Genomic DNA, 121,896 nt, shown 5'->3' with positions numbered 1-121,896 from the left:
TTGAACTGATTATAAAAATGTAAAATGCAGAATTTATCTCATCAAACACTGTAATAACAGTCTAACACATTTCTCTGATCCACATCTGTCCTTTGAGGGGCGTTTTAAGGATGTTTGATCACAGATGATGATAATCGCTCCCTTATAATAAACTCCGTCTCCGCGCTCCCGTTCACGCATCCGTGCGCGGCCCCGTCACAGACGTCATGAGCGTCTTACTACCCAACATGGCGGACTTTGATACCATTTATGAGCTGGAAGACGAGGAGGATGAGCACGTAGTGAGCGACGAGCACTTGCCCAGATACTGTCCGGAGCCCGTGGTCATGCGAGGGGCCGGGCACATCACAGTGTAAGCAGAGCCGCCGTTGTCGCTGCTGTCTGTCCGGCTGTCGCCTCGTTGTTTAGCGTCTCCATCCTTAGCCTGTTTAGCTCATGCTAGCCTGCTAGCTAACGCAAAACACAACTAACAGCTAGCCGTATGTTTTGTCGAGGGGACAGTCGGTTTGCTCACTAACGACACCCAACATTACCGGGACATAAAGTAACCTGAACACTTTTATGTCTCCACTATAACCTTAAATGAGTCAGACTAGTGACCAGTAATCGTTGGCAGGGACGTTTACAGTGATGCAGGTTAGCTACGAGGCTGTGATTGTAACGTTATTACCGAGCAGACTAACACTCCACCACCAAACGGTCTTGTGTTGTTATAAACATCATTTAGTTAGCTGCCAAATCAATCCAATGTCAACGCCTTAATCGCTGTCAAAGACTTTTTACTGCACGGTTCATCATTGTTTACATGAGGATCGTGGCTGTGTCCTCTTTTCATGATGACAACTGGACAAAAAGTCAGGATATTAAACTGAAAAGGCAGTCACACCTGTTACAGGTGAGGTTTCCAGGAAGGGCATGTGAACATGAGCAACTTTCTAGTAAGGCTAAAAACTAAAAACATTGTTGTCATGATGGGACACGTGTTTGAGCAGCTCCACCAACAGCTAACAGCAGACCAACATTGGTAATGAGCCCAATGAGAGCTGAAAATATCCCTGCACACTGTAGTCTTGTTCATGAGTTCACCATAAATGTTCCTACTCAGGTAAAGATGTGTGAACACACCTGTATATAAAGATAGGCTGCAGTGACACTTAACACAACATCTCTCAACTGGTTAATTAATTATTTGAATGAGAGGATAACATACCCAAGTATTTAATGGGAGTGATCACAGAATACTCATATTAATGTCAAAATAGATTATTGGGAAGCTTGGAAGTGTAAGCTTATCATTCTAGTTATAGTTTGTTTGTAATTTAGTTTTTGGATGTTTGACTTTATTGATGATAATTCAAGTATCATTGATGGTAATTTGATGTCACTCCTCCATCTTTAATCTCTTTACATTAGGAACTACCGTAGAAATAAGTCCTGTTTGTGTGATATAATGTCTGCCTTCTCATAATGTCAGTTAAACTATATGTAAAAAAAATAAACCCAATATGCTGAATAAATAGCTTGTGAACACATCATCATTAAATCAAACAAAATATTTCTGCTCTAGACTATTTTTGTTCTCATCACGTTCATAGTAATAGCAGATTTAGCTGCATTTTTATTACCATATCAATGCTCACACTTTATTTGTTTGTTTTTTTCCAGGTTTGGACTAAGCAACAGATTTGACACAGAATTTCCCTCTGTTCTCACGGGAAAGGTACAGTTTCCTTTTTAGTTTTCTTGCATTTCAGTCCTGCATGCTGCTTTCTGTTTGATTCCAAGTGGGAAGAATTAAGCAATTAAAGCCACAGTGATTCTATTGTCCTTTTGGGCCTTTAACAGCCCCAACTTCCCCAAACCGGTCCATTCAAACCTCTCCAAGTGGTGTTGATCTGATGGAGATGCATTTCAACTAACTCACCACAGCGCATAGAAAAGAGGCTGAATGTGCTGCTGTCCAGTTCTGTAAATGAGTAAGCCATCTATGGGCCTCAGTTGGCGGGGACCCCAGTGTTTTTGAGGGTCCAGCTCCAGGTGATAAAATAATGAAATGAAGACTCTGCCGTAGACAAGAAAGGAAGGCTTCCTGGGTCGGACGCAGAAACACAAAAAGGCTGTAGGGGTAAGAGCGGGCCGAGGGAAGTGTGGGGCAATAAAAACTACCTTCAGTATTGTGACCCAGGGTGACATGTGATGGATGAGGTCACAATTATGATGATTGAAGGGTGCAGATCAGTCCCTGCTGGGCTTTATTCCGAGGTCTTTGGCTGTTTGCAAAGAGACCTTTGCATCCTGTCATAAAAGATTACGACCCCTGTTTTATGGCGTACAGACTCAGCGAGGAATGAGTATCCATTCAAGTTGTTTGGCCGGCGCTGCCACAGGCACTGAGCTTATCTCTCCTTTGAGTCCCTTCTTGCCTTGAACAGTCTAGAGCTCGGTTAGCAAGTCAGAGGCATAGTATTTAGAGATCTCATCTCATCTCTGGACAACATCTGCAAATAACTTCTTGTTGGTTTTCTAAAGCTCTTTGATCTTAGTGCACCGGCCTTTTTTTTTTTTTTTTAGCAATCAGAAGTCTTCCATGTCACCACCAGCAGAAACACTTGCATTGTCTCTCTCCCCCTTGCTCTTAGCAATTTAGTTGTTGCTTCAATTTTCCGACAATTTCCCCCACTGCATAGGTCCTCAACTGCGTATCCATCCTTTCTCTGTTTTTTCTAGGTAGCGCCAGAGGAATTCAAAACCAGCATCAGCAGGGTGAATGCTTGTTTGAAGAAGAACTTGCCTGTGAATGTGAAGTGGCTTCTATGCGGCTGCCTGTGTTGTTGCTGTACAGTCGGCTGCAGTCTATGGCCTGTTATCTGCCTCAACAAGCGAGTAAGTCACAGACGTCCCGTGACACGAGTTGGACAGTTTAACTCTCCCTTACGTCAGCGCTGATTGCTCAGGGGCTGTTATAGCAATTCAGCCGCAGTGTAGTGGGTAATAACAACTCATGTTCAATTAGTGGCTGTGTGTAGAAATGACACATTGCGCTGCACAGCTCCTCTCCCGCCCAGCTCAAGGGTGTGTCATTTAAAGGTGGTGTTACTACTCAGAATTAATGACAACAAAGTGGAAATTACTAGCTGGTAAATTGGGAGCTCAGTCCATAAATCCTAACATTGCAGTTGTTTACTGTTACCTGTTAAAGTGTTAAATTGAGTAATGAGTATTTCGCTGCTTGCATCAATGTTCACTCATTTGTTTTCTTTTCCAACAGACAAGGCGGTCTATCCATAAGTTGTTAGAGTGGGAAAATAACCGGTTATACCACAAGGTAAGAAAGATGACAAATTGCACTTTAGCACCAGTGTGAAAGTGCTTAACTGTCTGTGTCAGTGTCAGTTGAGTATCATCGTGATGGATAATGACCATTAATCTGTTTGGCAAACCCTAATCCATCGCACAAGTCCCTCAAAGCTGCTTGAGTCAGATCTGGTGCTTGGGGTCTGAGAGGACGGTGTGGTCAGCAGTAAAATGCCATGTTAATTTTGTTTTGTCTCGCAGCAACAAATTACAGCTAGTAGCTGTGCAAAGGCATAAAGGAAGCTCTTCAGGGTGTCTGGCCACAGTTTGACCCCGGCGAGACCAGACAGCCCTGCTCTCAAATTCCCCTGACACTGAAGGGGAGATTTCAGACAGATTTTTCTTTGTGTGTGTGTGTGTGTGTGTGTCTTTGTGTCTGTGGAGATGAACATTCATTGTGTCTGTGTCTTTTCTTCTCTCATCAGCTGGGGCTGCACTGGAAACTCAGTAAGAGAAAATGTGAAAGCAGTAATATGATGGAATATGTAAGTTTGCTGTCACATCAAAACAACTCTAAATTATTGAATGACTTTAATAACTTTTTGATTGTTTACCATAATCAGCAGATTACATTCCTCGATTAATCCCTCAATCATGTAGTATATAAAATATCAGAAAACAATGAAAAATGTCCATTATAATCCCCCAGAGCCCTAGGTAATGTGTTTTAAATGCCTTTTGTTTGATCAACAGTCCAAAACACAATATTTTATTTACTATCGTATGTGACAAAAGAAAAGCAGCTAAACTCCAAAATGTTATTGTTATATAAATTATGCTGTAGTCACTATCAGTGGATACTGTATTGCAAGATCAGATATTTTGGCAGCAGAGACACGTTAGAGCCTTGGTCCTTGGTAATAATTTGTTGTGTCTTCTTCTCTCCGTAGGTGATTCTTATAGAATTCTTACCCAAATATCCTATATTCCGACCGGACTGAGGAGGCTGGTAAAAGACTGGATGTGTGGCCCTTGAATCTTATCCTTAGTGCCTTGTATATACAGTATGTTGGAATAAGGGTCTACACTGGTGTCTCTCGTGACGACCCCGTACATCTCCCAGTACCTTGTACATTAGAATTTGCAACACTGTCACTTTGCTTTAGAGCAGATTTTGCACATTTCCTCAACAGAACTAGACATGTCCCCTTTGTTGCACTCGGATGTGTTTTTGTTACATGTGACAAACAAGTGAAACTCTCGAAAAGTGCATTTACCCCAAAGAACCATCAACCTGTATCCCATCTATTATATCAGTCATCCCTTGCAAAGAATGTGATGCCTCCACCTTCCTTAACTATCCTTGCCTTATGTATGATTTTTTAAAAATAACTCTTGGTGTAACAGGAGGAGGAAGGCATTGGGTAATTCAACAAGTCTGTAGAATCAAATGCTGTTTGTTGGGTTTCCTCTCTTTGAATCCAGTTCTTTGCAAGTAGATGGGATTGGTTGAAATTGCCTAACGTACAGTGTACGTCTTCACCCTGTGTTTTTTCTTTACATTTGACCCTCTGTACATGGGAACTAGCTAGTAAAAGAACTTGACCTGTAAATACCATGTTAGGATAAGCTGTACAGTGGTATGCCATTGTTTACATAAAGTTACTTAGCTCTTTAGTTTTTTTGCCAATATATTGCTGTACCATAGTTTTGAATAATGAAAGATGTCTATGTACCTTTCTAGTTTATATGGACCTGTTTACCTTGTAAGCCATATAGTTACAGTGTACATGATGCCAGAGTTAGGACTGATTATTGCGCTTGAGCCCAGTAGAAAGTCAGGATTTCAGACGCTAGTGCTGAAGATTCACCCAGTGACAACAGCAGCGCATGTTAACATGTGGTTTTTGCCAATAAAGATGACATTCAATGACCCGTCATCTGTTAAAATGCGAGATGGTTGCATCTCTAATGTGCAGTTGGAAGGTAATGATTTGAACTCTGCTCCTCCACTCATTCATTTACATTTCATCCCTTAACTTTGCATTAATTTTTTATAGTTTTGTACTCTTCCCTGTGCTGTGTTTGGTCCTCCCTATGTGTTAGGAAGCGCAGACTTCTCCAGTACATGGCATAATGAGCAGATGGGTCTTTTGTTTCAGCCATTCTGTCCAGTGTTTAGTTTTACTTTCCTGTATCTTAGTCATGAAATCGCTGCGTTGTATTAGAGTGCCTCTGGAATAGTTGGTGAACCACAGAAGTACAGGTTGAAATCTGTTCTCTTGTACAAAGGAGATTTTTATCCTCCTCCCAGTATTGTCCGTTACAATTCTTGTAAATGTTCGTCCTAATCCCTATGGAGAGAGAAAATAAATTGATTTTGATTTGTCTTTGCTGCTGCTTCCTTTTTTCTAATGTGAAACTGTTCTAAATACTGTGTCACCTTACTAAAAACCTTACCTCTGCTAACGCACTTTGTCCAAAGCCCACTGCCCCTCTACAGAAACATGGCTATTTGTCATGTTTAACAAGGTGTTGAATCGTTAACTTTAACAAGACAGTCCGCAATTAGTCGACACATTTGTAAAACTTAGGAATGCTGTTACCATAACCGGCTGCTGCTTCCTAATGTCGTGGCCCAGTGGTCAGAGAATACTGGACCAGGTTTCTGCTGTATCTCACCACAACCCCCGAACACTGAAGTGGTGAGCTTCACTTCAGTGTGGTTGGTTTTATGGTCCTTTGTTTTTTTGTTTTCACATTCACAGCCTTTCCCTCTTTAGACAGAAGTCTTCAGTAACTTTTACTGCACCACTGCTCCAATAGCTTTAACGCAAGTTGCTGCCACAACTAGTTGTAGTTAATTTGGAACAAAGTCATTAATGGTAAAAATGTATATTATATAATATATTATATATATGCTAATATATTATACGTTTTAGTTACAAGGTTCAGCTGGGCAGTTTATAATTTTAATTCATTTATGGTTTCATCTAAACAAAAAAAGCATGTACATTTACAAATGATTGATCTTTTTTTTTGGAGATATTTGTGACCGCAGAGTCACTTGCCTCTACATTTGGTTAATTGAAACCAAGTGTGAGAAATAGTTGTGACAAAGATTTATTTGAATTAGCATTCGTATAAAGCATGTTAAGTGCACTGAATAATTATACAACTAATTCTGAAATTTTTTCAAGTTCTCAATAAGCAGCACTACTTTGTGGACAGTCAATATTCACAGTGGTGTTAAGTACTTAATTTAATTAAAGTACTATACTTAAGTACAATCTACTTGTACTTAGATATTTCCAAACTGTGGCGCTTTATACTTCTACTTCACCACATGTTTGAGGGGAATGTTAGACTTTTTACTCCACATTCACGTAAAGTTGGTAAATTAAGTTTCTATTTTACAAACAATAACACATTGTGTACTTTTAGAAATCAAAGGCCCTGCATAACCATGCAGGTGTTTTCATTTATGTGGCTGATTAGACCAGCTCAGGCTGGAGTTATGAAGTCACCATTTAGAAAGATAAAGCTGCAACTGATCCTGCAACAAACCCACAACAGGAGTGTCCTTGAAATCCTGAAAACTCTTGTATTACAAGATAAGGACTTGTGGATACCAAATATTATCCTCTGGAGGGGCGTTCTGCATCTTAGCACTTTTACTTTAGATGCTTTAAGGACGTTTTGCTGGGAATATGTATGTACATAGTTTGACTTGCATTTGTATTTTTTGCATGTGAAGCAAGTTGTACTGGTCTCACTGTCTTGTGTGTTTGCATGAGCAAACACAAACGTGTCTGGGTGTGGGTATGTGTGTGAGGAAGGTCGTAAAAGGTCTCACACCCTGCATGTGTGTGTTTGCACATGTAGATATTCACAAACTTGTTCACTTGTGAACTGTACACTCTGAACCAACATCTAATTGAATCCAGAACAAAATGTAGGCCAGGTTATATGTTAGGTCATATTTAATTTAGCGTTATCATATCGTGACTGCTGAGCAAATGGTTATTGTGAAAAAAATACATAGATTTATGTCTCAGACATATTTTGAGGAACCTAGGCCACTTCTTTAGTCTATATAGTTTCTGTCCACTAGGGGTCAGACTGAACCATGAACAGACTGTACAGTTTATTGGACATTTCTGTCTGGGGTGACTGACTTCAATCATATTGCCCTGGAAGTGCAGCTCATTTAGAACTAAGAAACCGCTCAGATCTCCCTCATTGTCAGACTGGAACCAGTGAACTCCCAGACTTATGTCTCTTCCTCTTTGGTTCACAGATGACCTTAACTGTATGTACAGTTAGAGGCCATGATAAACAGAGCACCATCATTTGTTATGATTTTATTGAACATAATGAAACAGTGGACGGGCTAATACACACACTACCTACTGTATATTATAATATTATATATATATATTTCAATAAGTCCTGTATCAATTAAGATACAAGAAAGGCCACTGGGAATGTGTTGACACAAAAAGAACGAGGTAACACAAATATATCAGAACAAGGCCATTCTCCTCTCAAAGTCTTATAATCTTTATATAACGAGAGGAAACAATGAGGGGAAAAACATTTTGGTACAGTGGCAATTTAAGGCAAGTATACATTCTGGTTTGTCCTTCAATTTCTAAAGGGCACCTGTTTGTCAAAGTCTTTCAGTAAGAGTATCATTTAAAAATAAATACAGCGCACTGGCCAATGGACTAAGTCAAAAGCTGAATGCCTCATTTATAGGTTAACAGTTTGATTAAGATCAAACACTCACAGCACAGAATAATTTGCCTCTACAAAACAGCTCACATTTTAAACTACTATATAAACATGTCCAATTTGTCTTTGCTATTGCAGCGTTTGCTAATATTAAGAGTTAACAGGAAACAAGCTCTTTCCTTCCAATGCAGTTCTGATGAATCTGTCTATGCAGGTTTCCTGTTAAGTTTTGGAGTGAGTGAGATTTTACTGATTACTTCCATGGCTGAGATATGACTGGACTCTTTAGTCCCCTTTAAACTGAATCTTCCTGTCTGTGTCAGCATGAAAGTGTGCTGCTTGAATTTCCATCATGGCTTTATCATTTTGTTGTATGTTTTTCAAAGTGCAATGTAATTAAAGGAGATGGAACCACACAAGTAGGACAACATGTGCAGGGCAGGATGATTTTTCTGTCTTTGGCATTGGTCTGTGCAGTCAGCAGCCATTTTGTTTTATGTAGTTATCTACTGTACAAGTCTTCATCACAACTGTCTACATATATAGTAAGCACTACATTTCATCTTTGGATCTCCTTATGTGAATCACTTGAATCAAGTCACGACAACCAAACAATAACATCACTGAACAGGAAAGCAAAAAAAATACAAAATGCATTAAGTATTCAGAAAAGGATCAAAGAGGTGTTCCAAAAAACAACTATCCTTCCAGTTTGATATAATTCACTGATTGTCATCATTTTTGCACCCTGATTAAATCCATTTTGCTCTCCGAGTTGTGCGATTATCTGCCTGCTAAGACTACGCCTGGGAAATTGTACACAGGATGGTTCTTAAGTACACACATGTTCTGTGTTACATAACTTATCAAAAGCCTAATAAAAACATAACAATGAGTTACATATGGAGGGGACAGTGAGTCAAGAATGCAGCAGAACAGGGCATGGATCTGTGTGTGCATGTGAGAGGCTAAAAGAAAGAAGAGAGAGTGAATGGGCATGTGTGCTTTTACTACAAAAGGCTCCCGGGCCAGGACACCACAGTCAGCGTGACTTTGTTCTTCTGCAGCTTTAGCATGGGGATGAGAGAAGAGTTGTTCATTCCTACTGTTGTGGCTCCGTTCACTGCCACTATCTCATCACCGCACCTGGAGAGAAACACAGACCTTTAATGTGGATTCTGCCGAGTGAGAGCGATGACAGCCCACGGCTGCTGAATGTGTTAAACGGGAGTCAAATTGGAGTGAACTTACTTGAGGCGACCATCAAAGTGAGCAGGCGTACCAGGCACAATGGTTTTGATGAAGAAGGGCTGCTGGCCGTGGCTCTCCTCATAGCCGCCGACGATGCTGAAGCCCCAGCTCTCGTTGTTGGTCTTCTGCAGGACGATGTCCCGGCACCAGTGCATGTGACTGAAACAACACAGCCACAGTCAGAACTAACTCTTCCAAGATGAAAACAAACAGAATACACTTGAAGTAAAGGAAAAGAATTCAGCTGATGGCGGCTCTACCTCGGTAACCCCAGCCAGCGAGTCCACAGTGGCGTCCAGTTGAGAGTGTCGTCTCGTGGGTCGTCCATAGGATCCATTTCGTCCTTGTTGGCAGCCTCGGTGTCCTCCTCTGAGTCCTCTGAGAGCGTCTGGATGACTCGGAGCACCACCTGGGACTGAGCTGTCTGAGCCTTCAGCACTGACACTGCCTCGTTGTAGGTCAACTGGGTCAGATCTACACCGTTGATGCTCAGCAGAACGTCACCTGGGGAAACAGAGGATGTTGTGAACACGGACAGACACATTTCAGAGAGACCTCTAAAGTTCACAGTGGACCCCTGAACAACATGAAAACTGCTAAATCTTTCTGCGCACACTTTGCTATTCCAAGATTTAAACACTCTGTCTAGACTAAAATGCAGTTTTCTTCCAAAACAGCCTTCAGAGAGCTGGAACAAACAGAAAAAGATGTATTTAAAATTTTAATGAGTAATGTGAATGTACTCTAAGGCAGGCATAATGGTCAGAGACCGCACCTCTCCCAGAGAAGACAGTGTCAAGCCTCTATTTTAGCACACATCCTCTCTGTTTAAGTGTCCTTGAGCGACACATTGTATCCCTGAATAGAGGCAAGTGAAAAGAGGATTGCCCTTTTCCTATTCAGCCAATTGTCACATTGTAATAGATTTGCAAACAGAACTGGAAAGTGTTTCCCATAAATAGTTTCTCGCTGTTGCTGTGTTCAGTGTATTTAAGTTTAAAGTTTGACCTCCAGTCTTAATACACTAACTGTATAAGGACTCCTGTGTATTTTCATTCAGCCAAGACTGGAGCTGCAATAAGATCATTAGTTGATCGACAGAAAACTCCACTTGAATAATCATTTTAGTCATTTTTCAAATAAAAATGTCCAAAAAATTCTGGTTCCAGCTTCTCAAATGTGAAAATTTGAGGCTTTTCTTTGTCATAAATGATAGTAAACTAAATATGTTTGGATTTTGGACTTTTGGACATCTGAAGACATTATGTTAGGCTGTGGGAAAATATAGTGGGCATTTTTTGTTTGATAATTAGAAAAAGAAATCAGCAGATTACTTGATAATGAAAATAATTGTTAGCCCTTGCCATGACAAATAACATTACAAACACACTGCAAATTCCTTCTTAGAATCACAGACAACCAGTTGCTGCATTGTACCCCTTTTGATGGTGCCATCTCGGTGCAGACAGCCGACAGGCTGCACACTCGTGATGTAAACCGGCAGGCGGCTGCGACAGTCCCTCCCCCCAGCAATTGTGATGCCCAGAGAAAGCCGAGGCTCCTTCTTCATGCTAACAGTCTTCTCCTGGCTGGAAAACCCACCTGGAGGATCCTATATGAACATTGAGATAAATTAAAACCAACCAATGACGAATGCATCAACCAACATCACTATATGGATTTTAAAAATAATTCTGGCCCTGTTCGGGATACCATGTCACAAAGTCATCATAAGAATTATTGTTTTATCTTGTTTTGTTTGACATTACATTCATGGAGTGCTGCCAATTAACTTCAGCCTCTCCAGGATCCTTTAGCTTAATCAATTCCTCTCTCAAAACCTCTCGTAGAAACAAATGTGAAACATTTGAGAGGGAGCTGAGAGGCAAGGGTAGAGGGAGCGTGTGAGGATCAACACTAAGCTCTCGTAGTGGAAAAGATGTGTGGAAAATGACAGCTTCATCCAGCCTCCTTGTTTCTCTCTGGAGTCTGTAAACCATCAGAAGGGAAGCTTGGGGGAGGTGGGGGCTCTTCCTCCCCCCAGCAGGGAACCCAACCCCCCCCAGCAAGACGAAAAGGCTCGACTCTGCAGGCGAAAGCTAACTGTTACCAGCTTTGATCCTCTGCCACGCAAAGAAACAACCAAAAAACAACAAGACGGTGGCCCCGTAGCGGCAGAGTGAGCAGCACCCCAGGCCTTTTGATCAGGACAGAGGGAGGCCACAGAGAGGAGCTTTCATCTCCGCTCACCGACGCAGGTGTCTGCTCTCAAAGCTTCTCACCCCCGACTGGGGGGTTGCTATTCTTTCTATTGACAGCGTATGGTACAACTGAGTGTGACTGACAAAGAGGCAAGCATCACAAGTACACTGTGTAAACATAAACATGTAAACTTTGTAAGACACTGCGACCAACATTGTGGTTAGTGGCGTAAAAAGGAAGCTAGAACTCAAGCAACCAGCAGATGGCAGGGGCTCAAACAAATGTGGGTATGAACCATTTTATCTGAAAAGTACTTTGAGCAGTACTACCTTCATGTAGGTGGACCGGCGTCTGAAGTATTGCGGTTCAGGCCTCCTGGCTGCTCTGCTGTGCTGTCCCTCTCTGCTGCTTCCTCCCTCCTCCTGACTCTCTGCAGGTCTCATCACCACAAAGTTCACACGCACCTCGCTCGCCTAAATGCACACAAAAGAAAAACAATTTATTGTACTGTATATACATAGACAATACGCTATTGTTAATTCTGTGATTACTGATTGACTGATTTGTTTTACATGTTTTGTACATTCCACAACACATCATTTATGTCACTGCTGACCACTTTCAATGCCATGATTACTGAGTTTTTAGGTTGATTTGCTACCTTCCTGGCAGCTTTTGGTTCATAGTGATTTCAGGATGGAATTCAACTAGCAGAGACAAAGTACTTGACATCTGTAATCCATCACGTTTAACACTCTTAGACAACTTTATTTTTAGCCTGCTCGCAGTGGGGTCTGATGACGATATTGGCCCATCTATCACAGCAAGATGTCTGGATAAAAACTATTCAGAAAGTCATGATATTTTCTATTAAGAGTCATGATCCCCAGAGGACTTTTTTGTGAATTTGGTGATTTGATGATACCGTGACCTTTCCCTTTACTGCCACTTTCAGGCCACCATAACTCATATTTGGCATATTGTCACTGTCATTGGACTTTTAATAAATTTGTTGGGTAAATTCATCATTCTTGTGGGACAAACCCTGTTCATCCTGTTAGCACAAGCTTACATGGGCCGAATTAGTAACGACGTAAGATTCTACTGCAGCATCACTTTGTGTATTGTAATGAATGCTGAAACATCTAAACTAGCTTGAAGACTTGAAGCTCTTAGGCTTGTTAGATCTTTGCAAAGTTAAACAGAAAGTCTTCCTTGTTGCTACATTTAAGTGTTTGTGGAAAACCGAAACAACAGACGGTGACAAACAGCCAATAAGAAGTGACAGTAGCCTTTTTGTAATTTAACTACATAATTTAGATTATCCTGTTCATGTTTGTCAAATCAGATCTTTGGTCCTTTATATACCTGTATGATCTGGGCAGCACTCTCAGGTGTACCATGCCTCAGGTCATGTCCATTGATAGCCAACACCTTGTCATTGTTCCTCAGTTTTCCGTCTTTGGCTGCCAAACCACCCGACAGCAGGTCCAGGATGAAAACCCCACTCTCATCCGATTTGCGGATGAGTTTGATGCCGAGTGGCTCCGTGCGCTGACTCTTCATTAGCGTCACCTGCAGGACTGTGCCAGGGTTGTGATTGGAGGTAGCGTTGCCATGGGGACTGTGAGAAGACTGGGAGGCATTGGAAGTGGTGCAGGAGGAGGAGTGGTGATCAGACCGCGGATCCCTTGATTTGAAACCTTTCTCCTGCATGACAGTGAGCCTGAGGAGGGATGGCTGCCGCAGCACTGCGATGGCCCGCTCGTGGGGGACTGAAGCCAAACTGACATCATTCACCTGGAGACACGACAGCACAGAGAGGAGAAACAACAGCAGTCAGCGGTGGAGCAGCCTCACACAAACGTTTCAGTACAAGCTGTACATGTATGTTACCAATACAGAAAGTTATGAGTTTTTTTTGATCAGCGAAGTGGGATTAATTATGTTATTTTTCCTGCAGGATAATTGTGTTAACATCAGCCAAAAAGTGGCTGTCTCGATAACAGACTTTGTGGCATCCGACTTCCTGCATTAGAATGATCAAAACCATAACAAACATTAGTTACGAGTTATTGTCGGATTGCATCTTCTGTTTAAAATAAGAACCTGCCAAAGTAATATTTGCCTTGCAAATCTGATGTGGAAGCAGACCTTCACAAAAATCAATACCTCGATTCAAGGGGAAGAGAAAGATTGAGTTTCAAGATTTTCGTGATGCAATCTTCCCTCATCTCTTTACATCCACCATCTCTCTACAAAGCCAAAAAACTGCAGCTAGTGTTTCAGATCCTGGAGGCCGCCTGTTGGCTCACAGGTTTTTGTTTTCATTTCCAGGTTCAGGATCGGTTGTCTTTAGAGGAAAAGCTACATTTTGGAGGATGCACTGAAGCAGGGGCTGAAATAGTCTCTGAGCTCGGTTTACAGCGGTACCACATTACAGAACGACCGGAGGGGAGAAATCCAAGGAGGAGGATATTTTTTGGAAGAGAGGAAACCACAAGTTATTAAAATCTCAGATAAGTCATATTCTGAATTTCCATTCTCCTTAAAAGAGATTCATAAATATGTATAACTTTTACAAGACCTTTAATATTTACATTATAGAATGCCTGTAAAAGTGGATCGATTACTGTTTTGAGTCATTTTTTCACACCTTTGAAAATTGGTTGGTTTGGACTGTCGGATAAAAACAAGACATTTGATGGCTTTACATTGTTTTCTGATGTTTTATAGACCAAACAATCAGTCTATTAATCAAGAAAATAATTGCCAAATTAACTGATACTAATTGTTAGTTGCAGCCCCAAGTGACACAATAAGTAAGAATACCTCTAGCAGATAACCCATCACATTGTTTGATAATAACTCTGGTTATTTAATATTATCCCTCCTCATGTTTGAACATTGACCCCCTCAAACAGGAAAGTGGAAAGTCAATCAGTGACACTGACATGACATGTTTGGTCCGGCAATATTAACCACGCCTTGTTACCATGGAGCTAAAACTTGTTTAACTTGAATATCTGCCTTCCCATTCCCAGCTGCAAAGCACTGTGTTTACAACACCACAAGAATGCAAAGACTAGGTGCTTATGCTTATATGATGAGCTGAACTGAGTCACGCTAGGCCACCAGGATTTTCCTGAAATTCCCACACTGAAGATCAGGTGAATACTTGACATATCTCAGCACTATCCTTATTTAGTTTGAGTCACTCTCACCTCTAAGATATGGTCCCCTGGGGCCAGTCTGCCATCACGAGCTGCTAGTGAGTCCCTAACAATCTCTTGGATGACTATGTTCCCCAGTGGTGTGTCTTTCCCTCCCACGATGCGAAGGCCCAGCTCCTCCTCCGGCTCCTCTCTGAACAGCTCCACCACATTGGCCTCAGCCACCAGACTGGACCGCAGGGGGGTGTTGTCTGGAGGGGAGAGGAGCAGAGGACAGAGTGGAATAAATATGGCTGGACGGAGCCGAGTTGCACCTTCTATCATACCTGATAAAAAAAACAAGCAATGTCAGAGTAAAGTTTAAAGTTAAAATGTAGCTAAAAAGAAACATGAACTTTCTGGCAATCATAATGGTTTTAAAATAATCCCTGTTTGGCTAAACTCGTGTTAGGGACAAAACACAGTCAAACAGTTAAATTATTTTTTAAATTGTCACCATCCATCAAAGTTCACAGACCAATGTCTTGGTTTAACTCTGTATCAACATACTTACAGTTCTACAAGCACAGTTTTCTTGTGCAATGAGGTATTACTTCAGACATTTAAAGTGCCCTCACTTTCAGTGTCACCAAACAAATAAAGTGGTTTAGATCATCTGACCACTGTTGGCTCGTTTACAACTTCTCAGACCATCTGACCGCTTGTGTTTCTGATTTCTTTGTATCAGTGTCAAGATGCTGCCAGATCTCAGTAATTACTCAAGTGCCTGCAATATTACTATAACTTGTAGAGATGATGACCTGAACTATGAAAATACAAGCCATGTTGTATTTAACTGGAACTGTGCTTTAAAACATAGCCAGGGAGATACTGCTTGGCATAACAGCATTTAGTGATTATTATGTAATAAAAACCGAAAAGGACCTTTGATAATTATATCCCTCATAAATAATAAGAGCTGCACCTCAGTACATACAGTAAGTTAAAGGGATAGTCTGACTTTTTCTGTTACATTGTTTGTGCTAAGATATGCTTGAGCATATCTTCTACCAATCTTCTCCCTGAATCCATAAAAATAGATGTTCTTCTCATCTGTATTCCCAGGAAAAACGGAGAGAAACTTCTTCACCAGTAGACACATGCATAAAATCACACAGTGCTGAGTCAATCAATAACGTGTTTTTTTTCGGGAGATGTTTGTTTTAACACTACACAGTGAACAGCAACAGAGATAAGAAAGAGAGAAGCAGAGTGAACCTGTAATCATCACAGTAAATTAACTATTACAATTAAGTTGTAGCACGCTGAGAATATGAACCTTAAGTACTTAGATCAGCCATACAAGTACTTAGATGCTACAGCTAACTCCTCAGGAGTGCTACAACCAATCTTTTAAGTCCCACAAGCCCTAAAAAGGCATGGATTCAGCTGACTACAGAGGTAATACTACCTGGATGAGTCAACGCTTACATTTTTTTGTCAGACTATGGTAATTTCAACCATCAATGAATGTAAAACTTGTATTTCACTAGGTCTGTTCAGATTTTAAGAGCATACATCAGTAATTTGATTGAAATAGAGATTATAATGACAACAATGCAGACTTCTCTGTGAATACTGATTACCAGTTGCCTGGCAACTATGTTTTAGTGGACTTTGTTCCATGCTATTGGCTTGCAAGTTGCTTTCAGGGATTTTCCCTGTGATGAGACTGTCTGCTTGAAATACCTGTGAGCTGGTGCATGTTCCTACGAATTGGCTGATGATTCACCTCTGACAGATTCAGAATCAAAACCTTGAGGCTAAAAACATCAGCATCTCCCAGCTGTGCGTCTTGACAACCACCCCCACTGAAGGGGACGAGCACAAGGATTTAGGTATTCTGCTCCAGCAAGGAAACCTTTTCTGTTCAACCTAGAAGCTCAAAAAATATTACTCAATGTCGCTTCTTCAGATTATGATGAAATGGTGATTCTAATCATCCTCTTTGTACAGCAACAGACTTGTGGGACTGAATCACTGATGTAATGGTGATTGTTAGTATGATGACGAGACTCCATACCATCCTCACTTTCTTCATAGGCAGGATTTATCAGCCCAGGCTCAGGCTGATCTCGGGTGGGGTTTCGGGACAGAGTTGCCAAATGCTTAGCATCACCAGACGACTCGCTGTCACCCTTACGTCCCTTTATCTCATTCCACGAAGGCCGCTTCCTCTTCTCCGCTTCCTCCCGTAGTTTTTTAAAAACAGGACACCTAAGGAAAGACAGGAACAAACTATTAAAGAGAATATGGCCGATGATTGACCAGTGATTTTACTCTTTAAGAAACAACGTGTGAATATGAATCTTTTTAATGAAATGGACAGGGATGTTCTTACGTGTTTCAGGTTGCCTAGGAGCAACGGATGAATACAGCAATGGAGAGAAAGAAAATGGGTGTTTAAGGTGTTTTGAGAGAGCAAAGAGGAGACAGGAAGAGTATCAATGCATAGGATTTAGATGAGATGCATTATGCAGATGAGCATAGCATGAATTTCACTGCATTGCAGGGTGTCTGAGTGAGGTAGGTTGAGTCTGATTATGTCAGTCAGAGTGCTGGGACTGCTGCTTGTACCTGATGCCTGAACTTTGTCTCCTCATTGTTTGCACAGAGAGGCTGCAGCAGGACAATCTGCCACCCGCAACTGACTGCGTCACAGCCCGCCACAAGGATGATAAGCACCACAGTGGCCATGTGAAAAACCAGACGACTGACCTGCACCTCAATAATTATAGAGGAACTGTGCTACCAGCAATGAATAGTACAGTTTCAAAGACGGAAAACAGTCTCTGGGGAGGGCAAGTAGAGGAGAAACAAACAATTTTGATGACAGTTATTTTACATTCTTGACTACTAGTCAGAATTCTTTTGTCGTGACATTGCAAACTTTAAATCTTATTCGTTTACCTCCTTGTAAAGATACGTGCACGCAGTATGTGGATATAGGGTAGAAGTGTTTGTGCCTTACAATATAATCCATCCATCCATCCACTTTAAAGTATAGTTTGACAGATATGAGAATGTATTTCCAAAAATGCTGAATGATTCCTTCAGTGACCACATGACCGGTTAGTGGGATTTGTTATCTTTGAAGACAAACATCAACATGGCGTAAGACCCACTGTGATATCACCACCACAAACTTTTGGAGCAAAATGTCATCTAGCTCTGGAAGAAATAAGTAATTGTCATGTTGTCTTTATACAGCAATGTCTTGCTATGAATTATGATCCTGTTCTCACTGCTTTGTTCATATTCCCATGACGTTGCACTCTAAAATAGTATTCACTGTAACATACGACTCTTCACTTGTATTCCCAGGTTCTCCTTGATATGCCCTAAAACGCCTCATCTTCATTTGAATCCATCCCACAAATCCCTTGAAGTCCTACTAAAAGCCTCCTGTGCCTCTTTACAAGTTAAAATCCAGGACTCTTATGTTGATGTATCATCTCCCCCTCTCTATCCATGCATTATTTGAATGTCATTTGTGAAAACTTGTGGTATTCCCCTGCTGTGGCAGCATAATAAACATGCCTCTTCTGCTGAAGATGAGGTCTGCCTCACACAGACTTTTCTACAGGGAACTACAGGTATTATCAGAGGTGACTGAAGGTTCAAGAAGTACTATTTGCACAACCACTGTACAGGATTACATTGCATAGCAGGGCTGGTTGCGATACTGTGAACACTGCTTTGCATTTGATAAAGAGAGAGCATATTTTTTGTGCATTCCCATTTTGGCCAGGTGAAGGCCTGACAATAACCACTGAATTTGCTTTCATGACCTGTGAGCATCCATCCATCCAGAGCCTTACCTGTTGTGCAGGTGAGGCTGCAGTTCACAGCGCTGCATCTGTTGCTGACACTCTGTATAGTGGGGGCACATCACAGTCAGCTTGTCCAGCAGGTTCCTGACCAGCAGGCTGGACGGACGGCATTGGTGCAACTGCAGCGGCTGGCGGTCCACAGGGCAGAAGTCCTGCTCTTTCAAGAAGTTACTCAGACAGTGAAAGCAATAGGTGTGGCCACAAGGGGTGTCCATAGGTCTGAGGAGGGGCTGCAGACAGATGTGGCAAACCAGTTCATCGTCCACCTCATCCTGGTACTCATACAGGTGGCTGTCCTGCCCGTCGTGCTGCTGGCCGCACTCCTTACATACGCGTGTCCACGACAGACCTGCTGCGCTACTGCTGCCAGCAACTTTGGTGTTTTCCGTTGTAGCCATTGGCTGAGGGAGCTCAGTCCAAACTTCTGTGCCAATGGAAAAGATCTGTCTCCTATTATCTCCTTAAAAATTTTATTCAAAGGTATAGTTCATAAGTCTATGTCTGCATGTTCAAAGCTAAATCCATTCCAACTGGGAGGGTGCAACAATGATCCAGAGTCAACAATGTTATCTCCATGTCTCCATTTTGATTTTCTGTTAAGAGAGAAACACAGTAAGGTCTACTGCAAAAGTTGGACTGTCCATACTCAAACCGGCCAGCTCCACAGGAAATGACAAATCCACAGAGCAGCAGCAGCAATATGGCAGCAAGCTGCAGCTGCTTCCTCTCAGCTAGCTTCCTGAGGGACAAAAGGAATTCTCATCTCAGCTAAAAGTCACCGAGCTCCACACTGAAAGGGCTAAACTCTGTGAAATGAGGCAAGAGAAAACGGACTAAAGTCAAACCTCTGCTAATGGGGAGGAACAAAGGCATGGCACTACACAAGAGTAAGAATTTTGAATGAACTGGGCAGGAATACAACCCCCGTCACTAATGACCCCTTGCACCCAATCGGCAGTGGTCTCCATCCCTTTGTGCAGCTCCTAATCTTCTTTAATTCCTTCTCATAAGGAGAGTGCTGATTAGGAGCGCATTCTTTGGAGAAGCTCTTGGCCACTTACTCCACTTATGAACAAATATATCAAATAAATGGACTTATCATGAGTTACACCAAATATGTTGAGTTAGATCTCATAAAATCTAGCCTGTAACATAAATTGCATCCACTGAAAACAGTTTGTGTATGGATTTTGATAATAATGAAATGCGAAGGGTGAACATTTGTTAGCTGGTCATTTGAGTTTTGAGCTGAACACTTTGACAAGCATCATTTCAGAAGACCATGAGGGGCTAAAGATGACTTTTTCATAAGTGCACACAGAAGTAAGGAAAAATTTTCTCTTGAACATTATCACATATGAAAAAGAAAGAAAAAAAACAAACCACCACAATGAACTCACTTCCTTCAGTTCTCCCTTCTCTTGGTGACCTACGTCCAGATTTCAGGCACAAAAAGACTGCTTTATCTCCAGTGTTATTGCCTTGGAGCGACTCACCCGAGATATCTTTGTTGTCAAGCGCCCGGTAGCCACTGCATGCAAACACGAGACTCTAACCTGGCTGCTGCCTGAAGCCTGAATGAAACCAGAGCCCTGCCTCTCCAGCAGCACACCATCAGAATAATGTCTGTGCGTGTGTGTGTGGACACATATTTGTGTGCATGAGCATAGATGTGTATGAGCTCTGACTGCACCGGTGTGAGGAATGCAGAGGGGAATTGGTGTAACTAGGCAGAGTGAGAGGAGAGGAGAAGTGTTCCTTCTGCCCGTGAATGTGTGTGTAAGTGTATGTGTGTGTTTGGGGGGGTTGGGGACTCAGACTGCTGATGTTGCATTACCACAGGTAAAATACTCTCAGTAGCTGAATGTCTGATTGTAAACACAAAAGACCAGCTACAAATATGTGTGAACACACCTATCCACATACATGCACACTGGCTGAGGTCACTCAGAACTCCCTCTTTCTCTCCTTGTCTTTACTTTGTACAAGTGATACCTAGTCCTGTAATGGATAGGGGTCACAGATCCTGTAGCACAGAGAGGGAAGCGCAGTAGAAACCAGGCTGTGCTCCATTTATTTGGAAATCACATGACCTGCTGCAAGAATGTGAAACAAGAGAGAAACAATACACTTGCATTAAACACACCATGCTGTCCAACTGCAAAGGGTACAGCTGGATGTCTTATCAATCAATAAAACATTTAGTTTCCCTTCTATCAAGGTGTATTATTTGCTTTGTGATTAAGTGACGTGCACTAGCTGGGAGTCACAACTGGCTACACAGAGCATCCAGTGGGTTTCACTGAGGATGTAGCATGTAGCATTCACGGGAAGACATGTAGCGACCCTGAAGACCGTCCTGTTTATCTGTCACTGTCCACCATCACCACAACAGACACAGCAGTATAACACCAAAGGCATAATGTAAAAAAGTGTAGTTCAATAACGATTAGAATTGATTGATTCAATGAATCAATTAGCTGATTCACAATTCTATAGCTTTTTAAATGCCACCTTTGCTGTTTCGGTTTTATATCGCTGACTGCACTGACATGCGCACTAGTATCCTAGTGTTAGTGTTGCACATGTAAACATCATATCATAGAAACTCAGATATGCTGTCTGGAGTATGCCAATAGAAACCAAAACATTGTGCCATGTAAACACATTATCCAGTTTTCTGAAAGTTCACTCTGAACATTGTGACTGAGGTGGTAAGAAATCAAGACATTGCTGCACACAGACCGTTACGATCATGTATACAGGAATATGAATAGCCAGGTTTCTCATGTGCCATGTAATCATTAAAGCCAGACTAGAGGAGTAAATAATAAAGATAATTTTCATTATCAATAAATCTGCTGATTGTTGTATTGACTAATTCATCAGTTAAAAGTCCATAAATCTCAGAAAATCGTGAAAAATGTTGATCACTGTTTCCAAAAAACCCAAGGTGATGTCCTCAAATGTCTCATTTTGACACACATAAAACACAAACCTTTCACATTTAAGAAGCTGAATTCAGGGAGTTTTAACTTTTTCTTGAAAATGATTCACACCAATTAATCAATTGGCAAAATAGTTGGTGAGTTACCTTAATTTTTGACAATTAACGATTAACAACACAGCTCTAATGCAGAATAAGACACTCAAAGTGAATATCTTTGGGTTTTGGACTGTAGCTCAGACAAATTAAGTTTTGTAAATTGTGATGGGCAATTTTCACTATTTCCTGAAATATCATAGGCCAAACAAATAATCTATTAATATAGAAAATAATTAGCAGATTAATCGTGAAAATAATTGTTAATTGTAGATCTAAACTGAATGTCTTTGGGTTTGTCAAAGAAAGTAGGCAACCTGAAGACATAACCTTGGGCTTTCAAACATTTTATATTATTTTCTGATTAAATAATAAAGTGATTAGTAAAACAAAGATCCCCAAAAAAACCAAATAAACAAGCAATAATGAAAATAGTCATTAGTTGCAGGCCTAGAAAAGTGGACATTTTCATTTCAGTCATCTACAGGTTCAAAACATTCACATTCTGTAAAAACATATCAACCTCAGCATCACCTCAAGTATAGTTTCACAGATACATATTAAGATTAATCGTACACTACTGCAAGACAATGATTTCACAGGAATCCTACACATAAATAAAGATGTTAGATTAGAGTTAAAGTCCATGTTGATGAAGCTAGCACAGCTCTATGACCACTGCACAACAGATCAGGTGAAATATGTTTTTTACAGGTTCAGAGACAACGACAAGCATATCTGCTGAATACAGCCAGCCTTAATGAGGGAACGCCTTATCCAAATCAAATGCCTTGTAATCATGTGACAGTCTAAGCTTTCGAGGGAAACGTCTGTGGCCCTGCAGTGTCCTCTGGTCTCCCAGAGGATTACCAGAGGTGGCATTCCTTCAAAGCTGAGTCCAATCACTCGCTTTGATGGTTGATATGAGTGACTCACATGTGCTGCCACACCCTCAGTGAACACACAGGTGAGGCCACGTTAGACCAAATCATTTCTGCAGTCCATGAGACAGGAGTTGTGTCATGTCTAACTCTACCCAACACCATCATCTGGTACTGCCAATAGAAATAACTCATGAATACTGCAAATGAAATGGAAAATGGATGAAATTACTACCCAGGGATAAATAGCTCTTAATCATCCGTGTCTTGAGTATGACATAATCAAGTGAGAAGCTCCAACACGCTCAAGATTACACTTTTATGGCTGCATCACTTCCACATTACTTATCTCTAAAGCTATGTGGAAATATCCACATATCCACGTCATTTTCATTTTACTCACTGTTTCAACATTATGTAACTGGAACATGCAAAATCTCCTGCTTTAAATACAAAGCACAGTATCTGAATTGTATATTTATATCCAGGAAATAATCCAACAACACAAACCATCTGTGTCACAATAAAACCATCAGTCTTCAAAGTGTTCTCCACTCCAACTTCTTCCTGGTTTGTACTTTCATATAATCAGACCAGCTGGACTCTCAGCCTCACTACAGATACTCACACGAGGGCTGGTACCAGTGTCTCGCCTATAAATCACACATGGAGGTTAAGCTCATATTTACAGGGCCTCTGAGCCTCCCACCGCACATCAGCCTGCCTGCCACACCAAATAAGCACAACCCGTGGCCTTAACTTGTCATCAGCCAAGGATGTTGCCTTTGTATTTGTTATAAGGCAGCAACTGACCATTATTTCATTACAGATTAATCTGTCGATCACTTTCTTGATTAACTGATTAGTTGTTTCGTCCATAAAATGTCAGCAAATTGTGAAAAATGTTGATCATTGTCTCCCAAAGTCCAAACCGACGTCCTCAAATGTCTTGTTTTGTCCACAACCCAAAGATATCCACTGCCATACTGCCATAGAGGAGTAAAGAAACCACATCTGAGCAGCTGAAATAAGAAAATTCATCCATTTTTCTTCTTCTGAAATTACTTAATAAAGTAAAAAAAATGGTTAATTGATCATCAAAGTTGTTGGTGATTCGGTGAACAGTTGGCAACTAATTACGATTAATCAACTAATTGTTGTAGCTCTATCTCAGCATGAAGGGCCATCAGAGCATTTTCCTACAGGATGATTGATTTTACTCAAAAACATATCAGTCAAATATGGCTATTTTGACAGCTGGATTTTCACTGTCTAATGTCACAACAATTCAGGTTTAACAACAACAGCTACTGCAGACAAACACTACAATATTTTGGTCCAACAGAAGCTACTTTCTGAATTATTACTCAAGGTGAAGTCAAGTTACTTTTGTTGGAAAATACTCAAGTATAGAAATAATCCTTTTGTATGCTGTTTTTTTTAAATAACTGCATAGCTGCACACAATTTTAGCATTTGTGCCACATTTGCACCTTGACCAGTGGTGAAAGACACTCAATATGCAGAATGGCTCCTTTCAGAGTGTTGTAGCTTGTTGTTGAACTTGGCTCTTACACATAGTGTTAGGCAATATAATCCATAAAGATGTATCATATTTTCCCCAATGATCATAGCTTTTGTATGTAAAATCTTTATCAGCAAAGTAACCTGGGAGTAAAACTATCAAATGACTGTAGTGGAGTAAAAAATATAGTATAGTACCCCTGAAATGGATCAGGATAGAAGTATAAAGTAGCATTAAATGGAAATATTCAAGTAAAACACACTCAGATTTGACTTAAAGTCAGTACCTTCCCACCATGTCAGAATGATTACACACACATACAAACAAACCAGTCTGTAATTCAATCATGTTCTCCATTTCTAAATGAAAAGGCCCCTCAGAAACAGTAACAAGGACATTTGTGATCACTTTCCAGCCCTGCCTGGATGTGTGTGTTGTCAATGGGACCATAAATAACTCACCCCCCTCCCCTTCTCCCTTGCTCTCCTTGTCAGCTCATGGCTGTTGGTTTGGTCCTAATCACTACACCAGTGTGACAGACCCAGATGACAGAGGAGGTAATAAAAGTTAGGCTTCATAGCTTTAAGTCACATCGACGGTATCACGAGCTGAACATGGCTTCACCTTCAGCACGAGACCTGCGGAGGAAGCGCTGACTGCTGCACACCTTGAGCACGGAAACTCACTTTTTGTTTCCTGCCAGCGAGTGAATGTGTGCAATAAATTAAACACGTTTTACCATTAAACGCGAGTTTAAACGGCGTGAAACATCTTTGCTTGGTGTCTGTTGGCATAAAGGAGCAGAATTAGCTCGAGTGGAGACCGAAACTCGCCTTACCTGTGTGAAGGTTGTTTTCCGGAAGCGGCTAACGTGTCGCAAGCTAAAACAAAGAGACCGGACTCAGCTGAGAGAATAACCAGTTTAAAAGAGCCCAAACACCGGGCAGCATCTGCACCGCTGAGGCTGTTTTTTTTTTTTTGTTTTTTTTAGGTCTGATACTTTCTTTACCGCATTGCTGTCGTTGAATCACCCCAGCCGGGTGTCCCAGGTGTAGTTCAGCCTACAGGCGGAGGCTGGGCGACTTTCCCAGTTTCGAGCAAACCCAAAGCCAAAAGACGTTCAGCACAGGAAGAAGTCCATGCAGGTGTGCACACGGTTACAGCAACGCTATGTAGCACGGGGTTACAGTAAGAGTCCGTTAGTGCAAGGCTGACTTATTTACTCATGCCAGGGAACACTTAAATAAGCACTATTATCATGCATGCAGAATTGTTTTTTAACATTTAAGAGCAGAATTACATACATTACTGGGGAAAGTCCTGCATTCAAAACTGTGCAAAAGTATTCCCAGAAAAGGGTACTGTCAGTATTAAAAATAGAATGATTAATTATGGAAATCATTAATAATGTAATTTGTCAATGTGCAGCCAGTTTTAGGTACTTTAAACTCTGCTGGTTAGTTTCATGGTGAAGCACTGAATCAGAATCAGCTTTATTGGCCAAGTGCATGCACACAGAAACAGACATACAGGGGCAAGAAGGACAACAAAGAAGGGCAAAGGTAAACATGAACATTTAACTATTATTTACATACAAGTTGGTAGAAGAAGAAGATATGAAGTATATTCATAAGAGCAACAATGAACAACAACACACAAAGTCAAAGTGTTTTTCTAAATTGTGGACAAGAGTACAATAGTTCAGTGAGTGCTGGAATGAATATTGAATGATTGATTCTTTATGCATCGTATTTCATAGGATTTTCATAGTTTTTGCATGAGTAACTCTGGCAGTCAAATAAATGTAGAGCAGTAAAAAGTACATGGCTCACTGATGCAGTGGAGTGGAAATATAAAGTATCACAAAACAGAAATACTCAAGTAAAGTAAAAGTACCAAAAAAAAAGTACAGCACTTGTAAATGTAAATGTAGTTACTCTCCATCAATGAATTACTTGCTAAATGTTGCTGATACAGTTTTTCAGCCATGGCTCAATAAAACACCCATTTTAAATACACATTTTACATATCAGCATAATGCATGTTTGTATTGTTTGTCTTCCAATGTTGTCATTCAGGTTTAATACATCATATTTTATAAATGGAAGTGTTTTTGTATTCCACATGTCATATGCTGTACAGTCTACATACTATAGCATGCAGATGTTTAATCTGGGTGGCTGTGTTTTGATGAGTGTCATTTAAGTTCTTAAGTTATTAACCTGCTGAGGGGCTGCAGGGTTAAAATGAGCTGCATAGAGTTCCACTATGCTGGAGTGCTGCCTGATTCCTGGTGTGCTGTATGTATGGTAGAGTAACTAAACACATGAACATGGGAATATACAACAGATAAGGAAAAAATAAAAAATGAATGCCTCGCTATAAGTTAATAAACCAGGACACATCGTCAAGTCTGTTAATAAGTGCTTTAGCTGATATTATTCTCAAACAAAGTCCCAAAGTGTGGAAGCTTTTGAGGCACATTTTGCCCAAATATCCCTGCCTGGTTATTTGACTGACAGAAAATTAAAAGCAGCAATTTTAAGAATCAATTCATTTTTTGAATTATTAAATGACTATGTAAAAAAGCTTCTTATATGTGTATAGTTATTAGTCTTTTAGGATAGTAATCAGGATCCTTTTGTGCTTTTTGTATTATTTTTCCTCCGTCACCCTTTGCTTCACCTACATTCCAAACTTATTGTCTTATCAAAACATCTGTATGTGAACACCTGGATGACTGTGAATAGAAAAATCCTACTGGTTTTGGGACTGTGCCAGTTAAAAGGACTGTGACACATGAACACACGGTGTAAAGCTCCATACCCCCTGCAGAATGGAAGGGAAGTGTCTGTGCCATAAAACGTCGCTGTGAAGGGCTGTTTCCCCCAGGATTTATAGCTGTGGAAGGAAACCTCAATACAAAGTGACATTTGCTGATACAAGCTCACAGATTGGCACACTCCACTGTAGTAATACAGATGTCATTTGATAATAAGACACTCAGGAAGTGAAGCTAAGTTTTTAATTCAGTATCCACTGAATTACAGGATTAACGGAAAGCGTAATCATCTCCATAAAAAAGTGGTTTCATCTGAACCCCGCTTTCTTGCTTTGCCTCCTGCCTACATAAAAAGTAATGCACACAATGTAATCGCTGGCAACCATACACCAAATAATTACGTTAAAATGAGACAAACATGTTTTTTCAAAACAGGATATGTTTGAATGAGGGTGCCATGAAAAGATTCAAGACAAGTAAAGTAAATCATATTTATATAAAATCACAAATGACACGTTACAATCTGTACAGCACATGACAGCCTGGATTCAGATAAGGGAAAACCAAAGTGTAATGTGTTACTTTGAGCCTGTTTATCTAATTATTTTAAACCAGGATATATCAACAAATGTAGACATAGACCTAAAACGTCTGGAGAATGGAAAGTTTTAAGTGCTGCACACAAATCACATAAAGCGACTGTGTTTGATGGTGACAAGTTTGACTGCCAAAATTATTGTTTTCAACAACTTGACAACATGATTGAATGTGCTAAATGTGGACTGAGTAACAAACAGCTGAAGAGAGGATTGAGGCCTTCCCCCAACATCTATCAACATAGATGAGAAAGAGTGACACCATGTGTTTAGATGAGGTATCATAACAGAGTTACTTAATATTGCTCAGAAATTTAGAGTTTAATGGCTATTTATTGTTTGATTTTGTATTGATTACACATGGCAGAGTTATTAATTAGTTGGTTATGAGGCTGAAGTACAGCCATCACTTATCTAAACCAGAAGTTTATCTAAATCAGAAGTTTCAATGACTGCAGATTTTCGATATTTTGTAGATATGGTCTGGTGTGTGCAGCTGCCTTTTGGCATGCCTTGGCTGCCCTATTTTGACAAATTGCATTTAACAGCATTGGATTTGCTCAGCTTCTGATGGGAAACTTGGAAGTGGGGTGAAAACACAGAAAAGACAAGATAAACACTGACCTAGCAATACAATACATCCTGAAGCTCTGTCTCGCTCTCTCTCGCGCACACACACACACACACACACACACACACACACACACAGAATTGGCCCACAGTCCTCTGTTTGAGCTGCGGTACCTACAAACAAGAAAGAGGCTGTTTGTCTTTCCTGGGATCAGTAAACATCCTCAACACAAACAAGTTCCTCTGGAGTGAGAGAGGAGAAACTCACACCGTCAGGGCAGCTGCACTCTCACTCCACCACAGCCTTTGATGTCCTTCAGAGAGAGCTGATAATGAAGGCCCCTTAAATCTTAATTCTTTTATTTGGAGCGCGGATGTAACGAGTTGCTGATACCTTGTTGTCATTGTCTTGGCTTGATGTGAACTTTAGAAGAAATCATAATCCTTATTTTCAAGTTGTGAGGAGGAACCTGGTGCAATTTGTCTGAATAAAGAATGATGCCTCACACTAACTGTGTTAGTTAAAAACAGAGCTCAGGGGCTTTGATGTTTTCACCTAATTATCTGAAAATAGCCCCATTAAATATCCTATGTTTTTGTTGTTATAAAGAAATCACATGTAAAGACCGAAATCAACGTGAGTACATTAGTCTATATTCCAATATTTTCTGGCTCAGCCTCTCTGTGGCTCTTAAACTAGTCACATATAAATATTTTCATTTTTTAAGAAGGCTAAATAGTTTCATAAAACATCTGGGCATTGTAGTTTATAATGAGCACTACTCAAACAGGAGTAAATAGTGCATTTGTTGGGAACTATTTTCATTTGCAGATTTATACACATTTGGTGCTTTGCTGAATGTCAGAGGAGCAACAAACTGAGCCAAACATCTGATTTTAAATGATTCTTGGACAGAGTAAAGTATGTAACCTTTTCTAATTGGCCGTTGGGGTTCGTGCGTCACAGGTAGCACATCCCTGAAGTGATGCTATGATATTCTAACAGTTGTGGATGTTGTTTGCGTAGGCGTGTATCTATAGTCATAACTTTAGGATATGTTTTGCACAATACAAGCACCTTTGGTTCCTGCTTATCGGTTAGAGTGAGTGTTGTATCTTGTTTTTGTTCTGGACGTTCTCAAAACAAGAGGAGAGAGACACTGCTCTTGTGCAGGTCAAAAACATTTTATGGTGACACTAAAGCTCCAATTTAACACCAGAAGAACATTTAGTTGCAATATTAAGGTTTCTAATTAACAGTTTTAATGGTTTTAATTGAGGTTTATGGCACAGAGAAATCATCTATGTTCAGCTATACAGACAACACTTGTACGATTTGGTCATTTTTATGGAATTTGTTGAAAATGGAAATAAACAATCATCATGCCTTTAACTTCCAAGTGCTGCACCTCATTGGGCTGTATTTTGTAAATGAGAGAGATAAGTTTTAGCCACAAGTCCATGTGTATTTTCTCTTTTGTTTTTAACTGTTGCTAAGGGGAAACCAAGGACACTTAAACTCTGCAGCAGCTTGCTAACCCCCCATCTGGTCACTCCAGGCAAAGAAATCCCTCCTCCATCTTGCCCTGGGCGAGACAGCAAGGCATTTGGTTCGGGCCGCAGCTTGCACTGCAGCCCCAGGTCCTGTCTGGCCTCCACATGACGGCTTTTAATCAGTGACTTATGAGTCAAAACCCACCGGACCACACTGTGACATTCATGCTTCTCTTCAGTGGACTCGGCGTCATTTGCAGATTTTGAATGTTTTGCCCGATTGCATCATACAACAGATTTGTCCTTTTTTATTAATTATATTATTTGACAGGAATTGGCTGGTCACTTATCTGAAAACGAGGCGCCATATGTGCTTTCTGGTTAGAAAACTATCGATAAATATGTTAAGAATGCTACTATTATGTGAAACCCTGAGAACAACAAGCTTGTATGTTTGTGGTGTCTGTGTGTGTGTGCATGAAGAAGAGTCTTTTCAGTCTACTTTGTGTAAATATGCTTTGCCCCAGATGATCTTCAAGGGCTTGCTTGTTTGTACCTGCCGTGTCGTTCTGCTCGTCCTCCCAGCATGACACCCTGTAGCCCAGGATCAGCCCCCCTGAGATCAAAAGACCTTGGTGATTCTTATCAGATAATATTCTGTCCGCCTTCCCTCCCCTTTGAGTCCAGCCTCCTCACACTGTTGACCTGAGCCATGCACACTGTTCCTTATGGCCCTTTGGCCTTTCCTCTTCTTATCACCACGATGGCCAGGCCATGATAAGGCAGGTCCAGCCTCAGGACAGAAGGAGGGTACTGTCCACTCATCTAAACCTCCACAGTTGCATAACTTGGACACTTCAGGGCAGTAAAGAGATTATCTCAGCTCCATGCATGTGGTACTGTGTTTTACACACTCGCAAAAGGCACATGAGAGATATCTCTCACCATTCAAATTATATTGATCTTAAATGTCTTCTGACTTGGTCATTGTAGATCACTTTAAGTATCTACATGTACAAATAATGTCAGTCTCACTTTATATTATTATTATATATATTTTTTAACATTGCAGGCATCATTTTGGTTTCATGCTTATGTGAATTAGCATCAGCTAATGATTACACCTGATTGTTTTGATGTCATCCTCTTAGTTGAAAAAAGGCTGAAACCTGCTCCACACAGCTACATTTTTAATACTGACATGTGACAACAGTTCCTCTGTCTCGGTGCTGTATGCATTTATGAGTATGCAGGCTGAGCAGACAGACAGGGAGGACTGGTGTCCAAAGTCACGACCCTGCCCTGACCTGGATGAAGGAAATGGTCACGCTGCTCGAGACAAAGCAGGGCAAAGGAGAGTCTGAGGGGCTGGCTGGTCAGCCTCTAACAATGGGTCCGTGCCCTAAGACCATGGGCCACACAAAGGCCAGAGAAACCCCTCCTTCCCTCTCCCACATTGCAATAGAGCTGGCATTTCACACTGGCCTGTGAACAGCCATTCAATCAAACTACTGTTTAACCTGACCCCTAGCCTACACAGAAATCAAGATGAGTCTGGCGGGATGTATTTAGGTAACTGACCTCACTGCGAGCCAGCCATCAGTTACTATGCAACTCTGTCCTCCTGCTAGTCAGTTAATGTTGTTCTCATTTTAAGCTTTAAATGCAAGATGCCTCTTATTTTGTAATTGCTGCTCCAAATTACTGTGAATATTCCTTAAAAGCATTTAATCAATAAAGCACGCAATAAATAATATGTCTAGTCATGGGTGTAAGATGCAATAGCACCCTGGGGAACAGGAGACACCGTCAGACCCTTCGTCTGGGTCAACTACCCTCGAGCCAGGGCTGAGAGGAGCAACCACATGACCCTCTCTCTTCTCAATGGACTGCTCCTCCCTTCTACCTGTACATGGCTTGGATCAAGGTGTGGGGGCTGCATATCAAACAGACTGGGGCCTTTGATGTGGATGGAAACACAAACACTGATTTCAGCAGAGTCGTAACAGCTTATTTGTTCCCTTTAGTCATTCATTGAGCTGCTTGTTGAATGTGTATGTCTTCAAAGGGCTGCAGCATGCACCAGCGGTACAGTAGCCAAGGAGGCCTTGAGAGCGCCCTGGCCTAGTGGGTTGTGGGAAGGCCATCTGGCTTCCTGTTCCTTAGATTTGATATTGATTTATTGGCTGTACATGGGAAGATAAGGGGGCACCAGCTGCCAGAAGTTCTCCTCTGCATCCTCACAGACAATGGGCCTCCTGGTCATCTACATCCTCACTAAATGGGTAATGCATCATTCCTTGTTAAGTTTTTAGAAGGCAAATAGAAATCACACAAAACAATATGACAGTTTTGCACAGATCCCAAACTAACTTTTAAAATTATGACTTCCACTGACACACTCACAGAGGGCTTTTTTGGTTAGCTTTTTTAGAAAAAAAAAAAAAAAGCAACACCATATGCATTTGGTAAGCATTTTACTCAGTTGAAAATAACACTGTAAATGGGGTAATATCAATCCCCCAATTTAAACCATCATTATATTAATTAACTCCTTAAGGCCACACCTTTACTGCAGATTTTACACTTTATCAATTGTATTTTGCTGGTCTGCAGGGCTGAGATAACAGTAGTTTCAGTGTTTGTCGTAATAAAGACTGTTCCCAGTAATGAGGTGCAAAATTGCATTTATTATTCCTAACAAACCCTGACAACCTTTCACAGTTTAACCCATCACAGAAACCATTAATTCAAAATTAGGCCCCTATGCATAACAAGTCTCCCATTCCTGATAAGTGAGCCGGGGAGTGCGGCAGTTTGGCCTGAGCCCTGCTGGTAGAGGTGTCAACATGGTGCCACAGTGAATTGTACTGATGTCTGATTTTTCTCACCCCCCAAACTTAAAAAAGGACACACTCACATACAGACAGACTTTGGTGTCACCCACCCAAGCCTGTTCCTCTTCCCCACCCCCACCCTTTCTTTCCTTTCCCCTCCCCGGCCAACACAAGCCTGTGATGTGACTGTTTCAGATAATGAGGTGAGAATTTTATTGCACCAGTCTGTGAGGATGACAGCAGCTCCGTCCTTGGTGCAGCCTCCCTGGTATCGGGCGCCCTCTGCTGACTGCTGGGAGCTCACCCGATACACAGACAGCTTTCTCGGGTCCTCCAGCAATGCACTTCAAAGTGGGAGATCAAGGGTTGACTTGCGCATGACATCCAGAGAATGACAATGCCTCGGCCAGCCTTCACCTACTGCTACGTGCCAGTCCCAGAGACACAAAGGCATCCAGGCTGCTCCCGCACTACTCTGCTGCATGAAGGAAGTACTCATTCAGGAGGGGAATATACATACAGGAAGGAGGCAGTGCCCTATGTGTATTCTATACAAATACTGGTGGGTAAAGGCAATGTGAGGGGCAGAGGAAGGACAGCAGAGGAGACAGAGTGGCAGCAGATTCTTGGTGGTGTCCTGCTTGATTGCTGAAGCATTAATTGATAAGATACAGCATGAACCCACATCACACCACTTATCTTTAAAGAAAGACTTCCCATTATCTCGTGCATTACAAACCACACTCATATGACAGTGAGATAAAAGAATTTTCAAAGCAGGCTCTTTTATTGCTCTGGAGGGCAAACATGTATTCCCACTTTGACATTCCTCTGCTGAGCACAATTATAATGTAAATCCTGTCCCCATCCTAATGTCCCGGCTCTCAAAATTGTATTGATTTGCTGGTAACATGAATCAAGTACCCCTGAACTCACTCACACTAACTCACACTAACATACAAGCCTGGTTGCCTGAAAAGCTGATATGAACTAAAACTTCAGTGTCTGCACATTTGAGTGCAGTAATGCACTCTGCACTTCCATCACTGCAGTTACCTCCACTGCATCAAAACTGATTCTTGGGTTTTCAGAGGTGAAAGCCGGTATCCCAATCACACACTAGGACACACCTTTTTAAACCCCCAGTAGGCAGCCAGAGGGGGAGTGAGGGAAACCTCTTGTGATCAGGCTGTCATTTCCTCTGGTTGGCTCTGTTATTCCAGAAGGCCTTTGTGATGGAGCCAAGTGGTCCAGCCGCAGACAGAAAGTGGGCTCCCCACATACATCTGAGGTTGTCAAGCTGGCTGGGGAGGGAGGCACTCTTGGCAGGCCAAGACAAAGAGAAAACAAATGCAGTGCAACAACAAATCCCTGCTGATGAATATAGTTATACAGAAAAGAAAATAAAGAACTTACCAGGCTGGTGCAGAAACATGCTGACAGTGTCAGTGCAGTCAATGCAGATGCTGGAAAAAAGGAGGAAAGGAGGACATTAGATTTATGTTTGCTTTAAACCAAACCTCCAACCCTAAACTCTCTCCTCTTTCATACCTGAACAGAATGTTGGTCAGTTGTCCACGTTCATATTGAAGTAATCTCATGCCATTTTAACCAGGACTCTCTTGAAAAGGAGTGATATTTCCTCTAAATAAACCACCCCAAAGAATAAATATACAAAAACATAACATTAAATAAAATTGAATTTAACCATTACTTACTTACAAAAATATAATTGTGTAAGCCTATTTATAGTTGAGCAGTTTATAACCCTTACCTAGATCTCACTTCTACTAGAGCAGGATGTTATTTCACTCCAATTGTCTTACAGAGAATTCAGAAAGTTGGAGTATTGCGCCACCTATAGAGACAAAGTCACCTCACCAATCCATAAAATATGTGGTTCCTAAAGTAGTCCTCAAGAGTGTCCCTCAAGACGGCCCCTCAAAATATGAGTAACGGTTCAATTCAACCTTTTCAGACACTCCAGTGTTTCTTATGCAGTAGAAGTGTGTTAGTGATGAAAAGATAGAAGAATTACTGCACTGAACCAAGTTTGACTTCCTCCACTTCACCTTCACCTTCAACAGATACATTTATACAGTTATGACCTTCCAGACAACTCTGAATGGTGTTTCTGGTCTAACAGCTGCATATAGAGCAGCTTAGGTAATCAGATTTTTGATTCTATTTATCATTAATTTAATGCTATGTGTACACAATAAATACTGATCATCAGTGTTCAAAAGTTGTCATACACATGTATAATTCAGATTTTTGAACACCTATGTGTTATGTCGATTTATCCATAAGCAGTAGTGGAAAGAAACTAATTATATTCACAATGGTAATTGTGGTAATTGTGCTTTACTTGATTATTTCCATTTTATGCCCCTTTATACTTTGACCGCACTACATTTGGAAGGTAAATATAGCACTTTTGACTGTACTGAAATCTAGCTATATATACTATTCACTTTGCAGATGATAATATGATGATGTTCTTGAATAAACAAATGAATAATATATAATGACGGCTACTTGAAATTAGCTCCACCTCATCCAGCTACATGATTGAACATATATATATTGCACATATATTAATGCACCAGTAATAATTATAATCCACTAGTATAATAGAGTATATAACTAACTACCTCTAAGACTTTTACTGGCAAGTCAGTATATCTATACTGTAATATTGCTACTTTTACTTGAATAAAAGGTGTAAATATTTCTTCCATCACTGTTTATAAGCACTGAGACGTATTATGCAAGGACAAGATGTTCCACTCTGGGTGGTGATGCGTTTAAGGTCCTCTCGGGGGTTTAAAAACAGGTCCAATAGCGCCCTCTAGTCTTACTGAGTTGTCACTCCAGCTCACCTCCAGCACTGTCACACAACACCTCTGGTCAGGACAGGAAGACGGATACCTCCTCTGCTGCTAAATTTAGATGTCTGACCAGCATAAACAAATCCTCTGTTGTGCTTCGCAGAAAAACTGAAATCATCGCAGGAGGCAGACAGTCCAGAGGAGGGTCGGTCAGTGATGGCCTCAGTTATAACAGACAACAGGCTGACGAATTCCCAGAGCTTTATGTGCGTCGGTTTCGCCGGGATTCTCAGTAAAACCTTCACGTCGCCTTTGGAGGTGGTTAAAATAAAGAGTCAGGTGGGCACTTTTCACTCTAAGAAGGGTTTCTGGCAAACTTTCATCCGCATCTACCACAATGAGGGACTTCGAGGATTTTGGAAAGGAAATCTCGCTTCTTGTCTCCGGTTGTTCCCCTACACCGCAGTTCATCTCACAACATACAAAACGTAAGTGGAGTTTACTCTAAACGTGGCGCCTGTGTAGTTATGTCACATTGTATGGACTTAAAAGCATCTTTTGTGTTTGTTTACGTCCGAGTTTTGCCCGGTGTTTATGCTAAATTAGCTTGTTAGCTAACTTGGTCAGCTGACATTGACTTAATCAAGTTTGTGTGATGAACAGCGTGAAAGAGCAAAGAGCAGACAACACGTTTTAAATTCAACAACGTTAGAAAAAGCACGCCTTCCAGATATTTTTATTGTTTGTTGTGATTAAGTAGCGTGAAGGGTACATTTTATTAGCCTGTTAACTTTGGTCCGATGAGCTAAAGATGTACTTCCTGTTTAACCGTACGAGGTGCGCCTTCTATTTTCAGCCAATCAGAAGGCTGCAGTCGCTCGGTCGATTTTTAAAGAAATGCGCGTCTGTCGGCCCCGAGCTTTGTCTCACAGACTGTCTGTGGACCTGGAGTCATGCTCACTGCGGTAGAGTTAGTTATAAAACTGGATATCTGACAGACTTAGTGGCGCTTCTTACTCTGTTTTCCCCCAGTTTTGGCAGCAGGAGGACGGTTAGCTCACCTCCAGACCCATGAGCTTAACCAATGCATTCGGAACATAAGAGGAATTGTCGCCTGTGAGGCCGAGTTGAGGGCATCAGCTAAAGTGTATCGTAGGTTACTACCGGACAAAACATGCTGCAAATCTGACAGCATGGCTGAAAAACAAACACGCAGGACAGCGTGAAATGTCATGACAACAACAGCCCAGGGTGCTGTCATAAATACAGTATCTTCTGTTTGTGGATCGTAGAGGAGATACCGCAGTCCGCAGGTACCCTCTCACGTTTCAGGTCACGTGTGTGTGTGTGTGTGTGTGTGTGTGTGTGTGTGTGTGTGTGTGTGTGTGTGTGTGTGTGTGTGTGTGTGTGTGTGTGTGTGTGTGTAAACACCACTGCATCCTGACTCGGCAGACCTCTGTCCTGCACTGTACACCGTGTTCCAAGAGAAGGAAGCCCCGTCTTAACTCTGTGCCTCTGTCACACACGCATGGCCTGAGTTATTAATGTGCTCCTTATGTGTAGGCAACAGAAACCTGACCATAATAATGTTCTTACATTGTTAATATTTCATTATTTGCACAATGCACATATAAAACAAAATACAAAACAGGAAACATGGACACAATGCAGGTTTGAACTGTTGGTCAGATAAATAAGATAAGTTATTTGAAGGCATCTTTCTTGGTTCTGAGAAATCATGATGGGCATTTTTCATTGTATTTGACATCCCATAGACTAAATGATGAATCAGTCAATCCCAAACATCGTTGAAAGACTGAGAGCTGGTTTCAGCATGAATCTGACCAATGTCAAACACAACATAGCAGAAAATCCTCACATTTTTGAAGCTTGAATCAGGGTTTGAAACCAGAAAAAAACCCTAACACTGATGAAATAAAACTTAAGCAAAATGTGTGCGCGTAAAAACCTAAATCATAAAATAATGCCATCAAACTATGAAGACAAATGAGGGAATCATTCACTTTCTGATCAATGCCCTCTTCTGTGTCCAGGATAGTCCACCTTCACATGGACGAATTGGGCTTCATCTCTCAGTGGAGAGCCATTTTGGCCGGCGGCCTGGCTGGCGTTGCTGCTGCCCTGGCCACGTACCCCCTGGAGGTGGCAGAAACCAGACTCATCGCACAGAACTGTAGACAGCCCACGTACATCGGCGTTGTTCACACGCTCTCAAAAATCTACAGGAGTGAAGGACTGCTTGCTCTCTACAGGGGCTTTTCTCTCACTTTTCTGGGTGTGTTTGCATGTTCATACAAATTATTTAATTTCCTATGGGTGCTGTTAAGACATCAGACACTAATACAGTGTAAAACAGCTTCACTTATTACACCATGAAAGTTAATATTTATGAGCTGATTGATTCAACTGGGTATTAAATCATTAAATTGTGAATTTGTCATCCTCACATGCCAGAACTATACTGCAGCCTGATGATGTTGACAAAGAGCTAGCAGCCGTATAATTCTGGTGGTTCTGGTTTTATCCTGAGCTCAATCTACCCGTCATTTGGTGTACACAGTTCATCAATGATGCATTTAACGGCTTTAACTGTAGTACATTTAATCTGTCTACAGGTGCATTTCCCTTTTCTGTTGGGTGCTATGCGGTCTATATGAACTTGGACAAGCTCTGGCAGGAGCCTCCTTTTCGATTCACTCCCCTCCAGAACTTCATTAATGGCTGTCTGGCAGCCGGAGTGGCACAAACCCTCTCCTACCCCTTTGAAACTGTAAAGCGGAAGATGCAGGTAATTTATTCACTTTCAGCATCGAAATAATGGTTTTCTTAGGGGGAAGTGACACAAAGGAATTTTTAAAAAGGCAGGCACACGCAAACTAACTGACAATGAAAAAAGAAAAAGGAATTTCTGTTAAATACAGAAAACATCAATGTTAACAAAGTTGCCTGCTCTTAGTCCATTAGTCTAATAATTGAAAATAATTCATAATAAAGAAATTTTAACAATTCTTAACAATTAGTCTTTTTTAAAGGGAAATTGGTTAACTTTCATTAGAAAGCATCAGATTTCCATTTAAACTCTGTGTGCTTATCTTCAACTGCATAGGAATAATACTAAAGAAAACTTTTATATAATTTTGGTCATTATTTTACCTGATATGGTTTGGAAAAGACTGTAAACAAAGCAAGTTTACAGTGTAGTAGGTTCTGCATACTCACTGTATTACCACCTTTAGTCCAGGAGGGGGCAATGGGAGTGAGCTTACATTAAGTTAAGCCTGTCTTCATTTCAATGTTTGAGAACAGTTTAAATTCTTAAATCAGGACATTCGTACAATTTAACATTTCCCCTATGTGTTATAAGAACACTTTGGAAAACATGAGTTTGCACCACGTTCCGCCTTAAATGATATCTGAGATGCCTTCTGCATGTGAGGAAGGACACGTAGGGAACAATGCGGCTGCTAAGGACAGAATACTACATCCGGTTTTATCAGCCTATTATTAGCTACCACAAGATTCAACAGCAGCTGGGAATGTGAATGTGTCCTGGCTTCGCAGAAGCTATAGATAAGTTCTCTAAAGATAGCCGCTCACTATCAGACAGCAGACAAGGTGAAAGTTGTGTACGTCCAGTTCGTCAAACCATCACAACTATGCCACCTTACGATGGAGAACACGGTTACGTAACTATTTAAAGTAGGGAATCAGGTCTCAGAGTTACACATTAAAAATCAGGTGGAGGACAGATGATAGAAAAACAGCTGGACATGTTTGCAGAAGCTCAGGGTAATGATTTAAGATAAGTATTGTTTAACCAACTGGCTAGCTTAATGTTTCCTCTACAAACGAAGCTGTTTGAATAGTTTAATACCCTTATGGCCGTGCGTTTTTTATGGCTGTGTGTTCCCTTGAAACATCTAAAGATACTTTTCCTCTGTCACATGACAGTCAGCCTGTAGAGCTGTCAGGGTGGTTAGTAGAAGAGCACAAGACACTTGTCTCGTGAGCTCTTATTTAATGTAGCTCTCAAGATTTCATTTCCTGTGTGACTGAATTGTAACAGCCCTTATTCTGTCACATAAACATTGTGTTTATTATACTGTATGATTGTCCTGTCCCTATTTTAAAATTTGTCACTGTGTTGCTTATTTTACTTTTTGAAGAAATTTGCAGGTTAATTACTGTAAAAGTTTGATTGAGACGGTGATTGAATCAGTAGATTTGACAGCACAGTCCTCGCAGCACAGTCCTCAAAATAAGATAAGATATGATAAGATGTTCCTTTATTAGTCCCACAACAGGGAAATTTACAATGTCACAGCAGACATGAGGAGATATAAAAAATATGTACAGCTACGGTAGAGGAAGCTTAAAAATGGAAACAATATAGTATACACAGAGCTCAATAGAGCAGGTTACCTTTGATATTTATTAGCGAAAAGCTGCTGATGTACATGTAAATAATTCACTTACATCTTCCCCAAAGCTTCTATGTTTCTTGCTATTCTTCACTTCATCTTTCTTTATTACTTTGTAGACGCTTTTTGTTGATTCACTGCTGTTCTTTTTCACTTTCAATCTTTCCTCAGGCTCAGAGTGCCCGTCTTCCCCATTTTGGTGGAGTTGACGTCCATTTCAGTGGAATGATTGACTGTTTCATACAGGTTGTAAGAAACAAGGGCGTGCTCTCACTGTGGAATGGCCTTACTGCCAACACAATAAAGGTACGGCTTCATCGATATATTGATTTGTCATTATCTCAGCCATATTGTACTCTCTACTAGTCATATGAATAGAGCACTGCTCTACTTGTGTTACATAAAGGTAACAGGAACTGAAATAACTACACGTGCTTAGGAACATGAGTGACGTGAGTGCAAAAGTTTTGACCCGTGGCCTACGCAAAAGGGAGAGTGAGGACGGGGGTTGGCTCAGGGAAAGCAATGTTCAGTGTGTAATTAATAGCATGAATATCACGAGCAAAGGTGAGCAGAGTCTGTCTCCGGGACAGCATGCTCCTCTCTCCTATTTCAGCTGCAAATGTCATGATAGTTGGACGTTGTTTTACAAACGTAAGGCCCTGTCATGTCATGTCAATTCTATTTTAAAATATAATTCTGTCTTTATTTTCATAATTTAATAAACATAATCAACAGGGGAAGAACAGAGAAAAGAAGAGTAAGAGAAAATAACAGTAAGGGTGAATAAAGTGAAATAAGATACAAAATTATTTGGAACAAATAAATAAATAAATATATATAAAGAAGAAAACAAAAGGGAAAAATGAGCTATGATCACAGTACAGTACAGTACAATATGTCTCTTCTCTGCATAGAATAAAAGCACATCTAACCAGGCTGGATGGGCGGTCAAAAGTCCATAAGGGGTTTCCAGGTTCTCAGGCAGAAATCCTTTTTATTTTTTAATGTCAAAGCTGAGCAAAGTTGAAATGATTAGTTCAGAATTTGTATGAACAAATCGAATGTTGGACATTTATAAATATACTATTAGGCCAGTGCTCTTAGCAGATGTGGGGTCTAGTTTCCTGTCCAGTTTTGTACTAAGGGGGTACTGCATTGGTGTAATATTCACTGTGTACCAACTTCCAGAAGTATTTTAATTTTCTGCATACCTGCATACAAATCTGAATAATCAACCCTGTACATGTTGTACAACAATGGCATCTAGAGGATGAGCTTGGATCAAAATGCCAACTCTAATGATGTAAATCACCTTGGCAAGTAGCAGAAACATTAAGCACACTTTAAGTAAAACCCACAGCAGAGCACAAGCTTCTCTTTGTGTGTCTTTTGTCAAGGGTTTTAATCGAATGACTGCAGTCACTGATTATACACTCATGTCTATCTCCCAATCTCTTGCCATTCATTCACAGATTATCCCCTACTTTGGCCTTCTTTTCACCTGCTTTGAGATGTGTAAGCAGGTTTGCCTTTACCGCAACGGGTACATTGTCTCACCCCTGAGCTACAAACTCACACCAGGGGTCGACCAGAGCCTCGGGCCGTACGAGCTGGAAGAGGTGAAGCGCTACTTGAAAAACAGGAACTTTGAGTCAAGGGATTCGTCTTTTGGAAACCGCTGGTGAAATTTCACCCGAGAAGATGTGAGAATATTGACTACTGACCAAAATTAGATATTTGCTAGACTGGAGTACTTCAGAGGCTTGTCTTTAATAATTCCACAACATTGTGTTTCAAATTTCATGTCGGCATATTCAGTATTAACCTACATTTACATTATATCCAGTCAGCAACGGTCTACCTCTTTCATACCATTATTAATTTATCTGACAGTATTGTGAATTCTTGACTCACACACAATGTCTTTCCGTAACTGTTTTTAACCAAATATTATGTGCCTTTATGACATTTAACTATTTATTTTTTTTGGCTTATCTCTTTTATTGTTTCATTGACATCAAATAGTGCCACAGCTTAATCAAATACAGTGCAAATTCTGTTTTATTCTACCAGATAGATTGTATTTTTAATGTACAATGAATGTAAAATTTTGATGCTTCATAAAGTAAGTTAAGTTAGTTAAAGGTTTTGGACAATCATGTTCAAGTGCTGACATTGATTGTGACAAATGAAATGTGCTTACAACATTAAAATGTGACCTACACATTTTTCATTCTTAATGTGTTATTTTGTGTGTTTTTGTAAATCTTGATTATATAGATTATATGTTTATAATCTCAGTTGACCCAACAGATCAAACTTTCTCCTCATTGTTCAGGATGACAAGTGTTATTTACTCCACTCCACCATGTAGTAAAAATCAGTGACAACGTGCATTCAAAGTGCACTTTTGCAGTACTTTTACTTTACTTGAGTATTTGAATTCTGCACTTATATTGCATGCAATATTGTACTTTTTACTGCTCTGCTGGACTTACAAGTTACTCAAACAGATCAGTTTATAAAATATGACACTGTGCCATACAACTATACAGTACATAATAAAGTAGTAGTAATAATAAAGCTGTAACATCAAAATGCTGTTTACATTTTAAAGCACTAATAATATTATATAGTATTATGTGTTTGTGTGTCTCTGTAACTAAGTAACTTACTTTAATTACTTTAAAGTTACTTTAATACTTTAAATACTACTTACTTTAAATAATACTTTTACTTATTATAGTATTTTACAGAGCACCTACATAAAAGATATGAGTACTTCTTCCACTGATTGTAAAAATTCAGTGTCATGTGACAATTGACTACAAAAATGACAATTTATGATAGTGTGCAACAGTTAGGCTCACTTGGTATCTAGTGAATGAGTTTGAATCAGTCTGCTGACCCATTGGAATCAGTCAGCTGATTTAATCATGTCCTCCATACTGTGGGAAAAACTGAGTGACAGCCAAAGGACATTAACAGATGGGATGACCTTTCTCCGCCATATCCATCAGGCCTCAGCTGCTTCCATCATGACATTTGATATGACCTTAAGCAGAACAATGATCCAAAACTTTAACAACATCACAGTATCTCCTGCTGGGATGTGATTTGTTCAGAATCTACGGAGAGTTCATGAAGCAGTCAAACTTTCCTTCTTGTTGATATGACTTACTTGAGTGATGATGGAGAGCACCAAATCTGAATCAAAGGACACGAGTCAGCCCCGCCCACTCCTCCCACAGCTGACCAATGACAGGCGAGAGTCGAAGTTCACGGTTTTTCTCGCGTTCAGCCTTCTTAAATCCCCTCACCTCCGCACTTGAGTCGGCCATTTCAACTCTACCGGCAAACCCCAGCGACTAAAGCAGCGGGACGGAGTCTGGAAACATCTGAAGATGAGTGAACAAGCTATTTCCTTCGCCAAGGACTTCTTGGCTGGTGGTATCGCCGCTGCCATCTCCAAAACAGCTGTAGCTCCCATCGAGAGAGTCAAGCTTCTTCTGCAGGTTAGTGTTGTTTCTAATGACACTTTATTTAGTTGCACATGTTCAACAGATGCTGCCTGCTCTTGTCTGCAACACAAAACTGCTGCAGCATTTTTTTCTGCTGATGTTCTAGAAATTTCCAAAAGATGGAGGGTGAGTTTAACCAGATGGAAGTGATATGTTGGGGTTTAGGAAATCATGCAAGTTTGCTGCACTGTTAGGAGCAGAAACTGGAGTTCAAACATGGTAAATCGGAGCAGCTCTGACAGATTGCTGCAGGCACAGATAAGAAATAAGCAGGAAATTAGCTCAATCGGGGCACATCAGACTTGTTGTGTAATAGACTGGTCTGCAGTCTCACCAAGCAAAAGTTAAGTGTGTTCTAAAAGGCAGACATGACCATCTACTGTGCCTATGGTCTTCAGAAGTGTTCATCTTCTGTGACAGGTGTTTAGTTTGGCGTGACAGCAAACAGGCAAGGTCACAGTGAGGTTTGCGCCATGGCACTCCTCTGCTGCATTGGGTCTGGGCTCAGCAGCAGCAGGAGGTGGGGCGGTGAATTGTTGAATGGGTGCCATCAGAGTAGTACTCTGGCGCATGGATGCAAATGTCAGACGGACACAAGAGGATCATGGGAATTTGTGTCTTCACTGATTGTTCAAGTCCGAAGGTTAACAGGTTAAAGGTTGCTGCTCACTTGCACTGATGTCAAACTTGACCTGCTTTCACTGTCTTCATCCAGCGGTCTCGGTTTTATCTCTAAATCACGGCCGTATCTCTGCTTTAATTGCAGGTACAACATGCGAGCAAACAGATCACAGCTGACAAGCAGTACAAGGGCATCGTCGACTGCGTTGTCCGCATCCCCAAAGAGCAGGGCTTCCTCTCATTCTGGAGAGGGAACCTGGCCAATGTCATCCGATACTTCCCCACTCAGGCCCTCAACTTTGCTTTTAAGGACAAGTACAAGAAGATTTTCCTCGACGGCGTGGACAAGCACAAGCAGTTCTGGAGATACTTTGCAGGTAACCTGGCGTCAGGTGGTGCCGCCGGAGCCACGTCGCTCTGTTTCGTCTACCCCCTAGACTTCGCCAGGACACGCCTGGCTGCTGATGTAGGCAAAGCCGGAATGGAGCGCGAGTTCAAGGGTCTGGGTGACTGCTTGGTGAAGATCTCCAAGTCTGACGGCATCAAGGGTCTTTACCAGGGCTTCAGCGTTTCAGTGCAGGGCATCATCATCTACAGAGCCGCTTACTTTGGCGTCTATGACACAGCAAAGGGTAAGCTTTCATTATCACTTCTTGATGTACCTTTTCTCAGTGGACCTCCTCGCCTTTGAGACTGTAGTTAACCTTCCTGATTGACTTTTATCCTACAGGCATGCTTCCAGACCCCAAGAACACACACATTGTTGTGAGCTGGATGATTGCTCAGTCTGTGACCGCGGTCGCTGGCCTTGTGTCCTACCCCTTCGACACTGTCCGACGTCGTATGATGATGCAGTCTGGACGCAAAGGAGGTGATAAACATGATATAGCAAAGTACAACTTTATGCTTTTGCTGCTGTGTCAGCAGAATAAAAGTGTGTGACATCTTTTTGTAATTCTGTTTTTCCACTTTAGCTGACATCATGTACTCTGGCACCCTCGACTGCTGGAGGAAGATTGCACGTGATGAGGGCTCCAAGGCCTTCTTCAAGGGAGCATGGTCTAATGTGCTCAGAGGCATGGGTGGAGCCTTCGTGCTCGTCTTGTATGATGAGCTTAAGAAAGTCATCTAAGTTGTTTTATATGTCCACTGTTCATGTTGTGAAGTTTAACTGTAACATATCTTGTACATTTGGAAGGACTCAAATTCTGCGCTATATTTATAGGGACCAACTAGTATTTTCTACTAGTTGTACTGGGGGAATCTGTTATGCACTCTTCTCTTGGCCCATGCTTTTTCTTTTTTGTTTTGCCCCTCACCTGGCTGTCATTCCTTGACCACAGGAACCTTACAGAAAAAGGAGAAATAAACACAACCTACTGAGTGAATCTCCTGCCTGGTTTTAAAGTATATGAAGGGTACGGTCACAGGCAGAGTGACCTGGCAGCTCATGTCGTCAGGCGTAGCATTTGGAAGGAGCCATTTGGCAGCCTCTTGTGTGAAATGTAAGCTTCTCCCAGGTTGTAGTTGGGGGCAAGCCAAAATCAGCTGAGAAAGTTGACCTGCTGACAATAATTCAACCAAGGCAGGCTTGCAGAAAAGTGATACACAGTCGGGAGCTTTACCGCTGTATTTAACGTATTGATAGTTCAGCAGAACATTTGCACAAGTGACTTCCTGCAGAGAAGCGACCAGGGTTATCCATAGTGAGGTGGTTTATTCCAACCCTCCTAAATATACTTTTATCTCCCGCCAAGCCTCATCTGACTCCAACTGGTCTGACTGAGGACTTTAACCTTGAGCTGTTTGACCATTCACAGTCTGACACACTTGTTCCAGTTATTCACCATCACCGCCAAGAGGCTGCCAGATCTCTGCCAATTAAAATGTATAAAAACAGTTCCATATTCTATCTATTTATTAAAGTGAAGAAGCCAAAGGCCCCTAGATGGGTCCATAGCTGGGTTTTAGGCAGGTGTTGCTAATGTATTTTAAGGGGCATCATAAATTGAATTCCTCCTGATATGTGATCTTGCCAGCTGTAAAGGAGCACATGATTGTAGCCTACACAGGATAGGACATGGTGTACTTGGCATCTCTTATAGAGGTGTGTACTGGCCATTTTTCACTAGCACTATTGTGTCAAAGCAACTCTCCACACTAAGCGTTTTCTGTGCTTGACTTTTTAAGTGTCTACAGTCACGTACACTAAACTTTTTGGACTCTGACTCATTGATATCCAGGCAATATACTGTCACTTTGTATTATGGACTGCATGCTGACTGTGAGGTCACAGGGACACTTGGCAGCTTTGATCAGTCCTCAGCAGTTTTCATTGACCAATTAAACAGCTGCCACCCCCTTAGAACATTATCTATCCATTTCAGGATAAAAAATTAAGACACTGTTGCAGTTAAGAGGCTGTTTGACATATGTGCTCGGAAACTCTCATTAGTAATGACTTGTAAAAATGTCTGTAACTAAGGTTACGGCTCAATGGCAGTCGAGCTCTCTGTCTGCTGCGGGCCTTTAACATCACAGTCATTGCAGCTGTAATTACTCTTACTGAACGTGTGACTGTATAATTGGAGTCTATGAGAATAAGTTATATTGGTACCTAAAAAATTATCCCAGCCTTGAACCATTATTCACCCTCACAGTTCATCAAAAGTTTAATTCTGTGACTGGAGATGTCTCTATCTAGTATTATTCCTGCATGCTTCTTCGCTTATGGATCCCACGAAACTCTCAAAATAACAACAGAGGAGCTAAAACATTAACATCTACTCAGTACAAATGAATGTACTTCTCCCTTTATTTAATGTGAATATCAATTACACTGACTTATTTTAATAAGAGTAAAATGAAGCAGCTGATAATCAGATAATGTGCATGTCTGAAGCTGATATCTCGTACAATGTGTTCATCCTGTGATCTTAAAAAGCACACTGCTTAGTAAGTAGTATGTAGATACAATCACTGTGCCATGGACACTGACCCCAGACTGATCTTGAATGGAAGACATAGCCTCATTTTAGCAACACTATCAGATTACATGATTTACTCAGCTGGGTATAGTCTAATCTTCTTTCAGTGAGTCAGAAAGTCTTGGAAGTGACTGTCGACCCAGAGAAATCAGTCTCAGTACTTTTTTGACTGCACCATACTCAGACGGCCCTCTCAGCAGGTAGCACATGGCTAATCCTCCATTCAGCCAGCCTCTCTCTACAGCTCCATTACAACTTTTAACAGGGATTAGAGAGTCCGAAGCAACAGGGATCACACCCGAATAGACCCAGTCTGAGTGGCTTTAGATACGCTACGTCTCCTTGAGGTCAGGGTTACAAGTCAGACTAGGGTCTTACTTGAGTTTTCAGTGTTATTTTGCTGTTAGGCTGCAATGATCCTAAATACGTTCATTAATATTTCCCAGTATTTAGAGAAAATGACTCCTTCAAGATCTTCATACAGATTGCAACTTCATAATTTCAAATATTATATAAATTAAGTCTGCATTTCCCCTTGAAAGCATACGAACAACTGCAGACCAAACCAGAAAGTGTGACCCACACTGATTGAAGAGGCACATGTGCCTCAAAGACTTTATTTTCAAACCAACAAAAACATTCATCACACGTGCTGTAGCTCCTTTGTGTTTGTGTTTGAGGTGCTGTGGTCCAGTGGTCGTAAAGCGTCCTTTGCAAAAGTAAATATAGCACTACCACACTGTAAAAAGTACTGTATTTAAAACATTACTGAAGTAAAGCAGCAGTACACAAGCAACACGTACTTAAAGTATCAAAAGTAAAAGCTATTTTTAACTTTTATATACTGTTGGACAGTTTAAACTATAATAATGCAACTTAATCTATAAGTTCATTATATGTTTTGTACATAAAATCGTAACTTGTTAACTAGCTAATAACTGTCCAACAATGTAGTGAATCAAAAAGTACAATAATACCCCCTGGATTGTAGTGAAATAGAAATATAAGGTAGCAAAAAAATATAAATACTCAAGTGAGGCACAGCTACCTCGAATGCCGTTGAGTAAATTTACTTAGTTACATTCCCCTGTGGTGTGTCCTGTTCTAAAATGGTACTTGATACTCTGTGTGTTTATCCACAGATCACTGAAGCTCCCTTTCACATTAAAAGCCTTCTGTCAGGCTGCCTGTTGCATAACTTCAGCTGTGAGAGTGAATTATGTCATGGCTTCACTGGGTCATGACCTCAGTGTTTTCAACTCCAGATGAATACAACACACTGTGAGATGACTTAGAAATAAATAATGAAATGGTGCAGTTTAAAGGCAGTATGATTTTTAATTGTGAGACAATGCCATCACACCCTGTAGTAAATGTTATATGTTACACAGAGCATTTGTGTCACAGCTCTATCAGTGTGCCAGCCGCTCTGTTAAGTGTTTTTAGTTTTTGTTGGTAAGAGCATTGTAGCTCAAGAGCAGTGTTAGCGCCACCTTGCGACTTAAAGGCTACTGCCACCTTAAATTAATTCAGAGCACGTGACAGGACCAATTAGATTTAGAGCTAATGCTTATCTTGCCAAATAGCTTCAGCAACTACTTTATATTTTCATCACTATTACATCATCATCAGAGTATAATTTAGAGGGTTGAAAACAACAATCTGTACCAAAATCATTGTCAGTGAAATCAATTTAGGTAGGTCTAATACACTACATCTTATAGTGTTATATTTTAACTGTCTGTCTAGTAGATGAGATTGTTGATGGCTGAATTACTCAATCTGACAATAAAACATAAACAGAGTAGATAGGCCTTCATGAACGGAATAACTACAGACTTTTACATTTTTCCACATCTGGTGGAGGCCCGTTTCCAGGAGGTCTTCAACTCCCACCTCTGGATGAATTTCTCGCACATCCCGGGGGAGGTTGGGGATATGGAATCCGAGTGGGCCATGTTCAAAGCCTCCATTGCAGAGGCAGCTGCTAGGAGCTGTGGCCAGAAGGTCGTCAGTGCTGGTCAGGGCAGCAACTTAAGGACCAGCTGAGAAGAAGGAAGCTGAGGTAGATAAGAAGCTCCTTGGTGGCCCTGAGATGCTGAAGGCTCTGGACATTGTTGGGCTGTCATGGTTGACACGCCTCTTAAATGTTGCATGGAGGTTGGGGACAGTACCTGTGAAGTGGCAGACCGGGGTGGTGGTCCCCATTTTCAACAGTGGACCAGCTCTTTACCCATGCAGGGTTGTTGGAGGGGTCTTGGGAGTCTGCCCATCAAATCTACATGATCTTTGTGGACTTGGAGAAGGCCTGTGACCATGTCCCTTGGCAAAACTTGGGGGGGTAATGTGGGAGTATGGGGTACCGGGTTTGTTGAGCCATCCGGTCCCTGAGTAATCAAAGTGAGAGCTGTGTCCTCATTCCTGGCACAAAGTCAAAGTCACAGCAAAAGGAGTTGAGGTGGTTCGGGCATCTTATCAATATGCCTCCCGGGTGCCTCCCTTTACTGGTCACGTCCACGGGAAGGAGGCATCTGGAGTGCCCTTCTTGACCTGTTGCTACCGCAACTCGACCCCGGTTAAGCGGAAAATAATCGATGGATGGATTTGGACAATTTTATGAAAATAAATTCAAGCTTAACATTATTTTGAAAAATATATATTTTGGTAGGCTGTTTATATGAAGCCCTGATCATAATCTGATTGTGTGTTTGTGAATTGTGCTGGAAGAGGGAGAGCTTATCTGTAAGTAGTTTACATGAATATTTCTATGATGTGCTTCTTTATACCTTTACCTCACTACCTTTCAGAGGGAAATATTGTACTTTTTGACACCTTTTACTAATACTTTAAGTACTTTTTTTTATTGATAATACTGATAATACTATATAGATAGATAGATAGATAGATAGATAGATAGATAGATAGATAGATAGATAGATAGATAGAGGACGCTCCTTACTGTCAGGTAAAGCTGTAACCTGTAGATGGCATCCTGTTGTAATGAACAACAGGCACGCGCTGACTGCCTGCAGCCAATCACAGCTCCGCTTTGACCGGCTGTGATAAAGTTCGCTTTCTTTCCGCCGTTTCACTTCTTGTCTCGTCCAGGGTGATGAAGATGTGGGTGAACAAACCAGCTCTGGCTCTGTGCGAAACACATCGGCTCGAAGTGAGAAACACGAGCAAACAGAGCCCTCTGTGAGACAGGAAGATGTATCTATGGCGCTTCTTCATCGCCATAACTCTCGGCTTGGTTTGGTATTTTTCCGACTGCGGGCGCACAGTGACACAGTACTTGCTATGTTTTCTCTTTTGTTGTTCTACCCCGCTGTTGTTCGGACACAGTGGGCGAGAGAGCAGCACTCAAACTGATGAAGAGATCAAGGAAAACACACTCCAGGTATTGAAGATATTTAGCAGTTCCGCTTTGTACATCGTCTGTAACTGCATGTTGTGTAGCTTGTACGAGCATCAACACTGAGTCATGTTTTAATGAGTTGCACATTTAAAATGTGAGCGTGAGATGCCATGTCATGTGATGTAACTTGAAACTGCCTTTTCCTCCATTTGTGAAAAATAAGTGAGTTACTGTTTATTTATCTCCTTTCTTCTCATATTTATCTGTTTTTTTTAATCATAAAGCGGCATTGAAGGCGGAAGGGCAAAGCAAGAATGTCATTGTGCAGTGAAACTTGTTTTTATCAGTACATATGACCAAAAAACGACTGAAATTGAAATATTTAATGCAGTAGCAAGAGCTGTGAGATTACTTTAACTAGTCATATATTTTATCACTCATAGCTCTGGGGCATTGTTTTTGCTCTGAGGCCTGAAAAACCTGTTTTCACTCTGGGTCACATAACTCACTGTGACCCAGAGTGCAGCACTAATGGTTGTTAAAGTCCTTATTATGCTCTTTAATCTAACCAATCCCTGGGATTTGCTTTGTGTTTTTCCAGGAAACTGTTGGGGAAGAGTTGTTTGGTTATTATGTAGAAAGCAGCGAGCGGGTGAAACCGCTGGAGTCTCAGTATCCACATGTGAAGAGGTCTCTTCAGCAAGGTGAGGCACACTTTATATGCAAGAAAAGTGTTTTTAAGGGGTGAAAACACACTTGTCTTTGCAGCCCAGGAGCACTTTGTAAGCACAGGATAGAAATCAAGATTCTGCTCTTGACTTCAGGGTGTTTTGAATCCGCATTTGAGCTCTGTTTTTTTTGATCTGACACAGAAGAGCGGGACGGTTTTGCATTGACACAGCTGCAGCTGGAGGTCATGTTACATGAAGCGAGGAGGAGCTTTAAGGAAAGAAAAAGATTAAAAAACAGCCCCTTCCAATGGATGGCTGTGATGTGTTGAACAGGAAGTTAGATATTATCTGGTTTTCATACCTCATTGTCAGTTGTTTGCTCTGCGTCTGTTTCATGCTGCATTTATTAAATTGGTTTGTGTTTGGCTGCAGATTGATATCACTCTTAATGAGCTCAGTTTCTAGGAGAATAAGAGCAGCTGTAAACATGTTTTTCGTGCTATCTACATTCAGATTTGTCAAGTCAGACCTTGAAAACTATTGGTATGTTGTAGTTTTGAGGCTGGTCAAAAAAAGCTTTTTGCAGCCAGCATTCCTAGAGAGAATTAATGTTTGCAGTCTTAAATATAGCACTCTATTTTATCTATCCAGACTGATTTCTGCCAACTTTCTATGCATTCATATTCCTCTGTGTTTAGAGCATTGTTTACTGTCCTAACCTCACATGTATGGTATCTTTTAATCACCTCAAACTCAGCTACACGCCTGATTCTCATTTTATCAGTTTAACAAAGTATTAAGCCACCAGGAATCCAAAATACATGCAAAAAGAATTTTTGTATTATTTATACAGAGAATACAGCAGAAAAATATAAGACATAAAACTAGAGAGATTTCTATTCCAACTTATTTGTGTCCTTTCATTGAAAGCTTAAGAATGCCTTTACTCACTGAAAATATCAGCAATTCACAGTTTCAAATAGTTGTTTAAAAATGTTTTATGGTTTACAGACATAAATGAGATATTGTGTCAAAGCGCTGCATCAGCACTTTCAACTGGCATCTTCAGCTTTTCTCTCCATGATGCATCAAAAAGTATAAATAAACTTTTGTTTAGAGGAAAAGCCTGTTATGGATATTGGTGCCTAGTTTTGAAATGGAAAAATCTGGACAGGAGTTCTGGAGCTATGAGGAAATTCAGAAGTTAAAAAAGCAAGGCTCAATTTTTCTAAGCAAGCTCCAAAGAAGCGTGGGAGCTTGGTGTTGATGTGAGTTTCCTTTGTGACTGCTCTCCTCAGTGTTTGAGTGCGCCTACGCTCAGCTGGTCCTGCCTTGGTACTGCGTTCCTGAGCCATGTGAGCACCAGCCTTTGCACCAGGTGCTCAGCAGAGAAGTCGACTTCACAATCGACCGGATCATTGAGAGAGCCAGAGACTTTGATGTTTGCCAGGCGGTCGTGGGCTCCATTCGTATTTTGACTCAGCACTTGCATAACGTGAAGCAGTCTGACAGGTGAGACTTTACACCTACTTTCTCTTAAAATGACTCAGAAATCATGCTGCCTCCGTTACTCTTTGCACTCAGTAATGTGTCTGAGCTCCATAAATACCTCCATATTTTTTTTTTTTTAGCACCTATGAATAATTAACCTCAGTTTTACAAGATCATACCTTCAGTGACATGCCGATGGTTGTTTTTATGCTGAATGGCGTTTCAAGGGTAGTACATCCAATCAGATTTAAGATTTAGATGAAGTGATTATCAGAGATACGCTGTGATAAACATCTGTGATCCAGTAAAGTGACTTATTAATGGTTGGAGTCTCCTCTGTTTTGCTGTCTTTTTCAGAGAGCTCTTGTTCACATCCAGAGCAGAGGAGATTGCCGTTCTCCGAGAATTTTCTGATGCTCTGGTTCGTAACCTTTTCCCTGAATCTCTGTGGGGCCAAGAAGTCAACCGCTGTGCCTTAAAAGAGATCATTGCCTTGAAGGGTAAGAAAGTATTAAATTCTCTCTCTTGCACGAGGGCTAAGCCTCCCATGACTTCTTTTACAAATGTACATTGTTTGTATCCCTAATTGTTAAGGACGGTGACTTGGACATGATTTGCCAATTCCCTTTTAGGGTTTTTGTCATTTTTATATCAGATAAAATGTTTTATCTCGTGGGACCTTTGCTGTGCAGTTGGTTTTTGTAATTATGCACTAGCTCAGTTACACTAAGTGATCTTTACAGCTGTAGTTATAAAATAATCTGCATGTCCAGATTTCTCTTCATCTTGTCAATTAGAAATGCCTAATTTCTGATAACACTTTTTTGCTTATCGATACATAATTGAGATTTTGCAATAATTTGAAATGACCAGGAAAGGTATGTATGTTTTTATTTTTACAGCAAAAATCATAATCCTGATTTTTGCCTAATATTGAAAAGCTTAATTTTTAGCTTCACTTTTGAAAGGTTTCTACCACTTATTCTCAACAACACAAGACATTAGAAGTCAAAAGGAAATGTTTCTAGAGCGCTGGTATACCAAATTTAAAGTGATAATTGCTTTTTGGTGCTTTTTGTTTCCTTAGGACAGAGACAAGCTGCATGTTTTCCCCTGCTTCCAGTATACATTTAATTCTAAGCTAAGCTAACTGGCTGCTGCTAATATGTTGCAAGAAAGCGAATGATGTTTTGCCAATTGTGGAGGCTATTGACTACTGACTGCAGCTGTTTTAAGCAGATTCAAAAACGTGACTCATTAGCTGCAAATGTGAGCATTTTCCCTCCTGACTGGAGTGTGTTTACATCATGACAAAGAGAGTTTGTAGGAATAGCATGCTTGCTGTTTTCCTCAGGGTTGGGCCTGTTGGTGTCGTGGCTGTCTGATCCCGACAACCTGAACCAGCTGGTGGTGAGCCAGCTGGACAGCGTGACCCCCAAAGGGTCTGTGGAGGAGCTGTGCGGATCAGACCTGGATCTCTCGTCTCTGGTTTCACAGGAAGACGAAGGCGAGGCAGAGGGCAGTGAAGTGTGAGTGGCTGTCATCTTTTGCACCCTGCTGGCTTGACTTAGACACAGAGCCTCAAAGCAGTGTCTGTAATGGCCACCTTCTGTGTTTGAAATTGAGCTGAACTGGTTTTGTTTGGTGGCTGTTTTTTTTCTCCCTAGGAGCTTGGAAGGAGCAGGGACTTCAACTAGCACCAAAATTAAGGCCAAAAGGAGAGGTGTGTTTTATGACTGTAATTAAAAGGCCTATGTAATTTAAAGCTCTGACACATTAACTTATAGGAGCAATACATGTAATTCTAACCTTGTTTTCAGCTTTCAGCTGGGAGTGAGAACACTTTTCAGATGAGGATGATGATGGAGACTCGAGAGAGGCAGATGGAGTAGTTTGTGGGTGTTTAGAGAATAAGAGACTGTGCTTGCATAACATCTTGTACAACAGTTTGATGAATAGCAATGTGTTATCAGCTACGTGACATTATAATTCTCTTTACCAGCCTGGCTCTAGTGCATAATTATTAATCCCCTGTTTCTGTTGTTTGTTGGTCCGCATTACGCAAATGGCATGCTGAATGCCATATATCTGTGCTGTCTTCAAGCAACTCCCATCCCTTTGTATTGCAAACAATCCAACACCAATGATGACTGAATAATAACTGATTATGCCATGAGAATGAATGCTGAGATATGATAAATACTTATATTTTCTGGAATGATCACATCATAGATTTAGAAAAAAATACCATCATTTGTCATAATCCGTAAGAATCATTTAGATCTGATGGGATGTGTGTTAATTTTCAGGCCATCACATTGATTATGATTGAAAGTTTTATTACTAATCAAGCTTTCAGTGCTTGCATGTCTACTGGAATGTGGTTTATATCTGGTGAGTGTTTAAATTTTCAGCTGTGAAGATGCTCAATAGTTGTTGCACGTCCTCACAATGCAGATTTAGAACAAAAAATGTTGTTAAGGTGACGATCAAGGTCAAGGAAGACTGTTGCTATTCTGGCCACGTGCAATTCTCAGTATATCGGAAAGGGAAATTATGTTTCTTCAGTGCTATGATGTTCACAAGAAAGAATACTTACACGAGACACTAAGAAAAGGTAAAATACTTATGATAGAATATCACTTCTAGAATTTTCTCTAACTTTTAATATGTGGTTGTTGTAATTTTCAGGCAACAAGTTAAAAGAAGGATGGTCAAAATTTGTGGACAAGATGAAGTCCAAGAAGGCCAAGAAGAAGAAGCTGAAAAAGATGGAGCAGGAGCTGACGTTGAGGATCATGGCGATCCAGGGGGACGTGTCCAACGAGGACGATGTCAGCAGCAGGGAAGGCTCTATCTACAGCCAGCAGGACTCGGACAGGGTGAGTCCACTACAGATGAAGCAATATATTAAATTGAAGAGGACAACTTGTGGAACACAACAGAGTCATTGTCTTTTTCTGACCAAACTCCATTAGGAGGACAGTGATCTGGAAAACTACTTGACTAGCGTCCAAGAGGACATGATGGAATTCAAGCTGTCGTATGAGATGTGGTGTGTTGGCCGCTGGGCTGTCAGCATCCCTCATGTGAGTTATAAATATCAGTGACAGTCTGGAATGTCCTCGAGGCCTGTTATCTGTCTGCCGAGGCTCTGTGAGAGCTTGAATGGTATGTTAATATTTGAGCTGCAGTTTGAGTAGGAGTTAACTGTGTTGTAGGCCGACTGGGAGGATGAGGAGCTAATCTTCACCATTCACCTGGAGGAGAAGGACAGCCCCGAGAACCTACAGTGGGACATCAGGAAGGCCTACATGGATGTTATATACTTCCGCAACAGATGGCAGGTAAAAGGCAGATGGAAAGCCATCTTGTGTAGGGTTTTTTAAAAATATAATTTTAGTCATCTGTGCAGTTGTCAGTTTATTTGGTGAACTTTGATAAACCTAAAGCAGTCTCTAATACAACAATCCTGCAATAAATCCTCCCGTCCCAAAGGTATAATGTTAAGTTTTTGTTGAAACTGTTTCAGAGATGTGTATTTGTCCGCCCCATTTAGGGTAGCCTAAATAACAAACACCTTTCTGTACTATGCAATACAGTTTAACATCATCCAAAACCCCCCTCTAAAAAACGTCATGAAGTGAGGATTTATTGCAGAGCTGCTGTGTCAGACTGCATTGTTTTTAGCCACGTGTACCTAATAAACTGGCAACTCAGTGTAAAGTCTAAACAGCAGGTAAAATAAAACCTATTTTGAAACCTGATGTGTTCTTTCATGTACATCTTCTGTTATATAAAGGAGAAAGGGCTGTGGACAAACTTCAGACTTTCTGGTATTTATTTTAACATTTTCTAAAAGTGGAAAAGTGACATCATGCTTAATGAGGCTGAACTGTACTGGGGAGCAGAGGTCCACAGATTTCTGTGATAAATTAAAGGCATTTGAATCATTGACTTGATGTCCAAGTTGCAAGCCAGCAAACCAAACCACCATGATACACAAGGGATCTTATGCCGATATATTCACATCATTTTTATTGTTATTGTAGAACGTTTTTATACAGTAATCACTATTTCAGCTACCCTGTGAACAGTTCAGAAAAATACAGTAGAAGTGTTAGAGGGCAGGAGGGAATGAATGATGAGTCCCCATATCAAATGTTTATTTAAAGGATTAGTTCCACTTGTTTCCAAACCAATCTTAAAGCACCACTGACATGTTCACATGTACGCCGAAACAGTTTTTGCTATCTTAAATAATTCATCCTCTCTATACTGGCTATAAAGAGATGGGGGTGATACACAGCTGACTTTTCCTCGTAAAATGGCTGAAGCTTCATATTATCTCCTGCTGAACTTTAGAATGTGTTTTCACACAGAACGAGGAACATGGATTTAGCCCTTACCTGATACAGAGAAAACGCTGTAGGAAGTAAGAACAACTATAGCCACCGAAAACTGTTTCAATGTACAAACAGACATGTGAGAGTTGACTTGAGATAGACGAAAGATAGCTTGAGCCTGTTGAGTTTGGTTACCAGTTTGGGCAGTGAGCCACTGAGAGCAACTTATTGTTTGGAAATACCTCTCTCACATTTCCAGCTGGTATTTGCCACAGGGCTTTTCTTCTAGTGTTCTACTGAATGACATTACTGCATGTATGAAAAAAAGACCTGCGAGTTTGAGATGAACTCTAGAAATGGCTTGAATATTGTGAATCATGTTACATTTTCTTTATTTATCCAAGTTGACAATGAAAAGCATATTTCACTAGGATTTGAATTGTTTATGATGTCATGATCTGTAGAAGATCTCCTGGTTGTCTCCTGTTTATTGTCTATTCAGCGTGAGCCAGAGGGAAGCATTGTTGTGGAAACAAACCATGAAGTCTGGAATTCAACTCTTGTGTACCATCAAATTTTATTGCACTTTTGCCAAATGTCCAAAACACTGGAGATGATTAAGTATTGTTACGCCTTGAAGTTCTCTTGTTATGAAACACTAATTTTCCTTCCTTTTTTTTCAGGATTCGACCAGCCTGCCCCTGATCCTGGTGCTTGAGGAGTTGGAGGTCAACGATGAGGTCAAAGAAGAAGCCAGAGTGTCGGTGGAGCACTTTCTGCAGGTGAAAGACATCAGTAAAAATTCTAACTATTCTGTTGACAGACAAACATTTGAAAACCTTCATCACTCAACACTTTGCTATTTTATCTTCCAGGAATTAGTCTCTGATAATCTGATGGGTCACACTCAACCGGTTTTTCAGTTCCTCTGCCCACTTGACAAACTGCTGAATGAGGAAGAACATTATGGGGGCGTGTGGGGCCTTCTGAGCGGCTTGGCTTACTTCCTGACTCCAGGTCAAGAGGAAGAGGAGGTAAAGCTTCACATATCTTCTTCTCCGAGTTGACATCTTAAAGAGTGGTTTCTTACAACCTGGGTCTTACTTTTGTACCTTTGGCCATCATTCCTTTCAGTTATAGTCCGAGTTTAAATTTTCTGATTAAGAGCATTAACGAAAACAGATCAGGGTTTAAACAAACTTGTGAGTTTGTCAAACTGATTTTTCAGAGAGAACAAATGCGAAAAGCAAAATGATTATTCAATCTATGCAGTGTAAAGATCATCAGTTACCCTTTACTGGTTTAACTTGTTTAACTGACATACTCATAGTGGTTGTGCACACAAACAGTATTTCTGTGCAGTAAGAGATAACCACCGACATCACTTACCTTTGGTCCTTACTTGAATAATTTGAATAAGACTGCTTGTTGGACTTTGTTTGAGTAATGTCACCATGTTTCTAGATCTAAGCAATTATTTTGTCACAACATTTCCCATAATACATCATGACAGTCTTTCACTAGACCTCCCTGTATGATAAATACCCATATCTGACAAACACTACATCAGCTGTTTTGTAACACAGGTTATCTGTGAAAAAAGTCACAAGGTGACATGACGTCACCAGAGATATTTTCTCAGACTGCAGGAAGCTCCCTCCAGAGCCAGAGGAGACATTTTACTACTACTTTCACATGCTGTCTAGTGCTCTTTGTAATGAGTAGATGAAACTTCAGGTGTATATTTGGTTGCTGGTGTCTCTGTATCATAAAGGCCGGTGCCTCAGGGTCCGCTGTCACAACCTGATTTTGTTTTCCTTTGCAGACGTCTAGCCCTCAGACAGAAGCCCCGAAGGAAATCACAACGGCATCTGTACAGACAGAATCCACAGCTCTGCCATTAGACAACCCTAGTGCCTCTACTGAGAAGAGCAAATGTGGTCCCGGTGCTACAATCCCAATGATTGTTATCTCCCAGTGTGATACTCCCCCAGAGCCACCTGAGGAAGCAGAAATGGAAAGGGAGCCACAATCAGCAAATGGAAACTGTCCCCAAGACAAAACGGAGGACTCTGATAATCCCGTAACTTCTCACTTCAAGATGATTTTCAAAGGACTGACTCGATCCAGATCACAAGAGTCTCTGGCCTCAACAAAATCCGCCGGTGATGACCTGCTGGAGTCATACTCCACGCCCCACTGCAGCCAGAATGGAGGGTTTCAGAGGGAGAGCTCAGAAGGCCCGTCGTGGCCTCATTTCAGTGCAAGGTCAAATAAAAAGGAGAAAATATGTTTGAAGATGTCAGGTGGAACGAATAAGGCTAAAGGGAAGGAGCAGGGCACTTCCCCAAGAGGGGAGGACTCCCAGTGTCAGAGGAGCCAAGTGAACTGGGAGCAGCTTGAGGCGACCAAAGCCATATTTGATCTGCTGAAAGAAATATCTGGTTTGTTCCGTGTTCAAACTCAGAGGGGATTGTTTACAGCATTATGAGCTTCAGAATTATACTAGTGTTTTTGTATATTCTAGTCTATTTGCTAGAAATCATGTGTATTTCACTGCCAACGTTTTTAAAGCATACTGCAGCTTTTTAGACTAATGTAATTTTCCTAAAATCTCACCAGTGGTTTGTTTATTTCAGTGCTACAAAGACCTGCAGAGACCTGACACTTGCCTTACAAAGCTAATCCTTCGCAGGGAATATTTAGACTGCGTTATTCAGCCAGTTCAGGTTTGACAGTTGGCAGCCAAATTGCATAAGAAAAGGGATGAAAGGGAAATATTAATTTGGTAACTTCTATGTAGATGCCTCATCATGCAGGTTGGAGAATATCTGAAAATATCTGAAATACTGATGTTTAGTCCACAAAATGTCTCAGCACTCTTTCAAGAAGCTTAATCGGGAAACAATAACACAACCTTGACCAAAAATACGTAACCTTCACTACGATTTATTGTCCATCTAGCTATATATGTCAGGCAAACTTCAAACCTGTAAAAGTTCCACATTTTCCTGAAATAAGATAAAACCAGCTGCTCACCGGAAGGTAGGAAGGAAATCTGCATCAATCAATATTTTTAATACTGATGTTGAATCAAATGATTCATCTGTCTATCTAATAGTGCCAAATTATAGAGGATTAACAAGTCAGGTCAAGTTGATTTTTTTTTTCTAATCGGCCAACAGATTTGCCTCAGAGGGAGAAAGCAAAAGAGTGCTTTAAAATCTGTCCAGCATACAACACCGTCTGTCCTTAGGCTCCCGATTTGAATAAGGGAAAACACATTAACTCTGCAGTTATGGAGCTCTGTTGCCTTTTTGCTTTAATTTTATTCTTGAAATATTCACTATTAGAATCTCAGCCATTCTCGTCCACCCACGGAAACTGTGCTAAACAACAGATGGACAAATGTGGCAATTAGTTGGTGCACACAGTTGAGCCTTTAGTTCACAAAGACCAAGACATATTTTTGTCAGGAGCTGGTTGTTTCTCTTGTGACAAATTAGTTGGAACATGCAAAACACCAACACTAGGATTAGGATGCTCTAGAAGATAAACAGAATACTTCTTGTGTCTTAACAGGAAACTCCATCCTCATAAACATATTTGATGCCATTTTGAAGCCTGTTATGCCCATTTTGAAAAAGTGAGTTCTGTGCAGACTTCCAATCCTTACACATTTTTACAGAGAACTTGGATCCTTGTCTGTCAATGACTTCTTGTTGTGTTCAATTCTTCTCCAGAAAAGTGAACTCCTTCCTAAACAAGATGGACCCAACAGAAGTGCAAATGGCCGCATACATCGACACCTTGCGTGACAAACAGTGGCCAGAGTTTCAACCAGCAGCGCCTCCTCCTCCTCGCACCGAGGAGGAGAAGAACGAGACCAGGGACAGAGCGCACAACCTAATCAATGCCAGATGTAGGTGACGCCTTTTTGCGCTTTTTTTTTTCAACATTATTTTTATCTGGGTTTTCAAATTATAACAAACATTACTTATCAATGAATGGCAAGTCTAGGCAGCAGCTACTGTGTGCCAATGAATGAAAAGGAAAGAAAAGAATAAAAGAAAACAGCAATGAATTACAACAGAGGTGAATCTACAAATGTTACAGTAACTAGGATGTAGAAATCTTAACGATCACATGGGCTAATCCAGTGTATAATCTTATTCCAGTTGTCCCCTTCCCTCCCCAGTCTTTGACTTTATTGATCATTACCAACATTTTGTTTAAAACAAAAATCCATGATCATCTCCCGCATATTTTCAAAAACTTCCATCTTTCCTTTAATAATGCATGTTAGTTTTTCCTTTGCAGCACATGATGAAAGATCCTTAATATATTTATTCATACTTGGTCTGTTCACATTTCTCCACCCTAAAGCTAGTCTATTAGTATCTGGTCATTTTTCTTGATGAATTATAAAGTCACCTAGATAAATACCCAGAATGCGTAACTTTGGCATCATGTCAAGCAGTCAAAGAGTGTTCCTTTAACGTTATTTATCCTCTCTGCATTTAAAGGAAATATCCAGATATTTTTGGCATCTAAATTTAGTTTCACGTTCTCTTTGTAGATTCAAACTATCTTGTGCTGAAGAAGACGGACGTGGATTCTGTTTTTAATATTTTCCAGGACAGAGAAGAAAACAAAACGCTGGTATATGTGAGTATCTCAACATCTACTTTCTGTCACCGTTCCTCATTTAGAGGATTTAAGTTTCACTTCTCATTGAATAAAGTATACAAATGTTGTTCTTATTGTGTTTCCTTATCTTTCATAACAGATGCTCCTATCATTCCTATTGAGGGAATTTTTTCCCAATGAGCATTCCCTAAATGTGAGCGCGGCTGCCCTACAGAAAGTGACCAGTTCCACCAACTGATCTGTGAATCCTCCATTGCGTTTTTAATGGTACTTTTTGGACATTTTAGAATATCGAATTATTTATTAAAACGTCTTAAAATGCCTTAAAATATTTGTGACCATTTCAGTGTAAAATACTCCTTTCTGTTGTTGTTACCTCAAACATATTGTGAAAAACTGTGAATTTCCTTTTGATTTATATTTTTAACTCCATTTGGAAGTGACTTGGCTTTGCATATTGTACTTTTATTGTTTAACTCAGAATTTTATATTTCCAGTTTGAATTTCACACTTCACAATTTTAATGTAAAAGAATTTAAATTTTCCAAAATATTTTGTCACATTGAGCACTTATGTATGGTGAGTGTTTGTATACTGGTTAATTTGGCCTAGAGTTGCATTACTGAGTATCCCACAATTGCTTATCACCTAAATCTGTCAGAGTGGACATGAGATAGTGTTGATGTAAATAACTTTACTCTAAATAAAATATTTTGATAAAGTTTTTTTTTTCAGTCATATTTCTGGCTTCAAATATTTAAGTGAGTTAAAGACTCTGTAAAGGATGAGGATAGTAAATATGGCGGTAAGTATAAGATGTAAATTAGTTGCTGATTCCAGCAGCGTATTTGCTCTGAACCAATATTTGAGTAAAAGATGTTTTTAGACCAGTTAAACAAGTTAATCCACTCATGGAAATCCTGTAGGTAAAGTGTCAGATGTATTGAAATAATTACTTTAGTAAAACATTAGACTAAAATGTCTCGGTAATATGCAGGAACTCACATTTTTCTGCTAGATTACGCTTCAATGAAATAAAAACATTCCTCAGACTTGACCACATACGTGTGTCTGTTCTTTGCTATTCTGCCAAAAAATAATTCATCCCCAAACTTTTCTCCATGTTGCAGTAACCCTTGATGGAAATGTTGTCTCTAATGCCCATGCTGTTTCATAGTGGAAGTGTAACAGAATTAATTACAGGATTATTCTGGTCCAGGTCACAGGAGGGAGATTATCTAGCAGCATAACAGCATGAATTCATTTTTCATTCCCTGAACTTCCCCCAGAGCCAGGTAACAACATCACACTAAACCAAACATATTCACATTCATTTCACATTCACAGAAGGAGACTGGTTGAGTTTATTTGATCCTATTAACAGCCCGAGGTGATGATTTGTTTTTGACATGAATTAGAAATGACAAATTCATGAAAACGTTAACATGCGTTTGAGTATTTCATCTGTGCTTCAATAAACTGCTAGACCCTCCACCAGTGTTGTCTGCTCTCTCTCATTTTGGTTTTCTGAACATTGTTGGTGGTTCAGAAGCACTGAAAGTTCACTCATGACCTTTTATACAAGGATTAAGAAAACAAGCTTACGAGGCCAGCTAATTACTTACTCAGGATCTTTCAACAACATCATATGGGCCTCATCAGAAAATGGATTCTGCCCAGTTGACAAGGAACTTTAGATCTCTGATCTCATTGGTTGATGAAGACTGTCTGATGTACAGTCACTAAATGGACTTCTTACTGTTACATGCACAGTAAAGGGTGGAAACATCAGTCAGCAGTTGAGGTTTTGACTGGAGGCATCTGTCAGACTGAAAACAGTAGTGGACAATAATGTTAATGATAAGCCCAGTGATTGGGCTACACATCAGAAACAAATTAGATATCATAGACATCAATTTGTTTAAATCTAATGGTATTGTAACATGAAAACTGGAGTCAAATGAATTAAATGAGAAAATGAAATGAAATTAAAATGAATGAGTCCCAAAGAAGTTCACCTCAATTAATCTACAGAAATAATAGGCAACAGAAAAATAGAGGAGTTAATGTAGAATAAATAAAAAGATAACCAAGCAGTAAGTTAACCAACAGGCTCAGACAGCTACCTAGCTAACCAGGTTAGCTGTAAACTTATCACAGAAACACTAAATCTACCATCCAAAGGAAGGATTATTACTTGTAATTTTAAAAATATTTTTGTTGAAAGCGGCCATGTAATGTGAAGCCGTGACTCCAAATAAGGAACCAGAAATGATTATAACAGCGGATAAAGTTGGGACATAGCACTACAGAAGGTGGTAGTGAAGCACCTGAAGTTGTGTTCAGGAGTCAAAAAGCTGGAGGTCTTTCATTTTTCTTTCATGAGGTAAATCTTACACCTGAGCAGTGGTCCTCTGTTACACCGGCTGATTGTTTTAACTTTGAGGAAATTTTCTTTCTGTCAATCAGAGATTCTCTTTATTTTGACCAATTGAAATATTTTTCTCTTTTGGCCAATCAGAATGGTTCTTTCTTTCGGCCAATCAGAGACCTTCTTTGTTTCAGCCAATCAGAGAGCCTCTTACCTTTGGCCAGTCAGAGTGTTTCTTTCTTTCTAGTTAATAACATTATTATTCATGAAAAACACAAATCAAGGTATATTAAAGTGAAGCCTAGGTTTAGTGCATATCATGTTGAGTCTCTTTTTCTCACATGAAAGCCCTTACTTTTTTTCCACCAAATGCAAAGCTAATATTTGCCTGGAGCAAGTGATAACATTGAGCTCTGGGTGCTTACAGACCCGCCTGGGCTGCTCCATGTTTGATTCACTGTCAGGACATCATGTCGTTGCTAAGATTCCCCTCCAGGACACATTCAGCGGGACACCAGAGCTCTCTGCCAGAATATTTTCAACTCATACGTAATTTGCTAGCGCCAAAAATTTGCTTCATGTTTGGTGGGAACACACCACATAAATAAATAATAAACATGCAATGGAACTTTTTTAGAATATGATTTAACAATAAGCCACAGCGCTTTGGTTTTTTCCTCTTGATTTATTTCAATGTATTTTCAATCTCTTGTCTATTTTGATTTGTCTTTTTTTGGTCGAACAGACCCCTTGTGGTTCCCCCCTGATGCTGCAGCTGCTCCTCCGCACCAGCAGGGGGCAGCTCTGTGATGAGCAGCAGCAAACAGCCCGCTGTGCTCATAATCCAAGATGTCTGCGCCCTGAAGGATGCTGTGAACGGCGTGAAGGTGCAGGACAAGTGACAGGTATGACAACACGAAGCTTTAAGTCGTTTCTTTAGAGCTTAACACGCTCCTTTCTGACCGATTATGAAGGTTTTAAGATGTTTATTTGGATGCTCAGAGGGTTGATGCAGGTGAAGTGCGTGTAGGCTCTTGCTGGTCAATGTGACTGTGGGCTCACTGTTTCTTCTAGGTTTCACGCGTCTTTTTAAATACCCAGCTGTGTTTCATTCATATTTTAACTATAAAAATGGTCCGTTCAGGCCTGTAATTGTTCTTCGTCTTGTGGTTTGATGAATTCAACGAGTCCTTAAAGGAAACCGACCTAAAAAGGCTAAAGCTGCGTTCATGGTGTTCAGAGTCAACCTGGTGCAAACTCGTGTGTGTGTGTGTGTGTGTGTGTGTGTGTGCGTGTGTGCGTGTGTGCCCCTACAGAAACACGAGGTTTTCTGCCAAGTTTGAATGGTTTTGGTTATTTTACATTTGTGGTTTTGCTTGTCTTTTATGGGTTGAAGTTTTGGCAATATTTGAATCAAAATGTGTTTACTGTTGTGAAGAAGCAGAGTATGTAAGATTTCTTATTTATTATATCGAATCTTTAATACCATGGCTGCTTATTTTATTGTGGATATTCAATTGTTGCAAACATATACTGTGTAGATTGAAACCAAGATTACAGGGCCTTTGGCCAAAAGACACAGGAAGGCTCTCTCCATTAAGTCAGAGACAAACAGACTTCTTCACTGAATTGTCAAAGTAAAATATCGCACACATACAGATTATCAGGATGAGGTTGACTTTCACCCATTTCTTCTGCTACGTTGAAGGACACTTGGCTGAAACATTAGCATGTTGACATGGACAGGATAAATTAGTGACACTGAGATTAATTAAATGACTTTGAGCACCACAAACAAACACTGGGAAGGTGCATCTTTTACAAAGATATTACTATAGGTGTCCTCATATTTTTAGATTTGACTGCTATGTTTTCTTGATGAGCAGCATGTATTTTTGAATCCGATTCACAGACATTTGTCACAGTAGACACATCTCGATTGACTTATAGCAGGAAAAATGGGTGAGACTAATAACATTAACGATGACTTTGTCCCAGCAGTTATTACAGGACAGCGCAGCAACGAATGATGTTATTAGTTACAGCTCTGTTTGACAAGTCAAAGTATCTGCTGTCTCCCTCTAGTTATGTTTACCCTCTGCAATGGCTCTGTGGCCGCCAGTTTGTCAATGATTACATTATATCTTACATAGAATTGCTTTGGGCCAGGCCCAAAATATAATCTTCAGAGAAACGACTGTTAGTGTGCAGCCAGTGTTATACAGTGGGGCAAAAAAGTATTTAGTCAGCCACCAATTGTGCAAGTTCTCCCACTTAAAAAGATGAGGCTTGTAATTCATATCATAGGTATACCTCAACTATGAGAGACAAAATGAGAAAAAAAAAAAAAAAAATCCAGAAAATCACATTGTCTGATTTTTAAAGAATTTCTTTGCAAATTATGGTGGAAAATCAGTATTTGGTCAATAACAAAAGTTCATCTCAATACTTTGTTATATACCCTTTGTTGGCAATGACAGAGGTCAAACATTTTTTGTAAGTCTTCACAAGGTTTTCACACATTGTTGCTGGTATTTTGGCCCATTCCTCCATACAGATCTCCTCTTGAGCAGTGATGTTTTGGGGCTGTCGCTGGGCAACACAGACTTTCAACTCCCTTCAAAGAATTTCTATGGGGTTGAGATCTTGAGACTGGCTAGGCCACTCCAGGACCTTGAAATGCTTCTTACGAAGCCACTCCTTCGTTGCCCGGGTGGTGTGTTTGGGATCATTGTCATGCTGAAAGACCCAGCCATGTTTCATCTTCAATGCCCTTGCTGATGGAAGGAGGTTTTCACTCAAAATCTCACAATACATGGCCCCATTCATTCTTTCCTTTACACGGATCAGTCGTCCTGGTCCCTTTGCAGAAAAACAGCCCCAGAGCATGATGTTTCCACCCCCATGCTTCACAGTAGGTATGGTGTTCTTTGGATGCAACTCAGCATTCTTTCTCCTCCAAACACGACAAGTTGAGTTTTTACCAAAAAGTTCTATTTTGGTTCCATCTGACCATATGACATTCTCTCAATCCTCTTCTGGATCATCCAAATGCTCTCTAGCAAACTTCAGACAGGCCTGGACATGTACTGGCTTAAGCAGGGGGACACGCCTGGCACTGCAGGATTTGAGTCCGGCGTAGTGCGTTACTGATGGTAGCCTTTGTTACTTTGGTCCCAACTCTCTGCAGGTCATTCACTAGGTCCCCCCGTGTGGTTCTAGGATTTTTGCTCACCGTTCTTGTGATTAAGGATCTTGTGATTAAGGATTTTGACCCCTTGGGGTGAGATCTTGCGTGGAGCCCCAGATCGAGGGAGATTATCAGTGGTCTTGTATGTCTTCCATTTTCTAATAATTGCTCCCACAGTTGATTCTTCACACCAAGCTGCTTACCTATTGCAGATTCAGTCTTCCCAGCCTGGTGCAGGTCTACAATTTTGTTTCTGGTGTCCTTTGACAGCTCTTTGGTCTTGGCCATAGTGGAGTTTGGAGTGTGACTGTTTGAGGTTGTGGACAGGTGTCTTTTATACTGATAACGAGTTCAAACAGGTGCCATTAATACAGGTAATGAGTGGAGGACAGAGGAACCTCTTAAAGAAGAAGTTACAGGTCTGTGAGAGCCAGAAACTTGCTTGTTTGTAGGTGACCAAATACTTATTTTACCGAGGAATTTACCAATTAATTTATTAAAAATCCTACAATGTGATTTCCTGGATTCTTTCTCCCCATTCTGTCTCTCATAGTTGAAGTGTACCTATGATGAAAATTACAGGCCTCTCTCATCTTTTTAAGTGGGAGAACTTGTACAATTGATGGATGACTAAATACTTTTTTGCCCCACTGTAGTTCTACCAAGATAATTTATACCATGACCAATGAACCCTCTTTGTTCTAATTGGCTGGAAGGTCTGGGCAGTGTGCAGGATTTAGTGGCATCTATGAGATTGCAACCAACTGAATACCCCTTGCCTCACCACCACCCCCCCCCCCCCCTCCCTTCCTTCCTTCCCTCCCTCCCTCCCTCCCTTTCCAAGTTCATAGTAGAAGATGGGGATTTAGCTCCCCTGCTTCTTTGTGCTTACCGTGATTCTGCATTAATCAAAATTTGGGTTTTTAAACTTCTCACAATGCCAAATGGTAATCCTCTTCTTTCTTCTTTCTTCTTCATCCTTCAACCAATGCCAGGTGCCACAACGCATAATGCAAAATGACCCATTTGTCCTTTCTGGGCTACCGTACAAACATAGTGGACTCTATGGAAGATGACCCACTCCCTATGTAGATATAAAGGGCTCATTTCAAGCTAACAAAAACACAAAGATTCTTGGGTTCAGGTGATTATACAATAATAAAACCATAATTATAAATGTGAAACTCTATTTCTGCAAATAGATCTCCCTAAATACTACACACTGCACCTTTAAGTATTCTGACATTATAACCAGACATCCATGAAATACATGTTTGCTGGCAGGTCTGAATTAACGTGCTAATATTAAACTGTATGTAAAGACAGCAACAGTGAGACTTGGCTAAAGATCTTGGAACAAGAGTTATTTTTGTAAGCACAACCTCCAACAACAACCCAAAGAGAAACAGCTGCTCAGTCAGAACCGGGCACAGCAACAGCAGCAGGAGGAGGAAGGAAGGACTCTTAAAAAGTGAAGCTGGCAGCCTCCACAGCTTTTTGGCGTTGGGTGGTTCATAGCCTCCTTGTCATCCAGTACAATTAAAGAACTTACAACGTGTCGGGTATACCCAGTACTTGAAAAGCTCATAATGATATATTCAAAATGATGCATTTAAATGACCCCAAAACCTACTCTGTGGGACGGCAGTCAGGATGATCTATATCAGTGGTTCCTCATATTTGATTTTGCTTTGAATCCCTCATAACAGAGTTGCAAGCAGTTCAATGGAATAATGATTTCCCCCTTAGAGTGTTTAGGAGTATTTTGCAAAAAGCAAAGATTGGAGAACTGTCAGAAAAATAATCTTGTGTAGCTATGTTTTGTTTCCCCACCTGGGTAATCATCTCGCAGCTCCTGACCCGAAGTTGGAAACCACTAGTCTATGAGGCAAATGCCTGAATGGTTTCAAAATTTGAACACATCAGTGACAAAAGATTCCCAGCTCATAGTGTTTTACAACAGCTGAATCATTTTCTACTGCACATCTTTTGCTTCAAATGCTGAGATCTAATTTTGGCTTCATCCCGGTTCTTTGTAGCTAGAGTGATTCAAGTTTGACTCCCGTTAACTCTGTCCATCTCCAAATTCACAAACCACCCACTCACGCTTTTGTACAGTAATCATTCTTCCCCATGCGGCAGCAGGAGCTCAGACCCAGAGGGGGCAGATGGCTCCAGAGTTCAGAGCATTTACTGTCAAATTCTGGCTACAGTCACACTTGGCTTGTAGTTTCTGAGCTGTAATTCTGAAGACTGTTTTATAATGTCAGAGCCTTGTGCATCCACATGTTGCCTGGAGATGGCTGTGTGTGAATAATCACCTAAATCTGGGACGGCATTGCTTTTCTCCCCCCTCCTCTCCTTGTATTGTTTGTTGTAAAGAAGGCTGATGGTGCTTTGAGCAATGGAAATGTCTTTTCGCTCCTCTTTGTACATCCAGGCCATATAGATCACGGATCCAGACATAAAACATGACATGTCCTGTTGTGCTCATGTGCTCAGATACAAGACCAAAACCAACAGCTATGTAGCCACAACATATCAAACATGCTGGCTTCCTGCAAGATATATCAGAATATGATGTGAACAGAGTGTTGCTTTCCCTCTTTAATATTTCTCAAGTACCATATCTGCTGCTCATTCATTCTTGCTGTCTGTTGCTTTTTTAGATTTATTCTAAGTACAGGCTGTTTGTAACACATTCCATCTTTCCATTCAAACATGATGGGGAGAGGAAAATGTAATTCAGGGGAGCCATTAAAGAAACCAGCCTCCCTGGGATTTGAATACAGACAAGCAGAGATAATGCATGCAGGGAGTTTCCACTGAGAGTCATCACTATTCAAGTACAAGGTCCTGGTTTGAAGCAAGACTGCAGTGATGGGCATGTACTGTGCTGCTTCAGTAGTCAACTTTTCACAGAACAGCATTAAAACAGTGCGGAGGACGGCTGCTGCCCTTATTAACTGTCTTATTTTTGCACAGTGACTGCTTAACAACAGGAAGACAAGCTAGTGGCCACAATTATATGGACTAGAGTTTGGCAGATTAACAATGCAGAGCGGTAGATTAATCGACTATCTGCTTTTTCCTGCTCCAGACTATCGTTATTATATTAGACTTTAAAAATCCACAAACAGTTGACCTCTGATATAGACATACCAAACATTACACCACAATGTGTTTGTGTCCTCCACTCTTCAAGAAAGGTTTTCCCACTAGATTTTAAAACGTGGCTGCAGGGATCTGCCTTTAGAGTGTTAGCGAGGTCGGGCACCGATGTTGGGTGGTGAGGCTTGGCTCACAGTTGGAGCTGCAATTCATACCAGAGGTGTTGGATGGGGTTGAGGTCAGGGCTCTGTGCAGGAGAACCATTTCTTTATGGATCTGACTTTGTGCACCCGGGCATTCTTATGTCGAGGTGGGAAACGGCCTTCCCCAAACTGTTGGAAGCACTCTGCTGCATAAAGATATCATTGTATACTGTTGCACAGCCCTACACCAAAGTATCTGATACATTAGGTACCATGAATGGCAGATAGCGGGCAATGAAATGATGAAATGTAATAATTAGTTTAGTAACTGACTAGTTGAGAGACTGAAAATTAATATAAAATTTTACAAAAAGTATAAAACAATTTGCTATATTGATAGTTGACCATTTTCAAACAAAAAAGCCAACATTTGATTGTTCCAGCTGCTTCTTGGTGGTGAGGATTGGCTGTTGTTTCTTGCCTGTCGTTATAGCAATTTGATAATCTCTGGGTTCCTGATAGTTAATCAAATTGAAGACATCATCTTGGGCTCTGGGAAATTGTGATGTTTCACTATTTTCTGAAGTTTTATAGACTAAACAAATGATTTATAAATCCCAAAAATAATTGATAGGTTAGTTGCTAATGAAAACAATAGCAGTGGCAGCTCTAATTTTATTACATAGTGATTTAATTTAATTGAAACTAAAGGGCCTAAGACCAAAAGTAACCTGACATCTATTTATCTATCTATGTTGTGATAGACATTTAAGCCTGGCCAGTGCATCCTTTATTTAACCAGAGAAGCACTGCTAACAGCCATGCTTTTCTTTTTTTTTTTAGGAACACACAGTTTGCACTCTCACGATTACACACAGTTGCAGCTGGAGCTCCAGCGCAGCCACAGTCTGATCTGATGCCCACTGAACAGTCGGGGGTTCAAGGTCTTGCTCGAGCACAGCTCAGTGGCGGTAATGCTCTTTCACTTTCCAAAGTAAAGATCCAAAGACTGAACCGGTGGTCAGAAGCCTGCTTCTCTAGCCTTTAGACTGCCACTGCACCAGCATGAATAGGCTGGTGGAATTAATGAATATCAAAATGTGCTGTTCAGTACATATTTTGTTCTCATTCATTCATTATCTATCCTGCTTATCCTTTAGAGTCAGAGGCCTGGAGCCAACCTCAGCTGGCTTTGGGTGAGTGGTTGGGTACACCCAGTGAATCACAGGGCTGATACATTGAGAAAGACAACCATTCACACTCACACTCACACCTACAGGCAATTTAGCATCACCAGTCACTTCAGAAAATGGGAGGAAACCTAAATAGGAGGAAACCTTCTCACTTTGAGGCGACACTGCAAAAAGCTCCACCACCATGTTGCCCTATTTTTTGTCACAGTTCTTCAAAAATAAGTAATTTAACAGATCCTTTTGGAAAAAACATTTTTATGTTTATATATTTACATTAAAAATGCAGCCTCAAAGAGCCCATTTCTCTAGATGGAAAAAAGACATTGTACTGGATGATGATATTTCAGATTGGGAAAACATGCTGAACAGTGAAAATGTTCACCCTCCAGTTTTAGTGAATGTTCTGGCACAAATTAAATGTCTGTCTTCACAGTAAGAACATCAGATAAATGTAAGATATTCGTGTAAAGTCGTAATATTTTCATCAGAATATATTTTTCCAAGATAATCCCACACTGTAGATTTAATATGAGGCCTTCCTTGCCTTTTATTGCTTGGTTTGTAGATTAAAACTAATGAGATTTTGTGTTACATCAGACTATGTGATGTACAATTTTTTTTTTTATCGCTGAACATGTGGAAAAGTGAGTTGTTTGTTTGTGAAATGCACAGATTAGCGAAGAGCTTGGAGAAATGTGATCTGCAGGTTCAGAACTCGGTTAAATCAGGTCATTCAAGTTCCTTTTTTTTCAGTCTTGTGGGATCATTCAGACTCTTCTTGAGTTCTTCGTTTTATTTGACTGGCCTTTAGCACTTGGCATTCAGCAATCAATAGCTCCAGAGCCGGGATGAATACTAATGTAGCGGAACAGCATTGGCATATGACCGGCTCTCTATAACTTTATATCTGACGTTATCTCTTAATCTTATCAAGAGCGTCTCTTGTGGCTCACCTAATGATCACAGCCCAGTACATTTGTTCTGTTTGGTCACAGCATTAAGTTCATCGATTACAGTTAATCTGTAACTCCTAATTCATAACATGGTGCCATCTAAACAAAAACAGCATCCCAGAAGTCCCTGCTGCCAGCGAACGTTCTTCCTGTGCTGTTTATTGTGCAGTTAAGAGAGATTTGGACATCTTATGTAGTCAAGGACACCAGCCATTTATTGTGGCTCTAATGGTATTCAAACTTTTCTGCAAAGATGGGCAGAAACATGGACCTGCTATTATAATTTTAATATGCCTGAGCTCGTTCTCCATTAGTGCCCAGGGACTTCAGCTTCTCTCCTGGGTTTTTCCTCTCGGTAATCTTACATTTGTTCGGCGGCAGGGTTATGTAGTGGTGTCACAGGCCAACTGAGGAGTCAAATGCGTGACTGAAGTGTACCGCTATCTTATTGTGCCTTAATCTCTCAGTTTAAATGTCTGACATCAAATGTAAAGGTGAATGCCACCACTAGATGGACTGCCACACAAAGAGTTGAATAAAACCAATTGTCAGAGCTGGTTTTAGTGTCCCTGGAAGATAAGAATGAATTTGTTCCCTTTCCTTGTAATTTTGAAAGAATACTAATCATGGTTCCTGTTTAGCAATGGGATCTGATAGGTCTTATCTGTTTAAAGAGATGAAAACAGAATGGGTTTTACTGTAAAGACTGAGCGATGAGGCCAGAATAAGAATACATTAGTTCTTATCAGAGTATCATAAAATTAGTCCCTCGGGACAAGAAATGTGTATCAAGTAATGGATCACACATTTCAAACATGGAATAGGACAGAAGCTTGCTTGCATAAATTCATTACATCGTCTAAAATCATCCTTTCTTAAGGCATTGAGCTATCAGCTAAGCTGTAAATCACATGCAATGGCAGCACGTAGGGTACAGTGGGACCGTAAGCAAATAAAAAAAAAAAAACATAGAGTGCTGCTTCAGTTCAAAAGAAGGTTTCCCTTCATTCTCTGTCTCCTTTCTACTGTCTACCTATGAATAAAATCTTTTATCTCCATTTATGTTTGATTTGTAACATTGCCCACAAGGGGCTAATACACACACTGAAATAAATGGTATGATACAATCCCTGATGTTAGACAAATTGCCTCATGGTATACTTACTTGTATTGCCTTTCCAGTCAAACTGTTAAAATAAGACTCTACATCCATACTAGCAGCTCTGTAAGTGCTTGGGGTGCTTTATGCTAAATGCCAACAAGCCAAAAAGCTCACAGTGATAGCGCTAAAATGCTGATGGTTAGCAGGTATAATCATGTTCAACATCATAGTTTAGTGTTTCACCATGCTAAAATCTGCTAATTAACACTAAACACAAAGTACAGCTGAGGCCCGATTTCACTGGACTTCATTAGTATGCGAAGTATTTGGCGATCACCAAAGTTGTTACAAATTGCTTTCTGGAGAGTGTGAATATCTGTACTAAATTTTCTGACTCCATTCATAAAGTGTCAAGACATTTTATTCAAAACTGCAAATATCAGTCTTGTGGTGGCACTAGGCTAGAGGAAAAGTCAGGGGATTGCTAAAGTCAGTCAGACTCGCAACCATGAATTTCTGTACCAAATTTTGTGCCGACCCATCAAGTAGATGTTGAGATATTTCACAGAACAAGGATGGAAGGATGAAAAGTGAGGAAATCTCCAAAGACTCACGCAACTGTTGTTGAGAGGTTTCAGTAAAAAATAGATGTCTACATCTTGGTGGCGCTAGAGGAAAAGTCAGGCCATCATCAAAGTCAGTGGGGTTTAGATATTTCATGTCTGGACCAAAGTGGACCAACCAACCAACATTGCCATTCCTCAACCTATACTGTCAGCGTGGATAACCAATATAACTATTATAGTTATGATAAAATTCTGACATACATGACCTAAAGTAGCAGCTACCTACATATGTTGTAAATCAGGAATACTAACTCTAGTCTGGTGTGCACAAGTCCCCGTAATCCTATAAATATGGTTTAGGAGGAACATAGCGAATATTTGTACAGAAACATAAACTAACTACTCTCATGTAGACATAAAATGCCAAAAAAAAAATAAAACTGAAGCAGAGTTTACAGGTTAACACTGCATTTACACTCAAATTAATCTTTGTCAGTGTGTCTCTGATCAGATAATAATCTTTGATTCTTAATTTTATGTGGCAACGCAGAATCCGTGTTATTAGAAAATTTTTCACCTCATTTTCTTCACTCATTCCCCACTAATTTCACAGATATATGAAGATGAAAAGGCAGATAAAGTGCAACAAAGGTTATAGAGCCAGACTTTATTCTGCGTTGTTGCAGGTACAAAGCCTTAGCCCACTGAAAAATCAATTAGTATTCTGCTTTTATTTCCTCAAGCTGCAGTATAAAGATATGAAAGACATAAAAAGAAGAGGATGACATGATTTCCTCCAGGCTGATACACTGTCTGTCACAATCATTTTCATTGAGGAGGGTCTGGGACTTTCACACCAAATTGATCTTTAAAAAACAATTTCTTCCACTCTTCAATAATGTCATTTCATAGTAGATGAATATCTGATTATCAGATTTAGAGGGTTCATTGATGGTGGCTACTGTTTTGCCCATCTCTCTTATGAAGACTAAAGAGCACATATTAGCCTAAACACCAAACAGCGGTGGGCTTCATCACTGCAATTAAAGCTGCATTTTTAATAGCAAACTGATTAATTTCTGTAATCAAAGTCAGCTGTATCCTTGAAGTGCAGTCAGTTTTAATTATACTGAAACATACCGCAGAAGCTGCTGCTACGGTTCTGTGAAAATCGTGACACATTTTTGACAGATTACAATGAATACAAATGTGATGAGGTTTTACATCAGGAGTGTACTTTCAGATTATCCCTTCGCAAATTGTCTATGCAGATCTGAACGTTATTATAGCAGGAGGGATTTTTCTCCTGCTTTTCTCCCATGTGCTCAGTTTTTATTGACATGTTTACCACTGTCAAAGATACTGTTTTCATTCCAAGTAGCTTGCCTGACAGGTTGCAGGAGAGCTTGAAAGTTTCCATATTTTGTTCACCGAAATAGTATGAATTTAGAGTTTGCCTTTTGGTGATGATTGGCTATCAACTCATGTAGTTCTGGTTAATGAATCATCTGAGTCTTGATGTCAAATCATTGGAGAATAATGGGAAGGACAAGAAATACATTCAACTTGCAATGTGATGAATAGGAATGGCATTCTTGGGTGCAATAGTAATTTGGAGAATTTGGAGAAAGATCCAAATTTGTGGTGGGGTTTGCTCTATTATAGCTCACCTTACCTTCACATCATTAGCTGGTAATTTATATGCTGGCTTTGCGGTGTGTCATTTATCAAGCATGTTTTAACAAAATGCTTTTACGCTGCGACTCCACACGGCCCACACAAATTGCTCTTTCTGTGTACTCCCCGTTATCGACGACACTGTTGCCAGTAATTGCCATAGGAATGTAATATTCAGCCTAAAGAGCAGCTCAAAATTGTGTCTGTTCCTTTCAAATTACTGCAGCTTTGATTTGATTATTCACAGCAAAACATTAACCCAGCTCTGATTGAGGATTATTGTATCGCCTTGAACCACGTTTCCTGCCGCTGCACTGTTAATGCTGCTTTATTCCTTGAATCTAATGTAACTTCAGCTGTGCGAAACGTACTGTCAGTGCAGTTGTGATGCCTTATGTAGGTCAATTCTTCAGCGTTAACTGCTTGGCCTCGTGATGAGTGATTTCATTTTGCGAGGGAAATGCGGTTTCATTATTCATACTCCAACAGAGATTGGAGTTGCGGTGCATTAAAGCATGACGCTGTCATTTCCCCACTCTCAGAACTGTTATTCCCTTTGCCCCAAATTGGAATTAAACCCAACATTTGATGCTGGCCCTAATTGTTTTTCTCTCGCAGTCCTAAAACTCCAGTTAAGCCTCGTCTCTCTGGACATACAGTATGTCATTCTATTGGTTGCTGTTTTTTGTAGTTCTTTTTTCCCCTCAAACTGGTGTTTTAGTTATTTTTCTGCAGCGTGCCAGCTAAGGATTCATGAGTCTGTCTGTCATTGTTTGATAACAGAAGTGGATTTTCTCAGTTCACATTTAATGCATACTGGTTTCTGCATTTTCTAACTGGCTCCAAAATTGATCTGAACTGCAACACGATTTTTCTACATTGAAGTAGCTGAACACATTAGGTGAGTAGCGTGAAATTGACCTCTGAAAAGTAGCTGTGTATGTGAGTTACATTGTAAAGACAGCTATTGAGGGAATTCAAACTAAATGCATTCTATTTGGGACTCTTTCTGCAGTATGCGTATAACCTTAACGCCCTTACAAATATTGCCTCATGGTGGTTGAACTTATACGGCTGCTGGATAATCAGCAGCCCAGATAGAATCACAACTTTTCTTGGGAGCAGTTTCTCTCCGTTTGCTGCTTTAAAGCAGCATGAGGTCCCATATATCTTTTTGGTACTGTCTCTTCTGTTGATCTAATTGGATACCCTCTGTTGCCCACAATGAATCATTGCTGGACCTCTTCTCTCCCAACAAGTACTTATTTTTATTGAATGTAGGGTTCCCCTGAATCACAAGGCTCAACCTTAAAACTTGTATTTGTCCCTTGGCTCCAGTCATTGATCTTTTTTTCTTCTTTTTTTCACAGCTGTGTCAGAATCACTTTTATTCCAACCGAGGATTATAGGTCTGCTTTTATGTGTTCTGCCTCCCCAGAGAGAGGCCAGGAGTTCTCCACACTCCGCTAATTGACTCCTAATTTCGTAAATGCATTTTAAGGTGGAATGAAAAAGCTGACCCCTTTGCGTGCGTGCGTGCGTGCGTGCGTGCGTGCGTGCGTGCGTGCGTGCGTGCGTGCGTGCGTGCGTGCGTGTGTGTGTGTGTCCCTCGTCCGCCCTTGACACTTGACCTCTCCTGAGGAGACGAAGCCCTGCTGCTGCACAGGGAGTTTAGTTATGCCACATCTGAAACGGAGGTGAGGCGACTGTGGGGTTTTGGCATGCACCCCATGATTTTTCAGAGAGAAGTTTAAATCCTGCCAGTTGTCAGACTCCTATACGTGGTGAGCATCTCTCTCAGCTGCTGATCCACGCTGCAAAAACCTCCAGGAAAGTGGCTCTCACTGAGCCGATCGAAGGCAAAGATTTTTTTTTGTAATTATTCGCCAGAATGGAAAGGCATGGGTTTTGCCTGCAGGTATCAGTATTGATTTGAGTGTATGATGTTTTAATGAGCCCGGCGTGTAAATGATTTGTTGCAGTTTTGTATTCTTGAAAGGCTAATTTGTTTGTTTTTCTTCTGCATTTTCAGTGGATGGATTCTCAGTTGACTTGGAGGCAGATTTAAGTGTTTCCAGACAGACCAAGATGTCAAAGATCTCCAAAGCCGCTAAGGCTGTGAAGAAATTGGATGCAAGCAATGTAATCCGAGCTATAGTGAGGTCAGGACAAGCTGCCCCTGGACCCCCTCTAGGCCCTATTCTGGGACAGGTAAATTACTTACGATTCCCCCTCTTGTTTCATCTGTTCGCTCTAAGTAATCAGGAGTATTAACTTAATTGCAGGAGTAGGGTTTCATTTTATCAAATGACCTGCACACAGCTCTCATTAACTGCGAGACAACCAGATCTTTCCCTATTTTCACTTTGCCAATCACATAGTTAGCTCTCTCTCCTCAGTCACCTCATCGTACATCCCCACCACCATCCATCTCCTCCCGTAGCTATATTCATATTCCCATTCTTATTCTAGTCGCACAGCTTCATTGTGCAGGTGAATGCCACACTCTGCTTCAGTCTGCAGCTATTTCCTCACAGTTTCCAGGCCAAAGACGGTAACACTTCCATCCACAGCAGCTGTCCATACACATTAGCCTCACTCTTTACAAGCAAGTTGATGAAATGGGATTGAACCTGTGAAGGTTTTGTCTTAAATTCTTTTATACCTCCCTCTGCTTCAATTGCCCCAGAGAGACAGCTGAGGTTGTCTTGTTTTTTTTATTGCTCAGGAATGCAACACTAAAACTTTTCCCCACTGATGCCAATTCCAACTAGAAAAAAATGTATTGGCTGGTACAGTAATAAAATAAGTCAGCAGTCCTCAAGTATTGAGCAACTAACAAAGACATTTGGAGTGAGAGGATAGAAATAATTGTGGCTGAATTATTTCTTGTTGTAAATAAAACCATTCTTCTGTAACTTAGCTGTTTAATTCTGATGCTCTGTTCATTAACCTCATCTTTGTTTCTGATCAGATAAGTGTATTGTTTTTAATCTTTCTTGTAAAATTCACATTTTATTTTACACCATAAAGGCACAATCTGCTCCGACTTTAATGGCCATTCAACTATTTAAGTTTGATTGTCCTTTGCAAGATTGAATGAAAGCAGCTCTACGGCATGTTCTGTACATACAAATGAGATCTAGTTAGACTCTTTTAATGGACAGTGTTCAGCAGCCTTAGATGCTGTCGCACGGTTGGAAATCAGATCAATTCTCACAGTTAATCCATCTCTGTGACTTAATGGCGACGAGAGGAGAATGGAAAAGTGAACAAAACCGGCAGAAAAGAGTGGCACATGATAAATAATATCAGGAAAAAGCACGTTGTGATCTCAGAACAGAGTTAAATGATGTGAAAACATTACATTTCTCTTATCTGACAGACGGTATAATGGCATTTCTTTATGGTTCTGCTCAAAACGATGTACTCTGCTGTCACCAGCAGCACAACATAAACTATGATATAGAATTGGTTCATTACTGGAAACCTGAACTCCCTGACCTCCCTGACTTCCATTTAGTGCTCGGAAATGATTGCAGTTTTAAGTCTCTCCTGTTTTGTTTGAATTTTTTATTCACTCCTATTCACATTAACTGGCTGCAATTAAATATTTTCTTGGGGTAGTGACCTGATTATTTTCTCAATAAATTCATGTTTTAATCTAGAAAAGATCAGAAAATAGAGAAAAATGTCATTGAAATTTTTTTTTTTGCCTTAAACCTTCTATGATAAATTTCAATCAATCACATGACTACATGGAAAGCAAAAGAGGACACTCATAGTGACAAGCTTTCAGGAAATTATCTCCCAAATTTGAGGCGTCACCTTTCCTCAGCTCTCTGCATTTCAGCGTCTTTAAACTTATTGTTTTGTTTTTCCAGCCTGTGTCTTGAGTCGCTCTCACTGCTCTCTTAGTGCTGTTTTTGGCAGCAGCAGCCGCCAGCTGATTTCAGTATAAAAGCTCTTAAAAGTCCACTGTACACAACCCGCTTAACACTCGGCAGCAGACAGACACAGTTGGTGACTAACAGGTGAACAGAGAGGAGCATTTAGCAGCTGAAGAGTCAGATGTTTCTTTCAGGAGTTGGTGGACACCAAAAACAGATATTTTCTGTTATTGCTTGATGTGTAATTAGGCAACAGTTCACTTTCTTTTTAATTTTATGACCTTAAAAGGTGATAATGTGTCAGATTGATGTGTTTACATGTTGTTGTCGCTGCTCGAGAGGCAGTCAATTACTTTCAGTGATCAGAGCCATTGGACTGATGTTTAACAGGGACTTCACTTCTGAGGTAATAATACAGTGACTAGTACAGTAATGATTCCTACAGTTGGGAACCATCCAGACATTTTTATCCAATAACAAAGAGGAGACTCTATGCTTTAATCTCATCCCATTTCAGCATCTTTTATTCCTGCACAAAAATACAGCAGCCAGGATTTTAACAGCTGCCAAGTGACCGTAATAACCCATTTTTACCGCCTCTGCACTGTTTACCAGTTAGATGTATAATTGATTTTAAGATTTTTACTGATCACATTTAAGGCTCAGCTAAATCCTCTTCCCCTTCAGCTTCACTCAAGAACTGTGACTTTCTTCTGAGCCGAAACTGAGAAGTAAGAAAGTCGCTCTGACTGTCATTCAACTCTCAGGTCATCAAATTTTCTGTCTGGCATGTTTATAGCAGATCCTACTAAAAACTTATAACTACTTTTAACACTATATGCAAAAACATGTTGTTTTTTTTAATAGCGGAATTGCATTACTTGACAGAAAGCATATTTTCAATGGCAGCCTCCAATAGGCATGAATAAAAACTCCAAACAACAGCAATCATAAATTTTTGAACAGCCCTCTGAGTCTCTCACATCATATAAAACCTGTCACAGTGACATGAGTGCTGATATGTCACCATCAGTGGGCGCATGTAGTATTTTTGGATGTTCTTCCCTCAAAAAAACATCTTTCTTTCCCAGAGATGCTATGGTTGAAATTTGATCATTTTGAAGAATCTGAAATGTGTGACAGCTCAAGATAACACACAAAGTAAGACCAGTGGTTTCTTTACCAACTTCAACAAGTGTGCACTACAGCGTGGTCTTTGCCGCCTGGCTTTGTTTTTATGGTCCATTTCACGTTTGAACTCTTGTTCCTTACCGTGTCCTGTCCAAGTACTCTGCTTCAGCCGTAAGCAAGATTTTTATACATGATAAGGTTGTTTTTTGTTGTTTTTTTTTCCACATGGAGTGACTTTTCTTAAATACCACACTGAGTTTTGTTTCTTTTGCTTTGAAACTTTTTGTATTTCATTTTTATTTTTATTTTTTTACTTTTAAACCTTAATATTTCAGGTTTTTACACTAGTTTTCAGTTTTCGATTTCATTAACTCAGCTTTGTTTGATCAATTGATCAAAAATGTGGCAAATAGCCAGTCACAATTTCTCGCAGCCCAAGGTGTCCTCTTCACATTGCATTTTCTGCCAGTCTGATTTTTAAAAGAGATTTCATTTCAGTCGTGGAAAGTAGCCAAGTGTATTTACACAAGAACTGTACTTAAGTATAGTTTTGATGAAGGGGGAAAAAAAAGCCAATTCCTGCACACACTTATCACTTATGCATTGATTTATTAAGAAAGAAAGTCAACGTTTCACAGTTTTTTAATAAATCAGTGTACCGATGGTAAGTGTGTGCGGGAGTTTACCTTTTTTTTCATTTTGGAATTGATTTTCCAGGTGATTTGATTTCCTGCATAACAAAACAAATGCAGCAGTATACTGCTGCCTTCTACTCGTACATGTTTTTCCTACTTCTGCATTTATTTGTAACACAGTATTTCTACTGTATGGTATTTTTACTTTAACTGATCAGAGTATCAAAAAACATAATCAAAAATTAGTTGTCGCGACTTTCAGTGCTGTTTCAAGCTGTCACATTCAGATCAGAACAAAACTATCCTTTACAAGCACTGCATACAAGCTCAGCAGCCCATTATTATCAACAGGGTTATCAGATGATTGTGTCTGTGGTTTTCACTGTTGTTTAATGAGGAAGTAACGTCTCGTGAATCACCGCTGAGTTGTCAGCAGTGCACTTCACTGCTAAAAGCTACTGATTCGATCAGTGACATCTGGGATTGAGTATAGTCTGTCTAGTTTAGAGATTTGTTGCTGAAGATGTGTTAGTTGTTCTACTGAACACCTGTAATTTACAATGATTTAAAGTAGAAAAAAGCAGCAAATCCTCACATTTGTGAGGCTGGAACCAGAAACTGTTTGCCATTTGGGTTTGACAAAAAACTATTAAGCCATAATCAAATTAGATAGTGATTCATTTTCTGTGGATCAGCTAACTGAATAATCAACTAAATGTTTCAACCCTAGGTCTTTATTTTATTCAGGTAGTGACCAGTGCTTATCTCCTGTTGTAGGCCACTGTTACCCCAACTCCTGAGACCAGTATTAGTATGCATTTGTCTCCACTATTGCATTGCATATCATAAGAGTCCTTGAGTCTTTTGCATCATTTCTTTCTCATAGAATATACTTTGAAGTTCTCTCCAAAAGCTGTGGTGCTGATGATGTGTGCTATGATGAATGATTTAGACATCTGTCTGTTAAATGTGGCTCCTTCTGCCAGACTAGGCGAGCGTGAGCTCGCTGGCATACTGTAGCTGTCGTGGCGTCAGCGGTAATGAGGTGAGATGGGTTGTAACCAAAAGCTCAGCCGAGCAAAACAAAGCCATATGTTTGTCTAAAGGTGCCTCCTTTAGAACTGTTTGGGATGTCATTGTTGTCGAAGCGGCGTGTTGTGCGCGTTTGTCTCTCTTGACTCCCATGCTCGATCAAGCTCACACTGTGTGTAGAAAACAGTAAATAAATGGCAGTCGGGAGCTGCTCTGCTTTAGGCTGTGGCCCTTTAATCTTAGCGAGCCTCTCCTTCACGTTTTTTTCCCCTCGTCTCTGACTAACCACCCCTGACAGGGGAAGTGCAGAGAGGTAGGCTGCCTGTCGGCTGCGGGGCAAATTTAAACAAACGAGAGAAATAAAAGAAGGAATGGGAAACAAAAAAGGGAAACTGACAGCTTTGGTACAGGAGAATAATTACAGGCTAGAGTGAAATTAGCACAGGTGAATGGAAGGGAAGAATAGAGAGCACAGGAGAGAGCGGCAAAAAGAAGAAAGAAAACAGGAGAGCGGCTCATGCACTTTTCTTCAGGAGCAGGTTATGAGAGTCTGTATGAGCTGAGAGAAAATGCTGAGCATTGTATCTAGAGCTTAACAGGTGTAACAAATTCTAGGTGGTAGTCATTTGCCGAGGCTGCTGCCTATGCAGTCACTGCTTTTAGTATAATAGAAATATGAGATGTTGCCCAACAGGGAGTGTATCCAGAATGCATGTGTTTGAAATGTAGAGTGAGCAAGGAGGAAGCAATGGTAGGCAAGAGTTGGATTCTGTCTACTACACTGGATTTCCCTTTTTCTTTCTCCTTCTCTTGAATAGAAATTCCCCACTGAAACGTTAAATGAATTTCTTTATGTGGCTGAGTATGTACATTAGTCTTAATACATCATGTAAATATAGCCTGTAAATCAAGCATAAAGCAGTGAGAATGAGCTCTTGCATTTTGACAAATAGCCTCAATTTCAATTAATAGGACCATTAAAGCTCAGAGTAGAGGCCGATGGGTGCATTCCCAGCGGCCGTGAGTGACGAGCTAGTTCACCCTGAAAAACATCACACGCGCTTACTACAACTCTCGACGTGCACATCCCATCACATCAAGACGTCTCTCTCTTTCAGCATTAAAGGCAGACAACACGACAGCACACTCAAGGATTACTTTGAGAGGATCCAAGCTGATGGGGCCACTGGCATAATTGTGATAAATGATGGCCTTTTGTCAAGATGTCTTTTCTAGCCTGAATATATGTGTGGGGAGGCGTCCATTCACTTCACCCGTTCCAATATTCGAAAAACATAAAAACATGCAATTTTCTGTGACTGCAGAGCGAGAGTTGATTGACTTTAATATAATGGAGGGTTTGAAAGTATGAGGCAGTTATTTGTCCCTAAGGCCTCTTGGCCTTGAATAATTTGGACTGACTCCTGCTGTTTTTCACCTTATATGTGGGGACAGGCTGTCAATAAGGCTCCTACAAAATAGCCAATGAACTGTCAACACAGGCTGAGTATGAAACACTTTATTAGTTTGCACTCTGTCCTGGAGGTGTAGCTGACAACAGCTGTGGAATAACTTCACAGTATAACTTCACACACATGGCATATGTCCAAGTTCCTTATGATACACATGTGTATGCCTCTTTGACGACTCCATGAGGAAAGAAGGCACTTGACAGTACTGTACATCCTCTACACCTGCTGCTCTGACCCATAATCCCATGAGGCCCAAATACTACAGCACCCACATCTTAACAAATTAGTGTATGAAAGGCTCCATCCATGATTCAAACAGAATTTAGAAGTAAACATCTAATGTGAGAAAAGGGATTTGAGGGTTGGACAGGCAGCCAGACAGTTTTTTTTGTCTTCTTTTTGAAAATGACTAACAGAGACTTTGAAACCAGTACAGACGACAGAAAAACATGAATTTTGAATGTGTTCTGAAAGTGTAAAGGGATTACTTACATTGGTATTCTGTCTGTGTAAACAATGTACTAAAATAGACCTGTACTGTAGTTTGTGTTGTTGTAGGATTAAGATGATGCAAAATGGGTATTGTCCATCTTTGAGCCCATTTTATTTAAGGAAATGGAATTTTTTATAGATTGTTGGCAGCTTGAGTTATGCACATTTTGTTGCGTTAAAATCGCTCCCGGATGGTTTTATCATCAGCAGCAGAAGTGATCCTGAAATATATCTGAAAGTAAAGTGCGCTTCTCTAGCTGATCAAATTCTGCATTCAAATAGAGTAAAACACAAAAATACTGTCTGGCAGGGATGGTCGACCATGAGGCCCACGAGGCTGCAGGTTTTCACTCCAACCAAACACGACACTGATTAATATTTGCTGCCAGACGACTAAAAAGTAGTAACAGTTGGTGTTCTGGCACCACAACAGTTGTGTTGCCCACCCTCAATGTTGCGACTCTTTAGCAGGTTGCAAGATAAATCTGGGAGGTCTCAACATAGAAAAAAACATGTGTACATGTTTTTTCTGCATAATCCCATCTTTTTTGACTGTCCTCTAACCTAACCTAACCTTTCATTATGAAATATGGATAGCTTTACCTCTTCAGTAAGCAGTATCTAAGAAGGGAACATCACTTGGTGTCGTGAGTAGACTTTGATTTAAAGGGCCACGAGCCAAAAGGGGTTGGACCCATTGGTTTAGACTATATTGAAATACTGGAGCAATGTGTAGAGTGAGTTTTACTGGTAGATGGCATTTGGTATTAAAGTGACAAAATAAATCCTCACTCCTCTCTATTAAACGTTTCTCTTTGAAAGTTCCCTGTAAAGTAATTTTTAAAAGAGAAAATTTGCTCTAAAGTCTGTATTTTGGCATCTAATGGAAGAAAAGTGTTTATCTCTTCCTTTTTTTTTTTTTTTTTTTAAACACAAAACACATGAATTGAACTCAAATTTAACAAGTTAGTAAACCACAGATGACCTGTAAACAGATACTGAACAAGAAAATCAGTTAAATCCTCAAACAACAGCCTCAAGGTGTCTGATTGCAACAAATTCAGCTAATCTGTGGCAGTTTGGGCAGTTGTGCCAAGATTAGAGAAGGGGATCAACACCACTAGACTTCAACATACATTTCTGGAATATTCTTGACAGTCTGATGGATGTATTCACAGTGTTCAATTTAAAAATACACTCCAACAAATCACAGCAATGCATGTTGAGTTATTCTTAGCACAACAAAATGTGCAGAAAGCCAAGCTTGCCAAATGCATTTGCCCAGCTTTACATTATACCCATCACTGTTGTACTGAAATTCAATACAAAAGTTAATTGTTTGGATGTGATACTGGCTTGGCTCGTCTGAATTTAGGCTGTGGGCGTGCGTACATGCTTTTGTGCATGCGTACGTGTTCAGAGTGACTCTCTAGAGTTCATGGGAGATGAAAGAGGGTCCTAAGGGCGTCTCTGTGGGCTCCAGGCTGACATGGGAGATACTGTGGCTTTGGGAGCGAGACAGTGTGTGATAGTGAGAGGGAGGAGCTTTCCCCTGGGCCTGGCCCTCTCCCTGCACTGAGCTCTGGCTTGGCAGGGTCGAGTCTCCTGGTTCTGCTCCAGCCACAGTCCCAGCTCCCACAGCAGCGCGCTCCTGCTTGTGTCTCTCCCAGGCTGAGCTCAGCTTCACAGCCAGAGCCAGCAGGTTCTTCCCCAGGAACACAGTGGACACACGAGAGTCCCTGTACCACAGCATGCCTGTCCCCCTCAGGGCCAGAGTGAAGATATTGATGGTGACCAAGCTGAGCCAGGGGTACAAAGCCTCCTTACGGGGTCCCCTCTGCCCTGGCAGGCCGGTGGCCCCCAACTCCGTCAGTGCCACACATGGCAATAGCAGCAGGAGGGCGTAGCAGTAAAAGAAAACCAGGCCCTCGGCCCAGATGGGCAGCCTCTGCTCGGCCACCCCTCCAGTCCCGGCTGCAGCCCCTCCTTGGGCTTCCCACAGCCCCGCCTGCAGGTCCAGCACATCCAGCAGGTCCACCACCACCCACAGGAGCCGACCCCGCACCTCCTGCTTTCTGCGCTGTGGTGTCATATGGTCTGCTCCTGTCAGGATAAGAAACAGGGAGGGTAGGCAGATGGACAGCAGCAGCGTCAGGGTCTTCCTCGCCAGCGGATCAGGTGGCCGGCGCTCCTGCCTGTAGTTATGGCAGACGAAGAAGAGCTTAAGCTGGAGCAGGGACAGGAACAGGAACCACAGGGCGTTGGCAAAGCCCCGGCGTGGCGACCGCGCCTCTGACACCACGCCGGCTGACACGAAGCGCAGCGCGAGCAGGAAGCCCACATCACCAAGCAACACTGCTGCACACTGCCACACACTAGGCCCTGAAATGCCACGAGCTCCCAGCATGCTCTGCTCCAGCAGATAGAGGTCCACCACTGCCATCGTGCTCACCGTGACCAGGGTTGATACGCACACCTGGGGCGTGGGCACCATGCCTGGAAGAGACATACATACAAGCACAGTAGTAAATCTGTTATATCAATAGAACTCAGACTCACATCCCATTACATGGTGCCATCTGTCCCCAGTAAAGCGGACATATTCGCAGGATAAGAGCATGCTTGTTTTTTTACAGCACTAATTCAAACCAAATGTAAAATAGTTTTATGCTTGTTGCTATGGTTAAACACATTGGCTGCCTAGTAAGCAGTGAGCGCCCTTCATCTTTGGCCACAGCTACATCTACCCTGGCTGCTCAAGCTGAGAAGCCTGTTAAACTGTTCTTTTTTTTTTTACCCCTCTGCAAGTCTTTGAATTAAACAGGCTTCATTTTCCATAAAGGTCCTATCATTGCTTCTTTTTGATTCAGAGATTTTCCACAATTTCTCTGCTGTAACTTTTTCTGTTTGTTGTTGTTGTTTCCGTTCCTTTTTTGTACTCATTCATTATTAATTAATTGTGTTCAGGCACTGCTAGGTACCCCGTCAAAGCCGTTTCTTTGCCTCTATAGTCTTCTGTGCTTATTGTCATACTGTGCTGCAGTCTTTAATCATTGCAAATCCCCCTCTCATTTCAGATGAATATTGATAACTTGCTATTTGTTTAGAGATGCAGTTGACTCGTGTCTTTGTGTACACAACATGCACTTCTGGGTGAGTGCATGCAGGCAATGCTAATTTGGCTGAATGTGAGGGTGCATTTTTTTTTGTTGTTGTTGCAGCTCATATCTCAGCTACGGACAGTACAAACCTCAGTATTGACACAGTGTGAGAAATGATCATTGACTTTACGGTGCCATCAAACCGACGTCTCTTTATTGTATTCAGCTGAGAAGCACAGCACAGACCAGTGGACTGTCCGTTATCCGCTCAGCACGACTCTGGGGTGTCAGTCCCTCTACTGGATCGATGGCATTATAATATAAAATCATTACCAGCTCAGATGTGTCGTAATGGCAACAGTTGAGCGTGATCGAGCGGGAGATTGTCAGCATGATTGCGGCCTCTGAGAAAAGTCTGCCAGTGGAAAGTGTGTATTGATATCTTTCCGATGGAAGACGCATCACTTCCCTCACTGTAAGACTAACAGGAGCTGTGCCATCTCCTCGATGCTGTCTGAATCATTGAAGAGGGCTGAGGATCTCCTCTGGGTAAAAAAAGGGGATTTGAGACTGTGTGTGCATGCGTAGGGAAGGAGAATGAGCATATGACTGCAAGTGAAAGATTAATAGGCCTCTTGGCTGTCTACATGCCTAATAAAGTGTTACTGCATGATGGTAATAGTTCATAAATAAGCTCAAGGGGAGAATGGATGAAAGTGATGAAGAGGAAATACTCAAATCCAGACAGAAAGTGACTTCCACCCACTTATATGAAGACATGCATTTCATGTGCCAGCATGGACTGGATGGATTCAAATGTATTCATCACCAGGGACATTGAAATATCACAGACGTTAGGGTTTGTTCTGCAACAGACAAATCAAAAAGATGAGGGAAAGGAACGATCTCAACTGATTAATCCGCTCGGAGGCATGGTGGGAGGACAGGCGTGGATCATACCAGCATTCGCAATATCTGATTGCCTATGAAGCCTTTATCTCACCGCACACTGTAACTTGATTATCATTCTCCCAAAATTGAATGAATTTCACCAAGCCACAGATTCAGGGGATATTGGAATTTAAATTTGTTTTCTCTTTCTTGGGGAATAAACCCGCTCTGCAGGGGGGGGGGGAGAAGTTTACAGCCACTGTTGCAGCTGGCTTTTTTTTCCACAAGGCCATGCCTCTTAAGTTATTCCACCTGCGCCTTAAATTCCACCCTGGAAATCTCCCTGTCAGGCTGTGTTTGTGTTTTGACTCCCTGTCAACGCCATGTAATTTATTCTGTCTTGAGTGAGGGACTGAGATGACAGCCCATGTGTCCACTCAGCTTATCAATAATGACCAAATTCATCATTCCCCTGTCTGGGAAGTGACACTGCAGTTGACAAGGTGAGGCAACCTATTTCACTTTAAGCGTGAGTAATGGCATGTAATAGTGTGCAAGTGAAAGATTTGTTTGTTTCTATTTTTTCCAGGGTTAAGCTCAAGTTCTGTTTTGCGCTGAAAATCAATTTTTGTGGCACTTTTTTTTTTTCTTTTTTTTTCTCCCACTTCTCGTCAAGCTTATCATTTGTGACACTTGTGCACATGTGCTCTGCCTCTGTCTGCACAAGGGTCTGAGTAATCATCCAAAAAAGCTTTGGAACACACACTCACACTGGCAGAGATAAAGCAGGGGTGGGGGTTGCCTCTTGCATTTGTTTCAATTAATAATAGGTGAATTCCAGGTGGACAGAAATCCATGTAGAGCAAAAGATTAATTTGTCTACACTGACTATTTATCTCCACAAACGGGCCTCATGGAGCTCCAAAGCACATCAAAGACGAGATCCTTCACAAGTCATCACAGGTGCCTCCGGAGCACCAAGGGCATCAGGACAACATCTATGCCATTATGTGCGAACTAATTAATTAATAGAGAGAGCCAGGCAGTGTGCAATCCCTGATAATGCACTGCTGAATAAATCCCCTCTCCAGACTTAAAGCCACATTAAACATCTGTTGATTTGTCAGGTAGCAGTACAAGTGTTGCCTGAGGGGCTTATTTTTTAGTATTGTATTATTTTTTTTAAACATAGTTATCACATCCGTCTTTTTTCCCATAAATGTGGTTATCATTGCACAACAGCGTGCAGGGCTGTCGTGCTACGTCTTCCTCTGGCAATTTAACAATCTCTATTAAACCGCTTCTCTGCAACACCTGCTGTTTCATAACTGTCCTATTAACGCCAGGTATTGTAGGTTTATCCGTGCACGGCTGATAGTAAAGTGAAGCTTTAGTTACCCAAAACATTCGTCTTGCACTTGGGCTCGATCCTCCGGGCTTGATTTACAGCAAGTAATGGGGTTTTTTTTTCCCCTCCCCAACCAGAAGCGCTGTCAGTGACCAATAAAGTCTCTTTTATTGGCGTTGATGAGCCGGGCTCGGCGATAAAGTCTGATTCTCACAGTCCGGGTGTTTGTCCACGGTCGGGCTCCAGGAGAAGGGTCATCACGAGGCTGGGAGAGGGGAAAGTCACCGCCACTGCCACACCGAGCAGACCCGAGTTTGCAGGAACAAAAAACGGCTCGTACTTATCAAGATTTCCCCCTCCATGCAGATCAGACGGGGCCGATATCTCCGTCCCTCTGTTGGCTTATTGCAGTGGCTCGATCTGAATCTGGATCTGGATCTGGATCTGTCACCTCCCGCAGTGTCTGCCTCTGCTGCTGTCCGTTTTATCTTTTCGACACAGCGGCGCGGGCAAAGAACCGTGCACGGCCGCTCCTGCTGCTCGGGCGGGCTCCGGCTGTGCGGAGCGGCCGAGGAAGTCGTTCAGAAGTGCGGCGGCAGCGGCGGCGACGGCGGAATCGTCAAAAGTGGAGACCGCAGACGGATCCAACCGAGAAGATGGCTCATGAGAGAGGAGGCAGAGCGCCGCAACAGCGAGGGGAGAAACTCACTCACGCTGTCCGAGTTTGGTTGTGGTGTTAATTTGTAAGCATGTTACGTGCTCCAGTCCAGACCTCCCACCCTCCTCAGTCTCTCCTCCTCCTCCTCCTCTCCTCTCCTCTCCTCCACCATCAGCTGTGGAAGTTAAGCTGGAAGATGCTATGAATACTTGGAAGCACCCAGTTATAGCATAATCAGTGGTTATGGTTGTTGTGCTGATGCCAATCGCACAAGATTAGTTGCATTGTTTGGGAGCTGGCTGATACCTTATTTACCCTTCCTCGCTTGAAATAAGAGCGGAGGAAGTGGAGCGAAAGATGCTTGTAGCCTGTAGACATCAGAAGGCAGATGTTACAACTTTAATTAGCCCTCCTTCTGTCTACTTACTGTCTTAGTCACACAAGGAAATCATCCCTCTGTCGGAGATTAACTCATTACAGCCGGCTTACTGCATACTTAAACAGAGGGATTGGGAATTTCTGAGTCAGATCTGGTCGAAAATGAATCTGTTGGAAACTGTTTTAACAGCAGGCTGGCTGCTCTCCCCTCTCAAGAATTTAATTTTGGTTCCTTTTGTCAGCCACAGTTGCAATATTAAGGAATTTCATAGCGTCACCTTGTGCTCAAGGTCCTGCTCCTTCAACTGAATCTGAAAGCATTCCAGTCTGCACCTTTAGCAAAGGCTCGAGCCCTCCACTCCTTGGTTTCTGTTGCTCTCAGTGTGCCTGGTTCATTTTAGAGTGAGAGGTTTAATCAGACTGGCGAGAAAAGGGATGGAGAGTCATCTTTCTTGTCAGATTCAGCTCTGCGCTCTGCTGGCTTCCAAGAGAGGAGAGTTTTTCCATTTTCCTCACTTCAGCGTGGGCTTTTTTTTTTTTTTTTTTTGCTTCTTCTCCACCCCTCTTCTTCTTTCCACTGCGTTTTTGTCACCCCTCTCCTCGTGTTTATCCTGTTCTCTCCTCCATCCTGCTACTATCTGCCTCTTTTCCTCCTTTTGTGTTCCCTGTGGGTGTGGTTGAAGGTCAGTCTGCACACTGGCTCACTTTCAGATAGAGAGAGAGGGGGAGAGAGAGAAGAGGGAGCGAGGCAGCAAAAAGGACAGAACAGTGAGAATATCAGGGCGAGGGGCAGCCAGGCGGGCAGGCTGTCCACAGTACTGTGCAGTCATCACTTTTGCTTCAGACATGATTGGGGAAGTTTGGAAGGACGCATGGGGTTACAGGCTGTCCAAGAATGCTAAAGGCGTCAACAGTAAGCAATGCTCCACATCAGACCCGAGGCTGACCTCCAGAAAAAGCTGGCAAACATGGAGGAGTCAATCCCTTCACCTTAGCCCTGTTGGCTCTTATTGTCTGTGTCACCTCAGAGTGTGAGGCATGAAACAAAAGAGTACATCACCGATTTAACATTGTACTCCTGTAACACTGTCAGACTCATGATGGACAGAAAAAAAGGATCAAAATGTATGCAGCAGAACCACAGATATATCTCTTGTCTCTTTTTTTATTTCATGCAACTTATTTCTTTTCAAAACCCGCTGTCTGCATTATCCACAATGCGTCTCGATTGCTGCCAGTTCAGTCTGAGATTTGCTTCGGTTATGCTAGTAGCAGCTGACGTAGCCTCAAGAACCAAAAGCCTCAAGTAGAAATGAGGAACGGACTACAGAGGGCTGAGGAGGTCGCTTCTTTCTAACTCCACACCCCCCTGTTCTCTTAATTTTCACACTTGTGCCCCCATCTGACTCAAGTGACGTCACTTAAGGCAGGTCATCAGGCTTCTCACACCTCCCTCTGGCACCACAAATTTTTTACCATATGCAGTCTTTCTCCCCAAGAAATGTAAAAAGACTCTGATATGTTAATTCAGTGGTGTTTCCCTTTTTAAAATTACACCTTTAGTGGACAAAATTCAGAATTATCTCTCTGAATACTCCACAAACACAACACAAGCTTTGCAAGAACTGATAGCGATGTTTTAAGAGTCTGACTTTATTCCAACTGACTCTTTCTTTGTGTGTCTCTCCTCCTCTTGTCAGCGTAACCTGTGATTGTTGTCATCTCCAGCGTGGAGCCTCAGCTGCCTGTAGTTCAGGCCCCTGTGTTCCTGCTGCAGCCTCCACACGTGATTAATCATGTGAAGTGGCAAAAAGCACAACACTGTCAAGACTGTGAGGGGGACCTAATGGAGTTGAAAATGGGATGTTTTGTCGTGATGCAATCCATTTTGTTCCACCGTCGCCTGCTCACTTGCTCGCTTTCACCATGCCCTCAAACAGCAAATTCTTCTTCCTTGTGCCAGGTACCAAATGTGAAGGCTGTGGCTATTTTAAGCAAAAAATCCAGACAACAAAACCACTGCTGAGAAGTTTGGCTTGTTTTGTTTGTTATAAAGATGAGTCCCTGAATTAGGTTCGCTCCGTCAGTTCTGCACTCATGCCCATTTGAGCAGCGCTCCTCAGCTCTCTTATGCAGGGCTATATATTCGCCTCAGCACAGTTCACTGGAGACTGTGGGTGAAAATCGTTTTCATTTTCCACTTTTAAGACTAATCCACTGATTCCAGTGTGGAAAATCAAGTAAAATGCATGTCCAGCGTGAACTCAATTCATTTTGTGCAGTTTGGAGTGTGTGTGGCTCCTTCTGTCAGACCTAAACTGACCTGCTGCTCAGCCCTCTCACTCTGTTACCCCCCTCTGCAGCTGAGGGCTTCAACATGAAACCTAATCAGCTGTATGATGCTACAGTGGGGCTGGATGTGATAAAATGCCAACAGCGGAGCAGATTAAATGAACAAGGTAATGAAGGTAATGAATGAGAGTGTTTCACCCTGAAGAGTTTAATTAACCTCGCCTCCCACCAGCCTTTCTCCACTGTAACACCTTCCTCACCATATCGCAGTGCTCCTCCATGTCGACCACCGGGGGCAATTTATCTAGTGGCCTTTTGTGCCAGGGGCAATTAATCCCGCCCCTGCCCCAAGGCCTTATCCTGCATCTCTGTCCTCTATCTCCATGGTTGCCACGCTTCCATAAGCACAATCCTTCTCTTGATCTACTCTCCCTCTCTTTCTCTTCTCCCTCCATCTCTTCCCACCTCCTCCTCCACTCCCTTTCTCTTCCCCTCTCCCTCATTTCTTTTTTTTCCCCCTGTTTTCTCAGATAGAGAGACACCTGCGACCACACACAGTGTGAACACTTCCTCACCGTCAGCAGTCCCTGGCAGCTTAATATGCACACACATCCACTCCTAAACCGATAGTCTTGTCAGATTGAAATGAGGCCAAAGTATTACACAACACACACGCGCACACACACTCACCCATATTCATGAGGACCTCCCGCGGCCTTCGCTTTTCTTGTCTCTTCTCACGTTGTCCACCTCAGTCAAACAAACCCCTTCTCATTGTTCAAATATTGACCACGATCACTGGCCACATTCTCACAACTTTAATACACCTCAGCTGTCTCTCTCATTTCTGTTCCTGTCTCTCGCCCCTTCCAACCACACACACACACCATACTGCCACACCAGTGCTACATCTTGTTAAAAAGAGTTAGTGAAGCTGAAAGGCCAATCACATTAACACGGAAGGAGTGTCAAAAAAGACAGCAGAGAATATGGTGGAAGGGTCAAATCAAATGGACACTTCAGATTTTAATTGCAAATGCCTAATTGCTCCCATAATTATGAGTAATAAGACTCTGCCACACTGATCTTGAATGGATCATATAGCAATTACTCACCACTGTCGCTGCTGGATTTGACAGCAAGAAATATCTTCGTAGATTAGCGTTTAATCCCGGTGCCCAGGATCTCAGAAGTCTTTGAAGATGTGTGGCTGAATGTCCTCGTCCACAGCCGCCATCGAAGGCCCCGCCTCGGGTGATGGGCTGCAGCCATTTTATACTGGAGAGCACCCGGCCCTAATCAGTCATGGTGGAAGAGAGGGGATTTATCCTGCAGCTCGGACTCGAGGATGATTAGATGCTCAGATGCAGTGAGCGGGGTTAGCGATTTGGCCGGGGCATGAATGTTACTGTTCCAGTTCTGTGTCTCTGATAAATGTCATGTGAAGTTGTAGGAGCCAACCTTGAAACTTGCTTTCATGGCATGCCAGCCCTCTGCCCCATTTAAAGACCATGATTGCAATTACCAGCATGGTTCAATCACAGTAAGCACTGCAGTTAAACTGTTAAATAGCCCGAGGCCAAAATAAAACTTGCTCACACTGTTGTCTTAAATGCTGGACTCGCCTAATTAAGATATGATCACCTGTCTCTGGTGCATTCTTAATTGTGTGCAGAGCTCAGGGCAAACTGTGTCCTATCCCCAAGTGGGTCATGTCTCTAGTCCTCAGGCCAGCATTTCTCTTATTTGCCATTCTTTAGCCTTATGTTTGTTCAAGCCGCTTTTAGCAGCAAAGGACTGTCTGGTCGGGAGGCCATGTGGAGTCTTTGCCTGTGTCTATCTTTAGAACAGTTGCTCCTCTGTCTGCATTAATGTCTCGCCGCCCGTGCTTAAGCACATTTTAGAAGCATCAGGCATTATCTCTGGCTGGTCAGGGAGGCCCTTTCATGGCATTGTGTGGCATGAAAGGGCCATCCAAGTCGGTGGGAGAGATTATTATCTGACATGGGCTGAACAGAAGGAAAGAAACGGGAGCTGAATGTGTGAGGCAGAGCCCAGGGGTTTGCTTTGACTCCTACCCAACATCACAGCCTTTATACTAATCCATATTTAATTAGACTTTCCTTCAGTACGCCCTCCCCACTTATTTACCCTTGCTATGTTGTTTTATGGGAGACGGAGGGAGGGAAGGGCACTAGTGAAGTTGACATGGGATTACTATTAATAAGCACAGGAGGGTAGGGAAGGTAGAGCCTAGTGAGGGCTTTGGGGATGTAGTTGTGTTTCATTTCATTAATAGGATATTGTAATTCAAATACTGCCCATCAGCTTTGAAACAATAACATGCTTCGATGCATGTGATGCATTGAAATTTCAATCAGTTTGTTGTTATTGTGTCGGCAGATGCATAGAAACACCAGTGAGTAATGAGTGGCATTTTAAACACTAATAGACTGATGGAGTTATATAGATTGAGCGACTGATTAGCATTCATCAGGTGCCTTTGAAGCCTTTAGTGGAAATGATGTCCACAGAACTTTCTGCTCCGTTAAGTTCAAATAAATGCCTTCCCCTTCCTGTCATTGGAGGATGTCTCAGGATGACTGACTTTTCATCAGATCCGTTATTAGAATCTGAAAGCTTTACTCTGCTCCGTGGTGGAGCAATACAGGCTCGTGAGTCCATTAAACTGTATAGAAACCTTTTATTTTTTTCCTCTCATTTCTGAAATGAACATTTCAATCAGTGTGTTGCCTTTGGGTAGGATGGCGGGTGAAGGTCAGTATAAATTTCAGTACTAATAATTAGATTCTTTATTAGTCTTTGCCACTGAATTCAGCTCCAAAGACAAATGGTGCAGAGGAGCGGTGTTGGCCGGATGTTGACTTAATGTCACCCATCCATTTTGCTTTCGCTCTGGTTGGCCTTGCCGGAGCTGGAAAATGGGAGACTCATTCATCACTGGGTTTTTCTGGCTCTGGGCACCAACATGCATTCAGTCATAGCTGGAGTGACATACATACACACACACAAACACTCTGTGTGGAACAACAGAGGGCTACACACTCGTACATATACACTCACACACCCACACCCGCACACACACATACACACAGATGCATTTCAGTGTGACCATAACAATACTATATAACGGTACTGCACATAAGCACACACATTCGTCACACACATATATATACATGGTGTGTATATAACCCTATGTATATGTGTATGTGTGCATATAGATATAGATATAGAGATAGATATAGATCTATATCTATAGAGATATATATATAAATCTATAGATATATATAGATATCTATCTATATATTTATATCTATATATCTATATCTATCTATCTATCTCAGACTAGATTTGCACACATGAATGGTTCAGGAAATGGGCATGACATGACATGATAGATATATATATAGATATAGATATATATATATATCTATAGATATAGATATATATCATGTCATGTCATGTGCCTATTTCCTGAACCATTCATGTGTGCAAATCTAGTCTGACCTCTGAAGTTCTGTGATTGATTGATTGACAGCAGCCCAGGCATCTGTATTCTGGCAGCACAATTTGGCACGAGTGGCGTTCAGCTCAAATTTGCGAGCGCAGACTTCTCATACATTTTAAAGCGATCCTCCATCATTTTTCCATGTTTCTTTCCCTCTCTTTTTTTTCCCGTGCAGAGAGGAATCCCCATTGGACAGTTCTGCAAAGACTTCAATGAGAAAACCAAGGAGCTAAAGGAGGGCATCCCTCTCCCAGTCAAGATCCATGTGAAGGTACGTCTGTGAAGCTCGCTGTGGGTTTCTCCAACCCATCCCTGACCCCTTACACTTAGCACCCTTCCCTCCCACAATTGTGGTTAATTCCACTAGCTGTACTTCCATTATTCATACTCTACCACCAAAGTAAGCCTTTCCATTTGCATTCATTAATGAAGTAATACCCAGAGGAACCTGGAGTCAAGAAGCATTAAGTACATGCAAGAAATGTGAATTACTCAGAAAAGTCAAAAGTGTTATGGGCTTGTGTAGTTCTTATTATACACAACCACATATTGTTTGACTCGTCACACCCACCTCCCAACTGATGTGGGTGTTGTTTCAATTTTGCGTCCTTTTAGTGGAATAAATGTGTTGTAATGAGGTTTGTGATGCAAGAAGGGGAAGTGCAATCCACCAAAAGGCGTGAATTTATTTTGACATGCAATATCCAGCAACAGTTCTGCCATCACATCTGGGACCTTGCTGCCGCCCATTACTGCCATCTGCTGGTGGTTTTTAGTGTTGCACTTGTTCTGTTCACACTACTGTGTATGTGTCATGCTTAATGTGTGCTTGTACTGCATGTTTCAGCCTCTGAGGGGAATGGTTCTCAGCTCAGTTGTCAACTTTCACCTCCAGCTTGTCGGCAGCTTTAAGTTCATCTCACTGCCTTTCATCTTACTTTTAAAGAGCAGTTTGACATTGTGGGAAATTCACTTATTCACTGTTTTGATAACAAGATCGATACCACTCTAAGGTCTGTGTTTTAAGTAAGCAGCAAGAGCCAGTAGACAATTAGCTGAACATAAAAACTTGTAACGGGGAAACAGCTAGCCTGGCTCTGTGTAAAGTTAAAACAAAATCAGCCGACCAGCATCTCACTAATTAACATTATGCATCTCATTTGTTTAATCCGTACACAAGCAGACATGTAACAAGATTAGGACTCTACAGCCATGCTAGCAGCTCTGTGAGGCATGTAATGGGACGCAGCAGCGCTTTCAGCTCAATGCTAATGCTAGGATGCTGCTGCTAACACGCTGACAATAACAATACTAACATGGTTTAATTAGCACTAATCTTAAAGCACATCAGAGGCTGATCAGAGGCATAATTAATTCTGCAGGTGTTTGATCATAAACCAAATATTAAACTAATTAAAATTTTGACCTGCTGATGGCACTAGATGAAAATTCAGAGAATCACCAGAGTTATTACAATTTATCCTGAGGGAATATGAATGTCTTAATTAAATTTCACTCAATCCATCCTGTGCTTGTTGAGATATTTCAGTCTGGACATACTGGCGACAAACTTGAGAGAGAGATGCACTGCTAGCGTAGCTAAAAATGACAAATGGTGATTATACAAGGAGTTATATGCGGGAACTATTTCTTGGCAAACAGTGGCGGGGTGCAGTGACCTCCTGGTGTCTTGTCATCACAGTTGTTGCCAGGCAACAATTTATGTTTATGTAGCAAACAAGATATAGCAACTGAATTAATGAGCCTCAGAAGTTCGAGTTGGCAGGGTTTTTTTTAACTTTGGCTGGAGCAGGCTGTGGGGGCAATCTTCCCTCTGTGTGGTAATCCACATTACCACCACTGTCTGTTTACTGGCAATAAGTTTGTCACGAAATGAATTTTCAGAGGCAGTAACTGCATTAACAAGTTTACTTGGAAGTCACAACAAATATAGTTACAAGATTCACTCTGTTTGTGCTCAACTTCGCACAGCAAGCAAAAAACAAATGGTGTGCTCGTCAGACTGATTCGCTCTAACTCAATCAATCAATCAATCAATCAATCTTTATTCATATAGCGCCAATTCATAACACCGTTATCTCAAGACGCTTTACATAAAGAGCAGGTCTAGACCAAACTCTGTAATTAAGAGAGAGACCCAACGATTTAGGAATTCAAAATTAAGGATTCAAGAATCCCCACATGAGCAAGCATCAGATATTATTGTATTATTATTATTATTGTAACTCCCCTTTAACGGGAAGAAACCTCAAACAGAACCAGTCTGTTGGGGTTCATGTTGGGTGGAGGTTGGACAAGAGAGAGAGAGAGAGAGAGAGACAAAACAAACAGCAACCAAAATAATAACAGCAACTACAGTGCTGACAATAGGAATATGACTAATAATTAGCAATATGGTAACATTGAAAAACATGACTATAGTTAATATATGAATAATAATAACACGACTCATATCAGTAAAAAGTGGCGATGGCTGATGATCCGCAGCAGTGATTCATGAAGCCTGAGAACCACAGCCAGGAGAACCAGGACCAGGATCAACAGGAACCTGGAAGATAAGAAAAGCACAGAAAGGCTCCAGGGAAGATACCAAGTTTAGTAACAGACATTAAAGAGACATGAAGCATAAGGATGGAGAGGAAGAGGAAGAGGAGGAGAGAGGAGCCCAGTGCATCATGGGAAGTCCCCCGGCAGTCTAAACCTATAGCAGCATTGCTAGGGGCTGGTCCAAGGCCTGAGCCAGCCCTAAACTATAGGCTTTATCAAAAAGGAAGGTTTTTAGCCCAGTCTTAAACTGGACCCAAACTGGAAGGAGATTCCACAGGTGAGGAGCCTGATAGCTGAAAGCTCTGCTTCCTGCACTACTTTTGAGGACTTTAGGAGCCACAGCCATTAACTGAGAGCTAATGGCTATGACATAATTAGTAGCACACCTAAAGGAGCATTTCAACATTTATGCTGCTAAGTCACTAAATACATCTTATCAGTTCTTAATGTGGGTCTAACTTTCTTCCATGATGTGCAGCCATTTGAGTTGCAGTCTAGAGCCCTGATATATTCAACATGCATCCATGAATACATCATATCAATTCTTCATATAACAGTCAACTGGTCTCCCGCTCTTTCCTCTCTTCATGCTAAGGTAAACTAATCCCCTCTCATCTATCAAACTATTCCATAAGACTTTTTTTTTTTTTACTACTTCACCAACTGTTCCCACACTGTCACTCCTCTTTCTCTTTCTGTCTTTGTATTTTTTTCTCATTTTGTCAGAAAAAGCCCGGGGGCGTAAATGCTTGTTTCATCTAATAAAATGGAGGAGGAAACAGCGACTCATTGGACCTTTGCAACCGATAGTTTTTCCGCAGATAGAGGAAAATTCTGTTCCCTTTGTCAAAAGGTCACATCTGTTAGATAACACGACTCTGATGACAAATCACCACTTCTGTGGTGTCTTTTCAGCCCAGCCTACAGGTTATTGCCCGGTGTTTGTTTTTTATTATTTTTTTTATCTATTCTTTTTTTTGACAGATAACAGATTATTCAAACTTTCCTCAGACACTTTATCGATTGGATCTATCCGTCAGATTTTAATGAATTAAGGTCCTCGGCCAGGGAATAAATCTGAATGAGAAGAAAAGGGTCAGAAAAACTCAGTGAGGCTGAAAAGATTACTTTTATTTTGGTCCTGAGGGGAGGATGGAAAGGGCGAGTGCGTGAGGCTGGAGAGCAGATGTGCAGCAGCACACAGTTAAAGGTACAGGGGGTAGACAAACTGGTGTAAACACCTCATGCAAAAAGCTTAGGTTACTTCCATGTTAGTTTAGTTAATTTTCTTTTTTTTTGTTCACCTTATCATGTCCTTTTTTAAAGCAGCACTTATCATTTTTATAAAAACATCAACTATCTCTGCAGCTCTCCTCTCCTCCATGGAGCTCCATAACCTCTTTCAGCTCATTGTTTTGGTTTTATGACTCAATTTTACTGTTTTTTTTCACTCTCAACACACTCATCAGTGCTGTTTCCAGCAGCAGCAGTAAAAAAAAAAAAAAAAAAAAAAACACTATACACTACCTTTCTAGCACCAAACAGCAGGTGCTAGTTAAGTTAACATGTAGCTGGTGAACATAGTGGAGCATTTAACGGCTAAAGACACAAATATTTCCCTCAGGAGTTGATGGAGACCAAAAACCGTGCTAAAAGTCGAGTAAATATTTGAATTGGATTCATCAGGTGAACAGAAACAGGACTATGAATGAACAACACTCTTGCTACTGGATGTAAATTCACATGGTGAATATATTCACTTAGAAAAAAGGACAAAATGATAAAATACTTTCCTGTTTAGAGCAGTAACCAACATAACTGAATAGAAATACAGGTTGTTACAGTGTAATTTTTGTTTCTGTTACAGTAACTAGTTCAACAAATGCAGTTAGCAATTAGGCTCAAGGTAAGAAAAGAATGAAGGAAGCACTACTTCAGTCTGAGAGGGATGAAAGAAAAAGTAGCTACTCCTGATTAGCGGGTATCATAAATACTGTAGAGAGAGAATGATTTCCCCCCAAAACTCAAGGCGCTGCTTCATTGAAGCGCAATGAGTGGTCGATAGATGTTCCTCTTGGCTTTAATCACATAGTCTCTATCATAAAGACCTTTTTTTTTTTTTTAATTTTTTAAATATGGCTCATGTTTGTGCTTTTGTTCAGTAAGACCAAGTAAGGGGTACTGAGGTTGTTATACGTAACCTTTGGGGTTTATGGGCAAAAATGATTCAATCTGTTCTTTAAATGAAACCCAAGTAAGTGAAGCCTGTATTTCTCCACTGTGGCAGAATTCCTGGCAGTGTGGTGGCTGCCTCAAAGCAGCCTTTAAACCATCACGTAGGAAGGAAAAAGTCTCCACTTAAACAGCAGACCTGTGAAGCTGCATGGAGCTGTAGTAAGAGCGCTTATTTGCATTTGAAGAGTTTGGAGGGTGGTGTCCTTCTTTAGCCTTTAGTTCAAACATTTACAGAAATCATTAAACATTGAGTTTGTCTGCTCTAATGTAAGCTGTATCATTAGCATGTCTAGCTAATTAGCTTACTACATGTAGTCACCTTTGCCTCCATGGTCAAGGAGCATTTCATATATGATATGATTATATTTTGTGGGTTTACAGGTTACTTAAAAAAACGTGTTGGAAGCTAACATTAGTCCTGGATATCAGAGCTCAGGTGACATTAGCAGCTCTGTCCTGCAATTAATCTTAAATGGTTTTCTTCTACATGGATCATCAACTGGGGAGGATGGAAAAATGCTGTTTAGCCTCTGTCTGTGAGCATGATATCATGTAGCCATAATGTGCATATGTCAGACACCTTTTGACAAGACAGTAGTTTCAAAATGAGTCAGCCAGAGATGCGTTTTTAAATTCATAGATATAACTAACTAGCTTGATCAGCTAGCTGCAACAGCTGATAAACAAGAATAATGAGCTGCTTTTTGAAATGTTTTTGTTTACCACCATCTCAAATCAAGGACCAAATCAAGGTTCCATAAATTACCATAAATTTTGATGGTGAATCTGTCATTAATATTGTTGTAAATGCATACAAGCCCTGCAAGTTTGACAGGTGTAGCACCACGACAATGGGTGGTGGGGCTCAGCAAACTGAATCAATGAATACATGTTTTATAGCTGTCTTCTGATGTTTAAGTATACATTTCTTAGGGATGATGGTGTTGCATCAAGGGAATTATGAACTCAGCTCAGTTATTTTCATGTTCACACGCCCACCTTTAATTTTGATTCCTCTGTCTCCTCAGCCCGACAGAACCTATGACATGAAGATTGGCCAGCCGACAGTGTCTTACTTCCTCAAGCAAGCAGCGGGCATTGAGAAAGGGGCCGGCAAGACAGGTGAGACGTGCTGCTGCGCTGCTGTACAGTATCTGCTCTCAGTTCAGTTTCCACCCTCTGAGCCCATCCTTTAACGGACACACATCTCTCCCTGGGCTCGGTTTTGAGCCTGGCAGTGATTGATGTTATATTCATGACATGCGGGGGAACTGCAGCAGAGGAAGGAAGTGGCAAAGGTGGTGTGTTAAGAAAAGAGAATTATGGATTTTCACCTTTTAATGCTTCCAGCGATCTCCAGCCTCGTTTCAGCAGTTGACTCCTAATTCCACCCCTACATCGTCTCCATCACACACACATACTCCCACATTGTCCTCTTGTGCCAAACTTTTCCTTTTACATTAATCGATTTTATTCTTTTTGCTTCGTCTTTGTTCACACACTCTCTTTTTTTGTGTGTGAAGGCCACGAAATAGCGGGGATGGTGTCTGTGAGGGCAGTGTATGAGATTGCTCAGGTGAAAGCCGAGGATGAGTGCTTCAAAATGAGGAACACCTCCCTGGAGACTGTCGTCAAAAGCATAATCGGCTCAGCCCGTTCATTGGGCATCAAGGTCGTCAAGGAGTAAGTTCTGTGCACAGTGCACTCATCATTTCATTGTACTAACTTGAGATACCTTAAACCTGACCTGTGTGCCCGTCCTGTGTACTGTCCTGTCCTCCACGTGTTAGTTGGTCCAACTAGATCGTTTTTGTCATTTTTGTACACGGTTGACGTTTAATATAAATGATTAAAGACGCACTTTACAAACATAAATCTTCATGCAGAGTTGTAAAGAAGCAGTAAAAATGGTCCTTGTGTCGTCTGTAGATGTTGCTGTGCTTACTAATGTCCACTAGAGGTCAGATAAAATGACCACAGTGGCCATAATAATATGAACACCTACATTAGCTTCAGTAAGGAATCAAATGCAATTTTGAAAAATACCTCTGCCAAAGTTGTGATATTCTCATCACATTCTGGGCCCCTTAAAAGAAATTGAATTAGAACTTGTCTGTCTGTGGTTTAGTTTTTGGTGCAGTTGTAGTGCATCACATCATACTAACTTGTAAAGAGCACTTATTGTTTTGCAGCACCATTTCCTTTATACAAAATAACATGAGTAATAACATGAGCACTTGACAGTAACAAGCAGCTCAGCACAACAACACCTGCAATCAGAGTTGAAGCAGCAACTCTGTCCTGCTCACCCCTGTGTTTTAAGATGCATACCTTTTGTTGCATCTCATCCTCATCTGTCTGCTGAGTTTCCTGTTTGTACCTATACAGTGAACTACCCAATGAAGGCTAAAAAATGGCCTAAATCTATTATAAAAATAAAAGAGTGGTCAGAGCTCTGACAGAGAAGCTGTGTCCTCATTCACATAAATCTAAGGCGAAGAATGTTTTCTATACTAACTGCAGAAACGGTATGCTAAGACACAGGATGTAGTATAACTCTGTACAGTTCATATGATGTTTGGATTTGTGACACAAAAATTCAACAAAAATTTGATGCTATAATCTCCACAAAGATTGTACATCTTGCTTTTGGTTCAGGCGCTTTAGAGAGACACACACACACACACCAACTTATTTGCTCCTACAATGAGACTTTGCATCTAAAGATCTACCTGGATGCTCTTTCATACCGTCTAATATGTATCAGTTATTACATGCAGAGCATTTATTTTGCCATGAACTATTTTAATTTATTATTCCATCTCAGCACCCCTTCAACCTGCCGCATCTATTTCTACTTCAGTTAATGATATTGTACTTTTCCCAGAATCCCTTTCTCCCCGGTACTTAAAACTTAACGTGTCTTGCGGCTGCAGAGCATTATGATTTATTGAGAGGTCTGTCAGTGGAGAAATTGGTATCTCTGCCTCTTTTACAATGGATTTCTCCCTGGATGGTTGTTGAACACTGCTGCACTGTGGTGAGTCCAGAAGGAAGACATTGCTCTTTGGGACCAAGGGACTTGACAGCAAAAACAGATTTTAAACTTAATGTTGCAGATAGCTGAAGGATTTTCTGCCAACAAGTAGAAATTTCCAATAATTAATCACCACCTCCAATAGAAATATTTTGATGTGGTGCTTGTCATCTATGCTGGTTCAGTTTTATTACAAGTACAACACGCCGTCATTCACAGTGTTTTACTGTAAGCTAGATTTTATTGTAACAAGAAGTCAAATCTCTCTCTCCCTCTCTCCCCCCCCCACCCCCCCTTCTTCAGTCTCTCAGCTGATGAGTACAAAGTCTTCTTGGAGCAGAGAGAAGAGAAGTTAAAAGCTGATGCAGCAGCAGCCGCAGCTGCTGCAGCTGAAGCTTTGATGAGCAAAAAGAAATGAGGACCTGAACGATTCATTATTAATTCCCTGTTCCTGTTTTTTTTTATTATTAACTTTATACATGTACCACATTCATTCAAAGACAATGTTAATGTGTGTCAGATCTTATAAATAGTCAGTTATTATGTGATTTCTGTCTCTGTGTCCTTATTCACAAATGGTATTTGTCTCCACAACAAATGGCTTCAGTATTTTAGAATGATTTTAAGAGGTTTTACTTCACCTACATTTTGGCAACATAAACATCCACTTAAATTTAGAAAATATTTATGACCCCGAGCGTTTCATTTCCTCTGAGCCGAGCTAATGAAACTATAATTGCTCTGTCTTGGAAGGATTTGTACGTGCAGTCTCTTTGATGTTTTATTCTATTATTAACACTTCTGGAAGCGATTTGGCTTTTTGTCAAGTTGTGCAGATGGTTTCTTGCATACTTGACACACTTATCAATATGAGATCTAAAGGGTTCATCACATGAATTATTGCAAAAATGACATGGACAAATTAAACTATACTCGCATAAATAGGCACACGCCCATATGTACATTTAAAGTTGTTTTTTTTTCATTCTGTATGTTTCATTCTGTAAAATCCTCAGTCCTCATTCTGTGTAAACCTGTGAAGACTGGCTGAAACTGGGCATCTTCCAATGAACCCGTCTGGGTCCAACTGTGGCTCAGGAGGAAGAGGAGGCCGTCCATTAATCACAAGGTTTCTGGGTTGATCCCCTGCTCCTCCTGTCCTGTCAACCTGTCCTTGAGTTGCCCAATTTGCAGCCAATACTCAAGGTAGCTTATTGCCAATGGTCTGAATGGGAGGATAAGCACCAAATTGTACATTTATACATAAATGCAGCTGTTTATTTAGTGAAAATGTCCACCTCTGTGTTACTATTCATCCACTGGAGCTCTGCAAGGAAACATTGTCTCCAAGCCTGCTCAGGAGGAGGAACAGTCTCAATACCCAATAACTTGAACAGCGTACGCATGAATATGTGAGTATTATTTTAAGTCAGACTTCTAGAAATGTGAACCTATCCTATAATAATGATCTGAACCATATCATCCAGCCCTACAAGGACTCTACTGTGAGCTTTGAATAGTGTCGTTTTTTACACGTGATATTATTTGGTCATGAAATATAAAACTGTCCTTAAACCTGCCCTCTTAATAACCTTAACATGGCTTCTTACACAACATACAATATGCTCCCCTCTGACGCAGTACTGGTTGTAGCCAGAAGATAGCAGCAGTCAGCTGTGCAGCATTTCCTCCCCCACTCATCTTCACTCCATCACAGACACTGCAGCAGCTAGTGATGGAACAAAATGTTCGCTTGTAGAAAACCAGTAAAATGTTTAGAGCTGTGCCTCATTACATATATTAGATTCTTTATTATCTATTATGTGGCACAGGTGATGAGATGTGGCAGAAAAAGATATTATGCCAGGCCTGAATCTATAAAACCCATCTTATGTCTTTTATCTGTAATGATTTCCAGAAAATGGGTTATCCGTGTGCTTTTTTTCTGTGATTTTGATCATCTCACCTTTCCATCCTGTGGCAACAGAGCATCAGTTTGTCCCACATCCCTTTTTACTGTACCTCTAATTTTAGCCTCCCCTCACTCTTTCTTTGTCTCCCCCCTCTCCCCAGCCCTCCCCTCTCTGCTCCTTCTGAATGGAGGCTGAGAATAGACGAGAGGCTGTTTCAGTCAGAGCTCTTGAGCAGGAATGCCTATATATGGAGTCTTACACCACACCGAGCGCTGATAGAGTCACAGGTACATCGAGTGAATGTGGGCTACTGTGATTTGTAAAGAGGGGTGGTGGGGGGGTCATATGCCTACTATTATGTGTGTGCGTGCATCATCATAAGTGGGAGGCCGCCTGTGTGCACATGCTCGCACGTAAAAAACCTCGATGCCAAGTGTGTGCGTCAGTCTGAGTCAGATAGTGTCTCATTCTGTCTCGTCATGTGTGTGCGTCAGTGCTGTTGCTGAGCGAAACTCGCTCCAGGGGAAGAAATGGAGGAGAGTGTATGGGAGGGAGGAGAAGAGGCAGGGATGGTGGGACGACGACAATGATGATGATGATGATGATGATGATGATGATGATGATGAGGCTGAGGGAGGAACAAGAGGCTTGACTATGACGACACAAATGCATCAGCTGCATTAAGTGCACTTTAATATAAATGCATTTGTATGACAATCAAATACACTTATAAGCAACACAATAGAACACTGATCCACAATGTCCATTCTGCAGTAAGTAAGATGTTGAGAATATATTCCATCTTATGCAATAAAAATCTCTTTCTTATATATACAGACCAATGACTTTTTCATACAAATGTACAAATGTGTACAACCTTTCTGAAAAGAACATATGCCTATATCCACAGACATAATGCATATGCATTAACATCTTTTTCAAATATCACACATACAATATAGTAATTTTACACATGTATATTAACTTAGCCTTTAATAGCTAGAACGTAGGAATCAATCCTTTACTTGACCGTAGACAACTCTACGTGAGCATGTCGACACCATGGGAATAGTACCATTCTCAACCCGTGTCGCTTGGTAACTGAATAGAAATAGCACCCCATCCCTATTTTCATTTTTTAAAACAAAACTTTTGTATTCTAACCCCTCTCAAAAAAGAAGAATCGCTCATTCACATAGTCAATTGTGCCTCACTACACCGCACTCCAGTGGAGCAACGATGTAAATGTCCATGTTGAATGGACATGATAAAGAGTTCAGAGTTCAGCAGGTCAGGGCCGTTTCAGGCACACAGGAGCCGCTATAAGCTGCCAGCATTGCAAATATTGATGCTGCAACAATATCCAGCTGACTGCCCTCAGGCCAGGAGGGACCTGAAGAGCCCACATTCAGAGTCTAATGTACAGTACAACGTAGCAGTGGATTTGTGGCATGATCAGAGCTCCGGCAAACTTCCAGACAATTTCTTGTTTGGTGTTACATCTCGTAAAGCAAATGGACACCTTTTAACATTCTTGAGATCTTCACATGCCAGGATCTCTTCATGTTTTCTTTTTTGTTTGCACATCACATTGATACACAAAATTTCAGATGGAGAGATAAATATGAAATGTTAAAGGTTTGAAGCCGCAAACTCAAAGCTCAAAGTATCTCAGGTTTAAAGTTGATCCCTATTTATGAGTTTTGCTGTTGCCTTTAAGGCTGTGAGGAAGAGTGCTATCAAATCAGAGCCGTCTTGGCTCTGAAGACCGGATAGAAGAGTTCTTAGTAAGAATTCTTTCTTATTTGATATACAGATAGTGGTCATCCTAAGGATGTAAAAAAAGATTTGTAAACATTTGAGGTTTGGGTTTGCGTTGCTGCATGTCAGGCAAAAGTGCTATAATTCATCTCCCTATTGAAATAGCAAGAAATGTTTTTTGTTTTTTTTTTTTCCTTTTTTTTTCACAACAGATTTTTCACTACGAGTGAATACAAATGCGCGTCTGGAAGTTGAACAGCGCTTACAAGTTCAGAGAAGTTTCTCTGTCTGATCATATCTGAAGCTTGTGTTACAGAGAAGCTGAAAGACACCACATGGACTCAAAACCCAGTCAGTTATGGGTTCATGTGGTTGCACCATCATGTAAATGTACCAGTACCAGTTGCACCAGTTTTGAAGAAGTATACAGATTAATGACTGAACAAAAATATAAAGCCAATCTTTGTTCTTAGGAGACATGTAGGAGTTAAAGTCCTTAAGTTGTATATACATTATGTATATTTATACACTTAATTATTTTTTACTTTTCAGTAAAAGGGGCTCCACAAAATATGACAATATGCCATACTTAATGAAGTAAGTCACAGACTTATTTTAGAACGGAGGAACTCTTCCACTCCCATCTGAAAGACAAAAAAAAGGAAAAAAGAGAAAGAGGAAGTTAGTGGTGTATTTTCAGAAATGCTTTTTCATCTCATTTAAAAAGAGCACAGTACAAAAGAGAAAAGAGACAGATTCTTACCTTTGTGGAAGCACTGTGGTGATGGATGACATTGGAGTTGATACAACTCAGGTTGTTGCCCTAAGCCAGGGGCGATCGAGGCACCTGCCCCAAACATGGGTTCCAGGACGGCCAGTTCCTCCAGGAGGGACTGAGTGCAAGATACAGCAGGCGTGGGCGAGACGATGGGCGTGGAGGTGGCGGGGCTGGGGGAGGCAGTGAGGATGAGGGGAGGGGAAGCTGGGATGGAGGAGCAAGAGGACACAGGAGATGACACCACCTCGATCTCCATTGCCTCCTCCGCTAGCCCCTCCCCTTCCATCTTTGCCCCGGCCTCAGCAGCCACAGTCGCCCCGCACCCAGCCATGGAGTTACATTGCGCCGATTGGACGCTACAGAAGTGGCCCACTCCCTCAAACTGGGAGGGTTGGCGCCAGCACACTGGGGTTTGAGGAGAGGTTGGGCTGGAGGGGTTGGACAAAGGGGAGGCGGAGGGGGAGTTGGAGGGGGAGGAGAGGCTGGTGGACTGAGGAGGAGCAAAGTCGTCTTGGAGGAGAGTTTCTAGGATGCTCTCTTCAAACAGAGAGTCATCATCGTCGAGGAAGATGGGAATGTCCAGACCTCTCCATGCTTTGATGGGATAAAACTCCCTAAGCATGTGAACTGAATCAACATCAGCAGTTTCTATGGTAGGCGACAGGAAGGGTGAGGGAGGGGAGGATGAGGGTGACATGGAGGGAGGAGAGAGTTTGGACAAGAGTGGATCCAGGTAGAATCCCTCTGCCAGTGAGCTGATATGCTGAGCTAAGAGGGATATTTCTGCCCTCTCCTTCTCCCTCTCTCTCTCCAGGGAGAAGAAGGAGAGGCAGGGCTGTTTACCGGGTGATGCCTCAGGGGTGAGGAGGCCATCGGGGGGACACTGGAGAGGCCCCAGTGGTACATCGACATACAGTGGACCCCGAACCTCGGGAAGGGTCATCACTGTGCAGTCGCCATCTCCGGGGCTGTCAGGTGTGGGGGGCAGTTTTTCATAAAGGGAGCTACTGCAGGGGTCAACTGTGAAGAGAAAGTCAGTGGATGAAATGGGTAGCGCGAGAGGGAGCTTGGTAGACAGGGTGGTGGGGGGAGTGGGGCTGGAGGCAGTAGTCGGTGGGGCTGAGGAGGAAGCTGAAGGGGCCAGTGAGGTGGTGGCGGTGGCTGTTGTAGCAGAAGGCGGAGGGGTGGTAGTGCCAGTGGGATCGAAGCTGAAGAGGGGCTCACCAAATGGGAAGCTAGCCCCGGCAATCTGGGGAGTGTAGGGCGGTGTGCACACAAACTCTTTGGTCTGCTGAGCTTGTGAGGTGGGGACAGGGGGGAGGGGCAGGGGGAGAGCTGGCAGTGGGGGGTCGAGCTGGAAGGAGGGTGGCAGGAGAATGTTCTGGGTTAAAAAGTCTAAGTCTGCTACTGTTTCAACAGTGACTGGAGTGGGGGACGAGGCAGCTGAGGGGCTTTCAGTAGGATGCTGCTGAAAGAAGCTTTCTTCTTCCAGAGAGGAGATACTGGAGCGAGGGTCACCCTCTAGCTGCATGGCCTCGGCAGCAGAGCTCCCCGGTTCATCGGAGGAGCCTACGCTGCAGCCGGCAGTGCTGAAGTCAAAGGACTGGGCGGACAGGCCGCTGCTGCCGGGGGTGAAGACCTGGTCCGGGCTGGACAGGGTCTCTGGAGACTGGAGGCTCAGGCCCTCCTGCTGAGAGGTACCAGCACTCAGAACCAGGGTCAGCTGGGTCTGCTCTGAGCTGAGCTGCTGACGCACTGACCAGGCCTCAGAGTCACTGAGAGAGACAAAGAAACACAGCAGAAAATGGGAGTTAGAGTGCTGTATTTATTTGTAGTCATCATTCTTTTGTCTCCAAATTGATGAGTAGTGTATAGTTTGAAAAAAGGCAGTAAATACCTGATGATGTAGTTGTTGCTGCTGACGGGGATTTCTCCGGGCTGCAGTTGAAGCACCATGTAGAGCCAAACCCACGACTGGTCCAGAGCTTGCACACGCACCACCATTTCAGCTCTGCCCTCTCCTCCTTCTCTCACTGTTGAACAACAGTCAAAGTTGGCATCGGTTTGTAATCCTATTAATCATCATAGTGTTTTTCATTGCGTGGATGTGCCAGTGGGCACATTGTGTGTGTAACTGTGTGGGCATGGATGGTTGTAAGTGGTAGGTATGTGTGAAGAGTACACTTACATAGGCTGCGGTGCTGAGCGGAGGCATGTGACAGATCCTGTGGGTGGAGGAGGCTGTACCAAGAACGAGCGCGTAAAGCTGTCACATCAAAGCCAAGATAGGCGCTCACACTGCAGGGGAGAGTGGGTGGTGATACGTTAGCAGGATAATGTTTTACCCCTTTAGTCACTCATAAATAGATTAATACACCACTTCATGTTAAAGCAACAGGTGGAGGAGAGGGTCTACTATTCTTGTGAGCTCACCTGTCCTGGGCAGCGTGCAGCCTCATGTCCCTGCTATGCTGGGAGTGGAAGCAGGCCAGGAACAGGTTAGTCTCAGCCAGGGGAGGGCTGGAGGCTGACTCCCTCTCTGCCCCGGTCCCAGATCGGGTCGGGTGGGGCTCCAAAGGGGAGCAGAAACACACCCAGACGGGGTTGGAGGTCCAGTAGGAGCCGGCAGCAGGAGAGGTGGAGGGGGGAGAGAGGCAGCGAGCTCGGATCAGAACCAGCTTGTTCCCAGCACTCTGCCTCCGCACGGACTTGGAGGTGTTGAAACGACAGCGGAATAGACGGTCTGTAGAGAAGAAGAAGAGAGGAGGTTCTTAAAAGATACTTTTGATAGTTAGTCTGCATTTGGTGAACTAAAAATAAATCATACTTTTTAATGATTTTAATCTGTACATTTGTCTTACCCATCTCAAGTGACGTGGAGGTCGACAGGTTGGTCCTCATAATAAAGTGGTCTGAGCCGTCGATGATATCATACACACTGTCCCCCTGTGCCACGAGATCCACCTGGAAAATTACACCCAGAAACGTTACTTATGAAGCCCAAAGTAGAGCTCAGTATCCAATATCCCTTTACTAATCTAGGAATGACTCAGTACTGCAGACTCACCATGGAGTGTCCGAGGTGCTCGGAGACGCTGTCTGACAGGTACAGGAGCTTCCCTTCCCCAGTCAGCAGCATCAAAAACCCCGGCAGCGCCTGCATCAACTCCGACAGTTCATGGAAAGAGAGAAACCGTGCGCTCTCCTCAAGACTAGCAGCAGTTCCCGCTTCTAGAGGAGCAAAACGGGTGGAAGGAGAGAGAATAGAAAAGTCCCAAATTTGTTAATAAATGAGAATATATATATATAAATACATGCATATGAGAATGAACACATCTGATCTCCGCAATAAGAAAAGCAGTGGCTGCAGTGTGTTTCAGCACCACGGACAGCGGCGCGGCTGTCTGTGCTGCCGAAGCGTCTCAGCACCACGGACAGCGACAGACGGCCATTTAAATGCCTTTATCAGCATCAGGGTCGATTATTAACGATCAACTAATGACCCACAGCTCCACAGTTTATTCGAAAATTAGGTTTATGTCAAGACAATCGCCTGCCGTGCCGCCAAGACACTTGTTGATTCCACCACAGTGAGAGGTAGCAGTCTATCTCCACAGCTCGACATGAGATTCATCAACAGGTCGTTTTTTTGTGTTGATTCAGAGTAAATTCAATCTTACCTTGACTGAAGAAGACGGATTTCCTGGTGTACATGCAGGCAAGTGACATGATGTGCAGGTATGAGAGACGCGCTTTATCAGCTTCGGAAATGGGCAACAAGTCCTTCAGGTTCCGGATCTCGGCGTTGATCTGGTCCCGTCGAGCCTTGGATGCTCCTTTGGTTGAGCGGTACATTGTGGCCGGTTGTCGCGGTGAACTACCGAAATTCCTCCAGATGTGAGAGTTGTGAGCGGAGTGTTGTTTGACGCCTTTCCTCGGCTGGAGTGAACCTGTCTCCGAGATGTGTTGAGAGACAGGTTGCAGAAGTGGGAGAGAAAAAAGCTCTGAGGTGTGTTATTGGACGTTCATCTCAGCTATTGTTTTGTGTTTCCAGAGAAAGGTTTGAAAACCTTCTCCTGTCCTGTCTCCGTCTGCTTTAGCTCCGCCACAGCGTCCAGCTCGGATGCTGGCCGGCTGCTGGATGTCTGTCCCCCCTGTCGGAGTGCAGGTGAATCGGCGGCTGTGGTAGCCGTCTCTCGCACTGAAGTCCGGAACCCGTAAATCTGGTTGAGGGACTCTGCTCGCAGGTCACTTATATAGCCTGGGACTCCGCCGGAGTAGGGGGGCTCCCAACGCACCAACACCGACGTAAAACGGAGGGAGGGGGGTGGAGAGGAAGGGGGGCCCGAGGGGGATAAATGTGTCTCATATTAGTGTTGGCAATGGTGAAGCTCTCCCCCTCCCTCTCCCGTGCCCTCTCCTTTCGGTGACTCTTTCTCGACGTCAGCTCTTCCCTCTACTCGGTGATGACGTCGGGCTGAAATCGGGAGCTCCGGCGACGCAAAAAGCCCGATTTGGACAAAACCGAGTAAGGGGCGGAGCAAGCGTAAAACGTAAACGGAGTCACCGGACTCCGGTGTACTGGAGGAGGAAGGGGTGAAGGGGAAGGGGGGGATGGGGAGACTGGGTTGCATACGAAAGAGGTCTCTGTGTTTATAGGCTATGTCTGGCACCTGAGGTAGGCTACCCGTCGCTGCCTGTTTGCCCCGGACCTGTCAGTAAACATGGCAGGTGCTTGTTAGGTGCGATTCACCAGCTCCCTTTGACCACAGTTCACTGCCAACATCCCAAACATGTGAGGCTGATGATGTTTGTACCGCAGAGCTGAACGCAACATGTTCAGCCTCTGAGCTGCTGCTGCTGCTGCAGGAGGCGGACATGGACGCTCAGGCTGGTTCACATCGCTCCGTCTCTCCGCCGCCTTTTATGAATGGACATCATCCCCGAGCAGCTGAAAACAGTAATGAATGCACAAACCTCCGCTGAATTAAACGATAGCCTCCCATTTTTTTAGCCCGATGGACGCGGATTCTGCGCATGTTCCGTGTCTTTACTGCGATTTCATATTTGATCTTGTTAAGAGGCGATCTTTGGCATTTTGTGGGCAAATACAGACGCAGAGAGAAACACTGAAATGCTGTGTGTGTGTTTGCTACTTTGGTGTTTGTGTTCTGTGTGTCCTGCATGAGCCACGTCAAAGACACATTATTATTGCTTTGCAATGGACAATAAAGTTTTTTCTGAATCTGGTCCACAGATAGCAATTTACAGGCCAGAATATATCTATTCCTTGAGATATTTTGATTTTTAGAAGCACTGAAGACGATCAGCTGGCAGATTGACCAGTAAGACACCAGTACATTACCAAACACCAGCTATACCATCATATCATATTTTGCAAGTGTTTAACAAATGACGTACAAGCGTGAGTCAGGGTCTGCGCTTTGATCTCTCCGTCTAAAACGCACAAGGGCGATTTTCAAAAGCTTAATGAAAAGCGAAATAATTTTAATGAATGACATTCATGAATAATTTGAAGCGCGCGCAAACATCAGCCGGTATTGCGCAACCTGCAAAAAGCTGTCGCCAGTCGCACGTGAGGTGAGCAGGGCTGAGTCTAAAAATAGATCTCACAGGTGACCGACACAAGGACTGAGGCGCGCCCCCGCATCCAGCTCCGATCGTCCTATTTATAGAGAGGTGAATTTCACTTTTAGCCCCCAAAATAGATCTGTAGTATGTGGTTCACATGTGGAGCACACACACACACACACACACACACACACACACACACACACACACACACACACACACACACAGGCCTGGATCTGTTCATACACACACTTACACACACTCCTATTTCAACCAGAGAATTTATGAACACATTTGTCACATCGTTTTTATTTCTTTAATTATTGTCGGTTTGGGAAGAGACAGGCGGGTTTGGGATGGTGCCAAGTGTGTTCCTTTGAAAACTAAATGGGGAGCATACCGGCACGTTCTCTCTCTCTCAGTAGCAGGATGTGTGTGTGTGTGTGTGAGAGAGAGAGAGAGAGAGAATATGCACTACTCCTGTTGTGATGACATCAACTTCAAATCCCCTTAACGTAAATCGTTACATTTTAAGGTTAAGTTTAGGGTTATGGTTAAGTGATGGAAACAAGGGTTCTGTGTGTGTGTGTGTGTGTGTGTGTGTGTGTGTGTGTGTGTGTGTGTGTGTGTGGTTTTGCACCATAGCTGTGAGGACATTTTGCCTGGTCCTCACAACTTTTTGAGGGTTAAGACTCAGTTTTAGGGTTATGGTTAGAATTAGGTTAAGGTTAGGGTAAGGGGCTGGGGAATGCATCACATCAATCAGTGTCCTCAGAGCTCTAGAAAGACAAGAATGTGTGTTAGTGCACTTCCCTCAGTCTTTATTTTACAAATGATTTCCAGCAGGATACAGAACCTGATCTATTGTCTATTTCAGCGAGATGAATGAAGACAGACGTAGACTGAACAGGACGAGGCCCATTTGTTAAATAATATTGATCCCTTTGGCCCACTGTTTACCTACTTTGACATTTTTCAATGAGCAGAGGCTCATTGAAATGTCATCATCCTGCTTCCCGTTTGGGACCTTCAGCTTTACCTGTTTCAGTCCCTCTGCGTGTCTGGATTTTGTTTGGTGGTTCTTGCCCAGGTGCTTCTGTTTATTCTCCTTTGACGTCTGTTTTTGTCTCATATGTCTTTGGTCTTCTTATCGGATGACTCAGCCGTCTCTGCCGTGTCTTCTGTGGCTGTATTTCCATCGCTGGTTCCTGTGTGGTGATGACCCAAAAGGAGCAAGATTGTCACCCAGTGATCAGAGAGGAATGACGGATTTCCACTGATTAATTGACTTTTTTTCTAGTCCTCACTTTCAGTCTGTACAGTCTAAATTCGTTTCACTCAGAGCCTTGAAGTCATGGAAGTGAGAGATATGAGTTTGTCATCTCTGCTGCACATCACTAGAGCTCAGAGAAATACATCAATACACCCGTCTGTCGCTAAAGTGGGGACCGTAATGTGTCAGGACAGCGACATCAGTTTTCCTTTGGCTATTCTGGATGCAGCATCACCCTCATTCACTCGTGCAGTTCATTCAGAGAAGGCATACGTGAACAGAGATTTTGTCAATCTTTTTTCTTTTTAAACTAAAAGACTGAAGCTGAGTCATGCTCTTTGTTTCAGGTGCAGCCAATAATTTGTTAGATAACATCTCTCAAACGTGATGTTTTTATCTTAACCACGCCATAAAAAACACTGATTGACACTCATGGAACAGATCTGCATGGCTGATTCAAGTCAAAACAGAACAATTCAATTCAATTCAATTTTATTTGTATAGCCCAATATCACAACAGAGTGTCTCATAGTGCTTTACAAAGTTCACTGAACATTTATAGATGGTGTGGAAAATGTTTCTTCATACATCACTTTTAATCTCTTTTAGACCTGAAACTGTTGATTAAACAGCAACTATTTTGATATTCCGGGAATCGTTAAAATCTATCTCTGATTCTGGCTTTACTTCTGTGATAGTTAAAACTGAATTTCTGTAGTTTAGGTTTGTTCATCAGAGAAAACAACATAATGTTTATGGTTTGTGTTGATGTTGGTTTGTGCTTAATCATAACTGTGTATTAGTCGTGTCTGGGTGTTTTGGTTTCCTACTTGTTGGAGAGCTGGGATCCTCAAACAGCCGCTGGAACAGATATTTCTGGTTGTATTGTTGTTCTGATCAGGGTATTCCAATTAGTTATTTGATGCATTACTTGTGCCCGACATTTTACACAATTTACATATGTTTCCTGTCATGTTATATAGCTTGCGTTAACATTGCTAGATCCCTTTTGGTTCAGTTTCCTCCCTTTGCAGGTTTTTTTTTCTTGCAAACTTAAGACACATCCACTTGTGCTACAGTTGTGAGAATATCAGTCCGTATTCATGCAGCATCATTTCATGTTTTATTGCATCTACGCACAGGGCAGGTGATGACGTTGGATTTTGTACTTGCTACTGTAAAAAGGTTGTTCATTGTATTGACCCACATCACTTCTGTCTCATTCAGTGAAGCACCAAACTCTTAGGTTCTTGAATATTTTCCTTTTCTGATGCATTATGGCATTTCCTTCTACCTGATTTCTCTTGTTTCCTAAATCTTTCACCCTCCACCAAAAGTTTGGCTAAAAAAGCACCACAATCCTCAAGCTTCTGTTTCCTCAGCAGCCAAAAGGTTGCAAACTGTACTCCATAAGTTGTTCTCTGTGTGAGACCAACATACCAAATCTAGTCCTCTGCATCTTGTCATTAGCAGCCATAAAATGTTCAGATTCTTCAACATAACTACTCCACCATTCAACTGTAAAGTTGAACAGACACATTCAAGTCTGCTGCATCATTAAGTGGCCTTTAAGTCAGTCTTTGGCTTGTCTCATACTGCCCATCATTAGAGTAATAAATGGCAGGTAACAATCTTTACCTACAAAAAAAAAAAAAATTTTCCAAAGGATGACTGACTACAAAATTACTTTCATCTTTGTGACCTTGTGGGCTGTCGCCATCAACCACAAATTAATGTGAAAGGGAATTTTTAGATTTCAACTAATTTATGCCTAAAAAACGCTTGTACATGATTTACTTGAACACTTATTTATTATTACCGACTATTTACTAAAGCCTTATAACTTTCAGACTCACGATCATGGAGATTGGAAAACACTTTTTTTTTGGTTTTCCATTTTTCCAGTAGGCGTTAAAACTCCCACAAAATTGTTCATTTTATATAGGAAATCTCCACTCATCATTATAAAAGCCCAATGGATTAACACTTATCTTGATATGATTAATTTGGATCTTTGGATACAAGGTGCAGAGGAGGAAGCCATTCAAGCCTGGCAATTTATTTTTTTAGGGTCCTCATCTTTATCTGTGACTTCCTTTTTTCTTGGTTATTGAATTTTAGTTCATTTCATGACATGTCCAGCAGATTTTAAAATGAGGTGTGTGTGATCGTGAAGGAAGCAGGAGTCAAAGACAATAAATCGGTTTTGAGAAGGTATGTGAGTCACTCATATAAGGTGGAGCCAGTGCCTTAATTGTAATTACAAGGATTTTGCAATCAATCTTTAATTTTACAAGAAGCCAGCGTAACAGCGATGGATGGTTTGTTTCAGCTGTTGGAGAGATAAGAAGTAGTTTAGCTATAATAGCAGCTTTAAAGATATTAATGCTGATCTGTTGGTAAGTTCATCTTTTTGGTCCAGACTATTTCAATATATTCTCAATGAACCCTCTGACTTTTCCTTTGGTGCCACCATGAGATCGACATTTATGGTTTTGAGTGAAATGTCTCAATAGTTATTGGATGGATTACCATGATATTTAGTTCAAATATTCATGTTCTTCTCTGGATGGATTGTAATAACTTTGGTGATCGCCTGAGTTTTCATTTAATGCCATCATCACGTAAAACTTGTGATATGCCTAATTCTTTGGTTTATGCAAAAATACGTACAAAACTAATGACATGGACATTGTGTTTAATGCTAATTATCAAATGTTAGCATGCTGACATGCTAAATATTGTACCTGCATAGCATTACCACGTAAGCATTGTCACTGATAACATGTTGTTAGCATTTAGCTAAGTATAACCTCATGGAGCTGCTAGTATGTAGCTGTAGACGTGAGTTGGGAACCTAAAGTGCTTTTGTAACATTTCAGTTGTCTGAAGTTGGGCAAAGACTTCAGTTTTGTTGTGATTTAACTACAGACACTAATCTTCTAAAAACAATTGTAAAATGGCCAGATTTGAAAGTATTCAAGGTTTCAAAATTACATAAAGCTATAAATAATTTTATCCCTACGCTTAATGAAAACCAGTGTAGCTACCAGTGCACAATGATTCACTGAATAAAACAAGATTATTCCTCACCTAATAAATTATATGAGCATTTTCAAGCAGATCAATGGTTTTCAGGGTGAAGCAGGAGAAACTGATTCCCAGACACAGCTCTGTGTCTGCTGCTGCACATGTGAATCTTATTTTCACTGGATTTGTGACTAAACACAGATCAATTTCTTCAAGATGAAGTATTTTCAGAGATTGTCTTTAAAAAAATGCACTGGCACACTTTCTGTGAACAAAAATAGCACACATCTTTATGCAGGAGCTCCCTGAACCAAAACACTCAAAGTTGTTTGTTTTTTTTTCCACGCAGCAGTCTCGTAGGTACTTTAGCTGTCCCGGTGTCCCACACACTCTCTTGTCTCAAGCGCTGCCATTGTTGTGGTTGTCATGATAATCCCTGCCGTTAAACTACGGGGTTGTGTTGGGATCGTAGGTGGGTGGCACAGAGGAGCATGGCCGCGGAGAGGCAGATGGGTGAAGAGCGAGGGGTCTGAGGGATGAGTGCCTCGTCTCCCTGACAGCAAATGGACTCAAATGAATCCAATTAGTGGGCCGTCTTTGTGCCAGAAACTCCTGTTTGTCTCAATATTCATGTGGAGGCTCATTTAGTCTTGTAACCCTCTTTACTCTTCACTCATCCAGGCACATTAAGTCAGGCACTCATTAATTTTCCCACTCAGTGATTCATTTTTTCACTCAATAACTCCTTCACTTGGTCACAAGCTCACTTGCTCACTCAGGCAAGTGCATTTTAAAAGGGGATGGGGCTGACTGCTCGGAGCCAGGTTTGGTTATTTTTCAAATGTATTATTCAGAAAGACACACAGAGTGTAAATAATCTGTTGCATTAGCCTGGTGAGCTAACGGTCATTAATGGGTGATATTATGAGTCCACGGCCATGCTAACGTCTCTGTGAGGCTGCAGCGGCGCTTCGCTAACATACTCACAGTGCTGACATGCTAATAATAAGTAGGTATAACTTGCTTTTAGCGTGTTAGCATGCAAATATTATCACTCACTCACTCTTTTCTTCACTTTCACTCATTCACTCAGATTCACTTGCTTACTCAATCATGCACTTTTGACCACATTTGTTCTTTCACCCACTCACTCACTCACTGTTGCACACACTTGATCACTCATTTGCTCATTTCTCACACATTATGTCCCTCATCCACACATTCATTCTTTCACTTGCTCATTCATTCAGTTTCACCCACCTTCTCTGCTTTCCATATGTTTACATTTCCACTCATTTATTCACTTGCACCTTCACACATTATTATTATATCTCTTAGAGATGTTTACTATTTTAATTTCTAACTTTTCACTCATTCACATTAATTTATTTACTCACTCACCTAATTGCTCAGTGGTTCAGTCGCTCACTCATCCTTTTTCTCATTTACTGAGATTTGTTACACAATCACTGAGTTTTTCTGGTGTCCATATATTCCCTTTTTCACCCACTCACTCACCCACATATTACCTTGTTCAACTTCTCAGATTGATGCATTCAATCACATTTCACTCACTTATTTACACAGATATACACTCATTCACTGACACTTACTTTCTGTCACTATCCTCCACACACACACACACACACACACACACACACACACACACACACACACACACACTGAGCAGATGTACAAAGCGCAGGACTATTCTGGCTCTTTCTGTACACACACACTCTCACACTCTTGTACACATTTTTCAGTAGCAGTCGCCAACAGGTGTGACTTTCACAGATTCAGTCGTTGGCAAACTGAAACTGCGGATGAGGGACGAGCAGCATGTCCCTCCACAACCTTAGTCATCACATCACAGGGAACAGAGAGGACAGATCATCAGTCTGTGCAGCATCTCCATTATAGTATGACTTATGACTGTTTATTACAGATAAAATGTCAACACTTTTACTGATGATGAGACTGTGTTTGTCTGTAAATGTAAATGAGGCCATAAATAAGTGAATTATTTCTGGACCACTTCAGGGTGACAAGTGCAGGAGAAGAGGGGTAAAAGAGGCCGGGGGAGGAGGGCAGGAATGATTTTAGGGTAAACAAAAAGTGTGGTCGTCATGCCAGAGGTGGAAGATACTTGTCCTTTTTCCTCCAAGACTGTCTTTTCTTTTTTCTGTTTATTTTTACACCCAGAGAGTCAAGGTCTGCACTCTGCTTCTTGAAAGGAAGGAGCTAATCTGTCGCCTAGCAACACCTCCCACTCCTGCATCGAAGCGGGAGCGAGAGAGAGGATGTGGAGTAAAGAGGAGAGTTGAGGAGAAAAGATATACGTTTAGGGACACAGAGAGGTAAAAGGGGATGACTGGGGAGGTGAAAGATGGACATTAGTGTGTAAAATCTGAATAATCTCATACTCAACACACACACATAAAACATATGCATATACACATATGCATAGTCTGGTCTCTTGTTTTTATCCTGAATCTGTTTGTTCAAACTGAGTTTAAAAGGCTAACCAGGGTTGGGGGCTCAAAGAATCAATCCATACGTTATCAATATTAGGATTTCTTACTGTAAAAATGGAACTGAATGGAGCTAAATGTTCATACGGATGAATTCATATCATCATACAGTTTGCTGCATTGACGGTGAACGAAAAAGATACTTGACTGATTGTTAAAACAAACTGATTTAGAGTTGTTGTACTGTCATATTATGAAGAGATTTACAATAGCTTATGACGTTCTTAACATTTCTGAACACTGCACTGCAGAAAAATCGTTCAAGTGTTACTTAGCTTTTCTGTCTTTCTGGGACAGTCTTTTATTGGGGGTTATTTTGCCTTTATTTCTCATAGTGTAAAATAGAGACGCAGAGAGGAAATGAGGATTACTTGGTAAAACCATTCCAGTTGTAGTTACGTTGTACATGTTTAAAACACCTGAGCCCTCTTTTCTTTTCTGTCTTTTTCCAGAATGCCTTAAGGAGGAACAACGATTATCATGACAGGATCTGTTTGGGGCTGAGAACTTTTTATAAATGTACACAGCAAGTGGACCTCTGGGTGCTTCTCCCACAGTCTGGACACATCTGGGGCAGGTGAGTTTGTTACTCTGGCTCAGTGGTTCTCAACCTTTTTGACTTGTGACCTTTTAAAGGAAGAAATAGCTTCTTGTACTGGCAATCAGTTAATCCAAAGACTTTCTAGCATACTGAAGAAATAAAAGTATCCCGTAGTTTGTTTAAAAAAAAAAAAAAAGCAGATTCAAAGAAACCATGAGGAGATAAGCATTACCCCTCAAATTTATCTTGTGACTGCTTGTGAGGGCCCTAACCTGCTCTCTGTGAATCCTGCCCGTTACCCAATG

General features: G+C 41.5%; 8 protein-coding genes across 9 annotated transcripts; 5 read left to right on the top strand and 3 right to left on the bottom strand.

The window, feature by feature from the left end:
- Positions 1–206: 206 nt before the first annotated feature.
- On the top strand, positions 207–5,688 carry chic1 (cysteine-rich hydrophobic domain 1). Its single transcript, XM_070836767.1, has 6 exons — positions 207–352; positions 1,666–1,720; positions 2,728–2,883; positions 3,269–3,325; positions 3,780–3,839; positions 4,245–5,688. The coding sequence occupies exons 1-6, from the start codon at positions 207–209 to the stop codon at positions 4,293–4,295; spliced, it is 525 nt and encodes a 174-aa protein (XP_070692868.1). The 3' UTR covers positions 4,296–5,688.
- A 1,689-nt stretch (positions 5,689–7,377) lies between these two features.
- lnx2b (ligand of numb-protein X 2b) lies at positions 7,378–25,092 on the bottom strand. 2 transcript variants are annotated; one of them, XR_011585033.1, is made up of 11 exons: positions 24,816–25,092; positions 18,518–19,122; positions 16,720–16,913; positions 14,709–14,908; positions 12,853–13,284; positions 11,814–11,957; positions 10,720–10,894; positions 9,543–9,786; positions 9,283–9,441; positions 8,874–9,177; positions 7,378–8,837 (listed from the first exon to the last, which is right to left on the bottom strand). XR_011585033.1 is itself a non-coding variant. In XM_070837089.1 (10 exons), the coding sequence occupies exons 2-10, from the start codon at positions 18,925–18,927 to the stop codon at positions 9,042–9,044; spliced, it is 2,094 nt and encodes a 697-aa protein (XP_070693190.1). In that variant the 5' UTR covers positions 18,928–19,122; positions 24,816–25,092; the 3' UTR covers positions 7,378–9,041. The 2 variants fall into 2 exon arrangements, 1 of the variants encoding a protein (XP_070693190.1); XM_070837089.1 differs by having other exon boundaries at positions 7,378–9,177.
- Positions 25,093–35,134: 10,042 nt separating this feature from the next.
- On the top strand, positions 35,135–41,759 carry slc25a43 (solute carrier family 25 member 43). The gene is made up of 5 exons (XM_070836643.1): positions 35,135–35,575; positions 37,142–37,383; positions 37,724–37,896; positions 39,701–39,835; positions 41,005–41,759. Exons 1-5 carry the CDS (start codon positions 35,304–35,306, stop codon positions 41,215–41,217), a joined length of 1,035 nt encoding a protein of 344 aa, XP_070692744.1. The 5' UTR covers positions 35,135–35,303; the 3' UTR covers positions 41,218–41,759.
- A 1,119-nt stretch (positions 41,760–42,878) lies between these two features.
- On the top strand, positions 42,879–44,937 carry slc25a5 (solute carrier family 25 member 5). The gene is made up of 4 exons (XM_070836502.1): positions 42,879–43,047; positions 43,820–44,306; positions 44,405–44,545; positions 44,649–44,937. Exons 1-4 carry the CDS (start codon positions 42,937–42,939, stop codon positions 44,804–44,806), a joined length of 897 nt encoding a protein of 298 aa, XP_070692603.1. The 5' UTR covers positions 42,879–42,936; the 3' UTR covers positions 44,807–44,937.
- Positions 44,938–49,764: 4,827 nt separating this feature from the next.
- Positions 49,765–61,901, top strand: LOC139207398 (uncharacterized). Its single transcript, XM_070837105.1, has 16 exons — positions 49,765–50,061; positions 50,621–50,723; positions 51,989–52,202; positions 52,539–52,681; positions 53,536–53,710; positions 53,849–53,904; positions 54,873–55,063; positions 55,160–55,270; positions 55,403–55,528; positions 57,211–57,309; positions 57,403–57,561; positions 58,353–58,971; positions 60,110–60,173; positions 60,271–60,449; positions 61,107–61,195; positions 61,317–61,901. The coding sequence occupies exons 1-16, from the start codon at positions 49,873–49,875 to the stop codon at positions 61,413–61,415; spliced, it is 2,616 nt and encodes an 871-aa protein (XP_070693206.1). The 5' UTR covers positions 49,765–49,872; the 3' UTR covers positions 61,416–61,901.
- Positions 61,902–64,392: 2,491 nt separating this feature from the next.
- Positions 64,393–104,720, top strand: mrpl11 (mitochondrial ribosomal protein L11). Its single transcript, XM_070837070.1, has 6 exons — positions 64,393–64,453; positions 77,516–77,694; positions 96,508–96,603; positions 102,164–102,257; positions 102,659–102,818; positions 104,476–104,720. The coding sequence occupies exons 2-6, from the start codon at positions 77,572–77,574 to the stop codon at positions 104,588–104,590; spliced, it is 588 nt and encodes a 195-aa protein (XP_070693171.1). The 5' UTR covers positions 64,393–64,453; positions 77,516–77,571; the 3' UTR covers positions 104,591–104,720.
- tmem265 (transmembrane protein 265) lies at positions 85,565–89,589 on the bottom strand. The gene is made up of 2 exons (XM_070837230.1): positions 89,526–89,589; positions 85,565–86,631 (listed from the first exon to the last, which is right to left on the bottom strand). Exon 2 carries the CDS (start codon positions 86,627–86,629, stop codon positions 85,565–85,567), a length of 1,065 nt encoding a protein of 354 aa, XP_070693331.1. The 5' UTR covers positions 86,630–86,631; positions 89,526–89,589.
- Positions 104,721–108,461: 3,741 nt separating the features above from the next.
- Positions 108,462–112,479, bottom strand: npas4a (neuronal PAS domain protein 4a). Its single transcript, XM_070837262.1, has 8 exons — positions 112,305–112,479; positions 111,692–111,855; positions 111,486–111,588; positions 111,058–111,367; positions 110,813–110,922; positions 110,522–110,657; positions 108,610–110,399; positions 108,462–108,490 (listed from the first exon to the last, which is right to left on the bottom strand). The coding sequence occupies exons 1-8, from the start codon at positions 112,477–112,479 to the stop codon at positions 108,462–108,464; spliced, it is 2,817 nt and encodes a 938-aa protein (XP_070693363.1).
- Between the last annotated feature and the right edge of the window lie 9,417 nt (positions 112,480–121,896).

Source organism: Pempheris klunzingeri, chromosome 9 (assembly GCF_042242105.1).
Source record: "Pempheris klunzingeri isolate RE-2024b chromosome 9, fPemKlu1.hap1, whole genome shotgun sequence".
NCBI classification, from domain to species: Eukaryota; Metazoa; Chordata; class Actinopteri; order Acropomatiformes; family Pempheridae; genus Pempheris; species Pempheris klunzingeri.
Note: the sequence above shows the minus strand (reverse complement) of the source record. Positions and strands in the feature narration are given on the sequence as shown.

Excerpts from the sequence above, each read along its gene's own strand:
- chic1 (XM_070836767.1), top strand. The coding sequence starts at position 207 with ATGAGCGTCTTACTACCCAACATGGCGGACTTTGATACCATTTATGAG. Across the intron at positions 1,721-2,727 it reads CCTCTGTTCTCACGGGAAAG|GTAGCGCCAGAGGAATTCAA; the intron begins GTACAGTTTCCT and ends TGTTTTTTCTAG. Across the intron at positions 3,326-3,779 it reads ATAACCGGTTATACCACAAG|CTGGGGCTGCACTGGAAACT; the intron begins GTAAGAAAGATG and ends TTCTCTCATCAG.
- lnx2b (XM_070837089.1), bottom strand. The coding sequence starts at position 18,927 with ATGGCTACAACGGAAAACACCAAAGTTGCTGGCAGCAGTAGCGCAGCA. Across the intron at positions 16,914-18,517 it reads CAGCCTCACCTGCACAACAG|GTGTCCTGTTTTTAAAAAAC; the intron begins GTAAGGCTCTGG and ends GTCTTTCCTTAG. Across the intron at positions 13,285-14,708 it reads CAGGGGACCATATCTTAGAG|GTGAATGATGTCAGTTTGGC; the intron begins GTGAGAGTGACT and ends TCGTGTCTCCAG.
- slc25a43 (XM_070836643.1), top strand. The coding sequence starts at position 35,304 with ATGGCCTCAGTTATAACAGACAACAGGCTGACGAATTCCCAGAGCTTT. Across the intron at positions 37,897-39,700 it reads CTGTAAAGCGGAAGATGCAG|GCTCAGAGTGCCCGTCTTCC; the intron begins GTAATTTATTCA and ends ATCTTTCCTCAG. Across the intron at positions 39,836-41,004 it reads TTACTGCCAACACAATAAAG|ATTATCCCCTACTTTGGCCT; the intron begins GTACGGCTTCAT and ends ATTCATTCACAG.
- slc25a5 (XM_070836502.1), top strand. The coding sequence starts at position 42,937 with ATGAGTGAACAAGCTATTTCCTTCGCCAAGGACTTCTTGGCTGGTGGT. Across the intron at positions 43,048-43,819 it reads GAGTCAAGCTTCTTCTGCAG|GTACAACATGCGAGCAAACA; the intron begins GTTAGTGTTGTT and ends CTTTAATTGCAG. Across the intron at positions 44,307-44,404 it reads CGTCTATGACACAGCAAAGG|GCATGCTTCCAGACCCCAAG; the intron begins GTAAGCTTTCAT and ends TTTATCCTACAG.
- LOC139207398 (XM_070837105.1), top strand. The coding sequence starts at position 49,873 with ATGTATCTATGGCGCTTCTTCATCGCCATAACTCTCGGCTTGGTTTGG. Across the intron at positions 50,062-50,620 it reads TCAAGGAAAACACACTCCAG|GAAACTGTTGGGGAAGAGTT; the intron begins GTATTGAAGATA and ends GTGTTTTTCCAG. Across the intron at positions 57,562-58,352 it reads CAGGTCAAGAGGAAGAGGAG|ACGTCTAGCCCTCAGACAGA; the intron begins GTAAAGCTTCAC and ends TTTCCTTTGCAG.
- mrpl11 (XM_070837070.1), top strand. The coding sequence starts at position 77,572 with ATGTCAAAGATCTCCAAAGCCGCTAAGGCTGTGAAGAAATTGGATGCA. Across the intron at positions 102,258-102,658 it reads GAAAGGGGCCGGCAAGACAG|GCCACGAAATAGCGGGGATG; the intron begins GTGAGACGTGCT and ends TTGTGTGTGAAG. Across the intron at positions 102,819-104,475 it reads GGCATCAAGGTCGTCAAGGA|TCTCTCAGCTGATGAGTACA; the intron begins GTAAGTTCTGTG and ends CCCCTTCTTCAG.
- tmem265 (XM_070837230.1), bottom strand. The coding sequence starts at position 86,629 with ATGGTGCCCACGCCCCAGGTGTGCGTATCAACCCTGGTCACGGTGAGC.
- npas4a (XM_070837262.1), bottom strand. The coding sequence starts at position 112,479 with ATGTACCGCTCAACCAAAGGAGCATCCAAGGCTCGACGGGACCAGATC. Across the intron at positions 110,400-110,521 it reads AGCAACAACTACATCATCAG|TGACTCTGAGGCCTGGTCAG; the intron begins GTATTTACTGCC and ends TGTCTCTCTCAG. Across the intron at positions 108,491-108,609 it reads ACCACAGTGCTTCCACAAAG|ATGGGAGTGGAAGAGTTCCT; the intron begins GTAAGAATCTGT and ends TTTGTCTTTCAG.